Source organism: Thalassophryne amazonica, chromosome 13 (assembly GCF_902500255.1).
Source record: "Thalassophryne amazonica chromosome 13, fThaAma1.1, whole genome shotgun sequence".
NCBI classification, from domain to species: Eukaryota; Metazoa; Chordata; class Actinopteri; order Batrachoidiformes; family Batrachoididae; genus Thalassophryne; species Thalassophryne amazonica.
The window spans coordinates 54088611-54232789 of NC_047115.1; the positions used below are offsets into that span (position 1 = coordinate 54088611).

The 144179-nt window shown below is 42.2% G+C and overlaps 3 protein-coding genes across 3 annotated transcripts in view; all 3 read left to right on the plus strand.

The window, feature by feature from the left end:
* Positions 1-8739: 8739 nt before the first annotated feature.
* Positions 8740-37170, plus strand: fam83b (family with sequence similarity 83 member B). Its single transcript, XM_034185414.1, has 6 exons — positions 8740-8965; positions 9389-9421; positions 18234-18707; positions 25961-26125; positions 26322-26446; positions 34309-37170. The coding sequence occupies exons 3-6, from the start codon at positions 18258-18260 to the stop codon at positions 36338-36340; spliced, it is 2772 nt and encodes a 923-aa protein (XP_034041305.1). The 5' UTR covers positions 8740-8965; positions 9389-9421; positions 18234-18257; the 3' UTR covers positions 36341-37170.
* A 14142-nt stretch (positions 37171-51312) lies between these two features.
* On the plus strand, positions 51313-102459 carry hcrtr2 (hypocretin (orexin) receptor 2). The gene is made up of 7 exons (XM_034184376.1): positions 51313-51754; positions 66715-66893; positions 87062-87305; positions 89770-89885; positions 89997-90217; positions 101746-101867; positions 102263-102459. Exons 1-7 carry the CDS (start codon positions 51553-51555, stop codon positions 102457-102459), a joined length of 1281 nt encoding a protein of 426 aa, XP_034040267.1. The 5' UTR covers positions 51313-51552.
* Positions 102460-143423: 40964 nt separating this feature from the next.
* gfral (GDNF family receptor alpha like) overlaps positions 143424-144179 on the plus strand; it is an 11367-nt gene continuing 10611 nt past the window's right edge. Inside the window, exons 1-2 of the mRNA XM_034184921.1 lie at positions 143424-143566; positions 143787-143921. Coding sequence (XP_034040812.1) covers positions 143530-143566; positions 143787-143921 — 172 coding nt within the window. The 5' untranslated portion in view covers positions 143424-143529. The remainder of the gene's footprint in view (positions 143567-143786; positions 143922-144179) is intronic.

The window sequence follows — 144179 nt, forward strand, 5'->3', positions numbered from 1 at the left end:
TATAATCACACAAGCTAGCTATAAAATCTATGGACTTGAATGCCACTCGTGAAGAATTGGAGCCTCCTAGAAAATGCGGGACCATTTGTGCTGCCAGCAAGAAAGTAGAGAGTTCTAGGTATTTCTGAAAGCTCAAAGGGCGGTCACTGTGTTGTGTCTGCCCCAGGCCACAGAAATGGCGTGCGAGTGTGTCATCCTCCCCCCACACAATGATCCAACATTGTCGCTGTCCAGTGCAGCATGCACATCTGAATGACAGTCATGTCCATGCTGGAACATCTGACCACTGTGTCATCAGAACTCACAGCTGGAGAACACATATCATGCCATGAAGAACATTAGCTCTTAACACGCCACCGCGATGCACATGTGTGGGCAGGCTCTCATGACATGGTGAAAATTACAAATAAACAAGATCACCTTTGTATCACCCCCCAGCAGGAGCGTGCTGGGAACATTTTTCAGCCCGGGAGTTTCATATCCAACCGGCCCAAAAACCGCCAGCGCACAGCGGTAATAAGAGTTCTGCTGTGGCATTTAAATCCAGCATTTATGTGCTGACTGACTGTGAAAATTGGTTGGCTTATAATAGAAAGTAAAAGCTAGTTAGTTAAAACAAGAACGGTTTTGTTAACTCACCATTTTTGGCCCTTTTTCAGCCAATTTTTCACTCCTGCGAGAATTTTTTGGATTGCGCCGAGTTTCAGCTTAATCGTGCGTCCTGCACTGTGCAGTCTACATGGAGTAATGAGCTGTGTTTAACATCTCTTGACCACCTCCCGATGGGGAATCATATGGTTGGATGAATATCAACCCTGTTTGATATTTTGGTCGGCCGTCGTGACTCGTGAGGGTTCCGTCTACATACTGATTACGTCGCGGACTGTGCGTGTGCAAACACCGGAGAGAGCAAACAGTGATCTCATGTAAAGTCTTGTGTTTTTTTTTATTGCATTCCCTCGCAATAACCTAATATCATATTAAAGTTCATTGCTTTCAGCGTGCACAGTGAGTGTAATCAGGTGGGGGGAGACTGAACGTATATGCACGCGCGCACACACACACACACACACACACACACACACACACACACACACACACACACACACACACACACACACACACACACACACACACACACACACACACACACAGCAGACAACAAGATTCGTGACAGATGAGGGAATAAGTTGCTACACCTTGCACAGCTGTATGATTCCGTATTAAATATAGTTTATTTATACAACAATGTAAGTAGCAACACTTGTTATGAATGTTTATGTTTTCTTTTTTGTCCTCTCATGAATCACGTTGCTGTCTGCTGTGTGTGTGTGCACGCGCATATGCGCTCAAGCTCCACCCACCTGATTTCACTCACTGTGCGCGCTGATAGGCATGAAATAAATTTTTTTTAAAAAAAGAAACGCGACCCGACGTGTGGTTTTTGAAGGTACAATGTGAGCAGTCAGATCGCATCAGAGCATCGGGCCGTACAGTGTGAGAACATTAATTGTGCGCTCTGAACTTTTAAACCCTGCGGTTTTGTCGCACAGTTTGAGCTGGAACCGAGTACAACGACTGAAAATATCGTACAGTGTATGCCCAGCCAAGTCAGTGTCTTTTTCTTTTTCTTAATCTAGCTTTTTCAGCTCCATCTGGCTTTTTTCTGTCCATCTTTTCCTTCACGGGCCACTCCTCCTATACTTACTAGTAGCGCAAGTCCCATCTGAGTGCACAGGGCTTGGTTGGACTGAACTAACTGTAATGAATGCATAGGGGTGTTAAACGTGTAATGGGATGTCCCTCCCTCGGGCTTTGGAAAAGATAACGTTGCAAAAGAAGCAGTCTTAAGTTATTTTCTTGTGAATTTTCGTGATTGTAAGACATTTATAACAATGTCTTCTCTTTAAGATACAGCAGCCCAAGTGTCTTGCTGTGTAGCCTAACAGTGGTGGTCATATATGTATGTATATATTAACACCCCCTCACAACGGCCCCAGGTTGGACCAGCCCACCGGGAAAACTCCCGACTCTCCCGATTACCCAGTACGTGGTAGCCCCCCAGCCACGTCTAAGCGCACATGGCACTGACCATGCAGCCAGGCTGGGCCATCTGAAATTATCTGTGTGATCTGTGGGATCAGCTGGCCGGCCAAGCTCCATCACACAAGTTAAGTGTCAGCTGAGAGTGAGTTGCTGGCCAGCAGTCAGCGGACATGGCCCCTTGCTTGGAGCAGCAAACAGCAGCTCCAGTCTTCACAGTACCAAACAGGACAAATCAAAAAATTAAATAGGCGATAAAAGAACACAGCATGATGGAAGACAAGCAGGTGGGCATGTCTGGAGGAGCGCTGTGGTCCTCTCTGCCTGTTTCACCCTTTGTCTCTTTTTTGTGATTATTTATTTTACTTTCATTTTTACCCTTTCTTAAATTAATAATTTATTAATTTCATCCCTTTATATTAGTTATGTCTGTGCTATTTATTTATGTATTTAATAATTGTGTTTTAATTATGTATTCGATATGTAAATATGTATTCATTTAGAGTGAGTCACTGGCCAGCTGACACACCCCTTCACACATGAATTAATTCATGCCTTTCCCCTTATTGTATGTATGTATTTTTTTCTATTGTTTCTTTCTGTCATGTGGACTATAACTTACGTGGTGGTCATGACATTAGCCTGGCCGCTTGGCTGATCGCAAAGATCACATGGATAATTTCAGATGGGCCAGCCTGGCTGCGTGATCAGTGCCGTGTGTGCTGAGACGTGGCTTGGGGGTGATCCAAAGGTGATCTTGTTTGTTTGTAATTTTCACAATGTCATGAGGTGATGTTCTTCATGGAACGATATGTGTTCTTCAGCTGTGAGTTGCTGTGTATAGGTGGGCATGTCGCCAGCAAGCTGCTGCAGTGGCTACTCTCAGGTGGAGAACTCATATCATGCCATGAAGAATATCACCTCTCAACATGCCATCACAATGCACATGTACCGGCATGCTCTTTTGACATGGTAAAAAATAAAAACACATATCACCTTTGCAACGCCTTCAGCAGTGCCTCAGTGTGCACTGCAGACACAGTCAGCCAGGCTGCCACATGTGAATATATCTGTCTGCTGGTGATCCGAATGTCACATTCACCATATGAGTTGTAGTCCACATGATGTGGTGTCCTGCGGCACGCCACGTGCTGGATAGCTGGATGCATGGAGTTGGCTGATGTGTTCATGATATGAGTGTGTCAGTTCATTCATGTCAGTTCATTAATTCCTTGTTTACGTCCATGGCCATGGTTTATGAACATGAAGGAACAGAAAGACGGTAATATTTGTATTGTCTGCTCTTTACAACAGCAATTAAATATTTTAACAGACAAAAAAGAATCCATTTGGTTCATCATTTCAAACACAGACTGTCAAGTCATCAGGCATCAATTACACATCATTACCAGTAACATGATTGTCTTACATTTAAACAGTATATTCATTGTTCTTATAATGTTCTGTGGTCTCTCATTATATTGTCCTCACACATTTTTGTCGATTTATGTACATTTGTACAACATTTAATTGCTTCTGCTGCTGTGTGACTGCGATGGGGTATCACACCTCTCATGTGGGCACACTGTGTTTGTGCGCGTGCACACGACTTGCACTGAACTGCTGCAGCAGGACCGTACATGTCTGTCCGACCACCTGGACCCCCCTGATAGAGGCTGGAATTTTTCAAGGTTCACCCATTTGTTTTTTCTGTGGCCTTTTTTGGCCGGTTTTGGTCTCATTCCCCCAACTTCATGCTATGTGTGAATAGGGTTGGGTATCGAGAACCGATTCCTTTCGGGTATCGTTAAGAAATGATTCGATCCACTGACATCAATAACCTTTTTGCTTAACGATTCCCTTATTGGTCCTTCAGTGGCCATTGTTTTTGGGGGTGTTTGTCAGGAAAATGATCATTTCTCTACATTGATTATAGACCCTGCAGCAGTCTGTAATCAACTTTTCTGCAGCGCGGCTTTGCTTTGAACCTTGAACCAATCGAACCAGTGATTCGCAGATTGAAGCAGTGCTTTGATCTGGTGCTTTGTTGATTTATTGTTTAATTTCGCTTTATCTTAATTTTCCCTGCTAAAACCCTAAAGAGCATATGTCTGTGAGTAATATTTACCTTTTTTTTATGTCAAACCGACCTGTTATGGGCTTCTGAAACAGATGTATTTTATAACTTAAAAACGGGACAGATGCTAATGCGTTAGCATATCTATGGCGTTTTCAATGTTAAAGTTAGCATTAAGCTGTTCACATCTCTGCAGGTTCTGTGTGCATTTGTTTTCTGTATAATAATGGCTCAGCTTTCGTTGTCATAAGAGTCAAATTGTATTTTTTTTATTGATTTTTATTCATATTATTAATAATAATAGCAACAACAACAATAATAGTAATAATCACTCATAACAACTAATAATGCTACAATACAATTTTAGAGAAAGAGACAAAAAGAACCTGATGACACAAAACAGCAGAAAAGAAAAAACAACTAACAATGAAATTAAATAAATACATATAGAAATAAATAAGTGTTTCCTGTGAACACCTAGTGACTCTTACACCTCCACTTCATCCCTGGTTTATTTAAGTTTAATGACAACTTGTTTCAGTCTAACCTTATTTTCAATTTGTTAATTTCTTAAGTGATTTTCTCAATAACTAATTGCCAAGCTAGAAAACTGCTGCATCCTAGTAAGAGCAGAATACTACTGGAATGAATCTGAATAAGGAAAGTTTTTTTTTTTCTCACCAAAATGGTTGCTGCACTCACTGCAGTTTATTGTCTGGAATATTGTTGGGAGAAAGAAACGCAAATCATCCTCTGCTCTACACAGCTTCAAACGCTGCGTAGCTGTCTGCCGAGTCAAGTCAGAATGATAGAATCCAGTTGGAATTAATAAATTCAAAGCAAAACGCTGTTTAAATCAAATGACGTCTTGCGCTGATGTGCAGCAGCCGGTTGAGATCAGCTCAGAAGTACGGAGAGACATTCATGCCAAAATGTCTGAAAGGAAATGCTTTAGACAAAAACTACAGATTTTATTTATTTTTATTTATGTCCAGAGATCAAGGATCCAGTGACCCATTTAAAATGTTGACATAGAAAACCTGTAAAGCCTACTTTTAGTACACAGAAAATTCACAAGAGGTATCGATAAAGGAATCGATAAGGAATTGGATCAATAAGCGGAATCGATAATGGCATTGATATCGATAAAATCTTATCAATACCCATCCCTATGTGTGAAGGAGCGTGGATTGAACATATCATCAATTATTGAACTGTGCGGAAAACAAGAGCCAAAGTGGGAAACAAGTGGTATCAAATGTTAATTTGTTGCTTCTGTTACATGTCTGTAAATTTTCAAATAAGTTCTCATTTCAAAAACTTGTGTACGATCAAAGAGTGGTAACATTTTATTGGCCCACCCTACTTCACCTCAGGGAGCTTTGGTGTCAGTTGTACACTTTGATAGTTTGGCACTCCTCTGATAATTTGCAGAAATCCTTTCACTTGTGTCCACTTTCTCGATATTACAGTGCTGTGCACCTGGTGTACTTCAGTTTAAAATGAATGACAGGCACCACTCGGATTGGCTGATATGATGTTCGAATTACAAAATCCTCACATTGACAGACAATGATCATCAGTCACATTCCACAGTAACCACATTTGAGGCTTTATTGCTATGCAGAAGTAGATGCAATCATTCTGTATCTGCACACACAATCACACTGATTTTTTGCTTTCCATTTCTTCAGAAATACATGTCAAAGGCCTGTGAATGTCACCAAAGCTAAACCAAATCCTAATCACAGGAGAAAATGGTTCTCATAAATATTGGATCAAGAAGGACATGTATAGACCATCCCTCCTTTCTGCCACATTTTGCTCCTGTCCTCAGCTATTACAAGTGCTATTACTAGACTAATAAAACCTGTTCACTTGTCCTCTGTTGTGGTACTTTGCACTGGAGTTCTTGCCCAACTCATTACACAAAGAAAATGCAATTCTCTGTACATCTATATACGTACACTTACCATCCTGTGTGTCTAATGTACAATGAAATGATAAGGTTATGTTCTGCAGAAAAAGGCTAGTCCATCCCAGTCAGTTTGTGTCAATGCTACAGTCAGCATGGTGTCTGTAAGTACACGAGCACATACTTTGCGAGTACAGCACATGTTCAGTAATGACTTAATAATCAGAGGCTCTAAAATGTATTAACACACCTTGCTTTGCAGTTTTTTTTTTGTTTTTTTTTTTTTACAGATTTTTACATTTTTTTGCGTACTGCCATTAAAACACTTTATAAAACTTTAAGAACAAAAACTGCACAGTTTTGTTTATAGAAAAGAAAATGCAATTTTGCTCCAACACACTCACAACCTATCGGGTGAAAGGCATGAGTCAGTGCTCCATATGGGCCATGCAACACACTGGTGACTTATTGAAAATCACCATGGAAACCTACGAGTGAGAACATTTTTTGCAGTACTCAAAAAGACATAAGACGTCTTACTTATCATTATGATAAATGATGTTTGGAAAATGGTTTAATCCAAGCAGACCTTATTTGGATTTTTAACTTACAGCAGAATATTTGTCTGGCTCCAGTAACTGCAGCTCTTTCACTGAAAGAATGCAAAGGTCACATAATGACCAAATGTCACACAAGACTTACAGTGTGACCCAGATAAAGCAAACCAATCACCAAAGGGAAATCAATAGATACGTTTACTTTTCCCAGTGATGTGGTTAAACAGATAAAAGGAACAACCTCAAAGAAAACAGAAGCAACAACAAACTGACTTAATCCCATCATTGCCTGTGTGTGTGTGTGTGTGTGTGTGCACAGATGTTTTAAGTTTACTCAGGGTTATCTTTTGAAGCCGAGACACCTCATGAATGTCTTTAGAGCTGGTTGTCTTGAGTTATTAAACTTTATCAACTTTTTTCAGAGTGCATAGAAATTTAACAACAGCGAGTTGTTAAGTTGATTGGAGAGGGGAAAACTTATACACAGGTGCAAAAAATTATAGGCTGTTCATCTACAATGATCTCCAATGCTTTAAAATGGACAAAAAAAAAAACCAGAGACGCGTGGAAGAAAACGGAAAACAACCATCAAAATGGATAGAAGAATAACCAGAATGGCAAAGGCTCACCCACTGATCAGCTCCAGGATGATCAAAGACAGTCTGGAGTTACCTGTAAGTGCTGTGACAGTTAGAAGATGCCTGTGTGAAGCTAATTTATTTGCAAGAATCCCCCGCAAAGTCCCTCTGTTAAATAAAAGACATGTGCAGAAGAGGTTACAATTTGCCAAAGAACACATCAACTGGCCTAAAGAGAAATGGAGGAATATTTTGTGGACTGATGGCAGTAAAATTGTTCTTTTTGGGTCCAAGAGCCACAGACAGTTTGTGAGATGACCCCCAAACTCTGAATTCAAGCCACAGTTCACAGTGAAGACAGTGGAGCATGGTGGTGCGAGCATCATGATATGGGCATGTTTCTCCTACTATGGTGTTGGGCCTATATATCGCATACCAGGTATCATGGATCAGTTTGGATATGTCAAAATACTTGAAGAGGTCATGTTGCCTTATGCTGAAGAGGACATGCCCTTGAAATGGGTGTTTCAACAAGGCAATGACCCCAAGCACACTAGTAAGCAAGCAAAATCTTGTTTCCAAACCAACAAAATTAATGCCTCACAGATGTGAAGAAATCATGAAAAACTGTGGTTATACAACTAAATACTAGTTTAGTGATTCACAGGATTGCTAAAAAAGCAGTTTGAACATAACAGTTTTGAGTTTGTAGCGTCAACAGCAGATGCTACTATTATTGTGAACACCCCCTTTTCTGCTTTTAATAGCCCAATTTCATAGCCTTAAGAGTGTGCATATCATGAATGCTTGGTCTTGTTGGATTTGTGAGAATCTACTGAATCTACAGGTAACCTTGTTTCCCATGTAACAATAAGAAATATACTCAAAACCTGGATTAATCTTTTTAGTCACATAGCACTACTATTATTCGGAACACTACTGTTGTAAGCAATTAGAATGTAAAAATGCATAAATAGCTACACAATGCAAATGTAACATCTGACATTTATTCAGTGAGAGTTCATTTTGAATTCTACTATAGGTGCTGCATTGAGTCCAACCCAGTCTCACGTTTTTTTTTTCGTGCACCTGTCGTGAAATGATTCAAATTTTTGTGACAGGGTTTTTTAACTCACTATTACTAACCCTACTCCTACCCCCAACCCTAACCCTAACCATAACCTAACCCTACTCTTTCTCCTTTTGTGCAGCTGTCACGGAATGTATTAGAATGAATTTGTGCTCCTGTTACGAAAATGTGGCCCTTTTTGTGACAATATCACAAACCAATAGATTAATGTATATTTCATGCTGCTGAATTTATCTCACTTGCCGTAAGATATGGTAGATTGAGAAATATAATTCCTATTCAGCATTTTTTGGAAAGATAAATTTACCAGAAACAGTGCCCATCCCTTTTAATAAGAAAGTATTACCATTCATTCGAGTCATGCGTAAGCACTAAGCGTTGAGGCAGCTCATTCCCACACAGGCTCTTTACATTGTCTTGATTTTCACCAGTGTGAACTTTGAGTCACTGGGAGTGGCTAAATATCTGAAACAGGTTTTATGTCCACCTTTGAGCACTCCCGAGGCCGTTCTATTTGCATGTCAAAACTGGAATCCACACCCTCCATCTGTAGACTGCTTGTCATGTTGGGACAACTCCTGGTCTTTGTTTGCGCTGGCAGACAGAAGAGTCTTCAAATTTTGAACTGAACACATTTATTTATGTCTCCAAGTGGAATATTTTGCAAGCAGGCAAGAAAATTCTCTGGAAATCCCCATTCTCAGTGTAAGTTACTACTGACTTGTATGTTATACCTCTCAAAATTCAACAAGGAGCAGGAACTGCAGACAAAACAAATGATTCAATTGGATTGTTTCACTAGCGGGAGGTCTGTGCTGGTGCAAGTAAATAAATCAATAAATAGTTGTGTGCAGTTTTATGACTCCAGGTGTAGTTTAATTTAAAATCGACTCCTACGGTTGCACATAGTGTTGCTTTTAATATACATGTACATACAGGAGTCTGTGTAGTTTGTCCTGTTATGGACAGTTGCTGATAGAAAGTAAACCATGAATCATTTGTTATGATAGTGTCTTTCTTGTGTAACACCTGCAGTGAAACTTGTCAACAAGTAAATGTTTGCATGTGCCGAATTGTTCGATCCTACAACGGTCACAGATAAGTCTTTGTGTCTCTGCTTTTACACAGATGCTCTCAGGCTCTTGAACACTGCATTTATTGGTAAGTTTCATGCAAGACAGGCAACATAAAATTACATCCTTAGCGGGAGCGACGAGCAGAGAAATGTCAGCTTCTAGACAAGACAAGCCGCTTCTAAGTGACCATAATGCCAATGAACTCTTATTTGGCAAAGTCTTAACAACATATTTAGATTATTTCCTGTTGACAGCTTGTCAAGTGACAAAGCAATTAACATTTTTTGCTAACCAATGATTTGAAAATGACAACACAGCTTTTACTTGGGTGAATTAATAGTTGAATGTATCCAAAATGTGCAGAATATACTGATAATCAGAGAACAAACATTGATCCTTGAATGCGATTAATTGGTAAATCTCATCTCTCTGGATTCACATATCACAAACTGAACTTTTGTTTACTCCTGCACCCGATATCAATTTGTTCTTGTGACTGGAAAGGTTAACTCATGAGGTACTCTTCAGGTATAGCATCTACTCTTGTCATGCACCACCGCTGAGACCTTTAATCACAGCTGCGAACAGGTTTAACAACTGAAAATGCTTTCATGATGTGACTTGTTACCAGGTACTTCCTTTTTATACTTCAGAACATAGCCGTTTTTACAAGTCTTATAATGCAATAATAATATAACTAATTCAACAAATAAAGGATAGGTGAACAGTGATTTGGCTATTTGGTTTTAGGGTCTCACTGTGGAAACAGCAAACTCTAACTACTGTATAATTCAATTTATTTTATTTAAACAGCACCAAATCACAACTACACTGCCTCAAGGTGCTTCACACGTGTAAGGTCTAACCTTACCAACCGCCCCTGAGCAAGCACACAGGGTGATAGTGGTAAAAAAAAAACCCTCCTTCTGGCATTTTTGAGGAAGAAACCTCAAACAGACCAGACTTAGAGGGGTGACGGGCTATTCTAACAGTTACAAAGTTTTAACAAAAGATGAAAAAACAAACAAACAGAGAGTCAGTTATGGAATAAATGGTTTATCTTGGTGCAGAGTCTCTAGTTTCACCTCTTAAATAATTCTGATAGCAGATGTCAAATGCCAATGCCAGGTTAGTCTGGTCCTGTGAAAACAGCACCAGTGTATGGGATCATGGCAACAACAACTTGAACAGAAAGTAAAACAGCAGAATCAGACAGCTGGAGATAAGAGCACCTAAGGTATTAGTTCATCAGCAGTAAATCAACAGGCAGCAGAGGGATGACTAAAAGTGGTCACCAGCAGCTAGACCTGTGCTTCATTAACAGACCCAGAGTTTAAATATAGTGAGGCTGAGTGGGGCAGGGTCCACTCATCCTGTTATTTGATGGTGTATATTACAACCCCAAACTGATTTTAAAGTTCACAAATAAATGTAATACTTTCAAATAGCTAGCAAACCAGATGAAGTTTAGGTCAATTTACAAAAATGAAACATATGATTCTGTTGACGTACACCATGAATCACCTTTAATTGTACTGTTGTCTATAAATCTGTTGAATTGAAAATCAGCAAATAATGAGAATTTACCATAATTAAAGTTTTTTTTTTAAATGCCACACTTTTATAACATTACTTAACCTACTTTAGTGCAACATATAGCCTACCATAAATGTAAAAACAACTTCAACATGCTCTATTTAATACTAGGCTAGGACTAATGGACCCTAGGGCTTGTGGGAAGTTCCCGACTGAGACCTTTTTCATTGCTAATAATGTGATTTCAAAATAATGAGTTCATCCATTAGTTAACAGTTACACAAGAGGAAATGCATAAACCAGTTGTTATTCTTTAATATGAATGTCAGAGAATTCAGACATTTGCTTTTGTTTGGAGTACTTGGTTTATTTTAAATCAGTATTGAATATTGCAAACCCCATATAAAAGATCTACATTCTTAACACATAAAAACGTATCACTTTTATGGTTAAACATTTCGTTAACACTTTACTTGAAGATATCGTCATAATAGTGACATGATACTGTTATAACTGTTACATGACACAGTCATGAACGTGTCATAAACATTATGTCAATGTCATAAACACTTATGACTGTTGTCATTAAGTGTCATTCGGTTTTTGTAATGACAAGTTGACATTTTTTGAGTTGTCTTGATTGTGACAACTTTACCTTAATCAAAGTGGCATGACCAGAAGTTGTCCTTGTCATGACAACATGACAATAAATTTGTTTGGGATGTCCTTATTATGACAACTTGACATTAATCAAAGTGACATTACCAGAAAATGTCTTTGTCATGACAACTTCACATTAACAAAACATGCAATTATTTACTCAAAGTTTGTCCCATAACAAAAAAGAAGGAAAAGTAAGGTAATTCAGTATAAACAATAAAGAGTCATTTGAGAGCATTTTTCCTCCTGAGCAGTCACTTAGTTATCCATTTTCTTTTTTTCCAAAGGGCTCTGACCTGTCTTGCTATGTCTCTAATTTAATTTAATTCTAAATTCTGTAATTTTAATGTTGAAAGCATTTCTACATTCATTGCATCTATATGAAGAGTTCAGATGCAAAACCCAGTATCTCCAAAACCATACATTTTTAGTTGAGGCCAACATGTATTTGGCTGTCAAGGGGACCATCAGTGTGCAAAATATGAAAGAATTTGAACAAACTGTTTTCATTTTATTGATGAAAATCTGTGCATTTCCGAATAGTGTTTCCTTTAAATCTCCATTTTCAACTGCATTTTTCTTCATAAAAAAAACATACTTACTGGGTTTTGCATCTGAACTCTTCATATTTCTTTATAAGTGTTATCCATTTAGCAGCTTTTCATTGTTGCTTATGGAATGACGTGTTTTTCAGATTGTTGTGACATTTTATTATTTTGGTGACATCATCGTCACATTTTCTATCACATTTTCTAGATCACTTAATGGCAAATGGTTAATTGATTAGTATAAGCTTTGGCTCACTTATCTAGCCCTACTATTTATGGATATATCCTGTCAAATGTGCTTTTCAGACAGTTATGATAACATTTCATGACATCTTTGTGACATTATCATAAAGTCGCTCAAAGAATTTGATTACAAATGATGTACTGATTGATAAAAGGTTTACATGATCTCTCTATGGAGATATGATGAAAAATGTGTATTTTTTATGGCCCCTTCACACATAGTGCTAAGTTTGGATGGCGTTTGGAAAATAGCGAAACAGTTCGAAATTAGAGCATGAAACATCACATACAAAACATCGCACCGACGGGCAGGCATGCACGCATAAAAAGTCACCCTGTTACACACGAACCCGGTGCGAGAGTTTGTGTATGCGCCGGTGTCTGTCAAGTAGGAACAGTGCCAGGTGCACCACATAGCGCAGCTTATATGGAAGAAATAAAACCTCTAACCTCTAATTCCCAGTCAGAGACTTTACCACTGAGCTACAGAGCTGTTCTTGGAAAGTTGTGGGAAGCTGCCTCATATCAGGAAAGACATGGAAGTATTACAAAAAAACTTTAAATTCTACACCATATAAAAACACCACATTTATCAAGTCATGAAATGAAATGAATAAGAAGCAGTGTGCTCTGATGTTCACATCTACTGGTCAGGTGTATCCTGTCAGCTGTGCGCATGTTCTGCCCAACATGCGTGTCTTGTGGACGGCGCGCCGCAGCACAGACGCGTCATGTGGAACAGAGCTCACGTGGGTGACATGACGGTCAGATTGCCCGCTGCGTGTTGTGATCTGATGGTCTGTTTCAACCTGGGGGGCTATCAATGTCCGCTCCGTGTGCGTGCTCACTTGCTGCAGCTTGTCACCACCACGGGGACATATGTATTTATTTATGTCCACGTAAATACAACAATCAGACACACACGCCTCACAGTGGACAGTTGTTAGTCCATGACTGTCCAAACACGGGAGGTGTTGTGTAACCGGAATGTCCAGAATGACACATCACCACAGCTGCTTCTGTCGGAAGCCACACATCCCGTGAGTGGAGCGCACACACCCATGTGTCAGTGTGTGTATATTTGCAAAGTCACACTTGTGGGGAACTTAGACAAATTTCACAGCAGTATGAGAGTGACTGTCTGCAGTCTGTTGTCGTGCCAAGAGTGCAACTGGCCACACATTTTCTAAGTGCCATGCGAGCAGCGTTAGGTGTTCGTGTGTGTCACCTGGAATTTGGCTGACACCTGCCACGAGAGGGTGCGATGGGTTCGCACACTGCACACTCTGTCTTTCAGGCGCTTGTGTGCACAAATAGTTGGAGCAACAGGTGTATGAGGCGTTGGCGACAGGGACGACATTACACGGTTTGCACACGATGTGCACTTCGTCCAAACTTCGTATTGAATGAATGAATGAATGAATGAATGAATGAATGAATGAATGAAAACTGTTTATTTCGAACATTTGATACAACAACAATTACAAGATAGATCAGTAAAGACAACAACAAAAAAGTTCCTACTGTGTACCCAACATGTCCGAAAAGGGGTAGGGTGAAGCATCAGCTTATTTATCCCTACCCCTTCTTCCCCACAACCAGTAATACCCTTTGCCACATATACACATAGATTCCTACACACCTAAACTGATATCAATATATATATACATACACATATATACACATATACATATATACACACATATACTCAACAAAAATATAAACGCAACACTTTTGGTTTTGCTCCCATTTTGTATGAGATGAACTCAAAGATCTAAAACTTTTTCCACATACACAGTATCACCATTTCCGTCAAATATTGTTCACAAACCAGTCGAAATCTGTGACAGTGAGCACTTCTCCTTTGCTGAGATAATCCATTCCACCTCACAGGTGTGCCATATCAAGATGCTGATTAGACACCATGATTAGTGCACAGGTGTGCCTTAGACTGCCCACAATAAAAGGCCACTCTGAAAGGTGCAGTTTTGTTTTATTGGGGGGGGGATACCAGTCAGTATCTGGTGTGACCACCATTTGCCTCATGCAGTGCAACACATCTCCTTCGCATCATCCGTGAAGAGAACACCTCTCCAGTGTGCCAAATGCCAGCGAATGTGAGCATTTGCCCACTCAAGTCGGTTACGACGACGAACTGGAGTCAGGTTGAGACCCTGATGAGGACGACAAGCATGCAGATGAGCTTCCCTGAGACGGTTTCTGACAGTTTGTGCAGAAATTCTTTGGTTATGCAAACCGATTGTTTCAGCAGCTGTCCGAGTGGCTCGTCTCAGACGATCTTGGAGGTGAACATGCTGGATGTGGAGGTCCTGGGCTGGTGTGGTTAAACGTGGTCTGCGGTTGTGAGGCTGGTTGGATGTACTGCCAAATTCTCTGAAACGACTTTGGAGACAGCTTATGGTAGAGAAATGAACATTCAATACACGAGCAACAGCTCTGGTTGACATTCCTGCTGTCAGCACGCCAACTGCACGCTCCCTCAAATCTTGCGACATCTGTGGCATTGTGCTGTGTGATAAAACTGCACCTTTCAGAGTGGCCTTTTATTGTGGGCAGTCTAACGCACACCTGTGCACTAATCATGGTGTCTAATCAGCATCTTGATATGGCACACCTGTGAGGTGGGATGGATTATCTCAGCAAAGGAGAAGTGCTCACTATCACAGATTTATTCTGGTTTGTGAACAATATTTGAGAGAAATGGTGATATTGTGTATGTGGAAAAAGTTTTAGATCTTTGAGTTCATCTCATACAAAATGGGAGCAAAACCAAAAGTGTTGCGTTTATATTTTTGTTGAGTATACATACACAAACATAAATATACACCTACACATACCTACTTACATACAAAATACTATATATTTACAAGCCGAAGCAAAAAACAAAAACACCCTAACCCTCATTACCCTTCCTCCTCCCTATACCCAGAAAAAACCATATTTTTGTACCGCTGTTTGAACTGGTTCATGCTTGGACATTGCTTGAGCCCCACTCCCAATCTGTTCCACATCCTCACCCCACAGACAGAAATACAGAAACCTTTTAATGTTGTTCGTGCCCACTGATGCTTTAAATTAAATTTCCCCCTCAGACTGTAATCCCCTGATCTGTTAAAAAACATATTTTTAATATTTGCTGGAAGTAAATTGTTTATTGCTTTATACACAATTTGTACTGTTTGAAAATGAACCAAGTCTGTGAATTTTAAGAATTTGGATTGTAAAAATAGTGGATTTGTATGATCTCTATAGCCAGTATTATGAATAATTCTTATAGCTCTTTTCTGCATTACTGATAGTGATTGTGTTGTACCTTTATAAGTATTACCCCATACCTCTGCACAGTACTGTAAATATGGTAAAACCAGTGAGCAGTAAAGAATGCGGAGTGAGTTGTGGTCCAGAATATGTTTCGCTTTGTTTAGAACTGAAATGCTTCTTGACAGTTTACTTTGTATATGTTTTATATGAGTCTTCCAGTTTATCTTATCATCTATTATCACCCCCAGAAACTTATTTTCATGTACCCTTTCAATATCTACCCCCTCGACTTGTAACTGAACCTGTATGTCTGTATTACAATAGCCAAATAACATGTATTTTGTTTTACTTAAGTTTAATGATAATTTGTTTCTGTCAAACCATATTTTCAGTTTTCCCATTTCTATACTGATCCTCCTCAGTAACTCCTGCAAATCCCCCCCTGAACAAAAAATGCTTGTGTCATCTGCAAATAATACTAATTTTAATATTTTGGAAACATTGACAATATCATTTATATAAATTAGAAACAGTTTTGGACCCAATACTGACCCCTGTGGGACGCCACAAGCATTGTCCAAGCATGATGATGTATATTCCCCCAACTTCACAAACTGTTTTCTGTTACTTAAGTAGCTTCTCACCCAGTGCAACACCAACCCCCTAATCTCATACTGTTCAAGTTTATTGATTAATATGTCATGATTAATTGTATCAAAAGCCTTTTTAAGGTCTATAAATATTCCAACTGAATGTAATTTGTGGTCTATGGCGTTTGTAATCTCCTCAACTGATTCTATTAATGCAAGTGATGTTGAACTATGTGCTCTGAATCCATATTGACTATCAGTAAGTAATTTATGTTTATTTATGAATTTGTCTAATCTATTATTGAATACCTTTTCTAATAATTTGGAAAATTGTGGAAGCAAAGAAACAGGTCTATAATTTGTGAAGTGGTGTCTATCCCCAGTCTTATACAGCGGCACAACCTTAGCTATTTTCATTTGATTGGGAAATTTACCGGTTTGAAATGATAAGTTACAGATGTATGTTAATGGTTCTACAATCCATTCAATGACCTGTTTTACCACCACCATATCAATTTCATTTAAATTGGTAGATGTTTTATATTTACAATTATTCACAATGTCTATAATTTCATTTCCATCCACTGCTGTGAGAAACATTGAACAGGGATTTCTTTCTATGAGATTATTATCCCAATCCTCAGGTTGGGAATCTGGAATTTTTTCTGCCAAGCATGGTCCAATATTTACAAAAAAATTATTAAAACCGTTGACTACCTCATCCTTATTTTCCTTCTTGACATTATTATCAATGAAATACTGAGGGTAACTCTGTTTTTTATTACCATTTTTGATAATGCTATTTAATATATCCCATATTCCTTTAATATTGTTTTTGTTATTATATAATATGTTACTATAATATTCCTTCCTACATACCCGTATAATATTAGTTAATCTATTTTTGTATTTCTTATATCTATTTTCTGCCTCTTTAGTCTTTAGTTTTATGAATTCTCTATACAGTGTATTTTTCTTATTACATGCATTTCGTAACCCTTTCGTCATCCATGGTCGAGCTTGGATTTTTTGTTTTCTGTAGTCTTGTTTAATTGGACAATTTTTATCATATAATGATGTAAATATTTGTAAAAAAGTTTCATAAGCACTATCAACATCACTTTCACTATATACCTTTTCCCAGTTTTGCTCCTGTAAATCCTTCTTTAGTGTGTTCATGTTTTCCTCTGTCCGCACTCGCCTGTATTTTGTTTTCTCCTCTGGCTGATTCCGCCGATGGTTTCTATTATAAACGATGAAAACTGGTAGATGATCACTAATGTCATTGATTAATAATCCACTCACAGTGTTATTCTCAATATCATTGCTGAATATATTATCAATTAAGGTAGCACTATGGGATGCAATTCTGCTTGGCCTGGTGATTTTTGGATATAAACTCATACTGTACATTATACTGATAAATTCATCTGTTATTTTATGCTTATTTGGATTGAGCAGATCAATATTTAAGTCACCACAAATGAACACAGTTTTTTGATTAGTTTTTGAGAACATTTTCCCATACAGTCAGTGAATGTTTCAATGTGAAGGGGCCCTTAGATTTGGCCTTGATCTTTAACTTATCTGCTCACCCAGGCAACACTTCCATCAAGTTATTGTATGGCCTTGCCTTGCAGTATAAGGCGCCTTGGGGCAACTGTTTGTTGTGATTTGGCGCTATATAAAAAAAAAAATTGATTGAATTGATTGATCAAGTGTGGTGGAAATTTGTTCTCCCATTTCCCAGTCAGTTTGTGCACAGGCAGACACATGTGAGTGATTACAACATGGGTAATAAACACTTTATCTTGAAAGAACAAAGGAGTGTTCTCGCGTCTTGTTCAGAGTTTCAGTTTGTTCAGATGTTGGGTATTTATAGCTTTTACAGCATCTTATAGGCTTTGTTACACTGCTGTTAACTGCGCAGTCACTTCATGCACTTACCTACTGCTTCATTTTCATTAACAGCAGCCAACCTGACAGGCCTGTATTGTTACTGTTGCGTTATGTCATGGACTTTTGTTATACTTGACAGGTCTGGCCGAGATCTCCTGGATCAATGGAGTCTCCACGATTTTCCTTACCGTCTTCACTGAGTGGAGATTTTAAATGTGAAGATTACATCCAACCCCACTATAAGGAGTCGTACCGTCTGGCTATTGATCACCTGGTGAACAATGGCAAAGATGGATATCTGAAGTTCCTCAAAGAAGAACGCATTGGCAGCTTCCTCTCAGAAGAAGAGCTTCTCTTTATCACTGAAAATGCAGAACAACTCTCACCTGAAACTCAAGCAGAGGAGATCAGTGGTGATGTGGACAGTCAATCATCCTCAGGGACATACTGGCCAACATACTCAGATGAGGACACGCCAGATTTGGACTTAGGATGGCCAGAGGTCATGCATGAAAGACTGCAGACCAATATTGATTTGCTCTTTCATCCCCCGAGACAAAACAACCCCACAATCAAAGAGGTGGTCCGAAAGCATATTCAAGATGCACGACAGGTAATCGAAAGTAACACAGCAAGACAGCGGACACAAAATGAAGCTGTTGTTGCACTGTAAACCGGAATGCTCAAATTAATTAAAAAATTAAACAGTATAAACTCAAAGTTTTAAGAAAACTTTCCAATTACTTAAATATTTCAAGTTTGTGTAACATGGTCGTGCTTTTTGAGTAAATCAAACTCAGAATTTTGATTGACTTGAACTAATTGTATATTAAGTAAACAAAACTTATATATGAAAATGTTTGAGCTGACTCAATGAACACTTCAGCAGGGTGGTGGCTTGGTTTCTGCTGTGGAGCCCCCAAGTGAAAAACAAGGGAGCAGCCGAAAAGACTTACTTTTACTTAAGGAACACATTAATGTAATTGTCATCATGAGGTCAGTGGCGGGCACAGTTTCGATAACCGATAATTATCGAAGATAAAGTTTTCATTATCGGATTATCTTTTCAGATAACTTTGAAAACAGTTATCGGACTAATTATCTTCTGATAAATTTTTGTCCGATAATTTTTAGACCGTTAATGTGGTAAACAAAGGTGAACAGATGTATAGTTCTGCCCTCTGCAAACAGAGGAGAACTGCTTCTAGAAGAAACTGCTCTATCCTCTGCAGGCAAAGGAGAAACTGGTCACCAAAAAATAAACAAACAAACAAACAAACAAACAAAAAAACCCAACTCATTTCTTTTAACCCCATACTGATACACAGCCAATATCACCCAAGTCATCCAGAGGCATACATTTTTAACTTATGGTTCAAAGTTATTTAAGTTTATGTTATTTAAATTAACGTCACGTCTGAAATTTTATAATATATCAGATAATATCAGATATATGTTTTAGTTTTAAAGTAAGGCGCTAATTTTTAAGGTTTTAGTGTGGACATGCTGTGTCCAGGTGCATTATGGGTGATAGGGTAATCTCAGTACATTCACGACATGAGAAATGCATTTCAGACACTCTGTTCAGGCTCCACGGACAACAGCATTAAACTCTAGTGCCTAAAACTCTCGTGAATATATTCTCTGGGTTTATAGAAGTTGTTATTGTATTTGCATTTATTAAATTCCACGCATCTTAAACATAGCAAGTAACAACCCAGATTATCTGGAATTTTGTTGGCACCAAGTTATGGCACCAAACCATAACTCAGCACTGCTTTATTTTCCAAGACCTTGGCCTGACAGCAGCATTGCGATTGAGTAGAGAGTTGAGCTTTGTAGCTCCTCTCAGCTGTGTTTGTGCTGGAAGCCATGTAGTAAACTGGAGTTTCCAGCAGGGGGCAGTGCGCTCAAAGACAGAAGTGCTGACTCATTGGGTCTGTTGTCGCTTTTGATGTTTCCAAAAGAGATCATGGTGTTAAAACTCAAAATCAGCTTGTTAGTAGTTGCAAGTGTACCGGAGACAATACTGGAATTTATCGGTTATCTGTAACTTCTGATACATTTTTGGGTGGTTTATCGCTTTAGCTTTATCGAAGATAACTTTTCAGTTATATGATTATCTGTTATCAAAGTTAATTTTTTGGTTATCTGTGCCCACCACTGCATGAGGTATAAGTACCATATAATCAAAACATTTAAGTTCTGGGAACAACTGACTTTTAAGTTTATGAAGTCAAGATGCACTGCCATCTTGAAAATTGTCCATTGATTGCCTCAATATTTCTGAGTTCTGCTAATTTGTTCAGGTTTACAGTGTGTGTTTAAACACCAATGTACTTCTGACTCAGACATGTTCCTCTGCTGGGAATAATTTCAGAACTGCACTCTTCTACAGACGTTGCTCTCAATTTCAGCGTCAAGGAGTGTCTTTCCAAGTTGTCGGGATCACAATCTGGTTTTACAACTTCATGTCATGTGACAATTGTGTGGGAACCGTCCAGACACACTGCTCTTTAGAATAGACATAATCAGTTAATTCTTTCATTAGTTCTCAGAAGGCATCATGATGAATCACAAACTTGTTTCTTATTCAGCGCTCTCACAACACCTGAACCTGTAGTCAGCCATCAAAGCAAACACTGACGGGAAGTCTTGGAAAATTAAAAAAATAATATCTGACACCATTCATTTGACAAAGTAAGTCTGACAGTAAAACATTTAAAATTCCAAGAAAAAAGTTAGCTTCAAGTTTAGAGTTTCTTAGGTTCAACAACGATGATAAAATCACTAAAATGTTTAGGTGAAAACAGGGTTTTAGTTCAAGAAAACGTGCAGTGAAATTTGCTTGAAGAAAGCTGGGGAACAATTTCCACATAGGAATTTAAAGTAAATTTAATATTTATTCACTTTTGTTAGTAAAAATATTTAGTCAGTTCTGTTTCAATTTGAATAAAAGGATGGTGTCTTGACGGAATGTCAAAGACCCTGCTCAGTGATGTCTCAAATTCAGAAGTGATTCCTTTTTACTATTCAAGGACAAACATGCATACAAACAACAGCTCAATCACAAACTCTCCAGTTCATAATGGTCATAAGAGGTTTTACACTTATGTTTTTCAAGTCAACTCTGACTTCTGTAAATTGTGGCTCAGGCAGTCAAGCCAGTTAACATTAACTGAAGGGTTGGTGGTTTGAAATTTCCCTGAGGAAGAGAACAAAGTAGACAAAAACTCCTGGGGTACGTGTGAGAATGAGGAGACATCAGTCTACAAAGTTTTGAGAATCTGTTGTAAGATGACAAGCTGCTGCATTCACAAACTTTTGGGCATGAACTGGTAACACTCAAATGAATTACATTTGTCTATACAATGTTAAAAAGTTGAAGTAAATACTATGTCTTAATTTATTTGGATTGGCATAATTGATTTGAGTGCATTTTTTTTAAGTTTGCGTGACCTTCTATTTCTTTTTTTTTCAATACACACATTTAAAAACAACATTTTTCTTAAATCTGGCAATTAATTTTAAGTAAAATTTACAAATGACAAGTGAATAACATTTACTGACAAAACAAAAGAACATCCCAAGATAAATTTTCTTACGTCGCTGAAGGTGGCGCAGGTCTACAAATGGCTTGACTCTGCGTGATAATAAAATGATAGAATGAAAAAGAAAATATAATTGCACAAATTGTCATAAATGTTAAGTCTTAAGTTAATTTGCATCAACCAAATCTATGACCAGTTGAATTGTTAATTGAAGTGATACCAACTGTTTAATTTGAACAGTTATAAACATCTGTCAAATTTTGCAAAAACCTGCTTTAGTTTTGTGTGTAGCAGGATAATCTGATGATTCTGACAATTAAGTGTAATTACATTATTATTAACCCTCTGTGGTCCGAGGGCATTTTTTGGACAGTTCACTCGCCTGGCATAAATGTTTTATTATTGCTGTTAACAGATCTCCCTGCATCCCACAATCAAGTTTTATGTCTCTTTTTTTTCAGGGCAACCTGTGCTTTCAGAATATATATGTTTTTGTTGTGTTTTATAAATGTAATAAAGGTTTACAATCAAAAATAGGCAAGGAAAAAAATCAAGCGAAAAATAATTTTCCACACACATTTATTCAAAACACACAGCAAACTATAATAAACAACTGTTTTGACACTTTATAAAGGTAATTTGAGGTCTTGTGTGAAAGAATGTACAACAAAAAGGTTCAAGCAATAAACACAAATGCACATTTTGAACAATATATACAAAATGGTCTATGCATTTTGTTGTCCATTGGTATGGTAAACAGTGCTTTACACAGGGAAAGCAACAGAGTTATCCAGTAACATTCACATGCAAACTAGTGGAGCAATCCTGATAGTTACACACTCTTTGTTTGAGCACGTGAGATTGTCATCAGAGGCTTTCCGTGTGCTCCTGCTTTCACTGATCGCTGTGCGTAATGGCGCAGGGTGCACTGAGTATGTACTAATAGTATGTACTCATTGGAGCACCCAGGGGGCTATTCAAACGGGCCAACTAGTAACATATCACTCCTGAAAACGATCTTTGGCTTTTCACGTGAAGTAAATCTGCCCTACGATTGGATTTTGGAAAACCATGTGACGGTGAACCAATTCCAAGTGAACACTCACATTGCACACATCATCACACAGCTTCTTTGAGGAGCACTAAGATGGCCGATGGCTGGCTCAAAAGTCCACAGAGTTAACTTTTCAGCAAAAAAAGAGTAAGTTTCTATCTCATATCATTCAGAAGTTATTTATAATTTAGTAAAGCTTGGTCTTAGCTGTCGACCCCAGAGGGTAACTTATTGCAGATTCCGTGTGTTATAAGCCCCCCCACCAAAAAAATGTAATATCTTAAAATCTTTAAATTCAGATAAAACTGAAGTTATTGTACTTGGCCCCACAAATCTTAGAAACATGGTGTCTAACCAGATCCTTACTCTGGATGGCATTACCCTGACCTCTAGTAATACTGTGAGAAATCTTGGAGTCATTTTTGATCAGGATATGTCCTTCAATGTGCATATTAAGCAAATATGTAGGACTGCTTTTTTGCATTTGCGCAGTATCTCTAAAATTAGAAAGGTCTTGTCTCAGAGTGATGCTGAAAAACTAATTCATGCATTTATTTCCTCTAGGCTGGACTATTGTAATTCATTATTAATAGGTTGTCCTAAAAGTTCCCTGAAAAGCCTTCAGTTAATTCAAAATGCTGCAGCTAGAGTACTGACAGGGACTAGAAGGAGAGAGCATATTTCACCCATATTGGCCTCTCTTCATTGGCTTCCTGTTAATTCTAGAATAGAATTTAAAATTCTTCTTCTTACCTATAAGGTTTTGAATAATCAGGTCCCATCTTATCTTAGGGACCTCATAGTACTATATCACCCCAATAGAGCGCTTCGTTCTCAGACTGCAGGCTTACTTGTAGTTGCTAGGGTTTGTAAGAGTAGAATGGGAGGCAGAGCCTTCAGCTTTCAGGCTCCTCTCCTGTGGAACCAGCTCCCAATTCAGATCAGGGAGACAGACACCCTCTCTACTTTTAAGATTAGGCTTAAAACTTTCCTTTTTGCTAAAGCTTATAGTTAGGGCTGGATCAGGTGACCCTGAACCATTCCTTAGTTATGCTGCTATAGACTTAGACTGCTGGGGGGTTCCCATGATGCACTGACTGTTTCTTTCTCTTTTTGCTCTGTATGCACCACTCTGCATTTAATCATTAGTGACTGATCTCTGCTCTCCTCCACAGCATGTCTTTTTCCTGGTTCTCTCCCCTCAGCCCCAACCAGTCCCAGCAGAAGACTGCCCCTCCCTGAGCCTGGTTCTGCTGGAGGTTTCTTCCTGTTAAAAGGGAGTTTTTCCTTCCCACTGTCGCCAAGTGCTTGCTCACAGGGGGTCGTTTTGACTGTTGGGGTTTTTCTGTAATTATTGTATGGCTTTTGCCTTACAATATAAAGCGCCTTGGGGCAACTGTTTGTTGTGATTTGGCGCTATATACACTCAACAAAAATATAAACGCAACACTTTTGGTTTTGCTCCCATTTTGTATGAGGTGAACTCAAAGATCTAAAACTTTTTCCACATACACAATATCACCATTTCCCTCAAATATTGTTCACAAACCAGTCTAAATCTGTGATAGTGAGCACTTCTCCTTTGCTGAGATAATCCATCCCACCTCACAGGTGTACCATACCAAGATGCTGATTAGACACCATGATTAGTGCACAGGTGTGCCTTAGACTGCCCACAATAAAAGGCCACTCTGAAAGGTCCAGTTTTATCACACAGCACAATGCCACAGATGTCGCAAGATTTGAGGGAGCGTGCAGTTGGCATGCTGACAGCAGGAATGTCAACCAGAGCTGTTGCTCGTGTATTGAATGTTCATTTCTCTACCATAAGCCGTCTCCAAAGGCGTTTCAGAGAATTTGGCTGTACATCCAACCAGCCTCACAGCCGCAGACCACGTGTAACCACACCAGCCCAGGACCTCCACATCCAGCATGTTCACCTCCAAGATCGTCTGAGACCAGCCACTCGGACAGCTGCTGAAACAATCGGTTTGCATAACCAAAGAATTTCTGCACAAACTGTCAGAAACCGTCTCAGGGAAGCTCATCTGCATGCTCGTTGTCCTCATCGGGGTCTCGACCTGACTCCAGTTCGTCGTCGTAACCGACTTGAGTGGGCAAATGCTCACATTCGCTGGCATTTGGCACGTTGGAGAGGTGTTCTCTTCACGGATGATGCGAAGGAGATGTGTTGCACTGCATGAAGCAAATGGTGGTCACACCAGATACTGACTGGTATCCCGTCCGAATAAAACAAAACTGCACCTTTCAGAGTGGCCTTTTATTGTGGGCAGTCTAAGGCACACCTGTGCACTAATCATGGTGTCTAATCAGCATCTTGATATGGCACACCTGTGAGGTGGGATGGATTATCTCAGCAAAGGAGAAGTGCTCACTATCACAGATTTCGACTGGTTTGTGAACAATATTTGAGGGAAATGGTGATACTGTGTATGTGGAAAAAGTTTTAGATCTTTGAGTTCATCTCATACAAAATGGGAGCAAAACCAAAAGTGTTGCGTTTATATTTTTGTTGAGTATAAATAAAATTGATTTGATTTGATTTGATTTACATTTATTTACATTGTATTACTTCTACCATCATTCTTGGACTGAAATTCTTTACTTTTTATAATTTCTCTCTATTTGCTGTTGCTTTTTCCTGTCCATCCGTGTATTATAACCTTTCCCGTACCCCATAGGTGGGGTCGTGGAAGAAAGTCAAAGTAAAGTCAACCTTACTCCTTGACATCAACAAGTCACTGATGACATGTTCAGGACGTCCGTATGCCACACTGAGCGTGGTAAAGCCGGGAAGACTCCCAGATTGCCTTCAGGCAGGCAGAATTTTTTTTTTTATAAATGTTTGCAATATTGAGTGCTGTGATTGGTCAGAATCCCACATTTGCAAATGTTCTGCTCTTGCCTGAATGCACAACCCATCTGTGAGACCTCCTTTACTTCCACACATCAGCACCTTCCATTGCCAGTCCAGTGTGGCTAACATGCCAGCAGTTATTGGCTAACATGGACTGTGCGGGGGAGGAATAAATGAAACCATCATCAAACAGCACAGTCTGACAGGATAATGGTTGGATGACTGAAGATACGTGTAGCTTGAAATGAGGTTCTCAGTTACTCGTATTTCCAGAGAGTTGGTGTGGTGGCCACCAACGCTGCAGTACAGCTGTGTGTTTAACAAGCGCTCATAAAATTAATACACCCGTATATCTAACTGATGTCTTTGTTTTGTCCCAACAGGTCATTGCCATTGCGATGGACCAGTTCACAGATGTAGATCTTTTCAAAGAAATTGTGGATGCTTCTTCACGAGGAGTTCCGGTGTATGTGCTTTTGGATGATTACCATTTAAAAGGTTTCCTCAAAATGGCTGAAACTCAAGATGTGAAAATTCAACAACTCAGGGTGAGAACTGCTGATAAGTTCATGATGCAAAAGTGAACTCACAATCTCAGAAATGCTTCAGAATTTCCTTTATTTTCACATGACATCTCTTCTCTCTCACAATTGTATTTGAGCCTTGTTGTGCAGAATGAAACACTGAAAAAACAAAGAGCTCTTTTGTTCATGTTTTGTACTAACGTAGCTCCTGTTTTTGCAGAACATGAGAGTGCGCACTGTAAAAGGTCAGAATTACCTCTGTCGATCAGGAGCTAAATTTCATGGAGCAATGGAGCAGAGGTTTCTTTTAGTTGACAGCCAAATAGCTGTCTATGGATCATACAGGTAAACGAAACACAAAATTGCTTTCATTGTTTCTTATGGAGCATTTGGATGTCGGCCCATAGAGGCCCCAACACTTACAAATTAAGGCAATGCTGGCACATGCAGATAATATTTAGAAATACAAGAGCAAAAAAAAAAAAGAAAGCCCACTTGCATGAATTCAGCTTGGAAAACATCTTGCAAATTGTCAAAATGCTTGGAAACACAGAGAACACAAACAAATATAAACTATAGCACGTGCAACAATTTCATTCCACATGTCTGCAGTAAACATATCAACATATCAGCATGTTTGCTGGAAATTCACCAAAGAACCTGGAAGGAATAGAGGAAAAAACAAACAGACAGATAAATCAATATTAGACCTTTGCCAAAATCTTTAAAGGAAAATCTGGGAACAACCTACATGCATACGGCCCTAGGACAAGTAGTGGAAAAAACAATATATTTTTCTCAAAAAATTATAGTATGATTTGCAATGCATCAAAGAGCAGAAACCTCTTTGGGTTGTTAGTACTTCTGCTGTTTTGTGTCTATTTTCAGTGCATCTTGAATTGTGACTTTTAGCTGTGTGGTGTGAATTTGCAGCAAACACGGCATCCACTTAAATGGTGTAGGTTATATGTGTTTGCAGGTGTTCTATCAGTTTACGAAACAGTTTTTGATGCAACTACCTGTTGCTGAATTGATACAAATATTTTCTTTGTTTTTGTAAGTATTTCTGAATTTGCTGGTTTTGTGGTAATTTGAAAGTGTCATGACCTCTCTCGGCCACCGTAGCCTAGTGACAAAACTTTGTTCATGAGTATACAAAAGCATCAATGCTAAAGATTTATTGAAAATATCCAAGCATTTATTTTAAAAACATTATTAGAGGATAATGTCTTTCAGATCCAGAGCTATGGTGCTGCTCAGAGTTCAATGAATTGTTTGTCTAATCTCTCAGGAACGTTTCGGGGAAATTCCAACTGCATCAATAATGTATTAAAGAAGTCAGCCAGACTTTAGAGATACCGCTCCACCAATCATTTCCCCTCTTCAAAAACTACTTAAAGGGGTCATGTTATCCACCTTGTTCCTGAGGGTGCTGCTGGAGAAGCGATTATGGGTGTGACCTGTTAGACACCAGAAGTAGCAGTGAGCCATTGTTTTCTAGCGGTTTTCGTTTCCCAGACCGGTTTATTTTAAAGATTTTGTTTTCTCTTCTAAATGATATGGAGCCCTGGAAGTGTCATCGCAAAATGTTTTGCATGTGGAGAGAATGTGCGCATGTTTTATTATATTGTGCACTCGTTTTATTATATTGTGTGCTTGTTTTGTTATATTGTGCGCATGTTTTGTTATATTGTGCGCACGTTTTATTATATTGTGTGCATGTTTTATTATATTGTGCGCACATTTTAAGCATCGTTTGAGTAAAACAAAGGCACAATCTACTTAAACGTGGCCACAATTTGTAAAACGTGCACTCAGTATTGTCTTGACACATAAATGTTGGCTATTAGTCAACAAACCAGGAAACAGTGTAATACATTTCCCCATTAGAAATGGATCTTTTCGTATATCATCATGGTTTGGGCGCAAAAGGACATATAGAGAACAAATTATCACGGCGCACAAATTATCACGGCCAGGAAAAATGTGTGCACGTTTTATTAATTTGAGAGCATGTTTTATTAATTTGTGGGCTCAATTAAAGGAAAACGTGCGCACAAATGATCCTGGCCAGAAAAAAAAATCACTTTAAGTGACCTCTCACCGGGTTCCGTAAAATGATGATCAGCTCCCGCAGCATTTAAAAAATGTCCTTGCACAACTTGGAAACATGTTGTGCTGTTCACTTTTGTACTAACAACCAGACAAAGTTAAATCTGCAGCTACAACAGCAATGTTTTTAACATGCAGCCGGAGGATTGAGAGTTTCCACCGCTGACCGAAGGATGAGGAATCAGAAGGATGTGGCTGAAAAAACTCAACTTGAAAAACCACCTATACTTTATACGTGTGCTCTTTTCAATTTGTTGACAAAAAGCCCACAGAGGAACGTCTTAGTTTGTGGTTGGGATATAACAGACCACCGGAGAAGATAAAGATGACTGACAGCAGTGTTACCAGAATAACAGGTATGATTTCATGTGTCTGGAGGACAAATCACCTTAATTTTAATCATTAGCAACAACTTGTATTACCCTTTTCTGAACAGTTAATGTAATGTGCATTTGGGCTGCTGGTCAGTATGAACCTACAAATGCCATAATTTCAGTACAGACATAACAAAACGTTCAACAATGCAGTATTTTAATCTTAATCTGAATTTAATATTGGAGCTGTTATTATGGACCAGGTTTTCTTGTGATTTCTGGAGCACAGAGGTGATGCTGTTACCAGTGGAAAGTAGTGGGGTTGATGGAAGGTTAATGGTGTAAATAAAGTGTTGTCATGAAAACCCCAGTGCATCACTTCTTGATAATGATGTACTGTGTTGCTGCCCTCAGATGAATAAGATGAGATGGATCAGGGTGAGAAAGTCATGTCAGACAGAGGATCACACCTGTTCAAAAGGGCTCACCACCAGGACCGCCACACCCTGTAGCTGATTGCATCTTAGAGAGTGATGCAGACTCCCATCTGTATGCAGGGATTTCACTCACAGAATATTCAAACACTTCACCATCAATGCCAGTTGTGGATCAAATTCTAAGGACTTTGATGAAACTAAGACAAAACTGTGTCATGGTTGATTTGGCACACCGATTTAAAATATCACAAAGTCAGGTCAGTAAGACAGTGGGACTGTGGGTAGACATTATGTGTGCACACATGAAGGATTTCACTGTGTGGTTGCCTTGTGAAACAATCAAAGCAACATTGCCAAAAGCTTTAAAAGAGCACAATGCTAACACAACCTGTGTAACTGACTGCACACAGACAGTTTTACAAAAAGCAAAAAACTGGATTCAAGAAGCGAGTCATATAGACACTATTGGGTGATTCTTAGACTACGGGCACTTATTATGTCCTTTGATCATATTGTATGAAAAACAGAAAAAAGGGGAAGTTTCACACTTTTATAGTTATCTTTACAATGAAAGTGTGTTAAGAAATTTGTTCTAGTAGTCTATGATGACTTTTTCACCTTTTTTCAGCATCATTATATGCAAATATTGCCGTTTTGTGCTTGTCCCACACCCAGACTTTTGATCTTCAATGATAAAAATGAATGGTAAAGAAATGTTTTTTCTAATGTTTTAAAATATCTCTGAATAAAATATCAGTAAAATAATCAAAACATAATTGGGGTATTCAATGTCATACAACTGTTGTGATTTTTTTAAACAAAATGTAGTTGTCCCACACTATTGCCGTAATTTCCACCACAACACTGTAATGTCCCTTTAAACAGTTTGTATGAAAGATTGGGTAGTTTCTATGGAGATAAACAGTGACATGAGAGCACATGTATATAGCGCCAAATCACAACAAACAGTTGCCCCAAGGCGCTTTATATTGTAAGGCAATGGTGTGGTGGAAATTACATTTACAAGGCCAATAGTGCCCATAGTTAAAGAATCATCCTATTATGCAAATAACACAGTTAAGTATTTAGTGACTATTTTTCACTCTGGAGTAGTCATGTTTATTTCTGATGCTTATGGTGGAAAATGCAGTGGCATGTACATAGAAATAATGTTTTTTTGTTTTGTTTTTTATTATTTGGAACATATATTGGCAATGCATTGAAAACACAGTTTTCCTTGTAATAATAAAAAAATAAACAACTGAAAGTGTCTTATTTCCATCCTTCTTTATTTTCCTTCATAACACACATTACACATTAAGTGATGACTGTATTTTTTTAAGAGATTCAGATATTTTGGGCACAGCAGAACCTTCTTTGGAACAAATTCATCAACTAATGTTGGAAGCATGTGAGAAAGGTAGAAATTCTGGATGTGTTTCACGTGTCTATAAAGACTTTGTCAAATTAAATGTCCAATTGCAGGTGTCCAGATAACCAGCTGCAAACTGATCACTGTCAAATGGCCCTGGAGGAATGTAAAATGAAATGTAAAAATATGGCTTAGAGTTCATTTTAATGAAGGCTCACATGTATTCTGTCACGTTAGTTCATACATTATAATTAACTAAAGTTACCCACCTGGAGATCTGCCTTGACCTGCATTGCATAAACACCCTGCTGTTTATTTCACCTGATGCCGAAACTCAAACCCAGGCTTGGTGATCAGGGATTTTAAGGCTTCTGTTGGCCTCTATGTCTGCCTGAAGGTAAATAAGTTGTGTCCCAAGACCTCTTTGAGCAGAACGGGACCGACCTTATTACTGTGCAGGTCCCGATATGCATCAGAGCTTTTCAGACTGTTCACTGCCTCCCCATCCAGAGCGAGAGATAAGAAAGGAGCTAAAAATGCTACCGTATGTTATCTTAGGCCACTTCTTCATGTCGTCCTCCCACCTCTCTATATTTGTAGACAGCGGGATTATAATGTTGTCTTGATTGAGCCGTGACAGCTGCTGTTTACGTCTCTAAGGGCCCCTTCACACATAGTGCGAATTTGATGGAATTGCGCATGAAAATGCGCATGAAGTAGGAATCATATGCAAAACGTAAAATCATAGCTGCCTTGAATGCCTTGTACACCTGTTGCTACAACCATTTGCGCACACCAGCAGCTGAAAGACAGTGTGCGCACTCTGCGAGCCCATCGAACCCTCTCATGCCAGGTGTCGGTCAAATTCTAGCTGACACACACAAACATCCAACACCGCTTGCATGGCACTTAGAAAATGTGCGGCTATTCGCACTATCATCACGAAAACAGTCAGCAGACGATCACTGTCGAGCTGGATGTGAAATTTGTCTAAGTGCCCCCCAAACTGTGGAGTTGCAAAAAAACACACGTGGTGTATGTGTCTTGCACGTATGCTCGTGTGTCCCCTGCTCCCCCCAACACATCTGGTGTGCGGGGGGGGGGGGGGCACACTTGCATAAAATGCTTATATGTATGTACATATCTGTTCACATGGGGGCTGGACAGTGAGATCTGATTGCACACAGCACAGGGAAGGGCCTGTCAGCTGATCGCAGCACACTGACAGCTGGATGGCAGCTCAGTGCACACATTACATACACAAAAAACACCGCCAGGACAGTTATATAAATAATTATGACAATATGTACATAAACAATTACTTAACAAATAACAAAAATGAATGACTACATAACACAGTGAGTGACACGTTGGTCTGGGCGCTGAATGGACGGGGGGGGGGGGGAGCGTGTCTGCTTACAGCCGTGGCTGTAAAGATCTCTGCTCCTGGATGTCCCAGTTTGAGAACACGTTCTGTGTTTGGAAGGACATAAACTTACAACATTCCTCTGTGAGGCATGTGTCTCTGCCTGCTGTCCTCACATAGAAATATATAAAACATCTGTCGCCTTTGCACCGGGCTCCAGCGGCTGCACACAGTGCACCTCATCCATGTCTTTGTAGATTTCAAGCATTTTTCTGCTCTGGTTACAGGCCAGCGATGGTAGTGCAGTGGTATAGTAGAGAAGCTTGAATCTTCGACTGGACTGGGTTGCTTGACGCGAGGACGTGTCGCTTCAAATCGCAGAAGCTTCCTCAGCTAAAATTCTTGCTCTGGTGGTCTGACTTCTGTCTTGACTCTTGTAGAGAAGAATAATCAAGAAGTCACAAATGCTGGAGTTTTAAACCTAACCAGACCCCTCCTACCGAGAGGCAGCTATAGGCTGGTGACTAAACAATAGCTCTAATTAGCACCTATTGTGCTCTAGTTAGCACCCTCCTAATGACAGGGCAGCTGTCCCTCTCCTGATAGCTCCCTTGACAACTCTGCTGATGACGTGAATGACTCATTACCATGAACAAACGACTGAAACTGCTTTGACCTGAGTACCCCATTGTAAACAGGGGATAAAGCGTGTCTCAGACCCCCTCCCCGGTTAAGGCTGGGTTTCAAACGTTTCACAAAGAATGCCTGCTTGACCCCTCTCTCAAACCATTTCTTCTCTCTAGCTAATATTTTAACTTCCTTGTCCTCAAATGTGTGGTTGGTGTCTTTAAGGTGGAGATGAACTGCAGACTGAGGTCCACTGGCGCCCTCTCTGCGGTGCTGGTATAGCCTTTTGTGTAAAGGTTGCTTAGTCTCACCTATGTAGTGTTCGTTACAGTTTTCCTGACATCTGATAGAATACACTACATTGCTCTGTTTGTAACTAGGGATCCTGTCCTTAGGGTGAACTAATACAGACAATACAGACACAACTAATACAGATATAATTAAAGATTAAAAAAAGGTACATTTGAGATGAAGCCACAGAAGCCAATAACCTCTTCTGGGTTGTCTTGGTGGTTTTCCTCACTCTTCTCCTTCTTGCACAGTCACTTGGTTTTTGATAAGCCTCATTTACTTTATGTGTTTGAAATGGCATAAATGAATTAAAATGTGTGAAATACCAAGGGTCCGAATACTTTTGCAAGGCACTGTAAATCTGAAGCCAGAAGTACTCCATAGATACTGATGCTTCATTTATTTGATTCAAGTCTCTAAGAAACAACCAGTTTCTGAGCCTATTGCTTTAAAGCTGCCATCACCAAATGGTGGACCGCTGTTCAGGTCCTGACCCAGATGCTGTTCCATACAGAAACAGACCTATGATTACATTTTGATCATATCTATTTTAAGCTGCTCATCTTATTTTGACTGCACAGGTTTTCTCTTGTCTTTACTGCAGTCAGTGCATGTACACCAGGAAATGCACAGACCAATCCTGTGCATTATAAGTCATCTCAAATGATGATTATGCAGCGAGTAGCACATACACACAGACACAAGACAGACACACAGAAGCCTGAAGAGAAAAGATACATTCTAAAATGAGAAAACGGAGCCTTTAATCCAGAGTGGACAGACATGTACAGTGCTGCGAAAAAATTACTGCACCCTTGAGCTTTTACACTTTTGAATTTTTAGGACATCAAAAAAGATTGACTTTATACAGACATTGATACAAGTACTAGGCAATTTCAAAGTGCATGGCACTGAATCCTAATGCATGTTAGACAATATGATGTTCCGGGTCCTTGCTTCAGGAAAATTTCTGTAAGTGGACCTCTGTCTCCAGTCTGTCACAGCACACAGGCCAGCTTCATTGTTAGTGTATCACAGAGCCAACAGGAGTCTATTTTAACAAGAGCACTGTATTAGTATTTGCAAAAGTGCTTGAATGTCCAAATTCTCTGTGTCTTGTTTTGCAAAGGAAAATGAAAACTATATCCTTCCAAAATGTTTGGAAGGATCAAATAAGTAAGACCCTTCGGCTGCTCGATTGTTTTCACTCAGGGTCGCCATAGCAGATCCATGGTGAATCTATGTACATGCTGACTTGGCACAAGTTTTACACCGGATGACCTTCCTGACACAACTCCACATTACATGGACAAATGTGGTAAAGGTGGGGTTTGATCCAGGAACCTACCACACTGAAACCAAGCATACTTACCACTTGGCCACCACCCCTTTGAGTAATGTGCAAAAAACAAAACAAACAAATAAATGCATGTGATAAAATAACATTCATCATCAGGTTGTCTGCAAAATTATATTTTTTGAAAGACATGTTCTATATATGTACAAAATAAATAAACAAATAAACAAACTGTAGAAGTTACTGTATTTTCAAATAAACTGAAGTACTCCCATACCTTTTTAAATTATAATCTAAGACACTATGCTGGCTTTAAAAGGACATGTGATGTTACAAAGCTGTTGTCCCACATTTAATTAATTCATATGAATTATATTTTGTTTGTTTACAGTTTCACATGGTCATATGAGAAGATCAATCTGAGTATGGTGCAGGTGATAACAGGGCATCTGGTGAAATCCTACGATGAAGAGTTTCGAACACTCTACGCCAGATCAACAGTTCCAGCTGAACTATGTCCTCCAGAACCCTTGTTCCAGCACATCGGGCAGGTTAGACAGATTTTGCCAAAATACGGACCTCCAAAAATTGACCGAACTGACCATTTGAGGCACACTCTGGACACTGTCTATCGGAAAGCCTGTGAGAGACAACTCGGTATAAGAGACCTTGAAGAGAGACTTTATGAACAAGACTCTCCTAAACTTAGACCTGTGGTTGAAAATGGGATTAGTGCACACAAACCAATCATGCATTTGCTGTCCCCCGAGGAAAAGAGCCTCAGGAAAAGGCACAGCTACGCTGGGGAGAGACAAAATACATACCTTTCAGAGAACATCAGACCCAGAGCAAGTAACTGGAACATCTGTCATGATATGGACAATGGAATAAATAACTTCCTCATGGAAAATTATTCTCAAATGCCTAAAATTTACAGAAATCAACCCATGCGACAGTTATGCCATGGGAATGATAAACCAATTCTCCCCATTCAGCAGAACATGCCTTTAGTGGAAAATGCATCCAAGTCCTTCATGCGCACATGGAGGATTGAGTCTTATCTCAAAAGCTTTGATGTCCCATTGAGAGACTCCTGTGACTATTTAGACCAGTTTGAATCACTTGACAAAGCAAACTCCTTCATGCAAGGGAGACTGAGGAATTCTCTCATTTTTAGATCTGCTATTCCAGAGCAAATAGAGACAAACAGACACATGAACAATTCCTTTACTGCTTTGCCCTCAGCGTTGCCAAACGCCGCATTGCACTACTCATCGATGCAGTGGAATCCATCAACAACAGCTGAAAGCAGAACAAATAATGAAGACTTCAAATTGAAGAGGCAAAGTTTGCAGATGTTGGATGATTCACGGGAAAATTTAAGCTATGGTCCGGGAAGAAATGCTTACCCATCCACATATGTGAGCTTGAGCAGAACCAAAGGGCCAATGATGATGATTAAAACCCCTGACATTATGACAGACAGCTGGCAAAAACGGCACAGTGTGGCTGATCCTCGATCAAATGTGGAATATGAATTGTCGGGTCACATGTACGGCAGTGCTTATGGTAGGACACAAGTGCACAGAAGCACAGCAGGGATCAACGTGCCAAATGGAGGATACAAACCACATTTGAATGAAGATCAGCGATCCATGTCACATTATGATGTCAAGACCATAATGGGCAAAAACGACTCATCCACACCCATTTGTCAGGAGCCGCCCTGCAGAACTGTGTCTGCAGCAGTGCTGGAAATGAATACAAGGGATTTGACGGTGAAGTCCAACAACATGAACTCGCAGGCTTTCCTACAGAAGAGTTCAAGGAAAATAAGGTCCTTTCTCAACATGCCAGAGAAAAAAGAGGGTTCTGCTGCAACGAGTGCAACACCAAGTCTGAAGTCAGTGGAGAGCACTGACACCCTAACTGCTGATGATGAAGCTAAAAGCGATGGCACGGGGAGAAAACATGCCCAAAACATCTCCAGCTCCGTCAAATCATCTGCACAGCAGAAGAGCCAGAAAGTTGACGAACATTTCAAATCATCAATACCTCGCTTTAAAACCGAAGATGATCAATATCCACAGCCCAGTTCTCCCCCAAAGCCTCCAGCAACACAACAAACACACCCTGTATCTGACACAAATGTGAGGCCCAGCTTAGATGGCGGAAACTGGCGAAAAGGTCGAGGTGCTGAGCCCCGCCTGTACAGCAGGTATGAGCCTTTCTGTGCAGTGGAAAAGAAACCGGCCATACGGCTGACAACTACCAAAGCTCACTCTCAGGAGAAACCAAAAACTGCTTTCAAGGGCGACGCAGCTGTTGAACACAACATCAGCCGAACTGTACGAGGACACCATGAAAATAAGCTGGAGAAATTCATTCATAGAGTGGGGAATCTCATTCACAAAAATAAGTGATTACTGTTGGAATTTCAGGACTTTTATATTAACAGATTATGTTTTATAACAGGGAAATGGAAGGGGTGTGTTTTAATTTTTTTTTTTTTTTTTTTACAGAGTTGAATATATGCTTGTGTTTACACAAAATTGACTGTTTACAGCTTGCCCTCTGCTAATTTGATTGTTTACAGGTTAAGGATTGATGACATGGTGTAAACGATTAATGTAAAATATATTTGCCTCTTACAGGGAGTCTTTATGTGTGCTGGTGTCAAACTCCAGCAGTCAATTAAAACTCTGTGGGGTGTGAGTCACAAAGGAAAACTGTAACGCCTAAATAACTGATGGCTGTGAGCGTGCACACATTCCAAAATGCTGTTGTGTTGGCAGAATACTACGCTGTCACTGTGTGATCTTTTTTTTTTATTAGAGTGGAGCTGTTGCAGTGCTACGTGGGAGCCAAAACGCTATAAGATATCCACAACTGCAAAATACTGTATATATACGTACTACGTACAACAGCATTACATATGAATTTTATAGTGGTGGATATCTTGTACCCTCCTTTGTGTGTGTGTGTGTGTGTGTGTGACTCATTAGCAGGCTTTTAATGAGCCTTTCATTGGATTAAGAGTGTCAGGAAGGTAGATTTCGTGGACCGAACTTGGGCACCCCTGATATAGGGGAACCACTTTAAGTGCTACATGACACCTATGATTCATCTACGATTATGACATTTGGGTAAATGGTAAATGGACTGCATTTATATAGCACTTTTCCATCTGCATCAGACACTCAAAGCGCTTTACAATTATGCCTCACATTCACCCAGATGTCAGGGTGCTGCCATACAAGGCGCTCACTACACACCGGGAGCAATAGGGGATTAAAAGCCTTGTCCAAGGGCCTTTAGTGATTTTCCAGTCAGGCGGGGATTTGAACCGTTGATCATCTGGACTCAAGCCCATCTGTGGCATTGTGCTGTGTGATAAAAACTGCACCTTTCAGAGTGGCCTTTTATTGTGGGCAGTCTAAGGCACACCTGTGCACTAATCATGGTGTCTAATCAGCATCTTGATATGGCACACCTGTGAGGTGGGATGGATTATCTCAGCAAAGGAGAAGTGCTCACTATCACAGATTCAGACTGGTTTGTGAACAATATTTGAGAGAAATGGTAATATTGTATATGTGGAAAAAGTTTTAGATCTTTGAGTTCATCTCATACAAAATGGGAGCAAAACCAAAAGTGTTGCGTTTATATTTTTGTTGAGTGTATATATATATATATATATATATATATATATATATATATATATATATATATATATATATATATATATATATATATATATATATATATACCTTTATTTAACCAGTTTAGTACCATTGAGATTGAGATCTCTTTTGCAAAGGAGACCTGGACAATTAGAAAGTTTCCAATTCACCTAATCTGCATATCTTTTTAAATGTGGGAGGAAACCGGGATCACCCGGAGGACACCCACACAAACAGGGGGAGAACATGCAAACTCCACACAGAAAGGCCACAGGTGGGAATCAAACCCCCTGACCTATATCAACATGTTGAATAAACAGTATAATTATTGCACATGTGTGTCTTATACTGCTGACTCTCAAAGGCCTCTCTAAAATGTGCCGCTGATCTTTATTACATGAAGGCGTCTGAAGTGGTGGCTCTTGGTTGTCATGTACTGCCAATTCTCAAGAACAACACTGGAGGCAGTTTATCTCTGTGAAATAAACATTTAATTCACAGGCAACGGCTCTGGTAGACCTTCAATTACATGATTCCTCAAAACGTACATCATCTGTGGCATCATGTTGTATGATAAAACTGCACATTTTAGAGTAGGCTCTTACTGTGACCAGTCCAAGGCACATGTGTGCAATAATCATGGAATGACTACTGTGTGTTTTTGGTCAACCTCATTAACTCGCGGTTTCAGATAACTTGATTCTGTGGACTTGTGTGAGCTAAAGAGGTTCACTTGTATATGAACAAAATATGTGAGAAATAAGCCTTTTGTGTGCATTGACGAAGTCTTCGGTCTTTTGCTTCAGTGTATGAAGAGTGAGAACAAACACCAAACTGTTGCATTTGGATTGTAGGATTTGGATTGTTGGATTGTTGTGTCTCAGATTATTGTCTTGCACCTACTGTTTCCTCACTTGTTACAGGTTTGGGTCCAATCTTACATGGAAATTTACAGTTAGTTGAATAGTTTGAAATGGGTTTGTGGAAAAATCAGCAGAAATAAGTTCTGCTGATTTTTCCACAAACCCACACACTCCTCAAGATATATATATATATACACACACACACACACACACACACACACACACACACACACACACACACACACACACACACACACACACACACACCAAAAGGTATTGCATATTATTTGTGTACTTGTGCAGTGTTCATGATTCTTATCTTACTTGGCCAGCAGCAAAAAGCAGTGTTACTCCTTATTTTTATAGTCTGTTTCAGGTCTGTCCCTGAACTATAGTTTGTGGCATATTTTTGAAAGAATGTCAAAACACAGTGTATATAAATGTCAGTCTTAAATTAATTATACTTTAAAAATTGTTAATGAATGCATTTTGTGGTTATTTTTAAAATGGTTGTTTAATTTTCTTCTGCTGCTTGATATTTCACATATTTTAATTTGTTCATGCCATTTCAAATACGAAAAGTATACCAGGCTTCTCAGTATGAAAGAGGCTTTTCTTTAATCAAAACATCATATCTGGGCTTGCATCTCAGATGTACCTTTTTTGGCAAATTGGAACTGAACTTTCAGGTCTTGTTTTTAAGAAAATCCTTCTCTGTACCACTTCACTGTGAAACTGTATACAAAATGCAAAAAAATGCCCTATACACAATTTCTCCAATCACAGCCACAGAAGCCTATAACTTCTTCTGGGTTGTCTGAGTGTTTTGGTGTCTTTCTCACTCTTCTCCTTCTTGCACAGTCACTCCGTTTTTGAGAACTGTCTACTCCATGCAGATTTACCACAGAGTTCCATACTGTTGGCATTTCTTCATAATTGATGTAAATAAAATCCAAGACATATGCAGTGACTTGGAAATGTTCATGCAACCATCCCATGAGTTGTCTAAAGTAAACTGGCAATAAAACTGATTATAGGCAGGTATATACCAAAGGGACCCATTATTATTCAACCCATCATCTTGGCCTTTATATTTTTCATTCATTTATATCAAGTTGTAGAGATTTGCTTTGATTTTGAGTTGAACAAAGATAATTTTAGAAATTTTATACAGAGAAGCCTGATTTCTTTTTTTTTTTTTTTTTTTTTTTTGCATTTGAAATGGCATAAACAAATTAAAATCTATTAAATACCCACCCCAGCATTTTTGGTGGCACTGTATTGCAGGGTAACATTTAAAGGGTAAATAATGGGATGAATGTAATGACAGGAATAGTTTATCAGTAAATTCCAAAGTGTGTATACATAGAAAATCTACAGTGTAAAACAAATCAGTGTTCAACATGAGCATCCTTTTAGTCTAGTGGCATAGACAAATATTTGTGCACTTTTGGAAACAAGTATGAAATTTTGCATGAAGATAGATATCACTGGTGATATGTTTTGGCTATAGAACCACTTTCACACTTCCTGGTGGCAGATGGCGCCACCTATACACAAACAAATCATGTATTTCTTATCATGGACATCATGATGTATTTCCTCAATGACTGTTTTGCAAGAAAAACCCCAATTTTTTACCCAAAATACACATTTTAACATTAAAGCACTTTCTTCTTGAGCACATTGCCTGAAAATCAAAAGACTGCACAGATTTCCATGATCTGACAAACTTGGTGGATACGGATGGTTTTTGTACTAGTTGCGACATGAGGTCATGATCAACTTCTAGAGCAGCTACCTGTAGCTCAGAATGAGAGGGAGTTTTGATCTGTGGTCTGCTGAAGAGTGGCAGTTGTTTAGGCACAGGATCTGAGATGGGTTTGGTTGCTTTCATGTTTTCTTGACAGTTTCTACCACAGAAGCATCAACTATATGTATACGTGGCACGTGCAGGTCATTTTGGCAGGCTTTGCGGTGCCAGATTCATCTTGTGGTTCCCTCGTATGCGCTCAAATAATTTCAGATCACCATTTTGCTGCCATTGGAATATGTAAATTGCAGTCAGATCGTTGTCAGATTACACATGCACCGCCGTTGGATAGGTGTCCCATCTCGACTGCATCTGGAGGGTTTTGAACATGTGCATCATACTCGGGGCCTCTGGCTGATTTTGGCCAACTGTGTCGACTTACGCAGATGGCTGTCAGAATGTTTTGTAACTGAAATCCGACACTTTTTGGATGTGCGCCAATTCATAATTCCGATGCCATTCTGCATGATTCCGGCTATGTGTGACAGGGCTAGAAAGCTGTAACCTGCTTGGCAAAAGCACTTTGTACTGCAGGGAGCTGTTCATGGTGTCCAATTAAGGTCATTGTCTTAAGGGTGAAGGAATGTTGTCTCAAATTCGGTCAGTATCCTTGATAATTCTGGCCCCACCACCACCCTTGTCCACGAACACTGACAGGTAGAGTGACCGTGAATCAAATCCAAGTCTGCATGTTGGGAGCCCAACTACTCATCTCACTGCTCTGTGACTTGAATGAGTTTCATTTTTACTCAAATATTTCAAGGGTTGTTCTTTGAAAAGCAAAAACAATTTATGACATGAAAAGACACTTCCATATTCCATGTTCTTCCTCTCAGTGTCTAAAACTTCTACGCAGCACTTTGAAGAACACTCGTCCACATACCATGTCTCCACAGACAGCGCTCTGAGTGTTATGAGATGAAGTTCCCTCCTCTGCACCGCTGGGTGTAGATGCTGTCACTTTGATAGCGATGCGGCACTCTGTGTACGACTAGATGTGACAATGATCACTGCAGAAACCTGCAGATATACTGTATCTGAAGCACATTTTCCCCTCTGAATTCATCTTGACAGCACTCAGGGCTTTCTGATCAGCTGCTTTGAATGCATCTCACTTTCACCTACTGATATTAGCTGCTGAACAGATATGGACTGAGTTATGATCTCTTTTCTGTTCCTCGATAGCAACAGGAAAATTAAAGTGCTGTGTAAATATATTTGGAAACAGGACAAGCACCTTAAATGATATCTTTGTGATAAAGTAACAAAACCAATAAAATGGGGTGAAGAATTTACCCACCAAACAAAATAATCTCTAGGCAGCTATAATCAGTGGTGCTGTAAAAAACTATTTTGTTTGTCCACGTGAATGGTGTAGCCTTGAACCAATTTTACTTCCCCAAATTCTTTTATTCACATTAGACTGTCAAGCTGTACTGTTCATTTTGCTTTTAGTAAAATACAAGAGGCTTAAAAACAAGTGGCAGGCGTTACTGTTGACTGAACACTGTCATGGGTTAGGTTGTGGCTTCAGCAAACATAGGTGGGGTACACCGTGGACAGAACACCAGGCTATTGCAGGGTCACATTTCAAAAAACTCAATTCACTCCCGCATGCACATCTATGGTCATGTTACAGTATTTCACAAATGCGAATACTGATTTTGTGAAACCTTGCACCCTTTTCTCAAAACTGTAAACACAAAACCCAAATGCTCAAACTAGATTCACAGAACCATCCATCCATCCATCCATCCATTTTCTTCCGCTTTATCCGGAGTCGGGTCGCGGGGGCAGAACCTTTGAGTCCTATTGCAATATCAAATAATCGCCTCAAAACAATTCGAACTGTGTTCAATACCCAAATGTGTTCAATCATACACACAGTCAGTAAAAATAAGGACTGTACTGAACAGTCTTTACACTCTACATCAAATATTTGAGAACATAGTGTTCAGTGCACATAGGCTGGGAAAAAAATAAGTTTATTCCTACAGTCAATACGTTGTGTTTTCAAACAGAAATGTACAACACACTAAGCAGTGTAGATGCTGCAAGCAATAGAATATAGAATGTCTGGATACAACACTTGCATGTAGTACAATACTGTATAAACGCAGTACTGTAAAAGGCCAAATAACAGACAAAATTGAAATGTAAAGCACATTACAGTCAACTGTAAATGTAACAGCAAAATCAAATCCAATTCTCAATCAACAAGTAACTCATTCAGCCTCAGCATCACGTCTATGTGCTGGGCCAGGCCAGAGGACCTCATCTACGTCAGGCAAAGTTCTCCCTAGCCAGGTAATGGGGGATGAACCCTCTGGTATGTCAGATTCATCCTTGGCAGGAGTTCACACTTATGTCACCACAGCCAAATTCATTGGCTTGTAGGAGATTTTCCCTGGTGTAGAGTTGGTGGTCATAGACCTTCCACCGCCAATGTTATGGTTAGGGATCCAGACGGAACCGGGCCGTTACAGGTGATGGACTTAAATGCTGGGAGTAAGGAACAGAACTGACTGAATGGAGATTTATTTACAATAAACACATGAACAATGCTGCGCTGGTTAGACGGACTTCAGAGCCAAAACAGGGCCCGCTTGTAGCGGTGGAAATCTGGGAGCTACAGTGCACATATGGACAGACCTGGGAGTCTGAGAACAAGCAGGAATCCTGGGGTATATGGGAACTGGATCCAGAGCCAGGCGGGTGCACAGAGCCGAGGACAGGAACTAGGAGAACAGAGGTGAGGGCTTGCACAACCCCAATTCCAATGAAGTTGGGACATTGTGTAAAATGTAAATAAAAACAGAATACAATGATTTGCAAATCCTCTTCAACCTATATTCAATGAAATTGAATACACCACAAAGACAAGATATTTAATGTTCAGACTGATAAACTTGTTTTTGTGCAAATATTTGCTTATTTTGAAATGGATGCCTGCAACACGTTTCCAAAAAGCTGGGACAGTGGTATGTTTACCACTGTGTTACATCACCTTTCCTTCTAACAACACTCAATAAGTGTTTGGGAACTGAAGACACTAATTGTTGAAGCTTTGTAGGTGGAATTCTTTCCCATTCTTGCTTGATGTACGACTTCAGTTTTTCAACAGTCCGGGGTCTCTGTTATAATTTGCGCTTCGTAATGCGCCTCACATTTTCAATGGGCGACAGGTCTGGACTGCAGGCAGGCCAGTCTAGTACCCGCACTCTTTTACTACAAAGCCACGCTGTTGTAACACGTGCAGAATGTGGCTTGGCATTGTCATGCTGAAATAAGCAGGACGTCCCTGAAAAAGATCTTGCTTGGATAGCAGCATGTGTTGCTCCAAAACCTGGATGTACCTTTCAGCATTGATGGTGCCATCATAGATGTGCAAGTTGCCCATGGAATGACTCTTAAACAAAACATCCATGAATTGCAAATTTGAATAAACATGCCCTCACATGCTAAATGTCTGTCATATGATGCTATATTAATCTGTCTTTTAGGGAGGAATGATTAGCTCTTTTATTTGTCTCAACATTCAGCTAAATATTTAGCTTGAAATTTGTAAAACCACCTAAAACAGTTCTGCATTTTTAAAGGTTTAAAGTGGTCTCACCATTTTCTTATTTATTTATATCTGTTGTCAACTGTCAGTCATATTTGACTGTGTGGATCAATCTTAGATTTACATCCTCTGTTGGACATTTCTGACATATGAAGACAGATGCCTGTTGTTGATGCCAGTGATTCTGCACTGGCCCTGGTTTCATCGTTACAGTTTCTGATGACAGTCCGTCCATTTCTGAGTCCTTCTGATATTTGTTCCTGAATCTTTTTTGTTTTATTTTGTTTTTTCCTGTTTGTAGGTGACCATTATCTGATCAGACAGCCGTCATGTCACTAGTGATGACATATAGAAAGCAGAATGAAATCAGAAGTGACACTGATCTCTGAGCACATACACAAAGGAAGGTAACAGGAAAAACACATAAATTAAACTTGACATGTTCAGATGGCTCATAAAACAGTAAGGAGCCCAAATCTCACATCAAATAATTTGATTTGGCACATTCACACTCTGCTATATTCACTTAATCTAGTTTGGTAAACCTGTCCAACATACCTCAGTTGTTTAAATATTAAACAGAATATACTGTAAAATACAATTAATTGTATATTTTGTTAAATTAGCTATATATTTTGTTAAACAACCAGGTTATGTGGTGAGGGTTAACAAAAAATTAGATTAAGTACCAGAGGTGGGACAAAGTCAGCAGCAAGTCACTCTCAAGTCATGAATTGGCAAGTCACAAGTCTCAAGCCAAGTCCCAAGTCAAGTCTCAAATCATAATGACCACCAATTGGTGCAAGATGACTTGAGACTTGAGTTGAGACTTGGGACTTGAGACTTGCCCATTCACGACTTAACAGTGACTTTGTCCCACCTCTGTTAAGTACATACAGTATATGTTGTAATTTGTTCAAGTGTACATTGCATCATGCAGGCACACAAAAAACAAGGTCAGATTCAAGTCATTTCAGCTCGTAATGTGAACGCAGCTCAGTTTTTTAAACCCTCAATAGACAGGCTCTCTTTCTGCAAACCTTTTTCCTAGAGTGGGCAATTTGTACTCTCTGGTGAAATTCAAACCCGTTCTTACACTCTGTTCGCTTTCAAACGCCTGTTCTGGGCGCAGAGTTCTGGTTCTGTGCTGCATCCTAAGTGGACTTTGCCACCGGACAGCAGGATCCTGCTGAGCGGAAAAGCGGAGAAACGGGAGCACTGCAGGATGATCCATCCGACAAAGTGGAGCAGAGAGCCTGAAAAGAATCGCCAAACCTTTTACACTGATTCTGTTCTGTGCAGCTCAGCAAGCAGGGGTGCCTACAGCTGCAGGGAGGGGGCGCCAATTTGGTAATTCCCCACACAGTGATATGATCACCGCTTTGTGGCGCAGTTGATGATTTTTTTTTTTAATTTCTTAAGCGTTTGTGCCGCCCCCTGTGTGTCCTGAAAAAAATGTGCCCCGGGCAGCTGCCCACTTCGCCCGTATCAAAAATTGCTCCTGGTTATGGGCCTGAGGAGCACTCCTGCATGTTCTGCTCACTCATCCTGGACTCTGCTCTCATCCGGGACTTCCATCAGTCTTATCTGGACAGGCCACGTGGGTTCTCCTTGGGGTAGCGGGATGGGGTCATGTTGTGGTCTGGAGAATCAGTCTGCCTCCTTTTGTTGTTCTCCTCTCCGTCCTGTGCTTCTCTGCCAGGGTAGTTGATCATCACCTACACCTGTGGTTATGGCACACCTGCATCAATCAGCAGCATCCTACTTAAGCCTCACCTGAACAGGAGGATGACGTCAGATCTTTCTATTTCTGGAAAAATAACGCTGGCCTCACGTTTAGTCTTATGCAATTTATTGATTCTTGTCTGTGTTTCTTCCCTGTTTTGGATTTTCCTTTGGTTATTGTAATTTTTGTGTTTTGTTTTTTTTTATAGGTTTTTTTTGGTGCATTCTGCAGCCACCACCAGCCTGCCTGGCTTCCCACACCTGCAACCTGTCCTCCAGTGCCTTTACCTCCCACCACACCAACTATATCCTAAATACCATTACAGTAAACTGTTCTTTCTCATTTCCTGTCTCATTGCATTTGAGTCCGTTTCAGTTCCTGGTCCTCTCGTAACAGACTACACCTGAATATAGATGTCATGTCATCCAAAACAAAAGCGCATGTGCACACAAAGACTCCATACAGCCTATGCCCTAACATGGTGGTCACTACCACACAATGACACAATCCTGAAATGTTAATATAAAAATTATCTGCTGATGAAGAATGCAACATGTATTTTGTGGGATTTCTGTAGCAGAGTAGAATCAAAAACACACTTTTGCTCAGAGAATGGTAGTGTTGTGTGGGCCGCTGAAGAGGAGGTACTGCTGGCCCACCACCAGAAGGCGCCCTGCCTGAAGTGCGGGCTTCAGGCACGAGAGGGCGCTGCCGCCTCAGGAACAAGCCGTGGTGACAGCTGTCACTAATCATCACATCTGGTATAAAAGCAGGAAGAGACCTCCACCAAACTGCCGAGATATCATCTTCATCTGGAGGTAATACTCTCAGCCTTTTGTGATTTATACAACCCCTGGCAAAAATTATGGAATCACCGGCCTCAGAGGATGTTCATTCAGTTGTTTAATTTTGTAGAAAAAAAGCAGATCACAGACATGACACAAAACTAAAGTCATTTCAAATGGCAACTTTCTGGCTTTAAGAAACACTATAAGAAATCAAGAAAAAAAGATTGTGGCAGTCAGTAACGGTTAATTTTTTAGACCAAGCAGAGGAAAAAAAATATGGAATCACTCAATTCTGAGGAAAAAATTATGGAATCACCCTGTAAATTTTCGTCCCCCAAATTAACACCTGCATCAAATCAGATCTGCTCGTTGACATCGACCCTATGTGTCTCTTTGCAAGGAATGTTTTTGCAGTTTTTGCTCTATGGCAAGATGCATTATCATCTTGAAAAATGATTTCATCATCCCCAAACATCCTTTCAATTGTCCAAAATATCAACATAAACTTGTGCATTTATTGATGATGTAATGACAGCCATCTCCCCAGTGCCTTTACCTGACATGCAGCCCCATATCATCAATGACTGTGGAAATTTACATGTTCTCTTCAGGCAGTCATCTTTATAAATCTCATTGGAAAGGTACCAAACAAAAGTTCCAGCATCATCACCTTGCCCAATGCAGATTCGAGATTCATCACTGAATATGACTTTCATCCAGTCATCCACAGTCCACAATTGCTTTTCCTTAGCCCATTGTAACCTTGTTTTTTTCTGTTTAGGTGTTAATGATGCCTTTCGTTTAGCTTTTCTGTATGTAAATCCCATTTCCTTTAGGCGGTTTCTTACAGTTTGGTCACAGACGTTGACTCCAGTTTCCTCCCATTCGTTCCTCATTTGTTTTGTTGTACATTTTTCGATTTTTGAGACATATTGCTTTAAGTTTTCTGTCTTGACGCTTTGATGTCTTCCTTGGTCTACCAGTATGTTTGCCTTTAACAACCTTCCCATGTTGTTTGTATTTGGTCCAGAGTTTAGACACAGCTGACTGTGAATAACCAACATCTTTTGCAACATTGCGTGATGATTTACTCTCTTTTAAGAGTTTGATAATCCTCTCCTTTGTTTCAATTGACATCTCTCGTGTTGGAGCCATGATTCATGTCAGTCCACTTGGTGCAACAGCTCTCCAAGGTGTGATCTCTCCTTTTTAGATGCAGACTAACGAGCAGATCTGATATGATGCAGGTGCTAGTTTTGGGGATGAAAATTTACAGGGTGATTCCATAATTTTTTCCTCAGAATTGAGTGATTCCATATTTTTTTCCTCTGCTTGGTCTAAAAAAGTAACCGTTACTGACTGCCACAATCTTTTTTTCTTGATTTCTTATAGTGTTTCTTAAAGCCAGAAAGTTGCCATTTGAAATGACTTTAGTTTTGTGTCATGTCTGTGATCTGCTTTTTTTCTACAAAATTAAACAACTGAATGAACATCCTCCGAGGCCGGTGATTCCATAATTTTTGCCAGGGGTTGTAAATCTGTTATTGTGCGTGTTTGCAGGAGAACCGGTCGTTTTTGCGGAGGCTGTGCAAGACGGCGCTCCTTTTCAGCTGAGACCGCTGCAACGCGCTGAGTGAGAGGTGGAGGTGGCATTCCCACCATTGTTACTGGGTGTTCACACACCCACCCTTTGACTGTCTTTTGCTTTCTGCCAGCAGTACCAGATCCGACACGCCGGGAAGGTGGCCACCTGGGGACTCCGGGACTTGGCGGCTCCAGTATTCCTCGGGTTCAGGTGGCGGTGGAAATCGTGTGGTTCCGGTTCGTTTCCAGACGGGCATCTCCTGTCGTCGAGCCTGCCCACACGACACCTTTTATTAATTGACTGTTGCACATTCTGAATCTGCTGTGTTTGGTTGTGTCATTCACAACAGTAAAGTGTTATAATTTGACTCCTTCCATTGTCCGTTCATTTACGCCCCCTGTTGTGGGTCCGTGTCACTACACTTTCTCAACAGGTAGATCCCCATCATTGCATGTTTTACCTGCACTTTACTTAATTACATATTTGATGTACTGGAACTTTACTTGAATATTTCCATTTTCTCCTACTTTACACATCTCCACTACATCTCAGAGGCAAATATTGTACATTTCAATCCAATCCATCCTTCCATTTTCTATACCCACTCACTCACTCATCTTCAAGCGCTTACTCCAATTAAGGGTCACGTGGTGGCTGGAGGCTATCCCAGCAGTCATTTCACTTTATATAACAGCTGAGTGGATCCTTGTCATTTGATTGGTGCTTTGTATGTCACATGACATGGATTAATTCATCCCATTTGTGTTGTATTGCATTTAGAGTGCGGCTTGGTTCCATTTAGTGTAAATTTGGTTCCATACATTTGGTACCATTGCACTCTGCACATACACACACACACATGCACACGCGCATGTCCTCGTGCACGCGCACACACAAACAAATCCACTGTGCTGTCTGGATGCTGTTAGGAAGAGAGAAGAAAAGCTGGACTCTTTTCTGACATGATTTTTTTTTTCACTGCACTGAGGATGTACACAGTTGACTGACAACGACATGATAATTTGACTGAGCTAACTGACGCTGCTTGTAAAATACACACATACACACAAAACCCACTCCGCTGTAAGCCATCTGGATGCATGAAGACCTGTTCACATGAAATGCTGATGTGATTTTTGGCTGGACTGAGGAACGACACAGTGTCTTTTTTTATGGAAGTCCAAAGTCAGTGCACAGCATCACTGGACTACACGTTACAGTGGAACACCAAAATGTAAGTCCCTTTTCTGTTGCTTATAAATTAGTAAAATATCAAATGACAAGGATCTATTTTAGCTGTTATATAAAACAAATAATGAATGTTTTTACATTCTTTCAATGGAACAAATATTTAATTCAGTGAAAGCTGGAACATACCATTCAACGAGGCAAATATTCATTGAACTCATAAACATTCATTATTTGTATACCAATAAATACAGATTTTTTTTTTTGTTGTTTTTACAAATTACTTTTTAGATTCAGATTAACAATACAAAATGCAATCAGGTTAGGTCATGTGTCACAATAGTCCAACCTCAGGTTATTGCTTTACCTGTCATTACCTCATTCACAGCACTCGCCTTCTTTTCCACTTAATCAGTCTTCACATAACTGCCCTCTCTGGTACTAGACTGCCACAGAACCTTGCAGCTGCTGAACCTCTGACTGACCCATCCTGAGGATCCTGTTGTCTCTGCCACCTTTCTTGTGACCCTACTTTGCACCCACATGACTGGATCCTGCCTCCTTCCTGTTAACCTCCTGATCACGCTGAGGGACACCTGTTACAGACTCAGGCCTGTATATGGTCTGCTCTCTCTCTCTCTCTCTCTCTAACCCCTTATTCATTCATTGCTCTGAAACAGAAATTGACTTGATCCCACTCTCAGCTCAGACCTGAATTTATTTTTTCAACTCACTGCTTGTGTTTTCTATGAGACTTTACGGCTTCACTCTTACGCATTCAGTGACTCACCATGGGATGAGATTATTGTTCTTTGCCACTCTCAGAAAGCCCAGTTGCTTGCTGTTCAGTGACTGAAGCAGCCTGGCTTCACACCAAAGAAATTAACCATCAACTGCATCCCAGCTGTAGTCGCTGTGTGACTGTGAGTGTTTTTTCTATGGATTACAATCAGGAAGAAGATTCTTCCAGTGTGAAGTGCAGAGTATGTATTAACACTAAGTGTTAGTCAGTGTTCATTTTTCATCACGGACAGTGTTGAAATAACTCCAGGTGAGTGTTAATGAACATTTTCAAGTGTTACTTTAATACAGAGCAGACACATAACATTTTTCTAGTGTTAACTTTAACACTCACTCACTCACTCATCTTCAGTCACTTATCTGGAATCGGGTCAGGGGGCATCAGCTCCAGCAGGAGACCCCGGACTTCCCTTTAACTTTAACACTGTCAGTGTTCATTTCAAACTGGTTATTTTGCTGTGGGGTGATGCCTCCTAACTGGTCATCTCCATTGGAGATTAGTCACCAGTTGGACCAGGTATGTCCAACTGGGAGGAGGCCCAGGACATGCAGGATTATTTCCCAGATGACTTGGGAACACCTCAACATCCATCAGGAAGAGTTAGACTCTGTTCAGACTGGGGTTGGCAATCTGGTTAGAGTCAGATTCAATCCGGATTGCTAGTCACATATGTAGCATTCAGACCTGTTTTTCAAGTCCGGCTCATCCTGGGCATGTGTCCAAACTCAATCCAGCTCAAACCAAAAGAGATGTGTCTGGAAGTGAGAATGTGGGAGTGTGTGCATGTGGATTTGGAGATGACAGATCAGGTATGTGTGCAGGTGGATCTGAACATACAAATGTAGGTGTGTGATCTGGATGTGGGAGCACCAGTGTGTGTGTGTGTGTGTGTGTGTGTGACACATGGAAAGGAACACATCAGGTGGATTTTAAAGTGGACAAAAAGATGTGGGCCCATGGGTAGTGAGGAAGGTTGACATCATAATCCCTGAGCTAAATGGATACTAGATAGTTTGCATTTACACCTCAGTGAATTTTCCTTACATCTGATTCAGAGCTGATTGAAAACACTCTGACTTAAATCCAATTTGTGGCATTTACATTAGGAAAAAAAAAAAAAAAAACCCTATCAGCCAAGCGCTGGATTCGGCTGGAATCCAGCTCAAACCATATTGCCAACCCCAGTCTGAAATGGGGGATAGAGGAGTTGGCTGAGTATAGGGAAGTGCAGCTTGAGCTGCTTGGTCTGGTCCTATTTTAGGATTATAATTGTTGTTGTGCACTGTTAAGCTTAATTAAGGTGTTTGCTCGTTTTTCATGGTTTGGAGTGACAAGGTAGGAGATGATAAATATTTTATTTCTCTGTGGTGATAAACTCAGGCTGCTGCACACACCCGCAGTGACGTGCTCTGTGCACGCTGTCTGTGCACGCTGTCACTCAGCTGTGTCGGGGTTTTAGCCCTGCAGCGGACGCGCATCAGCGTCACGCCGTGGTGGTCGGCGGAGCGCGTTATTACGCGCTGGGGTGGCGCGTCCGGACATCAACCTGTGGTCACCGCGCACAGAAGTATTAAAGAGAGAACGAAAGTAAGAAAGGGGGAAGCAGCAAAAACACAACCAGGATGTCTGGGAAGAACAGGAGTTTGTCTCTGGCGCAGGCGACGAACAGCACGGAGGTTTATGTGCGCTCCGCTGTGGATGACGACGACGACGAACTTCTGAGATACATCTGGAACGAGTACTTACACCCGAAACAGTACGAGTGGGTTCTGATCATCGCTTATATTGTTGTGTTCTTTGTTTCACTCATCGGAAACTCGCTCGGTAAGTTGATTTATTTCCCCTTTTATTCATTCACGCTTTCTGCGCAATTTTATCTATCCAAGTTTAACTGGACTTTAAAGCAAATTTGTACATACATATATATATATATATATATATATATATATATATATATATATATATATATATATATATATATATATATATATATATATATATATGTTTTAATATTTTTGTAAATGATCACAAAACCACACTGGAAGCGAAAACATTTTATAATTAATTTAAATCTGAACGTGGACAGATTCGGGGCTGTTGCAGACTCCCCCAAAATAAAAATAAAAATTAAGATATTTTATTGCCCTAACGGCATGTGTGACAGTGATCTAAATCTAAAAGATAAAATGCCCACAGATTTGACTTTTATTGTTATTATTTTTTTATTGTTTTTATTTTTGGAACAGAAGGCTTTTTGTGGACAAATTGTATCACACATTTTGTTTTGTCTTATTGAGCTGCTTTAGTTGTTCTGCCCTAATATAATAAAAACAGCACAGCAGGAGCAAATCTGGGAATTTACATCAAAGGGAACATGATGCCACCCTGGTTTTAATAAAACTGCTCCAACACATACAAAGCAATTTTAAACCAAAAACAAAGTCTCCTTTTTAGAACTTACTAATCATCAACTCGTATACCTGTTGCTACAACTATTTGCGCATACCAGCGGCTGAAAGACAGCTCATCGAACCCTTTCGCAGCAGGTGTCAGCCATATTCCAGCTGGCACACTCGAACATCTAGCACAGCTTGCTTGGCACTTAGAAAATGTGTGGCCATTCGCACTGTTAACACAACAACAGTAAGCAGTCAATCACTGTCGAGCTGGATGTGAAATTTGTCTAAGTGCCCCACAAGTGTGGCTTTGCAGACAGACACAGTGACACGTTGGTGTGTGCGCTGAACTGACAGGGGATGTGGCCGCCGACAGGAGTGGCTGCGGAGATCTGTGGTTCTGGACATCATGACTGGGGAACGTACCGTGTTTGGATGGACATGAACTAACAACTGTCCACTGTCAAGCGTGTGTGTGTACTTGCTGTCATCACATGCACATACATAAAAACATTTTGCTGTTGCAATAGGCTGCAGCGAGCACACGCATGCCGCGCACATTGACAGGCTACCCCAGGTGACCCAGACCGTCAGATCTTAACATGCAGCAGTCGATCTGAATGTCACGCCACCCACATGAGCTCTGTTCAACATGAAGTGGTGTCTGTCATGCGCAGCGCCGTCCACAAGACACGCAGGGCCGGCTGGACATGCCACCAGCAGATGTGGACATGACAAGAGTGCCCTGCTTTTCATTCATGTAATTTCATGACTGTACATCTGTTACCATCGGTCATCTGCAGAGGAATAGATGGATCATACTTGTATTGCCCGCTTGATAAGAGGGTTTCAATAAAATGCAGTGTTATATGGTGTGTGGTTTTATTTTATTTTTTAAATATGTCCACGTCCTTCTTGATATCAGGCATTGCCCCGCACTTTTTACAGGACAGTGATGGTAGCTCAGTGGTAAAGTTTCGGACTGGCAATCAGAGCTTTTGAAAAGCGTAGGTTGGAATACCATGGATGGTATGTATTTTTTTTCACAGCAGCTACGCGATGTGTAACCACATCGCGTAGCTGCTCGCACTGTGTTCCCGCGTGCATGAATCATCGCAGCGGCATCGTGCACACCTGCCCGTCAGCTCAATGTTTTCGTGGTTCACTCGAGCTGTTCCGCCGTGAGTTGCCCTGAGTTGTACTTATTTGTACTATGTGTGAAGGGGCCCTAAATTTGAACATTTTAACATGGACTTGAATGGGAACTGCTCACTTTTGGAAACAACCTCAAATAACCAATCAAGCAACTTTTTCATCTTCCAGATGGGTGTCACTTGAGACCATCAAAGTTTACTGCTTGGTTTCTTTAAAAGCACCATAGTGAATCACGAAAATCATACCGATGTTCTTCTAGACCTCTATAATCTTATATACTTATAAACTTTCTGCTCAACAGCTTCATATTTGACTATGTAACAGCAGGAATCACAGTTAGCAAGAGTATTTTATAGATTCTCTTTAGTAGAAAAAAGACAAGATCAAAGCGTTTTAATTGATGCAGCACTGATTTACAATGAAAACACATAATGAGTGAAAGAGCTACATAAATAGCATGGAACAAGCCAAAAATAAATAAATAAAAATAAAAAAATTAAACCTCTGACTGAGCAGATGGAAAATGTCATTAAAAGTGCTTGATAAAAGACAACGTGTGCCTTTTTACCTTACTAAATGCCAAAATATCCTCCTGCATGTTCGGCAGCGTTGGTTTTCATTAATGTCATTAATTGTTGGTCAGGAGCCCCTTCTTCTGCTTACAACAGGAATGAACAGCTCATCGACAGTCAAATTCAAATCAGTTTTGAGCAAACAATGAACCCAAAAACATCTAAAAAAACAAACACACAAGAGCAATCGAAACTTTCTGATGTCCACTAATCGGGATGTGGATCACCTCCAAAATTCAGTGGAGTCTTCCATGCCCTCATATCAATCTGTGATGCAAATTTGGTGAGAATCATTGTAGTATTTTAGACATCCTTAACAGCCTATAAAGAGGAATCTCGATCCAGATTTGGATCACCTCCAAAATTCATTGGCGTGTTCTATGCCCTAATCTGTGGTGAAAATCTCATCAAAATCCGTGCAGTATTTTTATGTAATCCTGCTGACAGACAAATAAATAAATAAATAAACAAATGCCAATTTTATTACGTCCTTGGCAGACATAATAAAGCCAGGGGTGAAACATGCTGGAGTTGCCCTTTTAAGGCCATTGCGCTGTGATACTGGATGGCTGAACATGTGCACCAGTAATTCATATGTGGATTATATACGAAGTCTGTTAGAAAAGTATCGGACCTTTTTATTTTTTGCAAAAACTATATGGATTTGAATCATGTGCGCTTGCATCACCCAAGCTTGAACCTTTGTGCGCATGCGTGAGTTTTTTCACGCCTGTCGGTTGCGTCATTCGCCTGTGGGCAGGCTTTGAGTGAGCACTGGTCCACCCCTTTTGTCGGATTTTCATTGTCAGGAAAATGTCTGAATGGCTGGAGCAGCGCTGCATCAAATTTTTCAAGAAACTGTGAGAGACAGCCAGGTGGAAACCATTCGGAAAATTCAGATGGCTTTCGGTGAAAATCCTATGGGAATCACACAGATTAAGGAGCATTACAACCGGATTAAAGACAGCCCACTAAAGGCCCATTAAAGGCTGTGTTGATGCGGGACGTCGTGTGACTACCAGAGAAATGGCAGAAAAGGTGGACATCAGCCATTTTTCGTCAGATTCCACTGTTACAGGAGATTTTGTAATGAAAGACGTGCAGAGGCATTCGCTCGTCGAGACGAAGCCGCAATGGCAGAGAACAAAAGCAAGTCCGTGTTGGAAGTCTCACGGGACATGTTGTGACATGCCCAGCTCTCCACAATTTCTCGGATACTCACTCGACTAAAAAGCCACCGAAAGTCGTCTGAATCTTCTGAATGGTGGAAGACCTAACGCCATTGTGGATTTTCACTGAAAGCCATCTGAATTTTCCGAATGGATTCCACCTGGCTGTCTCACACAGTTTCTTGAAAAATTTGATGCAGCGCTGCTCCAGCCGTTCAGACATTTTCCTGACAATGAAAATCCGACGAGAGGGGTGGACCAGTGCTCACTCAAAGCCTGCCCACATGCGAATGACGCAATCGACAGGCGTGAAAAAACTCACGCATGCGCACGAAGGTTCAAGCTTGGCTGATGCAAGCGCACATGATTCAAATCCATATAGTTTTTGCAAAAATTAAAAAGGTCCGATACTTTTCTAACAGACCTTGTACAAGTTAATTTTCAGCACAGTAACTCTTGTTGTCAGTATCCAGTGAAAAATAAATTTGTGTTCCGAACAAATGAAATATAATTTCATGAGTACTGGCATCTTGGATCTGATATTTTATTACCCCGGAGCTTGAGCTGACAAGTTGAGATTGTAATTGGTTTCTCTGCTGTGGAGGTAGTGCAGAAATATTTGCAACCAAGAACACTGGACGTCAGTCAGAGTTGGGGTGCTGTGACGGTCTACTCTCGGCTATAAAATGATGCCATATATACTGAACAGCAGCTCAACATTCATGACTTATGTATTATTCTGAATGGCTAACATTTTATCTCAGTTTTGGAACATTTGGCAGTATGACGGACAGCAAAACCTGAACACCATCGTGCAAAAATGTTGACACAGCACAGGGTGATATTCAGCTGGGAATCAGTTTTCCTCATAAGAAAAAAAAAATTCTAAAATGAAATAAAATATTATGACATTACGACTATCCTACTATGAAAATAGCAGAAAATGAAATTCTTTGAATTGATATGTTTAGGAAATGGGCAGCATGGTGGATTAGTGGTTAGTAGAGCTGGGTATCAATTCAAATTGCAAGAATCGATTTGATTCCAATTCTTAAGATTCAGAATTGATTATTTTGATTTGATTCAATTTGATCCGATCTGATATTTATTTTGGTTGGTGTTATTTAAACCGTTTTTGAGCTGTTACCTAATTGTCTATTAATGGAACATAATACTAGCATTATATTGACATTTGACAGCAAATTAATGAGGAATTGGTAGTTAATGATGGCTATAAGACTGATGGCACGGACCAATCCCCCTCCCAGAATAATAGAGTAGTATTTTTATTTTACAAACATACTGAAGGGCAGAATTACTGAACAGATCCAGGGCAGCCAAAAGAGGGCACCAGAGGTACTTGGTTCATTGTCCCTGACACATGTACATTTCTATACCCTTCCATGTTTTGGACTGAGGCCTTGTTTCTTTTGGCTTTAAAGTAAGGCTGTAACAAAGATTAAAAAAAAAAAAAAAAAAAAAAAAAAACTATGGCTTTACTTCACAAAATTTGGCCCTCAAAATGCAGGAAATAATGTTTCAGAGAGTTATAAATTTAAAAACGTTTCATGGGCAAACGTTCCTGGTCTCCCCTACAAACACTTGCATCTGCACCACGGCACACTGCAGGAGAACGTCTTCCACAGCCACACAGACAGACTTTACAGTCAGTCTTCTCAGCCACGCAGCGACTGACTGAAAAGTCAGTCCACACTAGAGAATCTTCGTGCACAGTCCCACGGAAAAGGCACGTTATGAGGAATTAAATTAAAAACAAATAAACACTACTCAAGTCTCTACGTTGACTGTGATCATTTTCACACCCTTGGAAACAGTGCAACAAGAAATCTCATCTATTACCTCTCACAGGCCTTATAGCAAACTTAAACCTGGCCTTCAAAGTGAATAGATTAACTAAATAAAATAAGAAATAACTAGGCCTTGATATGTATGGAATTAGAGCCAGTCCTACCACAGCAATGACAGACATACAGTAGTGTTCAGAATAATATCAGTGCTATGTGACTAAAAAGATTAATCCAGGTTTTGAGTATATTTCTTATTGTTACATGGGAAACAAGGTACCAGTAGATTCAGTAGATTCACACAAATCCAACAAGACCAAGCATTCATGATATGCACACTCTTAAGGCTATGAAATTGGTCTATTAGTAAAAAAAAAAAGTAGAAAAGGGGGTGTTCACAATAATAGTACTGTGGTATTCAGTCAGTGAGTTTGTCAATTTTGTGGAACAAACAGGTGTGAATCAGGTGTCCCCTATTTAAGGATGAAGCCAGCACCTGTTGAACATGCTTTTCTCTTTGAAAGCCTGAGGAAAATGGGACGTTCAAGACATTGTTCAGAAGAACAGCGTAGTTTGATTAAAAAGTTGATTGGAGAGGGGAAAACTTATACGCAGGTGCAAAAAAATATAGGCTGTTCATCTACAATGATCTCCAATGCTTTAAAATGGACAAAAAAAAACCCAGAGACGCGTGGAAGAAAACGGAAATCAACCATCAAAATGGATAGAAGAATCAATCAATCAATCAATCAATCAATCAATTTTTTATATAGCGCCAAATCACAACAAACAGTTGCCCCAAGAATAACCAGAATGGCAAAGGCTCACCCATTGATCAGCTCCAGGATGATCAAAGACAGTCTGGAGTTACCTGTAAGTGCTGTGACAGTTAGAATAGAGCCTGTGTGAAGCTAATTTATTTGCAAGAATCCCCCGCAAAGTCCCTCTGTTAAATAAAAGACATGTGCAGAAGAGGTTACAATTTGCCAAAGAACACATCAACTGGCCTAAAGAGAAATGGAGGAATATTTTGTGGACTGATGAGAGTAAAACTGTTCTTTTTGGGTCCAAGGGCCGCAGACAGTTTGTGAGGCATGTTTCTCCTACTATGGTGTTGGGCCTATATATCACATACCAGGTATCATGGATCAGTTTGGATATGTCAAAATACTTGAAGAGGTCATGTTGCCTTATGCTGAAGAGGACATGCCCTTGAAATGGGTGTTTCAACAAGACAATGACCCCAAACACACTATCAAATGAGCAAAATCTTGGTTCCAAACCAACAAAATTAATGCCTCGCAGATGTGAAGAAATCATGAAAAACTGTGGTTATACAATTAAATACTAGTTTAGTGATTCACAGGATTGCTAAAAAAGCAGTTTGAACATAATAGTTTTGAGTTTGTAGCGTCAACAACAGATGCTACTATTATTGTGAACACCCCCTTTTCTACTTTTTTTTTACTAATAGCCCAATTTCATAGCATTAAGAGTGTGCATATCATGAATGCTTGGTCTTGTTGGATTTGTGAGAATCTACTGAATCTACTGGTACCTTGTTTCCCATGTAACAATAACAGACAGTGATGAAATAAATGAAAGCATAAATGCTGGGTGATTTTTTTTTTTTTAAGCTCAGTTTCATTATGTGTATTTGCATAATTCTCCTTCTGTTCAAACTGAAGAGCTTATCTCTGCCTGTCATTATGCCACAGGAGAATATTAAAAAATATCTATATACACTGACAAATCTTTGAGATCTTGAAAAACTTAATTGTTAATAATATGGTGCATACTCCAGTGGAATATGAATGCAGCATTCCCTTGTTTCATTAATTTATTCATAATAGCAGTAATTATCAATGTGTTTGTTATAAGATTGCAGAGAACGACAAAACACATTCTGATCTCTGAAGAACTTGTCACTTTAATAGCTGAGTTTTATTTGACTGTCTTGAAAAGTTTTCTTCACTCTTGAATAAGGACATGGTTGAATGCATCTTCATGTTTTCATTGTTTAGCTTCTGCAAAGGTGTATATTTGTATTCAGTGTACAACTCTAGTTATTATCGAAACATAAAACGGAAACAAAAATGGCAAGAAGAACTGCACGTCTCTGTCAAGCCCTGACAGTCCCCACTAACTGAAATCAAGTCAAAAAGCATCTATGATGCCGCACACTTGTCTTTGATCTTTGTCACTAAATTTTGATTCTGCACCTTTGATCAGAGCCACTGATCTTTGAGCCTGCAAACCCATCTTTGGTCATATTGCTGACCTTTGATCCTGACTGCCAAACATAGAGCCTGGTTGCTGATTGCTTTGTTCCTGTAATTAGACTCTCAAAGTATTCAGAATCAAAGATCAGCAATAAGGACCAAAGCAGGATACATTCCTTGGTTTAGGATAAGTTTGTTCGTGGCCCATGCCCCACAGATGACTTTTGCTGTGTCAGGGAACTCTTTGGTATTCTCTAACTGGATCCAAGAACCAAGACATTTTTTTTCTTTTTTCAATTTGACATAAATTCCCTTGAGAAGCTGTCTGAAATTGTTATGGTAGTCAAATGCACCACATGTTCCCATGAAGCATTGATTACTAGAATGGTAAAGGAAATTTGGGTCTTCTCTGGAGTTTTTCTTTTTACTTACTATGGTTAACTCATCGCTAATCATTGGAATCATTCTGGCTGGTTTTAAAGCTGATGTGGTAAAGCCTCTTCATTAGAAATCCAGTCTGGATTCTGGGTTTCTGAAAAACTGGAGACCTATTTTAAATATATACTCTTTTTTTTATGAAGCAGAGGTAGTGGTCAAGTGGTTAATGCACTTGGTTTCAGTGCGGAAGGTTCCCGGTTCTAATCCCACCCCTGCCACATTTCTCCATGTAATGTGGAGTTGTGTCAGGAAGGGCATCTGGTGTAAAACTCGTGCCAATTCAACATGCAGATCCACCTTGGATTTGCTGTGGCGACCCCAAGTGCAAAACAAGGGAGCAGCCGAAGGGACTTACTTTATTCTTTGTTTATGAAAATGCTAGAAAAGGTGGTCGTTAACCAACTTATTGACTATCTCTGTGACTGAATGATCTTTTTGAGAACCTACAGTCAGCTTTTAGAGCTCATCATTCCACAAAACCTGCACTTACAAGGACCAGGAATGATTTACTGAGAGTAATGGATGCAAATTTCACATTGGTGTTGTTGGTTCTTTATTTGAGCACAGCTTTTAAGACAGTTGATCACAGTATTTTGTTGGAGAACTGATAATTATTTTTGTATTTCTGAATGGGTGCTTTCATGGCTGAGATCATACTTGTTGAGCTGACTGCAGTGTGTTTATTATACTAACACAACATCTGAATTCTCCACTATTAAATCTGGGGTACCTCAGGGTTCCATTCTAGGTCCACTATTGTTCTCTCTTTATGTTGCACCTCTTTCAGATATACTCCATGTCCCACCTTTTGTGTTTAGGTCTTTGATTTCCTCTTCTCATTTATTGTTCTTGCGATTCTGTTACCTGTTTTTGTGGATCTCTAAGTTCTAAGTTGATGATCACAGTTGCTTTGTTATTAGGCTCACTTGTAATTTGTGTGTTACTTTCAGTTTGCTTGTGCTGCCCTGCCCTCATGTAATCATCACACGTGTTCAATTAGTGAACAGGTATTTAAGGTCCTTTTTTGTTTGTGTTGCTGGCCAGTTTGTTCTGATTCATTGTGTTTCATGTTTATCCTTTTGAAGAGTAGATTTTTGTTTAATACCTTTTGTCCTAACTAAGATGTTTTGCAATATTATAGGATAACTGGACTTTGGCCTCTGAGTCATAGTTGTTGTCACTGCTACATCTGAATGTTAGATCATTAAACACCTGCCCTTTTTACACCTTAGCTTTTGTGTCCACTGCCTTGCATTCTGGGTCCATTTCCTCCTTTGAGTGGCGTTTACCACAACAGCTGTGATTAGAACTATGTTGTCGATGGTAGATGCAGAAATGTTGATTCATGCAGTTGTGGTCGAATGTTTACATACACTCATGGACAAGAATGTCATGGTAATTTGGGACTTTTAATGATGTCATTGAACTGTTCTTTTGCCAGGATGGGATGATTGTACAACATAGATGATTATTGACTTAAAAAATAACAACTGGGGGCGCTAGATTAAATTTACAGTTCTCTGGATCAGAGAGAGAGAGGGTTTTTTTTTTTCCTTTGGCCTGCAGTGGCCATAATACATAGTCATACATCTGCAGGCAAGTAGTGGTCATACATTGTGAACCTTCTCATGTAAAGTGCATCTGAGTGTGGCACTCTTTAAATAAAGAACTACACCATGCTGACTATAGAACTGATCCCAGATGACAGTACTAATGAATGAACACAAATGAGAGTTGACAAATAAGATGGAGCAGTGTGACTGAGGCCGTAAAGGGGAGTGAGAGGTTTAGCTGGAAAGTAGTGTGTTGCCCGTGGAGATCTACGGGCTCTCGAGTGGGTAGTGTTTATAAAATAGGTGGCTGACATTTTTCAAGGGTGGTAATAAATGAAACAAAGTTTCTATGAGTTGGGATGTCGTGTGAGTCCAGAATGTTTTTAGAACCTTAGATCTCAACAACCTTCAGAAGAGGAACTCAACAATGGAACGCAATGGAAATACATGTTTTCACTTGCTTGTGTCAACCATGTATTTTTAACTTATTTACAATTATATTATGTACTTACGTTGAACTTACAAATTAAAATACACATGCATTCACATTTTTAATATTAAGATGATTTACTGCCCCCTGCTGGAATGGTGTGTTGTCGTGAATGTAATTAGCATCATTAGCTAACATTTGTTTCACCAAAACTATTAGTCCCATCAATATTCCGTTTTGGCACCATTTATCCTTGACCCAAAATAGATAAGCATACCAAACGGGAAATGTCAGCTGTCCCCAGTCACACGCACACAGAGCTTTTTGTTTTTTCTGCATTCTGCTGGAAACAGGTGCTTTTAATTTTTAAACATGCACAAACAGAGATGTGGCAGAAGACAGCAACAGAAATACTCTTTTCATTCATGGTAACGACAACATGACACTTAACTAAACTGACTAAACAAACTACAAAAACAACAAATTAATAACACTAAAAACACTGTTAAACTAACATGAACCACAAAAACAACATTTAAAACCCAAAACCCAAACTCCCATGGTGCATTGCAGCACAATGTCCATTGTTTACTGTCTAGCTACAATTGCTAATTTCTCCAAAAATATTAGTCCTATCATCTTTCCATTTTAACAGCATTCATCCTTGAACGAAAATACATAAGGATACCAAAAGGCAAATGTCAGCTCTCCCTGGTGTCTGGGGGATTGACGCCATATGCATGCACACACACAGAGGCCACTTGGCTATTATGATACAAATGTGTATTCATTTAGTTTTTACTTTATTATGACCACAAACAGGCTTTAATTTAATTTAATTTGTGTCCCTCTGCATCTTGTAAATCAACTTGATTTGTGGGGTTTTTTTTTTTTGGTTTTGGGGATTGGGGTGGAAAATATAAGCACTGTGACATCTCCAAAAAAGTGTCACAGTTTGGCATTATTTATTTGTGTCTCGTGTTGTAAAAGGCCCCGAATCTGTAACTGCGACCAAAAGAAGATGACATGTAATATATACTGTTTTCTCAAAATTTCCAAAGGCTGAACCAGCAAGGCCACAGAACAATTCAGACAAATGACATCCAAAACTCTGTACGTGATGCCTCAGAGAGAGCGAGAGAGAGAGAGAGAGAGAGAGAAGCAAACAAAATAAGCATTTACAACCTGAGAGACCCACAATGTTCCATTGTAACTCAACAGTCACAATAGCACAACAATCACAAAACAGTTCAATGCATCTGTGTCTAAGTACTCAGCAGTAAGGCCGGGTTCACACGGCAGGATAATTAGGCCGATATCGGACCCGATCTTCCCCTTCCGACAATCTTAAGGACGTCCCGACAATCGTGATGATGCTAAAGATAATCTTATCAGATATTCCTGCCATGTGTGGTGTGTTAAGAGCGCTCTGATCTGCTCGGAAGGGCGTCAGGAGCGCTCCGATCACAAATCGGGGATATTCAACATGTTGGATTTTTTTGGCCCGATATCGCAGCGTGTTGTGTCCTCCGACCACAAACGAGCTCACAGCCTGCTGAATGTGACGTTCAACCAATCAGAAAGCGAGGTGACAGACGTACAGAGCGGAAATTAAAATCAAAACAGCTGTTCTGACTTACCAGAAAGTCCGGTGGTCGCGCTGTCTCCACTCCTTTAAAGAACACCTTTTCTTTTTGTATTTTTTTCCCCCTGTTTTAAATAGTCCACAAAGTACCTCCATTTGTTTACTCTGAAGTCACGTTTAATCTCGAGAGATTTTGCGAGATTTCCTGTCTGAGCTGTGAATGTTCGTGTGTGAAATCTGTTCGTGTGTGGTGTTGCTGTCCTTACCGTGTGGCTGTACACCACACACTGTACGACCAAACCTGTTAGAGCTATGATTTTTTATCTTCACGTGTGTTGTCTCTCAGGTTTTGGAAACCTAAAGATAATTTTAAGATCCTGCTGTGTGAACCAGGCTTTAGGAGAGCTGCTGGAGGGAGAAGAGTGGAATTTTGACTGACTGCGCTGACAAACAGGAGAAATCTTCTGTGCCTTTTGTGTTTTGACAGTTGACATAAGTGGTTTTTCTGAAAAGGATTGCCTTTTGTTTCATGTTACTCTTCACAAGAATGAAATAGAACCATGATGTGTGGTGCAAACCCCACAAATAGGGCGCAGTGGATTTTTCTGCTAAAATATGTGAGATAAAGTGTGTTCCTCCTCAGTAACACATTTATCTATGAGTGCGCAAGAAGGAAAAGGAGAGGCATGTTAAAATACCTCTGTAGCTCATGCAGCGTGCAGCCGCAGGAGAAGCAGAAAAGAAAGTAAGCCACCTCCAACTCACACAGGTACTGGGAATGATCATGAGAGCGAACAGCAAGGATTTGAATATTTATAAGTGAATATGTTGTAGAGGATCAAAAAAATCCAACCATCCATGAGGGCAAATGTTAAAGCAGCAGGTTAGGGGGTGAACTAATAGAATTTTGTGCACCATGCTCCTTTTTTAAGATTTGAAAAAAAAAAAAATCATAAAGAAAATAAAGCAATTAATTTTTCCACAAGGAAAAATTAGGGAAAAACTTGAAACTCTGATATAATAAATAAAAGTTCAACCCTCAAGCAACCGAGTGGGTTCATTTATGACCCTGGGCATATATTTTTGTGCATCATTTTTCTAATTTTAATCGAGAAAAAAGTTTCCTACCATGAGTTTGTCAATCTATTTGTCCTGCTTTTTTTCATAGAATTTTGCAAGGATAGGCTGATCTGTGCAGCAAGTACAATTCAAACTTGTGTGGGCTCACTTATGACCCCCTTCCCTTCCGGGGAAGATCTATGAGAATTTCGACATTATAGCTTCAGATGGGGGCAGCATGGTGGCTGAGTGGTTAGCACTGTTGCCTCACAGCGAGAAGGTCATGGGTTCAATTCCCGCCTGTGGCCTTTCTGTGTGGAGTTTGCATGTTCTCGCCATGTTTGCGTGGGTTTCCTCTGGGTGCTCCAGTTTCCTCCCACATCCAAAGACATGCGGGTTAGGTGGATTGGAATCTTTAAATTGTCCATAGATGTGCAAGTGGGTGTGACTGTGTTTGTTTGTCTGTTTGTGGCCCTGCGACAGGCTGGCGTCCTGTCCTGGGTGTACCCCGCCTCACGCTCTATGACTGCTGGGATAGGCTCCAGCCCCTTGATTGGACTAAGTGGTTCAAGACGAGTGTGTGAGCTTCAGATGGTATTGTAATTTGACAACTCTAATCATTATATTTAACTGTTTCAACTCTAATCATTATATTTAAATGTTTTGCAGGGAAGCATGGCCAACAGACCGAGAATAGCAAGATTTACAGCTGCGCAAGCATTTCGACCGATTCTTGCTGCCCAGAGTGAGGATAAAAATAGCTCATGATTGTCACAAAGGATGACTGAGGAGCTCATTCAGATTTGTGTTAAAGTGTTTTGTCATATTTGCCAGTCGCCAATTCTTCTATATTTGATGTGATAGTTATCCTACCATATTAGTCATTAAAATAGCTTAGTTGCTTGAGGGTTAAGGGCCCTGTCCCACTGGCGTTTAGGAGGATTTGCGTATGGATTGCGCACAGAATTGGCCCATATTCGCCAAACATCCGCAGTATTCGTGTAACATGCCTGTATGAGTCGTCCGTCGTCCAAACACGTCCATGATCATCCGCAGAGACACGCATGTCCGCAGCCAGGATTTTTGAGCTGTTCAAAAATCTGAATGCGGATGGCATCCACCTTATATACTCCATATATACTCAATTCATACACAATACATACTCACTCTATGCGCTGTATATCTGCCGTTAACCGCTGATATCCGCAACTGACGGGGATTTGCGGCTTGGCAGCGGACCAGGACAGTGTGTAAAACAGGTATATTGCATGCCCATCATGTCCACATCACAAACTAAAATATGTTGTAGCGAATGCATACAAATTGGCCACAAATAAAGCGTTTTTATTACATCTGCTTTGCAGCTGATTTGTGGACAATCTGTGAATGCATAACAAACACGTCACGTAAACACAAAGTATTATATGTGGCAGAAAGCGACATACCTGCCAGTCAGTGCCGGTCCGGCTGTGTAAATCCACAAAGACGTAGCTGCTGCAATCCAGGACTTTTATTCAACACCAACAAAAGGAAGAGTTGCAGCTACAACTCACGCTGAAGTCTGTTTTCTGTGACACTCTCTAAAAAAAAAAACACCATCTCACACCCCGAGTGGCTTCCCCTCTCCCGCTCCCCAAACTCATGAACAGTTAACCCTCGCATGACAAAATGAACCCTGACTCTGTGATCAACTTGTCCAAGTCCAGCACTTGCTCCAGAGGCTGTATTGTTGGTGTGAATAGTGATGCAGACGGCCCGAGTGCGCTTCTTTTATGACCACAATGCAGATGCCGTGCACGCGCAACACGTGCGCAATGCATTCATAATACACCCCGTAATACTGCTGTGATAATCTCAAAGTGTCGGATCAGTTTCCTCACTACATGCGTTATATAACCGTGATTGTTCATCATATATTCGCTATATATTATTAATATATCCGTAATTCATACTGGGACATTTGTCATTTTTGGCCATTTTTGTTGCGGACGACAACGAACGCCCACAATTTGTATACTCAATTACTCCTCTCCCCAGTGGGACAGGGCCCTAAAATACATGTCCCTATCTTTTTCTTTTTTTTATTTAAAAACTGGTGTACGTGAAGTACATATCATATGAGATTGAACATGAGTTGTTTAGTATCATGAACTGTGTGGAGTTGCAGTAAAGTGAGTTTGAAAGTTTTTAGCCAAGGCGTATGTAAACATATAGCCTTGGAATGAAACAGTTCAAGTTCTACGGTGACTTATCTTTGAATGACATTCAAAATATTAAAGCCAACAGGCGCCTGAATTTAAAGTCAAATGCAATTCATTTTTTACCCACGTTATGACTGATAACATGCCAGAGTCATGAATATTTCCTTGTATGCAGTTTTTGATTATGTGCCGCTTTCAGTTTGCTTTGCAGTTTGGAAAAATCAGCACATGCGCACTGTGACCAACTACTTCATAGTGAACCTCTCCTTTGCTGATGTTTTGGTCACCATCATCTGCCTGCCAGCGAGCCTCGTGGTGGACATCACAGAGACGTGGTTCTTTGGCAGCACGCTTTGTAAAATCGTGCCTTATCTTCAAGTAAGTGACGGATGGATCCTGATAACTGTATTTCCCACAGGGTAATAGCAATATCGTTCCACTTTCCTTTTGTAAGGTGTGTGATACAGGCTGAGACCTATGCTTCCCATCTTCTCACTTTAATGTTGGCATTCTCTCATCTTCAGCGCTCAAGAGAGCAAAAAAGAAAAATCTTAGCAAGATTATATTAAGACATGGACCGTGTGAGACCTTTAACGCAATCGCACAGTGACTTCATGCCTCAGGCAAGCCTTCTGACATTTACGTATTCAAAATGTTCCTGCTGTGTCTTCCGCAATAAGCCAGCATGTCAGTCACATCAGATCTATACATTACAGCTACACTAGGGTGAATAAATCCTATCTTCTTTTCACTATACAAATTCTATTAGACCATATGGATTGACATGAAACTCAATTTTTGCTGCACAGATGTCAGAAATGTCACAAAGTATGATTGCACATAACTGTGATATTCAGAGCAGCCGGCTCAAAGCAAAACAGAGAGATGAAAAAAGGACAAGGCAGTGTGTGAGTTCATGCACTCACAGTGAACATTCTATATTTGTGCAGTAGTGACGGCTGATTCATACACATCATGTCTGATAGACATCATTTCTAACTGCCATACACACACAAAATGTGACATAAATGATACACTAGGGATGGGTATTGATACGATTTTATCGATATCAATGCCATTATCGATTCTGCTTATCGATCCGATTCCTTATCGATGCCCTTATTGATACCTCTTGTGAATTTTCTGTGTACTAAAAGTAGGCTTTACAGGTTTTCTATGTCAACAACATTTTATTGAGTCTTAAATAAATATGAAATTGGTCACTTTATTGTTGATCTCTGGACATAAATAAACATAAACAAAATCTGTAGTTTTTGTCAAAAGCATTTCCTTTCAGACATTTTGGCATGAATGTCTCTCCGTACCTCTGAGCTGATCTCAGCCGGCTGCTGCACATCAGTGCAGGACGTCTCATATTGGGAGGAAAAAACGTTTTGAACGTTTTCTCGGCAGAGAGCCGCGCAGCATTTGGAGCTGTGTGAACAGAACGGAGGACGATTCTCGTTTCTTTCTCGCAACAAGACAGGAGTCCCAGTTAGTAACGTTAATCTCCACAAAAGTGACTCACATTCAGGGATGAAAGTGGTGAAAACCAAAAAAAGCTGTAACCCAAAATAAACATTCAACACCACCCGGACAAAAATGTTTGAATTCTAGAAGCTCTGAAATGCAATCTGGCACTATTCCAGACAATAAACTGCAGTGAGCGCATCCATTTTGGTGAGAAAAAAACCCAACTTTCCTTATTCAGATTCATTCCAGTAGTATTCTGCTCTTACTAGGATGCAGCAGTTTTCTAGCTTGGCAGATACGAGGGCTGTCCGTAAAGTATAGGTCCTTTTTATTTTTTTCAAAAACTATATGGATTTCATTCATATGTTTTTACGTCAGACATGCTTGAACCCTCGTGCGCATGCGTGAGTTTTTCCACGCCTGTCGGTGACGTCATTCGCCTGTGAGCACTCCTTGTGGGAGGAGTCGTCCAGCCTCTCGTCGGAATTCCTTTGTCTGAGAAGTTGCTGAGAGACTGGCGCTTTGTTTGATCAAAATTTTTTCTAAACCTGTGAGACACATCGAAGTGGACATGGTTCGAAAAATTAAGCTGGTTTTCAGTGAAAGTTTTAACAGCTGATGAGAGATTTTGAGGTGATTCTGTCGCTTTAAGGACTTTTCACGGTGCGAGACGTCGCTCAGCGCTCTCAGGCGGCGTCATCAGCCTGTTTCAAGCTTAAAACCTCCACATTTCAGGCTCTATTAATCCAGGACGTCGTGAGAGAACAGAGAAGTTTCAGAAGAATTCGGTTTCAGCATTTTATCCGGATATTCCACTGTTAAAGGATATTTTTTTAATGAAAGACGTGCGGACGGGTCCGCGCGTCGGGACGCAGCCGACGCGGCGCGGCGGCACAGGAAAAACACCTCCGTGTTGATAACCATTTGTTAAAATCCAGTTGGCTTTTGATGGCTTTCAGTGGAGTGAGTATATGAGAAATTGTTTATCAGCTGGAGATGTTCCAACTTGTCCTCAAGGCTTCCAACAGAGGTGTTTTTCCTGTGGCGGAGTGTCGCGGCGGCTGCGAGCCGACGCTGCAATCCGCCCGCACGTCTTTCATTAAAAAAATCTCCTTTAACAGTGGAATATCCGGATAAAATGCTGAAACCGACTTCTTCTGAAACTTCTCTGTTCTCTCACGACATCCTGGATCAACAGAGCCTGAAATGTGGAGGTTTTAAGCTTGAAACAGGCTGATGACGCCGCCTGAGAGCGCTGCACGACGTCTCGCACCGTGAAAAGTCCTTAAAGCGACAGAATCACCTCAAAATCTCTCATCAGCTATTAAAATTTTCACTGAAGACCAGCTTAATTTTTCGAACCATGTCCACTTCGATGTGTCTCACAGGTTTAGAAAAAATTTTGATCAAACAAAGCGCCAGTCTCTCAGCAACTTCTCAGACAAAGGAATTCCGACGAGGGGCTGGACGACTCCTCCCACAAGGAGTGCTCACAGGCGAATGACGTCACCGACAGGCGTGGAAAAACTCACGCATGCGCACGAGGGTTCAAGCATGTCTGACGTTAAAACATATGAATGAAATCCATATAGTTTTTGAAAAAAATAAAAAGGACCTATACTTTACGGACAGACCTCGTAGTTCTGGAAGAAATCACTGAAGAAATTAACAAATTGAAAATATGGTCTGACCGAAACAAATTGTCATTAAACTTAAATAAGACAGGGATGAAATGGAGGTGTAAGAGTCACTAGGTGTTCACAGGAAACAGTTATTTATTTCAATATTCATTTATTTATGTTCATTGTTAGTTGGTTTTATATATTCTGTTGTGTTTTTAATGAGGTTCTTCCTGTCTCTTTCTCTAAAATTGTATTGTAACATTATTCGTTATTACTATTATTGTTGTTAGTATTATTATTATTATTAATAATAAAAATATATAAACTAAAAGAAAATAACAAATTACAATTTGTAATATATTTGACTCTTTTACAACAACAAACGCTGAGCCATTAATTATTATACAGAAAACAAATGCACACAAACGGCCGCTGTGAAGGACCAATAAGGGAATCGTTAAGCAAAAAGGCTATTGATTTTGGTGGATCAAATCATTTCTTAACGATACCCAAAAAGATCCGGTTCTCGATACCCAACCCTATGATCCACACACCATTTTTAATGCATATGTGTGAGTGAGCCACCACTTGTATATTTAATTCCACTAAATAACACATGGCATATATAGATGTACTCACACACTCACTCATCTTCAATCTCTTATCGGGGACCAGGTCGCGGGACATATACATGTACTGTTTCATAAATTTAAAATGGTCTTGGTAGATGTAACACTTAGCCATAATTATCCCAGAGGGAGAATTCACTTATATATAAACAAACATAAATAAACATATATAAAGTGACATATAAAACCACATCTTTAATATTTCAGCAGCATGCCACAGCTGCTGAAATGTAAATATATTAGTGGTGGCCATGACTGGATTCTTGCCATCATTTAAACAAGCCCCTGCCTGCTATATTGGCCTGAAAGAAATAATTTACCTGAGGCAATCTTATATTAAAAATGGGCCCATTTTGTTTTTGCTGCTCAAATTTTAATAAGAAAGATTTTATCTTAATGATGACAGCAGCTTGATTACATCATAGCAGCACAAAGGATTCTGAGAACTGTAATGATAAATAATTGTCTAGTTGTTTTGTGATTTGGAAAGTTTCATACTGGTTCTTGTGGGGAGCCTGTTAAAATCATGTACTTGCTGTCACCACCTCGTGTTAACCTTTGAATTTATTGTTTTTGTCATGAAACTGCTGTGATCACTCTCACATACCTCGATTTCTGTTTCAGAATTGTTTTTATTTTCTTGATTTTATTCTGGGGTGCTGTGATAAATACAGCTTTGGGGTTTCATGTGTGAGCTTGAATGGTTGAATGTAGGCGTATAGAAGGCAGGATACGAGGCAGGTCAGTTTGGCATTGCACGAATGCCATCTTTTTACACTTTGCACCCTCAGAACACCCACTGTGTAAATTACAAAGTGGCACTGCATGCCTTCACTTTGCACTTGTGCTATGTGTTTTATATCATATGATGCAGGGTTGGGGTTTGGGTTAACTGGTCAAGACATGCACCGCTGTGTCGCTTTCACTTTTTCACTGTTGTGGTTCTTTGAAGTTGCTTCTGCAGCAACATAATGGCAAAGCTGGCAAAGGTCTGCTCAACCAAATATAATAGAGAATATCTTATTCAAATTTAATCACCTTATTGGAAACAGGTGACTGTCATGATTGGGTATAAAAGGAGTATCCCCAAAAGGCTCAGCCATTCACAAGCAAAGATGGGGCGAGGATCACCACTTTGTGAACAACTGCATGAAAAAATAGTCATACAGTTTAAGAACAAATATCTTAATGTTCTCAGTGTTCAGTTGCAAGGAATTTAGGGATTCCATCATGTACAGTCTATAATATAATCAGAAGATTCAGAGAATCTGGAGAACTTTCTACACATAAGCGACAAGGCCGAAAACCAACATTGAATGCCTGTGACCTTCAAATCTCAGGCAGCACTGCATTAAAAACCAACATCATTGTGTAAAGGATCTTATCGCGTGGGCTCAGGACCACTTCAGAAAACCATTGTCAGTTAATACAATTCGTCGTACGTCATATCCTCCGGACAAAAGAGGAAAAAGACCATCCAGATTGTTACCAGTGCAAAGTTCAAAAGTCAGCATCTGTGATGGTATGGGGGTGTGTTACGGCTCATGGCATGGGTAATTTACACATCTGTGATGGCACCATCAATGTGAAAGGTACATCCAGGTTTTGGAGCAACACATGCTGCCATCCAAGCAACGTCTTTTACAGGGACGTCCCTGCTTATTTCAGCAAGACAATGCCAAGCCACATTCTGCATGTGTTACAACAGCGTGGCTTCATAGTAAAAGAATGCAGGTACTAGACTGGCCTGCCTGCAGTCTAGACCTGGCACCCATTTAAAATGTGCCGTGCATTGTGAAGCGCAAAATACGACAACAGAGACCCCGGATTGTTGAACAACTGAAGTCGTACATCAAGCAAGAATGGGAAAGAATTCCACCTACAAAGCTTCAAAAATTTGTGTCCTCAGTTCCCAAACACTTATTGAGTGTTGTTAGAAGGAAAGATAATGTAACACAGTGGTAAACATACCACTGTCCCAGCTTTTTTGAAACGTGTTGCAGGCATCCATTTCAAAATAAGCAAATATTTGCACAAAAAACAAAAAAGTCTATCAGTTTGAACATTAAATATCTTGTCTTTGTGGTGTATTCAATTGAATATAGGTTGAAGAGGATTTGCAAATCATTGTATTCTGTTTTTATTTACATTTTACACAATGTCCCAACTTCATTGGAATTGGGGTTGTACAATAATGGATTAACAAAGGAGTAAATATTGCTGAAGCTGGAGCTGGTGCCTGCAGAGCCGAGACAGGGCTCACTTGTAGCTGTAGAAAGCCGGGAGCTGCAGTGCACACAGAGCCAGGCTTGAGAGTTAGTGAGTGGGAATGAAACCCAGGAGTGTGGTATAGGAACCGGTGTAACAATATATCTATCTCCCTGGATATCTTCCCCCTCACCCTGGAAATCTTCCCCTCACCCCCCACCCCTGACAGGTAGCATTCCTACAGGGCAGCATTAATTAACCCAAACCTTGATAAGGCCCATTCAGGATAGTGCAACCTTTAAACTCTATATTTCATGGATGTTTTATGGTCCTAGATGAAGCAGGTTGATTGATAGTAAATGATATTGGTATTCTTTCTGTATGTATAAATCCAATTCCAATGAAGTTGGGATGTTTTGGGAGATATTTTTTTCAGTATTCATGTTTTGCAATTAACGGTTGGCAGATAATTCACATTTTGGGGGTTAACAGGCATCATATTGTAAAATAAATGTTTATTTTTAAATCCACATCTTGTAATTAAGAATACTCAGGGTGTTATATGAAACATCTTCAAATTATGATAATTCTATGTCTCTACAAGTATAAAAGTATGACCTAGATAAGCGAGTGCTTATCTAGGAATGTGAATACTTATGTAAACGTGATTTCTTAGTTTTGTTTGTTTTTTTAATTATTATTTATTTTTAACAAATTTGCAAAAAAAAAAAAAAAAAACGTTTTTCATGTTGTCATTATGGGGTGTTATGAGTAGAATTTTGAGGGTAAAAATGCATTTACTCGCTTTTGGAATAAGGCTGTAACTTAACAAAATGTGGAAAAAGCGAAGCTCTGTGAATACTTTCCAGATGCATTGTATCCTCTCCACTTTGCTTCGACAATTGAGTCACTCAGAATATGGTGTGATCAGTGTGCTTTTCCTTGTGTTCATGTACAGTTTCAAGCCCGTAGCTTTTGTGTTTGTGTTCATGCATCTATGCTGAAAATTAGATATAACAACTGTTAAGTCAGTGTGAAAGATGTTGCTATTCTACGTCAAGAAAAATTAAATTGCTATCCTGTTAAACCAGCAAAAGTCATTAAATGTGTTTCACTGTACCGATAGCAGCCCATAGGCAAAGCTTTCTTACTGCTAGTGGTGTTGAGGCTTCATATTCCAGTTTAAATGAACCCACAGCTGTTTCTCACGTATGGTATTACTGTGAGCGCGTCAGACTTATTGAAAATTATGGAGGTCTGCTACACCCTACAATGCGATGAGAGCATTTCCAGCACCTCAAGCTTTCATGTATCAGCATTCCACATCTAATGTTGGTCCAACTCCAAAGATCCGTATTTGAAAATTCACTTCATCTGCAGCTCGGCTGCCATCAAAGTCTCCTTCAAAGCAAAGCAATACTGTGTGGCAATCACACCGCTCCAAGGAAAATAATCTGTTGGCTGCTCTTCATCCACGGCAGAAGGACGAGTGCAAACACCGTGATGACCCTGCCTTGTCAGAGTAACTGACCCCTGCACTCAACCTATTGCACGGATGACTTTTCTGTGTCTGTGGATCGCCTTCTCTTTTACTGAATCGATTGTGACTGTTTACTCAAAAATTTAATAACCTATACAAATCTCAAACTTCAGCCTTTCAGTGTCATGGTGCACTGGCGATGACGACTCATGTCTTTGTGTTCAGATGCAGGAACTCTCCATCATATTTTCTTGGGTGATGACATCATCAGTAGATTTAATATATGTAAATTCAGTTAACTTTAAATTGGGTTAGTTTTTAGATTCAATTAGCTGCTGAATTAGCTCTCTAGTCATCTAACATTATACAAATAATGAATATTTATGAGTTCAATGTATGATATTTATTTATTTTGGTAGGAGTGGTGGCCAAGTGGTTAATGCACTTTTTTAGTGCACATTCCACTGTTACAGGAGATTTTGTAAGAAAGACGTGCGGAGGATTTCGCGCGTCAGCACGGAGCAGCTCATGGCGCACAACAAAAAAACACCTCCATGTTGTAAGTCTCACAGGACATGTTGTGGCATGTCCAGCTGTTACACAATTTCTCAGATACTCACTCGACTGAAAGCTGTCTGAATCTTCTGAATGGTTTCCAACACGGAGGTGTTTTTTTTTTTTTTTTTGCGTGCCATGAGCAGTTCCGTGCCGACGCGCAAAATCCTCCGCACGTCTTTCATTACAAAATCTCCTGTAACAGTGGAATGTGCCGCAAAAGTGCTATGTCCAGCTCTCTTGCCATTTCTGTGGTAGTCACATGATGTCCCGGATCAACACAGCGTTCAGTTTAGAAATGATCTGGTCGATCCAGCCTGTCGATGGCCGCTCGGTGTGCCACGCACCCTCCGCCATTGTGGGCCATCTTTAAAAAGGTTTTAACAGTCCTTAATCTGCGTGACGCCGACAGAATCTTCACCGATATCCATCTGAATCTTTCAAATGGTTTCCAACTGGCTGTCTCTAACAGTTTCTGAAAAAAATTTCATGGAGCAAAGCGGCAGTCGCTCAGCCAGTTCCCAGACAAAAGAAATCCGACGAGGGGGGTGGACCATTGCTCACTCAAAGCCTGCCCACAGGCGAATGACGCAACCGACAGGCGTGAAAAACTCACGCATGCGCACGAAGGTTCAAGCTTGGCTGATGCAGTCACACGTGATTCAAATCCATATAGTTTTTGAAAAAAATAAAAAGGTCCGTTACTTTTTGGACAGACCTCGTAGAGTTTTGGTTTGGTTACACCAAAGCCCAGATCCTTTCTGTGTGACGTTTTCACAGTTGTCAAGGGACTATGACATCATCACTTTGGAGCTCTAGCCATATTCACATTTTAATACATGAATATATTTTTGTCTGAACAAATCACATTAATGACAAGTATTTTGTAGCTATTCCCATTGGTCTAACTGCAAAATTACTGATATATTTTTGTGATATACTGAATAAAAAGACAGCACTATAGAGAAAGATAACACTTAAACATACCCAGCAATTCATCCCACAATTCCCAAGGTGTTCCCAAATGTGATCCCTCCGACGTGCCCTGTGGCTTACCACATTAAATGTGCCCATGTGTTCAACTGGCACTGCTCTTGTGGCCACATGCAGCTGGTGTTCTCTGTGTTTTCTGTCTATTGTATGTTCTTTTTAACCTGTTTTAAGTGTTTGGTCTGAAACCCATACATTCATGATTTGTTTTAATAGAGTATTTGCCATAATGGAGATGATTTATTTTTTATTCGTATTGTTCATTGTGAACTTTACCTGGAGTTACGAGCACTCGCAAACAATCACATATACACGGGAGGCTCTCATAGGATTAAGACGGCATTACCTAGCCGGGAATGATCCTACACACTCTTGGCTGGTCAAAAGCCTTACAAAAGATTTATCTTTAGCAACTCGGGAGAGCTTTGGGAAGCTGAGATGTCGTAAACAAGTAAAATCTTGGTTCCAAACCAACAAAATTAATGCCTCGCAGATGTGAAGAAATCATGAAAAACTGTGGTTATACAACTAAATGTTATGTGCAGATGCAGGCTGAGGAGTGGACCAACGTCTGACCGAACCCAGCGCTAAATAACCAGAAAGCGGTTCCACAAACAAAACGATTTTATTTCCCCTCCAGTGCAATAATTAGTGTACAACATAAATATTTAGTTTGTCTGGTGGAGTGAAGGACGGCGCGCTCTCCAGCGCCCAAAAGGATCGAAGCCTCGACGCTTCTGGACTCAGATTCACCGCCAAACACCCCCCAGGTGGACACGACAAACTGACTCTGTCAAGGATGGAAAAGGTGAGGTAAGTCAACAGAGCTACAGCAAATATCCTTCAGAGGCACACACTATCAGCAACACATTCAGGTCTGAATTTAAGCTTTATGTAAATGAGCAGCTTCTCACAACAGGTGGAGGATCATCAGTCCGGATACCACGGCAGTGAGAAGCAAGCTGCACAATTCTCATCAATGTTCAAATATACTGCGTAACAAAATACCAAATTACTATTAACGATCATTCAGACAATAATCACCTCTGATGTGTGCTGACAGCATGTGTCCCTCACCCGTCCTCCTTCACAGGCACGATGTGTCTAACCCGGGCGCGGTCCTCAGCGTCTCACAAACGAACGTCACAAGGTTGAGTTCCCGGCCATTCTGCTTGAACCACTCATGGCTTAAATGCAGAACGCCATCTCATTATCTGCTTCAGCTGAAAGTCTTTAAATTTACACGTGAGCATCATCCACAGGTGCTGCGAGTCAGTAGGCCTGCACGTGAACATCCTCCACAGGTGCAGCTAATAATGCTGATGAGGGTGAAGGACTCTTCTGCCAGCACCCTCTCCACAGACAAAAACCAGTTTGCATACCACCTGGAGAGCAAAGAAAAGAAAACAACACAAAAACATCCAGCCAAACCCCCCAACACACAACAGTACCCCCCCATCAACGGGAAGCCTCCCGGCGACCGAACAGACCAGGCCCGAGAACAACACCTCCCTCCGAGGTTCATGACAGAAAGCAGAAGGCAGGACAGGGCACCGCGGCTGGAAGGCCGGCCGGCATCAACAAAACCCCAAACAAGTCCCATATACAACCCAACATAGAAGAAAAACACAAAACCCACCCAAACCCTCCCCAGGGGACCGTCCCATCCAACCCCGGGAAGAAAAGAAAAACTCCCAAATGCAATAACCCAACACAGCCCTAACAACACAATACAAACATAAATTCACAAAGAAAAATAACAAACAACCCACCCCAGAACGATATGCAGAGCCCACCCACCCCCCCAGAAGACCTTTACCGCCAGTTCCAGGAGAGAACAACCAAAACCGGAATCTTACAGAGGTCCCCAGGTTTACACGGAGGAACAGTGCCCCCCAGAGGACCATACCATCAACCCCAGGAGGTACCCTCCCCACAACCCAGGAACCCCAGACCTGGCCACACTTGGTTAATCGGCCCCACAATCAATTCGCCCCCAGAGGACCGTCCCATCGACCCTGGAGGTGGAACCTGGAAGGAAACATAACAACACAAAAATCCAACCCCCGGCGGACTTCATTAAAACACCCCTGGGGCAAAATAAAACAACTGTCAAACCCTGTTACCCCCCCCCAGCACCCCGAAAGACCCCAGATCACTCCCAGAGCCTATCGTTAGCCCAATTTTGGCAAACGGCACAAAACTACTAAGCTGGGGAAGGAAACAGGAAAACTAACCCGGTCCCATCCCCGAAGTGCAGCGGAAAACTGGAAAGACGTCCGGTGCCCCAACCCGACCATACCACCAGCCTATCGGGAGGGGTGGAACTACCGAAATGGCGAACGGCAACAGATTGGCCCACTACTCCGACTGAGGTATGTTCCCGCTGCACCACACCCCGGTAACACCAATGACGAACGGTCAAAGGCCCACCGGGGCGGGAGAGGAACCGGGCCCTAACCAAACCCAAAAAAACGCCCCTGACAACCCCCCCCCTAGGTGCAGAGGTCTTCTGAGAAACTCTCAGCGTGACCAACCTGCACCACCCCACAACCCAAAAGACAAAACGGTCTCAGAGCAATGTGAGGTTGGGGTTAGGGAAGCAGGGAAATAAAAAACAACAAAACAAAACGACCCAATCCTCAAACAGAAAATACCTAAGTCCAAATAATGAAAACAAACGATTACCTGAGTCCAGCTGAGCTCCGAACTGCCAGTCGTTCACTCCTCCGGAACCGCCTCTAAATCCCCAAACAATTTATAATCCCTTACAAAAAAAAAAAAAAAAATAGCCCAAATAACTAAACAACCAAAGAGTTTTTTTGTGTGTGTGTGTGTCCATTTTTATGCCTGTCCCAGAACACCTGGAGATACGTCATCACTATCTTTCTTGACGCTTATGTGACCGGGGCAATATGGCGGCTTCAGCTCATCCGAGCTGCATGGGCTCATCCGCAAGAGGAGCCAGAAGTCCCGTCGAAGGAGTCTCAGTGGGGCGAAGAAGAGGCAGCCCAGATCTGTGTCGGGGAAAGCCCCGAGACGAAAAAACCCGCTCTGATGTCCGTCCTCTCTCGCGTCCACGCTCCTTTATCCGATCATCTAGACGAATAACCAAAGATATTAGTTCATCTAAATCTTTTGGTTCGTCACAGACTGCTAGCTCGTCTTTTAATGGATCTTTCAAACCATCTACAAACACTCCTCTTAAAGCTGCGGCATTCCAACCGGACTGAGCAGAAAAAATTCGGAAATCCATGGAATAATCCGCCGCACTCCGCCTCCCCTGCCTGAGATTCAGCAACCGTTGGGCAACGGTATTTGTTTTCACCAGATGGTTAAAAACCAAGCGGAACTCCCGAAAGAAATCCTTAAAGGATCCTAACAATGGAGAGTTATTACTCCACAATGCAGTGGCCCAAGCTAAAGCGTTACCTCGGAGCAAATTTGTCACATATAAGACACGACTACCATCAGAAGAGAAGGAAGCCGGTCGCTGAGCAAAAACCAGAGAACATTGCATCAAAAACGGAGCACAGGCTTCAACGTTTCCCGCATAAGGCTCCGGATGACAAATGATTGGTTCGGAAGCCGAATCTCTGGGTGACGGAGTTATCTGCACCGGTATCGATGGTGCCGCAGCTGGAGCAGCAGGAAGCGGAACGGCTTGCAAGCTCCGTAACGCGGGCATCTGTTTGTTTAATTTGGTTTGCGAGATGCTGTAATTGCTCCCATATTTTCTCCAAGTGTTCTTGAACTCTTTCGGCAAACGGAACCGCTTCTGCCGCTGGGTCCATTTTGGAATGGCCGGGAACTACTGTTATGTGCAGACGCAGGTTGAGGAGCGGACCAACGTCTGACCGAACCCAGCGCTAAATAACCAGAAAGCGGTTCCACAAACAAAACGATTTTATTTCCCCTCCAGTGCAATAATTAGTGTACAACATAAATATTTAGTTTGTCTGGCGGAGTGAAGGACGGCGCGCTCTCCAGCGCCCAAAAGGATCAAAGCCTCGGCGCTTCTGGACTCAGATTCACCGCCAAACACCCCCCAGGTGGACACGACAAACTGACTCTGTGAAGGATGGAAAAGGTGAGGTAAGTCAACAGAGCTACAGCAAATATCTTTCAAAGGCACACACTATCAGCAACACATTCAGGTCTGAATTTAAGCTTTATGTAAATGAGCAGCTTCTCACAACAGGTGGAGGATCATCAGTCCGTACGCCACGGCAGTGAGAAGCAAACTGCACAATTCTCATCAATGTTCAAATATACTGCGTAACAAAATGCCAAATCACTATTAACGATCATTCAGACAATAATCACCTCTGATGTGTGCTGACAGCATGTGTCCCTCATCTGTCCTCCTTCACAGGCACGATGTGTCAAACCCTGGCGCGGTCCTCAGCGTCTCACAAACGAACGTCACAGGGTTGAGTTCCCGGCCATTCTGCTTGAACCACTCATGGCTTAAATGCAGAACGCCATCTCATTATCTGCTTCAGCTGAAAGTCTTTAAGTTTACACGTGAGCATCATCCACAGGTGCTGCGAGTCAGTAGGCCTGCACGTGAACATCCTCCACAGGTGCAGCTAATAATGCTGATGAGGGTGAAGGACTCTTCTGCCAGCACCGTCTCCACAGACAAAAACCAGTTTGCATACCACCTGGAGAGCAAAGAAAAGAAAACAACACAAAAACATCCAGCCAAACCCCCCAACACACAACACTAAATACTAGTTTAGTGATTCACAGGATTGCTAAAAAAAAGCAGTTTGAACATAATAGTTTTGAGTTTGTAGCATTAACAGCAGATGCTACTATTATTGTGAACACCCCCTTTTCTACTTTTTTTACTAATAGCCCAATTTCATAGCCTTAAGAGTGTGCATATCATGAATGCTTGGTCTTGTTGGATTTGTGAGAATCTACTGGTACCTTGTTTCCCATGTAACAATAAGAAATATACTCAAAACCTGGATTGATCTTTTTAGTCACATAGCACTACTATTATTCTGAACACTACTGTACTTCTTGCACCTCGCACAGCAGGTACTTGTTTTATTGTCACCTTGATAGGGACAGATTTGGCATTTTTTGCGTTTCTTTGCACCTGTATCCAAAGGATCCATTGTGGGTTGGTCAGATGCCCTTCCCTGGACCTTTGCAATGAAAGATGCAGCTGTTGGGGATCGAGCTGGCCTGGCCCAGTTCTGAGTCTTGGGAGTGACGAGTGCTTTGCCTAGTTCTTCCAGGAAAAGTCGACGTCTGTACAGTTTGCTGGCATTCCACTGCTGGTTGATCTCAATCCACAGTACATAGGCATTGTATGCAGACACGTCCACACTGTTGTAGAAAACCACCAAGGGCCGACGGGCAGTCTTGCACTGGCAGCTATATGGTGCTGTGCCTTTGTCAAGATTGTCAACTCCTCCTTTGGTGGCGTTGTAATCCAGGATCATCTACAGCTTCATGTCCTCTCTCGTACTCAGAGATGCATCTTTGTGCATTGTGCTCATCACAAGAACATTCTTGTTTCTCTTTGGGCAGTAAACAAGTGTTGTTTTCTCTGTGAAAGCAAATTTTGAGGAATGCAGAGGTCTTCCTTGCATCTTCAGAATCTCACGAGGGGGTTCTGGCTTATTTTTTCTGACTGTTCCCAACATAGTCAGCTTTCTCTCCTGAAGTTCATCTCCAAGATGGTAGGAGGTAAAGAACTTGTCACATGTTATGTTATGACCTTGCAGCCCTTCAGTCATCTCCAATACCACACGCATTCCCTGATTCTTCTCAGGTGCTCCTCCAGGTGGCTTTCCAGTATATATTTGCAGGTTCCATGCATAACTGGATTTTGCATCACAGGCTGCCCATATTTTGATGCCATATTTCGCAGGCTTGTTTGGCATGTACTGTCGGAAAGGGCAGCGTCCTCTGAATGGAATGAGGCGCTCATCGACAGTGACACTGGAGCCAGGATTATGCAATAAAGGCAGGATTTCGACCCATTTATCCCAGACATCTCTGATCACTGCAAGCTTGTCTCTCTCTCGTCGACCAGCTCTGGTGTCACAGTTGTCAAATCAGATCACACGAGAGATCATGTGAAATGTCTCCAAAGACATTGTTGCTCAGAAGATTGGCCTTCCATTCTCTTCATTCCATAAACTTGCAGTTGCTTCACCCTTTGACCTGTATACTCCAGCTAACACCAGAATTCCAATGTAAGTGCAAGTCAATTGGATCCAGTGGCTTCCATTTCTCTTGAAAAACATGCCTCCCCTCCAGGTTTGTCATGTTGAGGATTATCTTCTCTATGGGTGGGGATATGAGAGCTGAAATGCTGATTCAATATCATCAATTCTTGTTACAGCAAATCTTGTCAAACCAGGAGTCATTTTGATGACATTAGAAGATGACAATCTGCCTCGACTTTGGTGTGGTGATGTTGACCATTTTATTTTACCGTTATTTTAGATGTCCATGTCCCCTGTGTGGATGACGATTGTTGCATTTCTTGGTTTTCATCTGATGAAGGGGCAACGGCAGACTCATCCTCTGAACCCTCCACATCATGGGAAAATTGACAATCTGGATCATCAATAGCATTGTTCTCTGGCTCTGAAGGATCCTCCGTCTTTGAAATCTCTTCCTCTGCATCACTATCCCAGTTCATAAGCTGTGACAAAACATCTTCAGATGTAAATCGTCTGGAGCTCATTTTTGGTGTATTTCTCAAAGAAAGGGCATGGAAACAAAGAACAGGGGAGAGAACGTTACTCTTCCACCACACCTGGTGCTGGCAATCAAAATAAAGTAAATCAAAGAGACATGTTTATTTTGGATTTGAACAGCCACTTTGTGTCTGGGACAAAATGACCTGTAACATCATCTTTGTATACAAACTCTGTGCAGACACTCCACAACACATCAAAGTGTTCAGATTTTGACCCTAGATGAGGAAAAGTCATAAAATTTCATGGGAAAAAGTGAGGATAACCTGCACTTTGGCCAACACAAAAACTGAAATGCGTCAAATTGACCCGCAACATAATACAAGGGTTAAAGGGGTATATAAATCTGAGGCAGGGCCTGCACTGGGCTCTTCAGATCATAACACTGTTCACCTCCTTCCCACATATAAATCTGTGCTGAGGAGGGAAAAGACTTGCAAAAAGCAGCTCAAAGTTTGAAGCCACGGCAGTTCATTTGCGCTACAAGGGTGTTTTGATTGCACAGACGGGTCTCTATTCCGGGAGGACTGCTCGGATATTGATGAACTTACTGATGTTGTGTGTAGCTACATCTCATTTTGCAGAGACTCTGTGATCCCTTCTATGGAGGTAAAATTTTTCCTAATAACAAACCATGGCTCTCTAAAGATATTAGGGGTAAGATAAGATAAGATATTAAGATATTTTATTCACAAAAGGAAAACTGCTTTTAATGTGGGTGATGTCCTTACAGAAAGGAAATTAAAAAATGATGTGAGGTCTGAAATAAAAAAAAGGCGACACTAAGGTATAAAGATAAAATTGAGGCAGAACTGAGCATTTTCTATTGATCTGGATGATGTGGCAAATCTTTTTAAGAAAACTAAGGCTAAGAGCCCTGGACCTGACAATATCTGTGGCAAAGTATTAAAAACTGTCAGGGTGTGAGGTTGCTCTGTTTTGCTTTGTTTTGTCTTTATCTGTTTGGTTGCTCTTCTGTTTGTCTTCTGTTTGTCACTCCGCCCCTGCATTGATTACCGGGGCTTAAATGACATAACAATTAAGAACCGTTACCCGTTCCCGCTAATCTCCTCCGCATTTGAGTTATTAGAGGGGGCCACGATCTTTACCAAACTTCATCTGCGAAACGCGTACCACCTAGTCAGGATTAAACAAGGTGACGAATGGAAGACAGCCTTTAACACCCCTTCGGGACATTATGAATATCTTGTAATGCCATTTGGACTCACAAATGCACCTGCCGTATTCCAGAATCTGGTCAATGACGTGCTACGGGATTTTCTTAATACATTTGTCTTTGTTTATTTAGACGACCTTCTAATATTTTCCCATGATCTGGCCACACACACACACAACATGTCCGTCTGGTATTACAGACCTTATTACAAAACAAACTTTTTGTAAAGGCAGAAAAATGCGAATTTCACAGATCCACGATTTCTTTTCTTGGTTTCGTGATCTCCGCAGGTGAAATTAAAAATGGATCCTGCTAAAGTGACGGCGGTTCAGGAGTGGGCAGTTCCCACATCCCGCAAGGAGGTTCAGTGATTTTTAGGTTTTCCAACTACTACCGCAAGTTCATCCGGGGTTTTAGTTCCATTGCAGCTCCCCTGCATGCCGCGACCTCGACCCTCCGCTCGTTCGTCTGGACACCGGAGTGTGACGAGGCATTTAGAGTCCTAAAGAATCGCTTTACCGCGGCCCCCGTGCTGCTCCTCCCTGACCCCGCTCAGCAGTTTGTGGTTGAAGTCGAAGCCTCCAATGTGGGCGTGGGGGCAGTCTTGTCGCAGCGAAATCCCTCTGACAACCGGCTGCATCCATGTGCCTTTTTGTCAAAGAAAGGCATCGGCGACCGTGAACTGTTAGCGGTAAAAGTGGCTTTGGAGGAGTGGCGGCACTGGCTAGAGGGGGCACAATACCCGTTCATAGTCTACACAGACCATAAAAATCTTGAATACCTCCGCACCGCAAAACACCGTAACTCCTGTCAGGCCCGTTGGGTAATATTTTTCAGTCGATTTTAATTTCACTTTGTCCTACCGCCTGGGCTCAAACAACGGTAAACTGGATGCTTTATCTCGTCAGGGGGAGCCTGTTGACGCATCCTTAGAGCCGGAGTCGGTTTTACCCCCCTCCTGTTTTGTGGCCGCCCTTACTTGGGACAGCTGTGGGGGATGCGCCCGTTCCCACTGCATGTCCACAGGGAAAGCTTTTCGTTCCTCTGGCCCTCAGGGGCGAAACCATTCGCTGGTGTCACAAAACCCATATGATTTGTCACCCGGGTATTAGGAAGACCTTGTTCATTGTGCAGCGGAGGTTTTGGTGGCCTGGCCTAGTCAAAGATGTCTCAGAATATGTGGCTGCCTGTCAATTTTGTGCGATGCACAAATCATCCAATCAACCGCCCGCTGGCGCCATACAGCCGTTACCTATTCCGGTTCGTCCATGGTCCCACATCGCGATGGATTTTGTGACCGGGTTTCCGCCCTCCGTATCGTAAAAGGTCCACGGCTCCATCTTACGCCGTGGGCCAGAAGGTATGGCTATCAACTCATCACCTTTCCCTTAGGGGTGTGCCCCGGAAATTGGCTCCCAGGTTTGTTGGTCCATTCCCGATCTCCAAAGTTATCAATCCTGTCTTGGTTCATCTTCGTCTTCCCCAGTCTATGCGTGTCCATCCCACGTTTCACATCAGTTGTGTCAAACCCATTCAGTCGAGCGTTTTGTGCCCTCCGGCCGTTCCCCCACCGCCCGCCTGGTGCGTGAATGGTGGCCCTGTTTTTTTCTGTGCGCCGGCTCCTGGCCTCTCGCCGTCGCGGTTTGCAGTATTTGGTTGATTGGGAGGGGTATGGCCCTGAGGAGCGGTCGTGGGTCCCCTCCCACTTTATTTTGGATCCTGGTCTTGTTCGCGCTTTTCATGCTGCCCACCCTGCCGCGCCTGGGCCGCCCGGGGTCGGCCGTGGCGGGGGAGGAGGTACTGTCAGGGTGTGAGGTTGCTCTGTTTAGCTTTGTTTTGTCTTTATCTGTTTGGTTGCTCTTCTGTTTGTCTTTTCCTTTGTGTGATATTTTTCTGTGTCTCTCTTGGTGGTGGGTGTGTCTCTGCTTTCTGGACCATGCCCCCGTTCTGGGCTCCTCCCCACGCACCTGCTGTCTATCTGCTGCTAATCACCTGGATGTATATATACTGCTCATTTTGCTCTGTTTCCTCGCCAGATTGATGCGCCCTGTGCCTTCTCTCCAGCCTTTGATTCTGTATTCCTTGTTCTGCCAGCCTCATTGTGTTGTTGACCTCCAGCCTGTTTATTCTGACCTCATCTAAGCCTGATGTTTTTGGTACTGTTGCTGTGTTTTTTGGACTGTCTTCCCGTGTACCGACCATTGCTATTTTCTTCACTAAAGTCTTCCAACCAGAGCTACCTGAGTGAGCCTTGCATTTGTGTCCAAACCATACATCCTGTCAAAAACTCATGATTTCAGGCCTGTAGATTTGACTTCTTTAGTGATGAAGACTTTTAAGATCATCAAGTCTGAAATTTTATTGCATGTTGAACAACAGCTTGACCCATTGCAGTTTGCATACAGGGCTGGCTGAGGTGTAGAGGATGCAGTTGTAACATTATTGCACTTTTTGTTCAGACATCCTGAGGGGCAGAAGACACATGCCAGACTCTTATTCATAGACTCAGCATTCAGTACCATCCAACCCTTTCTGCTTGCTGATAGGCTTCTCCATCATTTTAAACTTGATTCTCACCTGATTAGTTGGATAACTGCCTTTTTAACTTACAGGTCACAGCGTGTGAGAGTTAACGGTGTTTTTTCTAGTGTGATCTCCTCTTCCAATGGCTGTCCTCAGGGTTGCTGCTTGTTGCCCCTTCTATTTATTTTGTACACTAATGAGTGCCGTAACAGCTTCAGTAACAGGCACATCTTAACGTTTGCTGATGATATGGTTATTGTTAGTCTTCTTCAGGGAGATAAGCAGGACCATGGGCCTGCTGTTGATGACTTTGTTTCCTGGTGTGATGAGTCTTCTCTGGAATTGAATGTGTCAAAAACCGAAGATATGATTATCGATTTTAGGAAGTCTACCTCTTTCCCATCACCAATTGTTATCAAAGGTGCTGATGTTGAGATGGTGGAGAGCTACAAATATCTGGGTGTGGTCCTTGATAATAAGCTTTGCTTTGAACCTCATGTTGATGTTACCTCTAAAAAGGTTCAGCAAAGATTGTTCTTTTTGAGGAAGATGAGAACCTTCCATGTTTCTTCTGAGATGATGGCTCTCTTTTATAGACGTTTTATTGAATCTGTTTTAACTTTTTGTATTGTTGCATGGTTTGGAAACTTTTCCTGTTCCAATAAGAGTTGTCTCGGTAGTCTTGTTAAAACTGCTGAAAAAAAAGGAAGTCAGCAGGCCCGGGTAATGTCTATCTATAACAGACAGGTCCTGAGGAAGGCTAATGCTATTCTGGATTGTCTTAATCACCCACTGAAAAAAAGAGTTTGAGCTTTTGCTCTCAGGTCGTCGTTTTAGGGCTCCTATGAAGAGGACTAAACGATTTCAGCTCCATTGTTGTATTTGAGCCACATCTCAGTTGAAAGCAAATCCCCAAAAAGGTCAACTCTAATTAGCACAAATCATTTGTTTATATTAACACAGGAGGGGTTTGATCTGTGGTATATGCATTATTAAACCCTGCTTAAGCTGTCATGTTTGATTATGCTGACTATGAATAATAGGGTTAACTGATGCCATCCTTGTGACTTCAAAGTACTGACAGATCAGCATTCTTTCCTTTCTGTACAAGATAATGTTCCTCTAATTGATATCTTTGTCTTTTTGATTTTTTTCTAGACTATCTCCGTTTCTGTGTCTGTTCTCACTCTGAGTTGCATTGCCCAGGACCGTTGGTATGCGATCTGCCACCCACTCATGTTCAAGAGCACAGCCAAAAGGGCTCGCAAGAGCATTGTTGTCATCTGGGTTGTATCATGCGTCATCATGATTCCGCAGGCTGTTGTTATGGAGTGCAGCAGCCTGCTGCCGGAGCTCACAAACAAGACCAGCCTGTTCACAGTGTGCGACGAGCACTGGGGAGGTTCGTTTCTGCACATTCCCTCTAGCCCATGAACACTTTGTGTGGCTTGCTTTTCTTTCCTAAGATCATCCATGCAATTTAAGAAATGAAAGCACATTTTTGGTTCTTACTACTGTAGAGGAGAGGTTGGTTTCTTATTATCAAAACACTGTAGGCAAACTCAATTTGGTGGAGTGATCATTTTTTTTAAACCTTTATATCAATTTTACAATATGTTTTCAGCAGTCATCATAGCATGGGTTCCCTCTGGGTGCTTCAGCTTCCTCCCACTTCCAAACACATGCAGGTTAGGTGAATTGGAAACTTTAAATTGTCCGTAGGTGTGAATGTTTGTCAGTCTGTATGTGGGCCTGTGACAGACTGGGGTCCTGTCCAGGGTGTATCCCGCCTCTCGCCCAGTGACTGCTGGGATGAGCTCCAACTCCCCATGGAATAAGTGGGAAAAGAAAATGAATGAATATACTTAAGAGTTACATCGTGATTAGTGCCACCACATGGGAGCGAATTAGCAAAATGCTAAAGGAACGTCTCCCCCACTGCTTATTTAATGCAACCACACACTCGCACGCCATTTGTATTGGGGGGCACACCGCACACTCGCATGCCATTTGTGTTGGGGGGACACACTGCACACTCACATGCCATTTGTGGTGGTGGTAGGGAACACGCACACTCGTATGCCATTTGTGGTGGTGGTAGGGAACACGCACACTCACACCCCATTTATGTTGCTCGGTATCACACTCGTGGCGCACTTTGAAAACGTGCGGCCAGTTGTACAGCCAGCATGAAAGTGGTTGCCTGCTCTGTATTTTCATGCTGGCAGCGTGAATGGCCCCGCCTTTTCGAAGTGCCCCACGAGTAGTGTTGGATGTTCGTGGGTGCCACCTGGACTCAGGCCAACTCCAACCGCGTGTGGGTGTCATGATTTGCCCCTGCTCTGTCCGTGATCATTATGATTTTCTGTCAGTTTGTCTTTGTTGAGTTCTTTTGTCTGCTTTTTTGATCATCTGTTTATTTTGTTTCGTCACAGCTGCTGCTTTTCAGTTCATCTCACTTCAACCACATCTTGAGTTCCATTCTGGTTTAGTTTAGCCTTTGATCCACTGTCTTTGATTTTTGTTCATTATTGCTTTTGTCACAGCTTGTTGTTTTCTGTTCATCACACTCCAGCCACATGTTGAGTTCCGTTCTTGTTTAGTTTTGATCCACTGTTTTTGCTTGTTTCATGATTGCTTAGTTTGATTTGTCAAGTTTACCACATTAGTCTTCAGTTGTATTATTCATGTCAGTTCTGTTCTAGTCTTGGTCTTTGAATTTCTTGATGTCTGCTTTTCTTTTTATGGTCAAGTATTAATCTTTTCTTGTAAAGAGTCCATGTATCCTTTGTCCATTAGTTCTTTGCCAGTCTTGTTACTTCAGTATTGTTAGTTTATGGTTATTAGTTATGTCCATATTGTCTCCACTCCCTTGTCTCCACTCCCCATCTCTGTTCTCATATAATCACACCTAGTTTCATTTGTATCACTGTGTCCCTCTGATCCCTGCAATCTCTTGTCCTGCACTTCCTCATCTCTGTTGGCCACACCCGGTTTTGTCTGCAATCTTGTCACTGCACTCTCTTGCCTCACAGTGTCTCATCTTTGTTTGTCCACACTCTCCTGTTGCCAGCTCACCACACCTGTTTCACATCACTGCTAATTATCTTCTGTGTATTTAAACCCTTTGAGTTGTGTGTTCTGTGCTTGTTCGTTGATGTTACTATCTCCGTTCCATCTCACGTATCTATGTTCCAAGTTTCTAGCCCTAGTTCCTTGTGGCCGACTGTGCCTGTTTTTCTTGACCTTGCCTTTTGTCTTAGCCCTTGTAACTTTGATTGCCGTGCTTGGACCTCAGCCTGTATTTTTGACGACGCCTTTGTATTACACCTGCCTGTACCTTCGCATCGCTGACTGCCTTTTTGTGTAACAGACCCTCTGCCAGAATTTACGATAAAGCCTTTTACATCCTACCACCTGCTTGTGAGTCTGCACTGTGCCTCCTGCCTCCTGCTGTGTCCAGCTCCCCTGAGAATCATGACAGTGGGTTGAATGGCCATTTGTCCAACATTCAGCTGCTGGTGTGAAGGCCACTGTTTGACATGGCGGATGATTTCATGCAGCCCCTCAGCCACAACACGATATGTCTGACCTGCGTACGACATCCCGCGCAAATGCTGCGGACATGATCAGATGGCAGTGTGACCTCATCTTGCCCGCCGTTCGAATGGGTGTCCAGCGCAAGCGGCATGCAAATATAGAGTGCATTTGCCGTGCCCAAATGGATGTGGCGACTAATTTCGGCGAGTGCGGCTCCAATTTCCCACACGTGCCATTCAAATCCTCCTTCGTGCACCATTTTGCCTCAATCATGTTGTCTGAAGAGGCCCATAATGATTACATTTTCCTTTTAATTCTTTCCACAGCTGAGATCTATCCCAAGGTCTATCACATCTGTTTCTTCATTGTAACATACCTTGCTCCTCTATGCCTCATGGTTCTGGCGTACATCCAGATATGTCATAAACTGTGGTGTCAGCAGGTGTGTGTATATTGTGTGAAAGCACAAACATCATTCTCCAATGAGTATCTAACTCAGAGATTTGATCTCCTGTCAACCTCACAGTTTCTGTCATTAATATTTTATGAACAGATCCCTGGAAGCACATCAGTTCTGCAACGAAAGTGGAGGTCATTCCAGTGCTCATCTCAGTCTTCAGGGCCTGGAGAGTCTGTCAGGGTCAGAACCAGCACTGTTTGCGCTGAGCTCAAACAGGTCAGAGCTCGACGCAAGACGGCTCGCATGCTGATGGTGGTGCTGTTTGTTTTTGCTCTGTGCTACCTGCCAATCAGCGTGCTCAATGTTATGAAAAGGTATTCACCACATGGAACATGTCACTGTGCAAAACTGATGCCATACAATCTTTTTATTCACCATCACATCATTATGCTTCATTATGATTGATGCACAATGCATTTTGGTTGAAAACATTAGGGCCTGATTTACTAGAGGTTTGTGCGCATATAAAAGTGTGAGAACTTCATATCACCTGCAAAAAGATATGCACCCTGATGTGCCAGTGGTGCACATGGCGGATTGCATCTTTCATATGAGCTAAATAGCACATACTGTTGATTTAATAGTTGCATTAATGATTATGCAATTCCTAGTGGTGCATTGTGAATTAGTGTTCATGACACGTTGCACCTCCTGTGAAATTGCAGACAAACCATTTATAAATGTTCAATAAATATAATTTTTAGTTGTGTGTGTGTGTAAAGGTTTCAAACACTCCAGAATTTTCAGAAAATTTGATTTTATTCATCAAAGGGTCAACAGTAAGCATCCACCTCTCCACACACCCTTTGAAACATTAGTTCATGCATCTATCACCACTCAGCGCTCTCTTCAGTGCTTCATTATCAGTAAAATGTAAAGTAAATACACAGATTAGATTAGATTAATATTTGCACATCAGCTGGTCATCAGATTGTCTGGTCGATGACCAGTCAGACTGAATACCATGTCATGAACATGATGTTCTTACATATATCTGTTTCTGAGGAAAGTGTCTAACTTGCTGAGAAACTCTCAAGAAATTCATGAGAACAGGTTAGAAGTCATGAGGATGCTGGACAGAGGTGTTTGGCAGTGATGATATCTTTGCAGGAGAATGTTGTTCTAAGTCTGTTGTGTCCTGCTGGAGTATTATTACCTCCGCCAAGGAGGTTATGTTTTCGGTCGCGTTTGTTTGTTTGTCTGTCTGTTTGTCAGCAGGATAACTCAAAATGTTTTGAATGGATTTTGATTAAATTTTGTGGAGTGGTTGGAAATGACAAGAGGAACAAGTGATTAAATTTTAGTGGTGATCCGGATCACGATCTAGATCCAGGAATTTTTTTAAAGGATTCTTCACCATTGTGGGATAGGGGGAATTTGCCTCTCCTCAAAGCAAATTGATCACATAAGCCACCCGTCTGCTGCGTACATGACGGGACGCTGTGAAAAGACGAGCAAGCACTGCATCAAGAAGTCCGCGCACGTCTCCACACAGCCTCCATACGGCTCCGGAGGACTTACGTATGCTTTAGGGGAAGGTGGGGGGGTTCATTGAACGACTAGCGGAATGTCTGTTTCTGGCACACGGTCAGCAGGAGGAGGTGCTGCAGCAGCGCCCTGAGCACGCGCTTCCACCTGGGCGGTGAGAGCCTCCATCCTACGATTGAGAACACTGCTCTGCTCGGTAACTAAGTCCAACCGAGCGGTAAAGGCGGTTAAGATGTGCTGCAGCTCACCCAACACGCCTCCTGCTGGCGCCCGTGCACCTCACTCTTCCAGTGGCTGTTCAAGCGATGGTTGACGCCCCTCGGGATCCATGACGCTGGCCGAGAAATCCTGTTGTGAAAGTGTCGTGACACGGACCCACAACAGGGGGCGTTAATGAACGGACAATGGATAAGCCAAAAGGTAACAATTTAATGTTGTGAATCACACAACGATGTACAGACAATAACAATACAGTGACTGTCAATCATACACCAGGTGACGTGTGGGCAGGCTCGACGATAGAAGACGCCTGGCGAGAGAAAAGCCGGATCCACACAGCTTCCACCGCCAACGGAGCTGAAGAACACCGGAGCCGCCAAGCCCTGCGCCCCGGGTGGCCACTGTCTTCAGCAGTCAGACCCAGTACTGCTGGCAGAGAACAGAGACAGTCCAGATGAGTGTGAGGTCGCACACTCAGTAATCCCACAGTCTGTATTCAGTAAAGGAGGGAGAACCTCCACCTCCAATCACACACTCGTGCAGCTCCTGTCTAACCACTTATCTGGTTGGAGTGCGAAGCGAAGCCATCGCTGATCACACCAAATGCCAATCTCACAGATAAGGACACACCACAGGAAAACGGATGCAAAGAAGTTCAGATTATTACTCAATGTTTTGAGTCAGCAGAGAAAAGTACCTGATTGGTAGTTGATTTCTCGGCGAGGAGGTGGAGTTGCAGTCCGGCCTTTGTAGTGGTGGTGATGGGTGACAGCTGGTGTTGATAGGTGACAGCTGTCACTTCTAGCGGCTCCGACGCCCTCTCGTGCTTGGAGCCCGCACTCCAAGCAGGTCGCCATCTGGTGGTGGTGGGCCAGCAGTACCTCCTCTTCAGCGGCCCACACAACAGGACCCCCCCCTCAACGGGTGCCTCCTGGCGCCCGACCAGGCTTGTCTGGGTGCCGGGCGTAGAAATCGGCCAGGAGGGCCGGGTCCAGGATGAAGCTCCTCTTCACCCAGGAGCGTTCTTCGGGTCCATATCCTTCCCAGTCCACCAAATACTGGAATCCCCGGCCCTTTCGACGAACGTCCAGGAGTCGGCGCACAGTCCAAGCCGGCTCCCCGTCGATGATCCGGGCAGGCGGCGGCGCCGGTCCAGGGGCACAGAGGGGAGAGGTGTGGCAGGGTTTGAGTCTGGAGACGTGGAATACTGGATGTATCCGCAGTGAAGCTGGCAGCTTCAGCTTCACTGCGGCTGGACTGAGGACCTTCACGATGGTGAAGGGTCCTATAAATCTGTCCTTAAGCTTCTGGGATTCCGTTTGTAGAGGTATGTCCTTTGTGGATAACCAGACTGCCTGCCCGGGCTGGTATGCAGGGGCCGGGGAACACCAGCGGTGTGCATGGGCCTTAGCCCTCATCCGGGCTCTGAGCAGGGCAGAGCAGGCGGTACGCCACACCCGACGGCATTTCCTCAGATGGGCCTGGACCGAGGGCACCCCGACCTCTCCCTCCACTAGCGGAAACAATGGGGGCTGGTACCCCAAACACACCTAAAATGGGGAGAGGCCGGTGGCAGATGAAACTTGGCTATTATGAGCGTACTCGATCCAGGCCAGATGGTCACTCCAGGCCATCGGGTGCGCGGAGGTCACGCAGCGGAGGGCCTGCTCCAGTTCCTGGTTCGTCCGCTCTGCCTGCCCGTTTGTCTGGGGGTGGTACCCAGATGAGAGACTGATGGTGGCCCCCAGTTCCCTGCAGAAACTCCTCCAGACCTGGGAGGAGAACTGAGGACCACGATCCGAGACTATGTCCAATGGAATCCCATGCAGACGCACGACATGGTGGACCAGGAGGTCTGCAGTCTCCTGGGCCATCGGGAGCTTCGGGAGGGCCACGAAGTGGGCCGCCTTGGAGAACCGGTCCACTATCGTTAAGATGGTGGTGTTGCCCTGGGACGGCGGGAGGCCCGTGACAAAGTCCAGGCCGATATGAGACCAGGGGCGACGAGGCACAGGCAGAGGCTGGAGGAGGCCTTGGGCCTTGTGATGGTCGGCTTTGCCCCTGGCACAGGTGGTGCAGGCCTGGACATACTCCCGGACGTCAGCTTCCATAGACGCCCACCAGAAGCGCTGCCGGACCACTGCCACAGTCCTTCGCACCCCTGGGTGACAGGAGAGCTTGGAACCGTGACAGAAGTCAAGGACCGCAGCCCTGGCCTCTGGTGGGATGTACAGTTTGTTCTTCGAACCTGTCCCCGGGTCCGGGCTCCATGTCAGGGCCTCCCGGACGGTCTTCTCCACGTCCCAGGTAAGGGCGGCCACGACAGTGGACTCGGGGATGATGGTTTCAGGGGGGTCTGACAGCTCGGTCTTGACCTCCTCTTCGTGCACCCGGGACAGGGCGTCAGATCGTTGGTTCTTAGTCCCGGGGCGGTACGTGATCCGGAAGTCAAAACGCCCGAAGAACAGCGACCAGCGGGTTTGCCTGGGGTTCAGACGCTTCGCGGTCCGGATGTACTCCAGGTTCCGATGGTCCGTGAAAACCGTAAATGGTACCGATGCTCCCTCCAACAGGTGTCTCCACTCTTCAAGAGCCTCCTTCACCGCAAGAAGTTCCCGATTGCCGACGTCATAGTTCCGTTCAGCTGGGGTCAACCTGCGGGAAAAGTAGGCACATGGATGGAGAACCTTGTCGGACTCCCCGCTCTGGGACAGCACGGCTCCTATCCCTGAGTCAGAGGCATCCACTTCAACAACAAACTGGCGCTTGGGATCGGGCTGCACCAGAACCGGTGCAGTCGAGAACTGGCGTTTCAACTCCCTAAACGCGGCTTTGCACTGATCCGACCAGGTGAAGGGGACTTTTGTAGAGGTCAGGGCTGTCAGGGGGCTAACTACCTGACTGTAGCCCTTGATGAACCTCCGGTAGAAATTTGCAAAACCGAGGAACTGTTGTAGTTTCCTACGGTTCGTTGGTTGGGGCCAATCTCTCACCGCCGCAACCTTGGCCGGATCAGGGGCGACGGAGTTGGAGGAGATGATGAACCCCAAGAAGGACAAAGAAGTGCGGTGGAACTCACACTTCTCGCCCTTCACAAACAGCCGGTTCTCCAACAACCGCTGTAGGACCTGACGTACATGCTTGACATGGGTCTCAGGATCCGGAGAAAAGATGAGTATATCGTCTAGATATACAAAGACAAACCGATGCAGGAAGTCCCGCAAGACGTCATTAACCAATGCTTGGAACGTCGTGGGCGCATTGGTGAGGCCGAACGGCATGACCAGGTACTCAAAGTGACCTAACGGGGTGTTGAATGCCGTCTTCCACTCGTCTCCCTCCCGGATCCGAACCAGGTGATAAGCATTCCTAAGATCCAATTTCGTGAAAATTTGGGCTCCATGCAGGGCCGTGAACACTGAATCCAATAGAGGTAACGGGTATCGGTTGCGAACCATGATCTCGTTCAGCCCTCTGTAATCAATGCATGGACGGAGTCCGCCGTCCTTCATGCCCACAAAAAAGAAACCAGCACCCATCGGGGAGGTGGAGTTCCGGATCAACCTGGCAGCTAACGAGTCCCGGATGTAGGTCTCCATTGATTCGCGTTCCAGACGTGAGAGGTTGTACAGCCTGCTGGACGGGTACTCAGCGCCTGGTATCAAATCAATGGCACAATCGTACGGACGGTGCGGGGGCAGCGTGAGTGCCAGATCCTTGCTGAAGACGTCAGCAAGGTCGTGGTACTCAGCCGGCACTGCCGCCAGATTGGGGGGGACTAAAACCTCCTCCTTAGCTGTCACACCTGGTGGAACCGAGGATCCTAAACACTCCCGGTGGCAGGTTTCGCTCCACTGAACCACAACCCCAGACAGCCAATCAATCCGGGGATTGTGTTTTAACACCCATGGAAAACCCAAAATCACTTGGGAGGTAGAAGGTGTTACATAAAACACAATCTCCTCCCTGTGATTCCCAGACACCACCAATGTCACTGGCTGTGTCTGGTGTGTGATTAGTGGAAGAAGGGTGCCATCTAGCGCCCGCACCGACAATGGTGACGGTAAGGCCACTAGAGGGAGCCCAACCTCCTTTGCCCATCTGCTATCCAGCAGATTCCCCTCCGACCCCGTGTCCACCAGTGCTGGGGCGTGAAGGGTTAGATCCCCACTCAGGATCGTGACTGGGATTCGTGCAGATCGTCGGGGTTTCCCCACGTGGGTGTTGTGACCCACCCTTAGCCCAGTCTCTAAGGACGAGTGCTGTTGTTTTGACCGTTTGGGGCATTCTTTCTGTATGTGCTCGGTAGAGCTGCAGAGAAAACACTCTCCACGGATCAGCCTCCTTTGTCTCTGATCTGATCGTTTTTTGGCCCTGCTCGTGTCCATAGCAACGTCAGCAGGGGGAGCTGTTGTCACGTGGAGAGCCCTGGCAGTGGAGCGTGGGGAAGTCGGCTTCCTTTCGGACACGGGAGGAAGAGGTACGGCTTGTGCCTGGCCACGCCCCTCGTCTCGTTCCCGTTGGTGTTCCGTTAATCGGTTGTCTAACCGTATAACCAAGTCGATAAGCCCATCTAAATCCCGTGGCTCGTCCTTCACCACCAGGTGCTCCTTAAGGACCAGAGACAGTCCGTTTACAAAGGCGGCGCGGAGCACAACAGCATTCCAGCCGGCTCGTGCTGCCGTGATGCGGAAGTCGACTGCATACTTCGCCGCGCTCCGACGCCCCTGCCGTATCGACAGCAGCACACTTGAAGCGGTCTCGCCTCTATGAGGGTGGTCGAACACCTGTCGGAACTCCCTCACAAACTCAGTATAAACCGTTAGGAGCCGTGAATTCTGCTCCCAAAGCGCCGTAGCCCAGGCGTGTGCCTCTCCTCAAAGCAAATTGATCACATAAGCCACCCGGCTGGTGTCTGCTGCGTACATGATGGGACGCTGTGAAAAGACGAGCGAGCACTGCATCAAGAAGTCCGCGCACGTCTCCACACAGCCTCCATACGGCTCCGGAGGACTTATGTATGCTTCAGGGGAAGGTGGGGGGGTTCGTTGAACGACTAGCGGAATGTCTGTTTCTGGCACACGGTCAGCAGGAGGAGGTGCTGCAGCAGCGCCCTGAGCACGCGCTTCCACCTGGGCGGTGAGAGCCTCCATCCTACGATTGAGAACACTGCTCTGCTCGGTAACTAAGTCCAACCGAGCGGTAAAGGCGGTTAAGATGTGCTGCAGCTCACCCAACACGCCTCCTGCTGGCGCCTGTGCACCTCGCTCTTCCATTGGCTGTTCAAGCGATGGTTGACGCCCCTCGGGATCCATGACGCTGGCCGAGAAATCCTGTTGTGAAAGTGTCGTGACACGGACCCACAACAGGGGGCGTTAATGAACGGACAATGGATAAGCCAAAAGGTAACAATTTAATGTTGTGAATCACACAACGATGTACAGACAATAACAATACAGTGACTGTCAATCATACACCAGGTGACGTGTGGGCAGGCTCGACGATAGAAGACGCCTGGCGAGAGAAAAGCCGGATCCACACAGCTTCCACTGCCAACGGAGCTGAAGAACACCGGAGCCGCCAAGCCCTGCGCCCCAGATGGCCGCTGTCTTCAGCAGTCAGACCCAGTACTGCTGGCAGAGAACAGAGACAGTCCAGATGAGTGTGAGGTCGCACACTCAGTAATCCCACAGTCTGTATTCAGTAAAGGAGGGAGAACCTCCACCTCCAATCACACACTCGTGCAGCTCCTGTCTAACCACTTATCTGGTTGGAGTGTGAGGCGAAGCAGTCGCTGATCACACCAAACGCCAATCTCACAGATAAGGACACACCACAGGAAAACGGCTGCAAAGAAGTTCAGATTATTACTCAATGTTTTGAGTCAGCAGAGAAAATTACCTGATTGGTAGTTGATTTCTTGGCGAGGAGGTGGAGTTGCAGTCTGGTCTTTATAGTGGTGGTGATGGGTGACAGCTGGTGTTGATAGGTGACAGCTGTCACTTCTAGCGGCTCTGATGCCGTCTTGTGCTTAGAGCCCGCACTCCAAGCAGGGCGCCATCTGGTGGTGGTGGGCCAGCAGTACCGCCTCTTCAGCGGCCCACACAACACCAAGGAGGGAATCTCTTTAGGGTCAGTGACCCTATGGCCTTGTTTAGAAAAGTGTTTCATAAGTGTTAAAAAATTCATATATTTGCAATTTAGTTGAATAATGAATTTTGTCTCTTATTTGTTTTTGTCTATAAGTGCATGCAATATCAGTATCAGTGCTCAGATGAAAGTAGCTTCTGGGGTGCAAGTTGCAATAAACTGTGATGCCAAGCGCTAAGGATACATGCTATCCAGTCACAGCAGATGAAACTTTTTTTACTACTGAGCAAACATCATTGTTAGACTTTTTTAGGTTCAATGATTCCACGGCGTGTAGATGTTATGGCGTCAGTGACCCCATGGCCTTGGCAGAGGTTTGCACTCTCTGAGTGCTTCTAGTTATACGAGGGCTGTCAATAAAGTAACGGTCCTTTTTATTTTTTTCAAAAACTATATGGATTTCATTCATATGTTTTTACGTCAGACATGCTTGAACCCTCGTGCGCATGCGTGAGTTTTTCCACGCCTGTCGGTGACGTCATTCGCCTGTGAGCACTCCTTGTGGGAGGAGTCGTCCAGCCCCTCGTCGGAATTCCTTTGTCTGAGAAGTTGCTGAGAGACTGGCGCTTTGTTTGATCAAAATTTTTTTCTAAACCTGTGAGACACATCGAAGTGGACACGGTTCGAAAAATTAAGCTGGTTTTCAGTGAAAATTTTAACGGCTGATGAGAGATTTTGAGGTGATTCTGTCGCTTTAAGGACTTCCCACGGTGCGAGACGTCGCTCAGCGCTCTCAGCCGCCGTCGTCAGCCTGTTCAAGCTGAAAACCTCCACATTTCAGGTTCTATTGATCCAGGACGTCGTGAGAGAACAGAGAAGTTTCAGAAGAAGTCGGTTTCAGCATTTTATCCGGATATTCCACTGTTAAAGGAGATTTTTTTAATGAAAGACGTGCGGACCCGTCCGCACGTCTTTCGGGACGCAGCCGACGCGGTGCGGCGGCACAGGAAAAACACCTCCGTGTTGATAACCATTTGTAAAATCAACCTAAGATTGTTCAACCTAAGATGACAACTGTATGTCTTTGAGACTCAGTCCCTGGGTACCACTGGAATGGTGCGAACCTGTGAACTAGTTCAGGCGGTCAACTCCAGCTGCTGTGCACTGACATGTCTCACTCCACATAATTACCACATACCCCCTACTGAAACACACTACCAACAAAAGAGCAGTCTGAAGTCACTTTCCTGCACTTTCCTCTTTACCATTTCATTTTCATTTTGATCATTCTTTTGCACAGCTGGTATGAAAAGGAAAACACTATGTCCTTGTCTTTTACTTGTTAATTGTGTCAGCTAATGTGCACACTAGAAGATGAAAATATAAATAGGTTGACTGAATATTAATTTTATTTATGAGTCAAATAATGCATCCAAGTTTTGAAAATTAAAAAGCATTTCTCAGAATACTTGTTAATTTTCAAATTTGCTTTTTCCATTGATTTGTGAACACTATACCGGGGTATTTTTTGAAAAGTGCAAATGTCTTTTATTTTTGTATTATGTCATAGAATGTGCACACTTGAAGATGAAAATGAAAATTCAAATAGGTTGATTCAATATTAATTTTATTTATGAGTCAAATAAATCCATGTTTTGAAAATTAAAAAGCATTTCCAATAACACGTTTCAGTACTGGGCATGCCGGTTTCCTCCCACAATCAAAAACAGGCTTATTTAGGGTCTCCTCCTTTCTCTGCCCCAAAGCAAGAAAGCATCTCCACATCTCAAGTTGGTCCCTGGGCTCTGCTCCTACTGTTTGTGTCTAACTGTAATTTGGATGGGTTAAATGCAGAGGACAGATTTCATTGTATGTATTGTACAATGACAATAAAGACCTTTTTTTCTTCATCTTCCTCTTCCAATACCGTTTAGAGTGGGCAGAGCACAGTACAAACTACCAGTGGTGGGCACAGCTAACTGAAAAGTTAGCTTTGATAACCATTAAACCGCTAACTGAAAAGTTAATTTTTATAACGCTAAACCAATAAACCGTGAATAAATTTAGCGGAAGTTACCGCTAATCGATAGCATTTAGTATTGACTCGGTACACTGTCAGCTATCGATTAGCCTGTTTTGAGTTTAAGCACTGCAGGGCCTGCTGAGTAAATTCAAAGGTGATTAAAAACACAAAAGGAACACACAAAAAATAAGCAAAAAAAAAAAAACATAAAACAAACACTGTCCTCGTCTTTATAGAAGTCACAGTTTATCTCTCTATTATATATTTATAAACCATTAATGGAGCGACGGTGTGTGTGTGTGTGTGTGTGTGTGTGTGTGTGTGTGTGTGTGTGTGTGTGTGTGTGTGTGTGTGTGTGTGTGTGTGTGTGTGTGTGTGTGTGTGTGTGTGTGTGTGTGTGTTTCTGTGTTTTTTTTTGTTGTTTTTTTGTCTTATTTACCTGCAAGTGGCTGATTGAATTTGATTTCACATTTACAGACATTAACACATAAAATTCTCATTTAAATAATGCTGTCTTCATCATGTTACCACCCACTGTCATTTATGTAATTATTCTTAGTCGCACACAAAACATTCACCAACCCAATGTACAAACTTTTAGAACATCCACGCAACTCAGTATTTGTTATAGGGGAACTTAGTAAATCAGGCCCATAGTATTTAGACTGCCTTAAGGTTTTTGAGTTGATGAACTTGAGAAGACAAGTTGAGGTAGTTTTTATAATGAGTCAACCAAGAAAGTATACCAAGTTTGGTCTGGATTAGTTTTATATGGGAAGGTGAAGTAACGTAATTTTATCACAGCACACCTTCGATATTTGTGGCCAGATGTGGCTGGTATTGATGCTTCAGCATTTTCCCTTTTGCTTGTCCTACATGGCTATAGCCTTTCCAGTTAGCAATTATAGTTAAGAGCATAGGTTCTCAGTACTAAAAAATAGTGATGACAGGCTTTGGAATATTGGACTTAACCCTTGAGGATGGTAGAGCCACTTTTTGGTTAATAGTAATGTATTTATTATTACTGGCATCTGGGGCTGTAAATCATATGTGCACGAATATATTCTCTGGGTTTAAAGACGTTATTGCGTTTGTTTTATGTAAACATGCGAGAATCACAGTCTGTCTCTCCGTTATTTTCAGTGGGAGCTGCTGTGAGCTCCGCTCACTTCCTGATCATGTCATTCTGGGGGAAAGTGAAGTTTGCTCTTTAACATCTTGATTATTGTTCTTTACAACACTGTTTGTCCTCTTTGTTCCAGACTAATATATATAATATGTCTGATATTCGGTTTGCGTTTATTAAATTCCACGCAGATTAAACATAGCAGACACGGATTATTTGTTATAATTGTTTTAGCAAGTTTTCAGGGTATCATGCAGCAGTCTCTTAATAACGTGACGAAAAGCATTAAAAAATTACATTTTTGTAGTATAATATTCATTTACAATTGTCATCATGTGGATTCTCTATGTTGTTTTGACTGCAGCGACTCTCTGGCGTGCAAGGGATTATGGGATACATGAAAACCCTGAATAGACCTAAAATAACTTATTTAATTTGATGTCCAGATTACATCACTTTCAATCTGTACTTTCCTTTAAAATCCTGTGAGATCTCATTAGCTCATTACTTTCCTCTTCAGAAGTGCATGTTGAATGTGAGAAAGACAGAAAATAATCTGTTTTTGCCGCAGTCCCCTTTTGTCTGAAATATGTGTCACTCAATACAAATCCATATACAAATGGACACAAAAAGATGTTATACTGTATTTGTAGAATCATTATAAAATTTACATCAATTTGTCTTCTCAGGTTCAGTCAACTTAAAATTCTAAGGCAGCCTGGATAACAAGCTTATTAAGTTCAAGCAAAATGACATTTTCTTTAGTGTTCAGTATATTTAGATTTAAGGAATGACCTCTGTGGTGGTTATTTGTGGGCAGTTACTGTTGAAAACATGACAACAAATCACTTTATGGGCAGTAAAATGATTAATTTTATGTCATAATTTAATTGCAGAGTCTTTGGAAGTTTCAAGAACACAAACGACAGAGAAACAGTGTACGCGTGGTTCACTTTCTCACATTGGCTCATATACGCTAACAGTGCTGTGAATCCAATCATCTATAATTTCCTCAGCGGTAAGTCTGGAGTGTGAATCCTCAAATGTGTGATTTCATCACCACCCTCTGCTGGACAATTTGGCAATTACAATACAAACGACTGCTTTGTGTCTTCATTCCAAAGATGTTTCTTTTATCAAATTAAGCCCATTCAAAGGTATATTGTATTTGACATAACAATCTGAATAGGAATTGGGACTTTAAATCCCACAGAATGGAAAAGAAAGGCAGGTTTTATGTTTTTATAGCAACAGTCAATAATCCCAGAACTGAAATGTCAATCATGCAGTGAATCCTTCTTCTATTATTTACATATAAATCTGAAGGTCATCACTGTATTTAAATAATTGCTGCATAAATGTTTCCAAGTTCATATTTTCTGAATAGATTTCTGTTTTTCATATTTTCTCCAGGGAAGTTCCGTGAAGAATTCAAAGCAGCTTTTTCCTGTTGCTGCTTCGGCCGAGGCCAAACCGAGGCACAGAGGCGAAGAGCCAGAATGAGCACCGGTAGCCGAAAATCCCTGTCAACTCAAGTTAACAATATAGACAATGTGTCACGCATATCTGATCAGATAGTGGCATGTAACCATGATGGTGAGCTTTTGTAGTCAACCTGAACTCTCTGTTTAGTATTAATGTGAATAGAACAAACACCTCATACATGATGTTTTTTTTTAGTTCTACAGGACACGTTTTGAAACATGGTAACTGGTAGATCCTCACATTTCTGATACGCCATGGGACGTGATCTACCAAACCAATTTCTGTCAGGTACAACATACTGTATTACAGATTATTTTTTGTTTTACAATCGCTAACCAGTGTTTACCTATACTTTTTCTAAACACTTAAAATAGCAGCACACCTGCATCACCCAATTGGCCAAATTGTTAATTTTCAATTTATTTTCATTTATATAGCGCCAAATCACAACAAAGTTGCTTCAAGGCGCTTCACACAATTAAGGTCTAACCTTACCAAGCCCCAGAGCAAGCACACAGGTGACAGTGGTAAGCAACAACTCCCTCTGAGGAAGGAACCTCAAGCAGACCAGACTCAAAGGGGTGACCCTCTGCTTGGGCCATGCTGCTGATGCAATTTACAAAACAATTTACAAAACGAATATTCAGGAAATTTTGCCAGTGCACAGGACAGGAGGGTTACAGAAACAGACACCACACCCATCTCTGGATGGAGCCGCACCTCAAACAGAGAGAGAAAAAAAAACAGAAGCAGGCTTCGTGTCAAAAGTCTGGCAACAGCATTTTGAACCAGTTGGAGACCCCTAATGTTGGACTGCAGTAAACCAGAAAAAAGAACAGTAGTCCAATCTAGAAGAGACAAACGTATGAATCAGGGTCTCAGCATCAGCCATAGACAGGATGGGATGAATCTTCGCTATATTTCGCAGGTGGAAGAAAGCAGTCCTCTCTAATATGGAGGTCAAAGGACAACGTAGGATCAAATATTACCCCAAGGTTCCTCACTTTGTCAGTGTGATGTATGACACACAAGCCTAGACTAAGCGTTAGCTGGTCAAATTGATGCCGGTGTTTCACTGGACCAAGAACCATCATTTCAGTCTTATCAGAGTTTAAAAGTAGGAATTTGCTTGACATCCAGCTTTTCACTGATGCAATGCAATCTTCTAAGGATTTTATGTGGATGAGAATACCAACAGTTATTGGCATGTATAACTGAGTATCATCAGCATAGCAATGAAAGGTAATCCCAAAACACCGTAATATGTGCCCAAGGGGTGCTATATAAAGGGAGAAATGCAGGGGCCTAAGACGGACCCCTGTGGAACCCCAAATTTCATGTCACTAAGGGCCGAGATAGTGTTATTGTACAAAACACAGTGAGAATGACTGGTAAGGTATGACGTCAACCATGCAAAGGCACTCCAGTAATCCCAAAATGATTCTCCAGTCTATCGAGTAGAAGATGAGGATCCACGGTATCAAATGCAGCACTAAGATCTAATAGCACCAGAACCGTAGTGGTGTCCGAATCCATTGCAAGCAGAAGACCATTCACCACTTTATGAGAGCTGTCTCTGTGGAATGATATTTTCTAAAAGAAGACTGCAGTGGCTCAGTAAGGTGGTCCACTAGCTGCCATGAAACCACTTTTTCCAGAATTTTAGAGCAGAATGATAGATTTGATATCGGCCTATAGTTTTTCAATACACTAGGGTCAAGATTAGATTTCTGAAGTAATTGTTTAATCACTGCAGATTTTAAACATTTAGGAACAGATCCAGAGGTTAATGAGAGATTAATAATTTACAGCACAGTCGGCCCAAGAAAACCAGTTTTGTTCATATAGGATCAAATATGCAGGTTGTGCTTTTTGTAGATGTTACAAGTTTCGTCAGCACGCCTAGTGAGATACTATCAAGTTCTGTAAATCTAGGTAATACCTCAGTAATGGCACCCATCTCAATAGCAGGGTGTAGTGGCTGGGTTAAGCTGGGATAAGTTTAAACTAATGTCGTCTATTTTCTTCTCGAAGTAATCCAAGAAATCTTGTGCTGTAAAAGGAGAGCGACTTACAGGTGGTCGTCCATGCCACCGTGTCGAACAAGAACTTTGAGTTATGCTTGTTTTTGTTGATCAAATCAGAGTAATAGGTCTGCTTTGTAGCCAGTAGTGCATGCTTATAGTCTAAGATAGCATCACGCCACGTGAGGTGGAGTACTTCTAATTTTGAACTACACCATTTCCGTTCTACACCTCTAGCCTTATGCTTGAGGGCACAAAAGTAATCATTGAACCAAGGTGACTGTGTTTTTTTTTGGGGGGGGGGGGTTAATAAAGGTGGCACAATCATGTTGAGTGTAGTTTTGAGCGCTGAGTTTAAAGTACCCACAAGACTGTCTACTGATTGGGCATTTTTCAAACATGAAGCTAAGATATCAGGCAATCTAGCTTCAAGTTCAGTTGTAGTTGAAGAGTTGATGCATCACCGCAGTGATAAATAAGGTTGTTGTTCCAATAAACACTGCACCGAAAGTGTAAACCTGTAAACTTAATAAGTGAGTGATCAGAGACCACCAATGCAAGAGGCATGATGTCAATATTTGTGACAGCAATACCACATGCGAGAACCAAAATCAGGGTATTTCCACTAATGTGCATCAAATCCTGAATGCTTTGCTGAAATTCTAATGCATCCACAATTTCCATAAATGATTTGCAGAGGGGATCAGAAGGCTTATTTATATGTTAAAGTCATTTTCTCTTCAAAAACCTGTTTTGTTGATTAAATAATAACTCTTCATGTGAAAATACTCAGACTCAGACTCACTTTTATTGTCACTTGACCCTTACAGGCAAAACAAAATGCAGTTTCTCCAGGTCTTGGTGTAGTTAACTGGGACAATTTTTTTTTTAACCTAACCTATTGTATAAACTTTTGCAATATATCATGTACTATACACACACTAACCTTATCAAAACACAGGAAACCTGACTCAAAATTAACTCATTCTGTCAAAGAATAGTATGTTTTTAATACACAAGGTACATACAGCATAATCAAAGTGCAACAACTTTCAAAATTCTAGAAATTGTTATATGCTGGATGGCACGACATGGTAGGACACAAATGCAGGATTCAGAAGTCAGCATTACAGAGTTTAATACCAGTCCAGGTAGGGTTCGGTACACAAAAAGGCAAGCCAATATAAACAATGGTAGGCAAAGCATTAGGCAGAGACAGGGTCTAAAAGCAGGCAGACAGGTGGAAAACAGGGGTAAGCAACAACTGGACATGATACCTGGAGGACAAATGCTTGAAAGTGGCACAAGGCATAACAGTCTCACAACAGGATGAGGGGAAAGGTGTGACTAACATAGGAGGAGTGATAATGAGGAAATCCAGGACAGGTGTGTGAGGAAAGATCTGGAAGGGGGTGTGGCAAGCAGGTTGGGAGGACAAGTGGGAAACAGACACTTAGACAAGAAAAATCCCTCCAACAAAACCCAAGCACCAAAAATAACAGAGAGAACAAATACAATGATACAAAACCACCCCACAGTCCTAATCATGACAAATTGCTGACATTACAAAAACTGCATTGATTTTTATGTTTCGGTTTTACGCCCTCCATGCTATCACGAAATGGCATGAGATTGGTTTGAAATGTGTTAATGGTACTGCCCCAACAGACCGATGTTGTGAAAATAGTATTTAGAGTTTTGAAAATGTGGCTACAGATTGGGCAAATGCACGTTAGCAATTGAAAAAAAACCACATACATACAACACATTTCTCTGGAAAAATAATGTAATATATAGTTTCTAATCTATAATACATTAGCATTTTGCTGGAACACTTTATTTGTAAACATTACCACTGGATGAAAGTAAAATCTGTAGATTTTCACCTATGTTCAGAATAAATCAGACAGTGAAGCAGGAAATAAGTTAAAAAAACAAAACAAAAAAAAAAAACAAGAGTGAATGAAAAATTAAATTGCATGGAAATTCCAACCCAGTCTCACGGCATGTCGTGATTCAGCAGCACAAAATATATTATATTAATCTATTGGTTTGTGATATTGTCAGGAAAAGTGCAAAATGTTTGTCATGGGAGCACAAATTTATTCTAATACTTCCATGACGGCTGCACGAAATTAAAAGTGAAGTGGGGGGGGGGGGGGCCTCAGAGGTGGTCATGTTTAGGGTTAGGGGAAGGAGTAGAGTTAGGTTATGGTTAAGGTTAGGGTTAGTAATAGTGAGTTTTAAAAAAAACCCTGTCACGAAAATTTTAATCATTTTGTGACGGGAACACGAAAAAAAAATGTGAGACTGGGCTGAGAATTTCTGTTCAATAGCAGTTGGTGACCAAGCGGTTAAATGTGCCTGTTTTCAGTGTGAAAGGTTCCCAGTTTAAAACCCACATTTGCTCAATAGCTGCAAAATAAATGCAAAATAAATCATTTTTAGCTCAATGAAAGACAAGCTTCTGTGCATCTCTTCAAGCACAGTTATTTCAGAGCAAAGCCAAGCTTTGTGTTAAAAGATGTTCCCATCAGGATTTGCACAATGCATTTTGCACATATGTAAGAAAACATGAGCTTTGTGCCGATGTCAATACAGTTTATGTAGATAACAGTACAGTGGCAACGTGCATCTTTGATCCATGCGTCTTCATATCCAATGTGATGTGATAATTTTACTGTAGCATTCATGTTGAATGACTTTGATGATCACTTTCTGATGAAACCTGCTTGGGGAGAGAAGATGAATATATATTTTGTTTCACTGATATTAAACCAAAATAAATTTTAGAAAAACAAATTGTTGCATGAGGAGCTCCACAAGCTCACATCAAAAATACTTGTATGTGTTTGATAAAATGTGAGAATTTTCTCATTCAAAATTTGAGAAATTGTAGAAGATTCTGAAAGAGTTAAACACCATGTGAAGATATGATTTAACTCTGGCTTTGTGCTGCATTTAAATGTGGTCAGCTTTGTGCACATTTAGTGCTTTTATGTGTATTTTTGCAATGTTTATGCACTTTGTCCCTCTTTTGTTTGAGATTATGAAAGTGTATTTGGCTTCTTTGAGGAGCACTTCAGTTAATTGTTGGTTTCAATTCTGTTTTATAAATAAAAGATTATAATTATAATCTTACTGGTTCATCTTGTGTTGGTAAACTTTTTTTCCCCCCAAACTGAATGCTCTAGTATAACCAGCAGGAGACCATTTATGTGTTCAGTGAATTTGGTGACACCACACCTGAATTTATTGAATATTTTTTTCTGGTGTCTCTTTTAGTTTTTTCACTTCGTAGACGGTCCCTATGCTTCCGCCTGCTTGTTCAGGCCAATGTTATTTTTCCAGCTCAGAGGACGGCTCATATCGGTAAAAACAAGGCTGTAGCTCGTTGTCTACCTTCCTGAGCTTAGAAACTAGTGTGGTTTGTTTTTCTACAACGTTTTTCTTAACATTATTGAGCCGTGAACTTTGAATCTGTGACTATCTTTCTTAAGGCTACTCTGATTAGGCTACTGTCGCTTATGCCACCAATGTGTGCAGGCTGTTTCTAACAAAATAATAATAATAATAATGATAATAATTAGAGATGAGCGAGTACACTATTATCTGTATTGTTCAACCATCTAAATTATCTGTATCTGTACTCAGAGTGGGCGGGCCTAAACCGGAAGTGGGCGTGATTTAACCAGAAATGGGTGGGGCTTACATCTGTATATTATTTAAGTCTGAAATTGATATGGATTGATCAGAAGTTGCTATATTTATTGTTTATTTGAAAACTATTTACAGAACAGCTTCAAAATTGAGATTCAAATCAATGATTTTGATCACACACATACGAGGTCTGTCCAAAAAGTAAAGGACCTTTTTATTTTTTTCAAAAACTATATGGATTTGAATCACATGTGATTGCATCAGCCAAGCTTGAACCTTCGTGTGCATGCGTGAGTTTTTTCACGCCTGTCGGTTGCGTCATTCGCCTGTGGGCAGGCTTTGAGTGACAAAACCATAGGAATTCGCGCGTCGGGATGGAGCCGCATGGCGCAAAGCAACGCCGTGATGAAGCCTCACAGGACATGTTCTGGCATGTCCAGCTAATTCACAATTTCTCGGATAGTCACACGACTGAAAAGCCACCGAAAACCGTCTGAAAGCCATCTGAAAGCCATCCTGTGAGACCAACACGGAGGTGGTTTTGTGCCACACCATTCGCGGCACGGTGGCGCATTCCTCCGCTCCTCTTTCCATAACAAAAACTCCTGTAACAGTGGAATGTGCCAAAAAAGTCTTGATGTCCACGTCTTCTGCCATTTCTGTGGTAGTCAGACGACGTCCCGGATCAACACAGCATTCAGTTTGGAAATGATCTGGTCGTTTGAGCCTGTCGATCGCCGTTCGGAATGTGGCGCACTCTCAGCCGCTCTGGGCGGTCTTTAAACCGGCTGTAACACTCCTCAGTCTGTGTGATCCCCATAAAATCGTCCCTGAAAGCCATCTGAATTTAGCGAATGGTGTCCACCTGGCTGTCTCTCACAGTTTCTGGAAAAATTTGATGTAGCAAAGCTCCAAATCATTCAGACATTTCCCTGACAATGAAAATCCGATGAGGGGGTGGACCAGTGCTCACTCAAAGCCTGCCCACAGGCGAATGACGCAACCGACAGGCGTGAAAAAACTCACGCAGGCGCACGAAGGTTCAAGCTTGGCTGATGCAATCACATGTGATTCAAATCCATATAGTTTTTGAAAAAAATAAAAAGGTCCGTTACTTTTTGGACAGACCTCGTAAGACAATTATTTACAGAACAATTTTTTTATGAACTCAGAACATGAATTTTATTAAGTATTTGAATGAATATCTACAGAGCAGCCTCGGAATTGAGATTCAGTGTTTTTGATCACAATAGTAAAGGACCTATTTACAGAACAGCCTCAAAATTGAGATTCAAATCAATGATTTTTATCACAAAAGTAAGAGAAAAGTTTACAGAACAAGTTTTTATGAACTCAGAACATGAATACTCTTAACTGTGTGAATATTTACAGAAAAGCCTCAGAATTGAGATTCAATGTTTTTGATCACAAGAGTAATGGAACTATTTACAGAACAGCCTCAAAATTGAGATTCAAATCAATGACTTTGATCACAAAATTAAGATGAACTCAGAACATGAATATTCTTAAGTGTATGAACGAATATTTACAGAGCAGCCTCAGAACTGAGATTCAATGTTTTTGATCACAATATTAAAGGAACTATTTTACAGAATAAGTTTTTTTATAAACTCAGATAATTAATATTCTTGTGTATGAATGAGTAACAGAACACCCTCAGAATTGACATTCAGTGTAGTAGGAAATTATGAACTACTTAGTATGCATGAACAAGAGTTGTCATACTTAACACAACTTTCTATTTTATTATTTTTTAATTTTATGATCAAACTGTGATTTTTTTTTTCAGTTATTTATTTTTACTACCTAACGTTTTTGGCATTTTGATTAAGGTGTCTGTGTGTGTGTGTGTCTGTGTGCATACGTGTGTGACTGAGTGAGAGGGAGAAAGAGAGGTTGTTCTAAGACTGTTTATTTTTTAATGATCTGTGTGAACTTGGTGATTCATGCAAACATCCAGTGATGGCAAACAGGGAAATGTCAGCCTTGTTCACTGTATTCTTCTCAAAAGCACTGTGTTCAGTTCGAGCAAAGTTTTCTAGCTTACTTTATATCACCAGCCAGCAAACAAACGGCTGAAAAAAAACCTGACCGGAGTGGAGGCAGTGACCGACACAACACGAGTCGCTTTCAGCTCTGGCTTGTCAAATGCACTGCGTACATTACAAAACAAGTTCACCTGAAATGAGTATCCGGCTCAACCTTAATAATATTAATAATAATAATAATAATAATAATAATAATAATATCTCCCTCATCACTTTTTTCTGATGTCAAGGACATTTTGAATGGAGCCTAATTGTTCCATTGTTGCATTGTATATATATATATTTTATTTTATTTTTTTTTTGCATTGTGTGTGTGTGTGTGTGTGTGTGTGTGTTTGTGTGTGTGTGTGTGTAAAGGTTTCAAACACTCCAGAATTTTCAGAAAATTTAATTTGATTTTATTCATCAAAGGATCAACAGTAAATGCAGTCTTAGGCAGATGCTTCCTCAATCAGTCACATCTGGGATCTAATTTGTCAGAAACTTTGCTGACAGAAACCCAGCAACAAGACAAACACCACCAAAAATGTACACCCAGGATTTGTCCATCTTAGATTCAGTTATCTTTTTTAGTCTGGACTCCTGTTCTTCCAGTTCTTCTTGGTGCCTGGCTTCTTCCCGTTTCATTTCTTTCCTGCAATCAGACTTGTAGGCTTCCAGTTGTTTCTGGTAGTTTTTCTGCTTTGCTTTTCAGGTCTTTGTCAAATTGCGCCTTCACATCTGCTAGCATGCTGGTTTCCTCCCACAATCAAAAACAGGATTATTTAGGGTCTCCTCTTTCTCTGCCTGTCAGAGTTGAACCTGCTGGAAAAGACAACTCAAATTTATCATAGAAAATGACCACTCAGAAAAACTGAATTTCTTTCCTGCGCAGGAGAGAGCTGGACGACTAGGACCCCCCTTCACCACTCACCAGTCAGCTCTGAAGGGACTGCCTCCAGTCTCCTGCATTTTATTGAGGCAAAAATGAATACAGGCAGATGCAGAGACATAACCAGAGACATAACATATAAACATCTTGGAGTCTCACAGTCTGCTCTCATATAGACGTTGGGTATTTTCTCCTCCAAACATTCTTAAAACCTTTAACAAGACAAACAGAGTCAAAAAACACCAGTGAGACAGAAAGTCAAATTTAGCTCGCGAGGAGTGCAAACAGTCCGTACACGTAGTACCACTGAAAGCACTAAGGACTGTTGCGCCTGCTCACTCTTTTTATTAGGAAAACCTACCCACAGCGTGAAACTTGTCCTAAGGGGGGGGGCACGAGACAAGTTTCTTCCCGTAAAACAAACACATACGTCAATAAGTGCAGCTGCGTGGAAAAACAGTTCCTTTGTTTAATCATATCTTTGAAGGTCAGCACATCTCGTTCTTGCAGGCTCCTCTGTTTGCACTTATCATCTGTTCTGCAAAAGCTTGGAGTGTCCTGTTTAAAACAGTAAGCATTTGTACAGCATAAGGTCAAAATAACCTCCATCTCTTCACTCCCAGTCGTTAGTGGCTACAGAAACAAAGGTTGTGCTGTCAGTGTAATAATAACAAGTACATTCTCAGGGTTACGTTAAGACAGGTGCAAAACAGCTCAATAACATTTCATCAGAACAAAAGACAAAGGAACAAATGTTTAACAGTGATAAAAATATATATATATATAAAATCTTTAACAGACATGGTATTATTATGGATTTCTTAACCAGAGACAAACCAGGACCAGCTTGAGCTGGTGTGAACAGGGCGCAACGTTCTTGCTCAAGGCTGAACTGTTAATTAAAATGTACTACTGTGCTCAGTAAACAAGATTTACACTCACACATTCCTCAAGGCAGCAACAGGTCATTTTACTGTGTGAAAGGTTCAGTGGTTAACTTGGAAAGTAAAATCAAGTAAAATCACACAGACACACAATATATATATGAAAAACAGAATAAAGACATTATAAATTGATAAGTATATTTACAAATTTTAACATTTCCCCCCTGTTTATAAATTTTAATGTCTATATTCTCATTATCACAGGGCCACCACTTCCGCACATGATTTTCAGTCGTCTGATCATGTTCACAGAAACATCAAAATCTTACACTCGAAGGAAGCAATGTTATCAACCATCATATTTTCCCACCTGAATGGGGTGACAGGAATCAGGATCAGACTGCAGCAGAGCTATGTAATCACGATCTAGTAGCAAACCATTGACTGTGCCCGAAATCTTTTGTTGGATCAATGATGAGTGGAATTATGCTGCAAATTATAACACTCAGCAGGCCCAACAATACAATCACTGGGGTGAGCAGTTTTAACAGGATGTGGTACCACAGCCCGGAAAAGAGCCATGAAGACCAGCTATTTTCTGTAATGAAATCCTTACTCACAGTGTTTCTTAACATTGTTAGATTTAGGATGGCCAAACCTATTAAACCTCCATCATCATCATTGTCTGGGATGAATGTACAACAGCTTTCTCCCACCATGGCACACACCCCACCTGAGGCCACAGTTAACTGATCCAAAACCATTCGATTTTGCATTTCCATCATCCTCAGAGCTGACAACTCTTCCCTTATGCCTTTAAGAGCCTCAACAGTGGAGTTCACAAAGTAACTGAATCTATAATTTAGGGTTTCTACACGTAACATCACCTTGCCCACGCCCAACCAAGAGTGACAGCAGGACTTTCTGGTCTGTAGACCACAGCTTCACATCCAGAGGCACATCTGTTCCCCATACAGAGTCGTGGGGAGCCAAGTCACGCTTAAAGCGATGACTGGTCAAGAGGTGAGCGGCTACGACGTAGGAGTGCTGAACTGTGGTTATCGGGGCACATCTGCCTATCCATCCTGCTGGGAGGGCTATGAAGGTGTTATGGCCACACAGCCAATACATGCTCACCTGAGCATAAGTTCCTATTGGGTCCGGTATTTGGAAGTAATCTATACATTTACCTCCATAGGGAGCCTGAGTGTTGTTAAAGCTCCCATCTGACAGGCGAGTGCACGGCCCCAAAATGATCTCACACAGCGGCTTAGCTATCTTTACCAAATTGGTAATTGGGCCAGAAAACAAAGGCTGGTTGTTTGCATAACAGGTGAGTCGAGCTCTGGGATCAAGGAAAACATTAGTGTGTACAGGTATATCGAGTGACCCTTCTGCAGGCAAGAAATTTTTAAATTATATATTTTTTTGGTGCCTTGGTGGTTATATAGGAGCCCGTATGTCGGTGAACTGATTGTTTAAGTACCATGGGATTGATTGCTGATGCTAACATGTGGAAACAAAAGGCTGACATTTAGAAGCAGCAGCGGTCTTATGCATGGGTGTGCCGCAGAAACAGGCATCAGAGAACACACGTAACAGTTGTTCAAATTTGACACTGTTTCTATATTTTATCATACCACCACACAGTAGATGCCACAATTATAGCAATAATCGTCAGGATTATCAGTAAAGTGTGAACTTTACACCCTGCTCTGGCGGCAAATCTTTCCATAACTGGAACAGTTTAAGTAATATATCTCTCCTTTTTCTTTTCTTTTTTAACTCTTACAGTTCTATGCTTGGCGAGTAGATGTTCAGCAGTTCTGGGCTTGGGGACTGAAGGAATCAGGAACTCTTTTTATGCTGTTTTACCTTCAGATGTGATGCATGAATGTGTACTATATCAGTATGTGTAAAGCATGCTGCAGTTGGACGTACAATAATATGTTATGTGCTTTGTCCTGTGTCCTGTTCTTAATGTTTCACACACACAGGTAAATAGGAATGGAACAGGATTTCCTTGTGTTCTGTTCACAAGGAATTTTATGCATCTGCTTCTCTTCCTGGTCTCGTCTCATCTACTTCGTTTGCTCTATTTCAAGCTTGTAGTCCATCTACTTCTCATCCTAGCTTGTGTTGATAGGATTCTCTTCAGTTTTAGCTGGTTTCTCGTCTGCTTCAGGACCCTGGATGGGCTTGGGTGTCTTGTGTGGTTCAACTTTATTTTTGTCTTTGTTCTCTGATCACACTCTGGTCACCCTCTCTTGGGCTGTTGCTGTTGTGTGTTGGGGGGTTTGGCTGGATGTTTTTGTGTTGTTTTCTTTTCTTTGCTCTCCAGGTGGTATGCAAACTGTTTTTTGTCTGTGGAGAAGGTGCTGTAAGAAGAGTCCTTCACCCTCATCAGCATTATTAGCTGCACCTGTGGAGGATGTTCACGTGCAGGCCTACTGACTCGCAGCACCTGTGGATGATGCTCATGTGTAAACTTAAAGACTTTCAGCTGAAGCAGATAATGAGATGGCGTTCTGCATTTAAGCCATGAGTGGTTCAAGCAGAATGGCCGGGAACTCGACCTTGTGACGTTCGTTTGTGAGACGCTGAGGACCGCGCCAGGGTTTGACACATCGTGCCTGTGAAGGAGGATGGGTGAGGGACACATGCTGTCAGCACACATCAGAGGTGATTATTGTCTGAATGATCGTTAATAGTAATTTGGCATTTTGTTACGCAGTATATTTGAACATTGATGAGAATTGCGCAGTTTGCTTCTCACTGCCGTGGCGTACGGACTGATGATCCTCCACCTGTTGTGAGAAGCTGCTCATTTACATAAAGCTTAAATTCAGACTTGAATGTGTTGCTGATGGTGTGTGCCTCTGGAGGATATTTGCTGTAGCTCTGTTGATTTACCTCACCTTTTCCATCCTTCACAGAGTCAGTTTGTTGTGTCCACCTGGGGGGTGTTTGGCGGTGAATCTGAGTCCAGAATAAAGTTGTCTGAAGTCTGAAGTCTGAAGAAGCGCAGAGGCTTCGATCCTTTTGGGCGCTGGATAGCACGCCGTCCTTCACTCCGCCAGACAAACCAAATATTTATGTTGTACACTAATTATTGCACTGGGGGGGAAATAAAATTGTTTTGTTTGTGGAACCGCTTTCTGGTTATTTAGCGCTGGGTTCGGTCAGACATTGGTCCGCTCCTCAACCTGCGTCTGCACATAACAGTAGTTCCCGGCCATTCCAAAATGGACCCAGCGGCAGAAGCGGTTCCGTTTGCCGAAAGAGTTCAAGAACACTTGGAGAAAATTTGGGAGCAATTACAGCATCTCGCAAACCAAATTAAACAAACAGATGCCCGCGTTACGGAGCTTGCAGCGCAAGCCGTTCCGCTTCCTGCTGCTCCAGCTGCGGCACCATCGATACCGGTGCAGATAACTCCGTCACCCAGAGATTCGGCTTCCGAACCAATCATTTGTCATCCGGAGCCTTATGCGGGAAACGTTGAAGCCTGTGCTCCGTTTTTGATGCGATGTTCTCTGGTTTTTGCTCAGCGACCGGCTTCCTTCTCTTCTGATGGTAGTCGTGTCTCATATGTGATAAATTTGCTCCGAGGTGATGCTTTAGCTTGGGTCACTGCGTTGTGGAGCAATAACTCTCCATTGTTAGGATCCTTTAAGGATTTCTCTCGGGAGTTCCGCTTGGTTTTTGACCATCCGGTGAAAACAAATACTGTTGCCCAACGGTTGCTGAATCTCAGGCAGGGGAGGCGGAGTGCGGCAGATTATTCCGTGGATTTCCGAATTTTTTCTGCTCAGTCCGGTTAGAATGCCGCAGCTTTAAGAGGAGTGTTTGTAGATGGTTTGAACGATCCATTAAAAGACGAGCTAGCAGTCCGTGACAAACCAAAAGATTTAGATGAACTAATATCTTTGGTTATTCGTCTAGATGATTGGATAAAGAAGCGTGGACGTGAGAGAGGATGAACATCAGAGCGGGTTTTTTCATCTCGGGGCTTTCCCCGACACAGATCTGGGGTGCCTCTTCTTCGCCCCACTGAGACTCCTCCGACGGGACCTCTGGCTCCTCTTGCGGATGAGCCCATGCAGCTCGGACGAGCTGAAGCCGCCATATTGCCCCGGTCACATAAGCGTCAAGAAAGATAGTGATGACGTATCTCCAGGTGTTCTGGGACAGGCATAAAAATGGACACACAAAAAAAAAAAAAAAAAACCCTTTGGTTGTTTAGTTATTTGGGCTATTTTTGTTTTTTTTTTGTAAGGGGTTATAAATTGTTTGGTGATTTAGAGGCGGTTCTGGAGGAGTGAACGACTGGCAGTTCGGAGCTCGGCTGGACTCAGGTAATCCTTTGTTTTCATTATTTGGACTTAGGTATTTTCTGTTTGAGGATTGGGTCATTTTGTTTTGTTGTTTTTTATTTCCCTGCTTCCCTAACCCCAACCTCACATTGCTCTGAGACCGTTTTGTCTTTTGGGTTGTGGGGTGGTGCAGGTTGGTCACGCTGAGCGTTTCTCAGAAGACCTCTGCACCTAGGGGGGGTTGTCAGGGGCGTTTTTTTGGGGTTTGGTTAGGGCCCGGTTCCTCTCCAGCCCCGGTGGGCCTTTGACCGTTCGTCATTGGTGTTACCGGGGTGTGGTGCAGCGGGAACATACCTCCGTCAGAGTAGTGGGCCGATCTGTTGCCGTTCGCCATTTCGGTAGTTCCACCCCTCCCGATAGGCTGGTGGTATGGTCGGGTTGAGGCACCGGACGTCTTTCCGGTTTTCCGCTGCGCTTCGGGGATGGGACCGGGTTAGTTTTTCCTGTTTCCTTCCCCAGCTTAGTAGTTTTGTGCCATTCACCAAAATTGGGCTAACGATAGGCTCTGGGAGTGATCTGGGGTCTTTCGGGGTGCTGGGGGGTAACAGGGTTTGATAGTTGTTTTATTTTGCCCCCTGGGTGTTTTAATGAAGTCCGCCGGGGGTTGGATTTTTGTGTTGTTATGTTTCCTTCCAGGTTCCACCTCCAGGGTCGATGGGACGGTCCTCTGGGGGGGAATTGATTGTGGGGCCGATTAACCAAGTGTGGCCGGGTCTGGGGTTCCTGGGTTGTGGGGAGGGTACCTCCTGGGGTTGATGGTACGGTCCTCTGGGGGGCGCTGTTCCTCCGTGTAAACCTGGGGACCTCTGTAGGATTCCGGTTTTGGTTGTTCTCTCCTGGAACTGGCGGTAAAGGTTTTCTGGGGGGGGGGGCTCTGCATATCGTTCTGGGGGGGGTTGTTTGTTATTTTTCTTTGTGAATTTATGTTTGTATTGTGTTGTTGGGGCTGTGTTGGGTTATTGCATTTGGGAGTTTTTCTTTTCTTCCCGGGGTTGGATGGGACGGTCCCCTGGGGAGAGTTTGGGTGGGTTTTGTGTTTTTCTTCTATGTTGGGTTGTATATGGGACTTGTTTGGGGTTTTTGTTGATGCCAGCCGGCCTTCCAGCCGCGGTGCCCTGTCCTGCTGTCTGCTTTCTGTTACGGACCCCGGAGGGAGGTGTTGTTCTCGGGCCTGGTCTGTTCGGTCACCGGGAGGCTTCCCGTTGATGGGGGGGGTACTGTTGTGTGTTGGGGGGTTTGGCTGGATGTTTTTGTGTTGTTTTCTTTTCTTTGCTCTCCAGGTGGTATGCAAACTGGTTTTTGTCTGTGGAGAAGGTGCTGGCAGAAGAGTCCTTCACCCTCATCAGCATTATTAGCTGCACCTGTGGAGGATGTTCACGTGCAGGCCTACTGACTCGCAGCACCTGTGGATGATGCTCATGTGTAAACTTAAAGACTTTCAGCTGAAGCAGATAATGAGATGGCATTCTGCATTTAAGCCATGAGTGGTTCAAGCAGAATGGCCGGGAACTTGACCTTGTGACGTTCGTTTGTGAGACGCTGAGGACCGCGCCAGGGTTTGACACATCGTGCCTGTGAAGGAGGACGGGTGAGGGACACATGCTGTCAGCACACATCAGAGGTGATTATTGTCTGAATGATCGTTAATAGTAATTTGGCATTTTGTTACGCAGTATATTTGAACATTGATGAGAATTGTGCAGTTTGCTTCTCCGTACGGACTGATGATCCTCCACCTGTTGTGAGAAGCTGCTCATTTACATAAAGCTTAAATTCAGACCTGAATGTGTTGCTGATGGTGTGTGCCTCTGGAGGATATTTGCTGTAGCTCTGTTGATTTACCTCACCTTTTCCATCCTTCACAGAGTCAGTTTGTCGTGTCCACCTGGGGGGTGTTTGGCGGTGAATCTGAGTCCAGAAGCGCAGAGGCTTCGATCCTTTTGGGCGCTGGATAGCGCGCCGTCCTTCACTCCGCCAGACAAACCAAATATTTATGTTGTACACTAATTATTGCACTGGGGGGGAAATAAAATCGTTTTGTTTGTGGAACCGCTTTCTGGTTATTTAGCGCTGGGTTCGGTCAGACGTTGGTCCGCTCCTCAACCTGCGTCTGCACATAACAGTTGCCTTGACTCTACGGAGGGACAGATGTGCTTCCAGCCGTTGCTGCACCTATACAAGCCGTCAGCCGACACCTTTACACGTTGTCTCCTTCATCCGGTTCAGTGTCTTTCAGATATCTTTGCCTTTTGCATGCAGTGGGATAGATGCACTCAAGATGACCTCGCTGCAATTTTTACTGCAGTGGGGGTGGTTAACAGCACTTGGAATGGACCCTCCCACTTCGGAGATGACCAGTTCTTTCTCTTAATGGCCTTCATCAGCACCCAATCGCCAATCTGGAATGGATTCTCAGCATCCTGCACAGAAACAGGAGAATCTGGCATCTTGTTAGCGTGTATTATATGTCCGAAACTTTGCTGACAGGAACCAAGCAACAAGACAAATGCCACCAAAAATGTACACCCAGGAATTCTCAGTCTTAGATTCAATTTCCTTTTTGAATCTGGACTCCTGTGCTTCCAGTTCTTCTTGGTGTCTGGCTTCTCTTTCACTTCTTTTCTACACTCTGCCTTGTGGGCTTCCAGGTTCTTCTGGTACTGTTCCTCCTTGGTCTGCAGGTCTTTCTCTACCTCTGCCTTCTTAGCTGCCAGTTTTTTTTTTCTCCATAGTGAACTTCACAGCTTCAGTTTCCAGCTTTAGATGTTCTCGCTCCTCTGTCAGCAGGAGGATCTCATCCAAATAGTTCTGTGAGAGGTCTGTGGTTGTCGTTGTGACTGTGCTGACTTTGTTGACCTCAACTTTGGCTTTCAGAGGTTTTGTGGCCAGACATTCTTTCTTCACCTCTTCTTTGGGTCTGTGTACAGTCACCCTGTTCTTTTTCTTCTTCACTTGATACAAAAGAAAAATTAAGATGAGGGTTTTATTTGAATTTTATTTAAATCTAATCTGTTGTCAGCACCAAACTGAAGATCTGATCAGAATCTTATCACCAGACGTGACTACATTAAATCATATCTAGTCCACATATGTAGGTGGCCCAAGATCGTACAACATCAATCAAATCAAATCAATTTTATTTATATAGCGCCAAATCACAATAAACAGTTGCCCCAAGGCGCTTTATATTGTAAGGCAAAGCCATACAATAATTACGGAAAAACCCCAACGGTCAAAACGACCCCCTGTGAGCAAGCACTTGGCGACAGTGGGAAGGAAAAACTCCCTTTTAACAGGAAGAAACCTCCAGCAGAACCAGGCTCAGGGAGGGGCAGTCTTCTGCTGGGACTGATTGGGGCTGAGGGAGAGAACCAGGAAAAAGACATGCTGTGGAGGGGAGCAGAAATCAATCACTAATGATTAAATGCAGAGTGGTGCATACAGAGCAAAAAGAGAAAGAAACACTCAGTGCATCATGGGAACCCCCCAGCAGTCTACGTCTATAGCAGCATAACTAAGGGATGGTTCAGGGTCACCTGATCCAGCCCTAACTATAAGCTTTAGCAAAAAGGAAAGTTTTAAGCCTAATCTTAAAAGTAGAGAGGGTGTCTGTCTCCCTGATCTGAATTGGGAGCTGGTTCCACAGGAGAGGAGCCTGAAAGCTGAAGGCTCTGCCTCCCATTCTACTCTTACAAACCCTAGGAACTACAAGTAAGCCTGCAGTCTGAGAGCGAAGCGCTCTATTGGGGTGATATGGTACTACGAGGTCCCTAAGATAAGATGGGACCTGATTATTCAAAACCTTATAAGTAAGAAGAAGAATTTTAAATTCTATTCTAGAATTAACAGGAAGCCAATGAAGAGAGGCCAATATGGGTGAGATATGCTCTCTCCTTCTAGTCCCCGTTAGTACTCTAGCTGCAGCATTTTGAATTAACTGAAGGCTTTTCAGGGAACTTTTAGGACAACCTGATAATAATGAATTACAATAGTCCAGCCTAGAGGAAATAAATGCATGAATTAGTTTTTCAGCATCACTCTGAGACAAGACCTTTCTAATTTTAGAGATATTGCGCAAATGCAAAAAAGCAGTCCTACATATTTGTTTAATATGCGCATTGAATGACATATCCTGATCAAAAATGACTCCAAGATTTCTCACAGTATTACTAGAGGTCAGGGTAATGCCATCCAGAGTAAGGATCTGGTTAGACACCATGTTTCTAAGATTTGTGGGGCCAAGTACAATAACTTCAGTTTTATCTGAGTTTAAAAGCAGGAAATTAGAGGTCATCCATGTCTTTATGTCTGTAAGACAATCCTGCAGTTTAGCTAATTGGTGTGTGTCCTCTGGCTTCATGGATAGATAAAGCTGGGTATCAATAAAATACATTTATAATGTTTGCACTCAGAAAAGATCAGATCTGATTGTTCTGATAAAAAACATCAAGAATAAATTCTGCAACCTGATTCAAAAACAAAAACACTGACACAAACAGGTAACAAACAAAAAAAGGGAGTATACTTACTGCTTTGGATGGGGACACCTCCTGGACCGGTGATATTTGCTGCCTCTGGCCCCTTCTTTCCTTCCTCTGTGTCAAACTGCACTTCTTGAACCTCTTCAAATTGCCAGATATCAGGGCTTACAGGCAAAGATGGCTGGAAGCAAATGCAAAATACAGACACACACACCTCAGTACTGTTAAGACGTTGACTTGGTTCATAGAGAGGCAGTCCAAAAGGTACACAGGCAGGTAGTCGAAAACATGATAAGGCAAACAGAGCAAGGCAAGGAGATACAAAGAAATGAGCTGGAAAGTGGCACTAGGCACATCAATCTGGCAAAGGACAGGGCAAACTGAGGAGCTATAAATAGAAATTTGAGGACAAGTGTGAGGAAGGTGCATGATCATGCAGCGACCGGCTCAGGTTTCCCTCTGTGAAGGGTAACAGATTTAAGTTCTCTTTTGTTCCTGCAGCCATTGCTGCTCTGAATGCAGGCCAAGGAAGGAGTTAAAACTGGAATCATTTTAATGGACTGTATTTTAATGTTTGGACTGTAATTGTTTGTGATGCTGCACCATGGTAATGGTACTGGTGTGTGTTCTGTGTGTCATGTGCTTTTGATGTATTCTCAGGCTGCAGAACTGGTTGCCCCATGGGGGACACAAATAAATTTGAAAGTGAAGGCACCAGAATGAGGGTGTGGCCAGAGATGAGGAAATGCCCATCACCAGGGACCAAGAGACAGTCAAGAGAGATAGGGACAGACAAACCCAAGCAGGAAAAACCCCAGCAAGAGAATAAACATGCAAGAAAGCAACAGAACATGACAAAGATAAACCAAAACATGAAAACACAACCCGACAAAAGCTCATATCCTGACACCAGAAAGGTCTGTCATCATCATTTCTTACGATGGCGGTAGAAAATTATGCTTTCTTCTGTGTCACTACTCTCGATAAACCCGTAGCCTTTATTCGCATTGAACCACTCGACGCTTCGTAAAACGTCTGTCTTTCGGATTTTAGGACTCATTATAGCTGCAACTGTCTGCTTGGATTGAGTCTTCAAAGGAATGTCAGTCTTTTGTGTCTAATGGATTTTATAATTATCTGTAGGTTTCCAAAACATGAGAGACCACATGGACCACATACATACCGGACTTTCTGGTAAGTCAGAACAGCTGTTTTGATTTTATCTTCCAATTTTGATTAAATTTTCACCAATTACCCTTCTAATAGATTGATTAAGCATGGTAAGCTTAGTTTTATCATCACATCAAATTTTACCCCATTTTTGGTTCATTCAAAATTTGATGTCAAAACACCCCGAGAATCCATTACATTAAAAGATATAGTAAACATGGCCAAAGCAATTTTCAAATCCGAGCACGTGCTTAGAAAAACTAAGCATGAGGCATACAAGGTCTGTCAATAAAGTATAGGTCCTTTTTATTTTTTCAAAAACTATATGGATTTCATTCATATGTTTTTACGTCAGACATGCTTGTACCCTTGTGCACATGCGTGAGTTTTTTCACGCCTGTCGGTGACATCATTCGCCTGTGAGCACTCCTTGTGGGAGGAGTCGTCCAGCCCCTCGTCGGAATTCCTTTGTCTGAGAAGTTGCTGAGAGACTGGCGCTTTGTTTGATCAAAATTTTTTCTAAACCTGTGAGGCACATCGAAGTGGACACGGTTCGAAAAATTAAGCTGGTTTTCGGTGAAAATTTTAACGGCTGATGAGAGATTTTGAGGTGATACTGTCGCTTTAAGGACTTCCCATGGTGCGAGACGTCGCGCAGCGCTCTCAGGCGCCGTCGTCAGCCTGTTTCAAGCTGAAAACCTCCACATTTCAGGCTCTATTGATCCAGGACGTTGTGAGAGAACAGAGAAGTTTCAGAAGAAGTCAGTTTCAGCATTTTATCCGGATATTCCACTGTTAAAGGAAATTTTTTTAATGAAAGACGTGCAAACGGATTGCAGCGTCGGCTCGTAGCCGCTGCGACGCTCCGCCACTGGAAAAACACCTCTGTTGGAAGCCTTAAGGACAAGTTGGAACATGTCCAGCTGTTAAACAATTTCTCATATACTCACTCCACTGAAAGCCATCAAAAGCTGCCTGGATTTTACAAATGGTTATCAACACGGAGGTGTTTTTCCTGCGCTGCCGCACCGCGCCGGCTGCGTCCCGACGCACGGATCCGTCCGCACGTCTTTCATTAAAAAAATCTCCTTTAACAGTGGAATATCTGGATAAAATGCTGAAACCGACTTCTTCTGAAACTTCTCTGTTCTCTCACGCCGTCCTGGATCAATAGAGCCTTAAATGTGGAGGTTTTCAGCTTGAAACAGGCTGACAACGGCGCCTGGGAGTGCTGCGCGACGTCTCGCACCGTGGGAAGTCCTTAAAGCGACAGTATCACCTCAAAATCTCTCATCAGCCGTTAAAATTTTCACCGAAAACCAGCTTAATTTTCGAACCGTGTCCACTTCGATGTGCCTTACAGGTTTAGAAAAAATTTTGATCAAACAAAGCGCCAGTCTCTCAGCAACTTCTCAGACAAAGGAATTCCGACGAGGGGCTGGACGACTCCTCCCACAAGGAGTGCTCACAGGCGAATGACGTCACCGACAGGCGTGGAAAAACTCACGCATGCACACGAGGGTTCAAGCATGTCTGACGTAAAAAAATATGAATGAAATCCATATAGTTTTTGAAAAAAATAAAAACGACCTATACTTTATTGACAGCCCTTGTATATATATATATATATATATATATATATATATATATATATATATATATGTATATATATATATATATATATATATATATATATATATATATATATATATATATATATATATATACCAAAAAGTTATTTTCAATAACTGGTAACCAGCTAACTGAAAAGTTATCTTTTTTAACACTAAATTGCCTAAAAACGTATCGGAAGCTACGGATAACCGATAACTTTCAATTTTGCCTCCCATACGCTCTCAGCTACTAAGAAGCTAATTTGAGTTTAAACACCACCAAAGCTTCTGATAGAACCGATAGCAACCACAAACCCAAACAGCCAATGAGCCAGTGCTTGTCTTGTGCACTCTGCCCCCTGCTATAGGAAAGCATTATTTACCCTGACAGGATGCAGTGGTTTCGCGATGAGGCAGAGGTCTTGAAATGGAAAGCAGGTTTGAATTATGGTTTTGCTTTAAAAATAAAATTATTCCGGATAGAATAACTACATTAATGTAACCTCTTAAAATATTCAAAGTGATATCTAACACATATCTGTTAATTTTAAAATAATGCACTAATTCTGAAGATTTGAACATTAACACACAGACCCCAAAGGGGATTATGGGTAACTAAGCCTCTGCTCATACTGATTGGTTGATTCATTCATTCTATGTCAAAACCAACACAAGTGAATCAATGTAACGTGTTGGTGTTTACAAATAAATGTGCTTTTGTAAAATATGTCTTTTTTTTTCATTTATAAAAAAAATAAATTTTCAAGATCCCGGTAGACATTGTCAAACCGCACGTGTGATGACATCACAACTCTATCCGGTTAGAACTGTCAAAAAACTTTCTCGTGTGTTGGAATTGTGTGGCGATAGGAATCGCCTTTTGAATGCTTGAATAACAATGTCAGTCCCACAAAGAAATCAAATAACAGTGAAAACATGTTCAGTGCGGTGTTCTAACAGATCAATCAGTCGCTCCGTGAGGCATCATAACATCAAGCCTGGTTCACATGGGAAGATAATTAGGCCGATATCAGACCCGATCTTCCCCTTCCGACAATCTTAAGGATGCCACGACAAAGGGGATGATGCTAAATATAATCTTAACAGATATTCCAGCCGTGTGTGGTGTGTGAGAACGCTCTGATCTGCTCTGAAGGATGTGAGCTAAATGTGACATGCAGCCAATCAGAAAGTCAGGTGTGTGACCTGGGAATGTTCGTGTGTGAAATCTGTTCATGTGTGTTATTTTTACCGTGTGGCTGACACCACACACTGTACAATTAAACCTGTCAGATCTATGATTTGTTTTTATCTCCACGTTTGGGGTTTCAGGTTTTGGAAACCTACAGATAATTTTAAAATCCCATGTTCGACACCACTGTGATATAACTTTTTATCTCCACGTTTGGGGTTTCAGGTTTTGGAAACCTACAGATAATTTTAAAATCCCATGTTCGACACCACTGTGATATAACCTGTCACCAGTAGATGACAGTGTTCAGTGACATTTTGATGCCGGTTATATCACATGGCCTGAATCGCAATTTCGACTTTTGGAAAATCAACCTGGGTTTCTTCTGGCATTTTTACATAAAACAAACACAATAACAACCCTCTATAAACCCAGAGAATATATTCACGAGAGTTTGAGGCACAATATACAAAGAGTTTAATGCTGCTGTCCATGTTGAGCCTGATCAGAGCGTCTCAAATGCATTTCTCCTGTCATGAACTTTTACCCATAATGCACTGCACACACACCATGTCCACACTAAAACCTTCAAAATGAGTGCATTACTTTAAAACTAAAACATATATCTGGTATTTTCACTTTATAAAACTTCAGGCGTGACATATCTTATCACACGTGACACAACTTATCCGAAATTAGTTTGGTTAAAATTTTAACCATAAGTTAAAACTCTATGCCTCTGGATGACTTGGGTGCTATTGCCACTATATTAGTATGAGATCAAAAGAAATGAGTTTTTTTCTTTTCTATGACCAGTTTTCCTTTGCCTGCAGAGGATAGAGCAGTTTATTCTGCAACTAGCTCTTCTCTGTTTGTAGAGGTTAGAACTGAGCATCTACTACAAAAAAATACACCTGCAAAAATGTTAGCGGTCTAAAAATTATCAGACCAAAACTTATCGGAAGATAATTGGTTGGATGGTCCAATGATGGGTTTCAAAGTTATCTGAAAAGCTAATGCCATAATGAAAACATCATCTTTGATAATTAGCGGAACTGTGCCCACCACTGGTGATGACAGAGTTTGAGGGAAGAGTGAGGAGCTGCAGCAGCCAGACAGTTTTTTTTTTTTTCATCTGTGAGTGGACTGGAGATGTCTGGACTTTTTACTGGATGTGGAGATGTCCTGTCTCTGGCAATCAGTCTGTGAGCAGGACTTTTATGGACTTTATTTAAACACATTTGTGAGAGAAGAGCGAGAAGCTGCAGCAGCTGCAATCAGCAGCATTTTTTTTTCTGTGCTCTTTTTGAGCGTGTAGTTTTACTGCATTGTGTACATGGTATAAAAACAATCCTGCATGATTTATACTTCAGGAACAATGGAACACAGCAGGAATCATAAATTGGCATCAGGTAATGTTGTCTTGTGAGGGTGTGGCTTCCAGTCATGCTGAGTACTGTTGCGTTGCTCTGACTTGCGCTGAAACCACTTAATTTTTGCGTCGAGCACAGGACGCAAAAAAAATTAAACATGGTTAATTTTTGGCATCCGATTCACTTCGTACTTTGCGCCCCTCGCGCTGTTGTGTTGAGCTACATCGTCTCGGCACTGGGTTGCTTCCACGTGGCGTTGTCATGACGACGCAACTTGAAGTGGGCCCGGTGTGAAAGGGGCTGAATGTGGGAAGTGCTTGTGGAATGACAACAGAGCTATTCGCGGACTTTCATGCAAATTAGCTGCTAAGGACGTGCCAAGTACAGCTTTTGTTCCCGACTTTCAGAGACAGCACTGCCTTGAAGCTAACAGGACATCATGGAGATGGATAATGTCCCAGCTAAAGTGGAAACACTTGGAACTGAAGGCAACAACCAAAGGTATGGAAGACACACTGCAAAGAAAAATAAGCCAAAGGGAAACTAAACTGGGTCAACTCACTGCAAAAAAGAATGAGATTCTTCACTTAATGAATGATGATGGCAGTTTGGAGGTGATCAAGACGAAGTTGCTTGTGGAGTTTAATCAAGTCTTTGGAGAGTTTTGTGATTTCAATATCTCTGTTAAAGCACTATTTCAGCAGATTGACTCAGAACATAGAAGTAGAGCGATGGAATGCCAACTCCTGATTTCGGGGGCTGAGGTTATGCTGCGCATGCGCGAGAGGAGTTTGGGTTCTTCATTTCCAGTCTTTTGCTGTGCAGCCCATGCTTTGTTCACAGGAATTATAAACTCCAATATTTTGCCGGGAATCAACACTATCAAACATCACAAAATAAGGCTAAAGGTTATGATCAATTATTCTGAATATTTTACCGAGCCTTACATTTTGTAGCTGCCCCGATTATCGCTCACAGTCACTGCCCTCAAAATAAAAATTTTCCGTCAGCGCTACACTGTTATTGCTGCGAAGGTTTGCAAATAACTGGTTAGGTTGAAAGCTCAAGATATAACCCACGTATCCCACATGTCGGGAACTATTCAGCTAAAATATATGTTATATAAAATATAGATCTTGCAGTTGATTAGCAACAAGGCAAGTTTCAAAAGACAGTTAAATAGTGCAGCAGATAAATCCAAATTTTCACCAGAACACTTCAGTTTGTGACAAAAGTCTCAAGTTTGGTACATGTATTCTTCAGAGGCTTTTATATGGCCGCTCAAAATTTAAAGATGGCTGCTGATTTTCAAGATGGCTGCCGAGCAAATTCCTAATCCGGGCGTCGTTTGTCTCTGTTCATGTTTTTTAACATTTTTTTTTTCCTTTTATGTACTTCAAACAGTTCCAATAAACCACTGAACAATGCATTTATGTCAATAATTGTCTACAGCTTTTTTAAATGAGGACTGAATCAAATATCGCAACGAAAACCCGTGATTTCAGTGTGTTATGTCTCCTCTGAAAACGTTTTCTTTAAAATGAGTGGTACACACTGTTCATTGCCACATACATCTGTATAGTTGTCAATACATGTATATATACAAGTTAGATGGTGGTATTATAATACAAGTTTAGTTTAGAGGAGTGAATGTCAATGCACAACCAGGGCACACTGGTGACTTCACTGCTGTGTAACTCAGCATGGGGTTCAGTGTCAGCTAATCTTCCTTTACTAATGTTCTACCTTCATGTAGCTTTACTAACTCCAGTGGTAGATTATGACTAATTGTGTAGTGCGTGCATGTAATGTAGTTTAGTTTGGTCTAGTATAGTGTCCCAAATGCTGTCTAATAGCCCCATATCAATTAGCTGGTAGAACAGTGTAGAAAGAAATTGCTAGATTTAGATAGACAGCCGCACCTGAATTGACAAGATGTGCCGAGCTAAGGGTAAGTGGGGCTATGCATGGTGTGTCCATGTACTTACCCGGATCACACGGGACTTAAATGGCACTGGATGGATGGTTGGGCTAGGTGTAGGTCACCCGAACCTAGTTGTATCCCATACATCAATGTGCATATCAGATTAAGGTGGTAAAAGGATAGCCCCTCGGCCTTATTCTAATGATGGCAAGTATAAATCCAATTGCAAGCAGAAGGAATACTGACTGGAGCAAATGTTGTCTCTGCCAGGAAGACAAAAAAAATGTAGCTCGAACCTCTCCGTTGGCCTCTGTACATCAAAATCCAGAAAATGATGGGGTATGTAATGATTGCAACAAACGTGCCGCAATTTCATGAGATAGGTGAAATGAGATAGGTGAAATGCCACACAGCAAACACTTTGAAATTGACAGACTTCAATAAATGTATTTTTTTTTTTCATGTTTGAAGAAAACAAACACTTCCACTGTAGCACCTCTTTGCATTGCAAAGTTGGTGGACTATATGAGGTTTATTTATTTTTTGTCGTTTGGCTCCATTTCCATCTTTCAATCATGTGACAATTTACATCACAAATATCTAAGAAAAGGGTGAACATTACACAGAAGTAATGTGCACTCATATTGTTTAGCAAATTTGGAAGTTCTTCTAGTACATTTACTACTTTCTTGTGGGGCTATTTTGTTCACAGGAACTATGATGTCCTTCATATCCTTCAGCAGTCAGTGTCAAAAATCGTGCACTGATACCACGTCAATGCCATTTGGATACTGTTTTCTCATATTAGTTATTGTTATTTCCATGCACACAATATTTTATTTAATTAACACTTTAGAAAGTGATTCTTTGGCTTTTCGAGTGGAGGCTTGAAGAAAAAAATGAACACGTCATTTTCTCTTGTTGCAACTGAGTTATAAGCAAAAAATAAAATAATTTTGTGGCAGCAATATTTCATGCCTTTTTTCTTAGAATGCTAAATAAATTACTTTATGATGTATTGGCTCACTCTCCTACACAGTAATACACTGTATGAGTGATAAATGAAGTACCATATTCATATATACGAGGTCTATTAGAAAAGTATCCGACCTTATTATTTTTTTCAAAAACCATATGGATTTGAATCACGTGTGATTACATCAGACATGTTTGAACCCTCGTGGGCATGCGAGAGTTTTTTCACGCCTGTCGGTTATGTCATTCGCCTGTGGGCAGTCTTTGAGTGAGGAGTCCTCCACCCTCTCGTCGATTTTTTCATTGTTTAGGAAAGGCTCAGAGACTGCTGCTTTGTTTGATCAAAATTTTTTCAAAACTGTAAGGCACAACTGAGTGGACACCATTCGATAAATTCAGCTGGTTTTCAGTAAAAATTTTAATGGCTGATGAGAGATTTTGGTCTGGTAGTGTCGCTTTAAGGACGGCCCACGGTGCCTGACGGCGATCTGCACTTCGAGGCGGCAGTGTCTCACCGTTTCAAGTTGAAAACTTCCACATTTCAGGCTCTGTTGACCCAGTAAGTCGTCAGAGAACAGAGAACTTTCAGAAGAAGTCGGCATGAGGAGTTTATTCGGACATTCCATTGTTAACGGACATTTTGTAATGAAAGAACGTGCAGGCAGAGTCGCATGTCAGGCCGGACCCGACTGCGGGGGGTCGCGACAGGAAAAACACCTCCGTTGGAAACCTTAACAGGCAAGTTGGAACATGCCAAAGCTGTTAAACAATTTCTCAGTTACTCACTTGTTGAAAGCCATCAAAAGCCGCCTGAATTTTACAAATGGTTTTCAACACGGAGGTGCTTTTCATGTCGCAGCGCACACAGATTCTGTGCGCACGTCTTTCATTAAAAAATGTCCTTAAACAGTGGAATGTCCGTATAAAGTCCTCATGCCGGCCTCTTCTGAATCTTCTCTGTTCTCTCACGATGTCCTGGGTGAATTAAGCCTTAAATTAGGATGTTTTCAGGTCAAAACAGGCCGACGACGGCGCCTGGAAGCGTTGCGCGACGTCCCGCTCCATGGGAAGTCCTTACACCGACAGAAACACCCCATAATCTCTCATCAGCCGTTAAACTTTTCACCGAAAACCAGCTTAATTTCTCGAATAATGTCCACTCGGATATTCCTCACAGGTCCAGAAAAAATTTTGATAAAGCAACGCGCGCCGTCTCGAGCAGCGTGTGAAACTGTTGGGAAGGTGTCGTAGCACGGACCCACAACAGGGGGCGCAAATGAACGGACAATGAATAAGCCAAAAAGTAACAATTTAATGTTGTGACAACACACAACTAAATACACAAAATTTGTAAAGTCAATTAACACCAGGTGACGTGTGGGCAGGCTCGAAGATAGAAGACCCCCGACGAGAGAGAAGCCACGTCCCACACGGCTTCCACCACCAACGGTCTGAAGAACACCGGAGCCGCCAATCCCGAGTCCCCAGGTGGCCTCTGTCTTCGGCTGTCGACCCTGGTACTGCTGGCAGAAAACAAAGACAAGATGAATGAGTGTGAGTCTGCACACTCAGTAATCCACAGTCTGCACTCAGTTAGGAGGGAGCACCTCCACCTCCAATCACACACTCGTGCAGCTCCTGTTTAAACCACTTATCTGGTTTGGGTTGTGAGGCGAAGCCGTCGCTGTCACACCAAACGCCAATCCCACAGATAAGGACGAACACCACAGGATAACGTGGTGGACCAGGAGGTCTGCCGTCTCCTGGGCCGTCGGGAGCTTCGGGAGGGCCACGAAGTGGGTCGCCTTGGAGAACCGGTCCACTATTGTGAGAATGATAGTGTTGCCCTGGGACGGCGGGAGGCCCGTGATGAAGTCCAGGCCGATGTGAGACCAGGGGCGGTGAGGCACCGGCAGGGGTTGGAGGAGTCCCGAGGTCCTCCGATGGTCTGCCTTGCCCCTGGGGCAGATGGTACAGGCCTGGACGTAGTCCCGAATGTCGGTTTCCAGGGAGGCCCACCAGAAGCGCTGCTGGACCACTGCCACAGTCCTACGCACTCCGGGATGACAGGAGAGCTTGGACCCGTGACAGAAGTCCAATACGGCAGCTCTTGCCTCTGGTGGGACGTACATTCTGTTCTTGGGGCCGGTCCCCGGGTCCGGGCTCCTTGCCAGGGCCTCCCGGATGGTCTTCTCCACATCCCAGGTGAGGGAGGCCACGACAGTGGACTCGGGGATGATGGTCTCGGTGGGTTTCGACAGCCCCGCCTTGGCTTCTTCTTCATGCACCCGGGACAATGCATCCGATTTTTGGTTTTTGGTCCCGGGGCGGTACGTGATCCGGAAGTCAAAGCGCCCGAAGAACAGAGACCAGCAGGCTTGCCTGGGGTTCAGCCGCTTGGCGGTCCGGATGTACTCCAGGTTCCGATGGTCCGTGAAAACCGTGAAAGGCAACGACGCCCCCTCCAGCAGGTGTCTCCACTCTTCAAGAGCCTCCTTCACCGCGAGGAGCTCCCGATTGCCGACGTCATAGTTCCGTTCAGCTGGGGTCAACCTGCGGGAAAAATAGGCACAAGGATGGAGAACCTTATCAGCCTCCATGCTCTGGGACAGCACGGCTCCTATCCCTGAGTCAGAGGCGTCCACTTCCACTATGTACTGGCGATCAGGATCAGGCTGCACCAGAACTGGTGCAGTCGAGAACCGGCGTTTCAACTCCTGGAACGTGGCTTCGCACCGATCCGACCAGGTGAAGGGGACCTTGGTGGAGGTCAGGGCAGTCAGGGGGCTAACTACCTGACTGTAGCCTTTAATGAACCTCCTGTAGAAATTTGCAAAGCCGAGGAACTGCTGCAATTTCCTGCGGCTTGTTGGTTGCGGCCAATCTCTCAGCGCCGCAACCTTGGCCGGATCAGGGGCGACGGAGTTGGAGGAGATGATGAACCCCAGGAAGGACAAAGAAGTGCGGTGGAACTCGCACTTCTCGCCCTTCACAAACAGCCGGTTCTCCAACAACCGCTGTAGGACCTGACGTACATGCTGGACATGGGTCTCAGGGTCCGGGGAAAAGATGAGTATATCGTCCAGATATACGAAGACAAACCGATGCAGGAAGTCCCGCAAGACGTCATTTACCAAAGCTTGGAACGTCGCGGGGGTGTTAGTGAGGCCGAACGGCATGACCAGGTACTCAAAGTGACCTAACGGGGTGTTAAATGCCGTCTTCCATTCGTCTCCCTTCCGGATCCGAACCAGGTGGTACGCGTTTCTAAGATCCAATTTAGTGAAAATTTGGGCTCCATGCAGGGGCGTGAACACTGAATCCAACAGAGGTAACGGGTATCGGTTGCGAACCGTGATCTCGTTCAGCCCTCTGTAATCAATGCATGGACGGAGTCCGCCGTCCTTTTTGCCCACAAAAAAGAAACCAGCACCCATCGGGGAGGTGGAGTTCCGGATCAGCCCGGCAGCTAAAGAGTCCCGGATGTAGGTCTCCATTGATTCGCGTTCCGGACGTGAGAGGTTGTACAACCTACTGGACGGGTACTCAGCGCCCGGGACCAAATCGATGGCACAATCGTACGGTCGGTGCGGGGGAAGAGTGAGCGCCAGATCTTTGCTGAAGACGTCAGCAAGATCGTGGTACTCCTTTGGCACCGCCGATAGATTGGGGGGGACTTTAACCTCCTCATTAGCCGTCGTGCCGGGAGGAACCGAGGATCCTAAACACTCCCGGTGGCAGGTTTCGCTCCACTGCGTCACAACCCCGGATGGCCAATCTATCCGGGGATTGTGCTTCACCATCCATGGAAATCCCAAAATCACTCGGGAGGTAGAAGGTGTTACATGGAACACGATCTCCTCCCTGTGATTTCCAGACACAACCAAGGTCACAGGCTGTGTCTGATGTGTGATTAACGGAAGCAGGGCACCATCTAGTGCTCGCACCCGCAATGGTGCCGGCAGAGCCACCAGGGGGAGCCCTACTTCCTTTGCCCATCTGCTATCCAGCAGATTCCCTTCCGACCCCGTGTCTACCAGTGCTGGGGCGTGAAGGGTTAAATCCCCACAAAGGATCGTTACTGGGATTCATGCAGATTTGCGGGGTTTCCCCGCGTGCGTGTTATGGCCCACCCTTAGCCCAGTTTCTAAGGACGGGCGTTGTAGTTTGACCGTTTGGGGCAGTCCTTCTGCATGTGCTCACAAGAGCCGCAGACAAAACACTCCCCGCGGGCCAGCCTCCTTTGTCTGATGTTTGTCTTAACTTTGGCCCTGCTCGTGTCCATAGCCTCCTCAGCAGGGGGAGCTGTAGCCACACGGAGCTCTCTGGCAGTGAAGCGTGGGGACGACGTCACCTTTTCGGAACCGGAAGGGGGAGGGACGGCTCGTGCCCGGTCACGCCCCCCAGCCTGCTCCCGACGATGCTCATTTAAACGGTTGTCTAAGCGTATAACCAAATCAACAAACCCGTCAAAATCCCGCGGTTCCTCCTTAGCCAGCAGGTGCTCCTTCAGGACCGGAGACAGTCCATTTACGAAGGCGGCGCGGAGCGCAACGTTATTCCAGCCGGACCTCGCTGCCGCGATGCGGACGTCGACTGCATACTCGGCTGCGCTGCGACGCCCCTGTCTCATTGACAGCAGCACGCTCGAAGTGGTCTCGCCTCTGTTGGGATGGTCAAACACTTGTTTGAACTCCCGTACAAACCCAGCATAAGACGTTAGGAGCCGTGAATTCTGCTCCCAAAGCGCCGTAGCCCAGGCGCGTGCCTCTCCTCGAAGGAGATTAATAACATAAGCCACCCGGCTGGCGTCTGACTCGTACATGACAGGACGCTGTGAATAGACGAGCGAACACTGCATGAGGAAGTCTGCGCACGTCTCAACACAGCCCCCGTACGGTTCCGGAGGGCTTATGTATTCTTCAGGGGACGGTGGGGGGGGGTCGTTGAACGACCAGTGGAACGTCTGTTACGGGCCCAGGACCAGCAAGAGGAGTGGCTGCAGCAGCGCCGTGATCGCGCGCTTCCACCCTGGCGGTGAGAGCCTCCACCCTCCGGTTAAGGAGAACATTCTGCTCAGTCACTAAATCTAGCCGAGCCGTGAAGGCGGTTAAGATCTGCTGCAGCTCACTCAACACGCCTCCCGCTGATGCCTGTGCTCCTGGCTCTTCCATTGGCCGTTCAAGCTCGGGTTGACGCCCCTCGGAATCCATGACGAATGGCCGAGAAATCCTGTTGGGAAGGTGTCGTAGCACGGACCCACAACAGGGGGCGCAAATGAACGGCCAATGAATAAGCCAAAAAGTAACAATTTAATGTTGTGACAACACACAACTAAATACACAAAATTTGTAAAGTCAATTAACACCAGGTGACGTGTGGGCAGGCTCGAAGATAGAAGACCCCCGACGAGAGAGAAGCCGCGTCCCACACGGCTTCCACCACCAACGGTCTGAAGAACACCAGAGCCGCCAAGTCCCGAGTCCCCAGGTGGCCTCTGTCTTCGGCTGTCGACGCTGGTACTGCTGGCAGAAAACAAAGACAAGATGAATGAGTGTGAGTCCGCACACTCAGTAATCCACAGTCTGCACTCAGTTAGGAGGGAGCACCTCCACCTCCAATCACACACTCGTGCAGCTCCTGTTTAAACCACTTATCTGGTTTGGGGTGTGAGGCGAAGCTGTCGCTGTCACACCAAACACCAACCCCACAGATAAGGATGAACACCACAGGATAACGGCTGCAAAAGAAGTTCAGATTATCACTCAACGATATGAGTCAGCAGAGAAAATTACCTCTTCGGTAGTCGATTTCTCGGCGAGGAGGTGGAGTTGCAGTCCGGCCTTTATGGTGATGATGATGAATGAGTGACAGCTGGTGCTGAGGATGAGTGACAGCTGTCACTTATTCTGGGTCTGGCGCACTCTCGTGCTTGGAGCCCGCACTCCAAGCAGGGCACCCTCTGGTGGTGGTGGGCCAGCAGTACCTCCTCTTCAGCGGCCCACATAACAGAAACAAAGGAATTCAGCTGAGAGGGCTGGACCACATCTCACTCAAGGCCTGCCCACAGGGAAATGACATCACCGACAGGCGTGAAAAAACTCACGCATGCGCACGAGGGTTCAAGCATGATTGGTGTAATTGCACGTCATTCAAATCCATATAGTTAAAAAAAACTAAAAGTGTTGGTTTCTTATCTAATAGACCTCGTATATATATATTCACGAAAAATGCTTGAAATTTGTAAAACTGGTGGCCATCTTGAAAAATGCCGACCATATTGAAATTTTGCGGGGCCATCCAGTGTTTTCACAACAGAAGGTAATATTGAGCACATATACCGAAATGTATGCTTTTGTCACTAACTGAAGTGTTTTTTTTGGGGGTTTTTTTTTTTTATTCAGTCAGCTAAGGGACGAGGATCATGCCACCTTTTTGATTTATTTTTATCTTTTAATGTGATTTCTGGTCCAAAAGACTAGTTTATCTTCTAGTCCATTATTTTCTTGTCCAAAATGTGGTGCTAAATTAGTTGTCTACACTTCTACAGGGTTACAGTTGCTATTTTAATTTATTGAGATCTTATTGTTCTCTGTTCAATTTGTACTTATTTTATTTTATTGGTATCCCAGTGTAAATTGTATATATTTAAACTACACACTTATTGCTACTTACATTAAATGATATAATGCCTTTGCAATCTTTACACATTTAATCGAGCTCCTCAGTGTTACGTTTTAGCCTCACAAGGACCACAACGATAAGCGTTTGTTTTAATGTGTCATCTGTGTATCACTGATATATTCACCTTTCTGTGTTTATATTGATTTTACAAAAATTAACTCAATCACTTCTGTAAACATTGATGATTTTTGTTTTACTTTAAATACTATTTTCTCTGAGGGAACAAGGTGGTCCACATTGCCAGACTGAGAACTGCGCGACTCAGCATCCAAGAGTCAGCTGGTGGTCTCCTGTCACCTGCGTCCTCCTGTCAGCCGCCGCTTAGTAGAATGCCACCTGTGAGGCCTAGCGGTTGATCGCAGATATCCTGGATGTCTTCATGATGCAAGAACTAACAATGTGCACAGTTCTGAAACTACAAAACTTTCATGCAATTTTAAATAATGTAATGTCATACAAACCCGCTGGGCTTGATGGTGATTTTTCTGCAGTTTTGGCAGCTTGATAGAAACTGAAGGCAGGTGTCAGGTCCTTCATGATGCCTGTCATATTTTCTTTGATTTGTGCGGACTGAAATAAATGATGCATATTTCCTCGTATTGACTGTGTGATACCTCAGTGATATCGAAATAATTTATGACTGAAAATAAAATGTGAATTGTTCTTAATGAGTTTTGTTCAGCAAAAGAATGTGGTTCCTCTGGAACAATATCATGATGCCAGCCAATAGTTCTTTGAAATCTTGGGGAAAAAATAGAAATTTCTGCATTGAGGCCAGCAACCTTCTGATATCACACACATCTCAGCATGTTGCTATTGGACTGACTAAAATCACCTATATATATATATATATATATATATATATATATATATATACACGAGGTCTGTTAGAAAAGTATCTGACCTTTTTATTTTTTTCAAAAACCATATGGATTTGAATCACGTGTGATTGTATCAGCCAAGCTTGAACCTTCGTGCGCATGCGTGAGTTTTTTCACGCCTGTCGGTTGCGTCATTTGCCTGTGAGCAGGCTTTGTGTGAGCAGTGGTCCACCCCTCTCGTCGGATTTTTATTGCGAATAAAATGTCTGAACGATTTGGAGCTTTGCTGCATCAAATTTTTCCAGAAACTGTGAGAGACCTCCAGGTGGACACCATTCGGAAAATTCAGATGGCTTTCAGGGACGATTTTATGGGGATTACACAGATTAAGGAGTGCTCCAGCCGGTTTAAAGACCGCCCACAGCATCTGAGAGTGCGGAGCACTCCGAGCGCCGATCGACAGGCTGAAACAACCAGATCATTTCCAACGTGAAGCCTTTGTTGATCCGGGACGTCGTCTGACTTACACAACAATGGCAGAAGACGTGGACATCAGTACTTTTTCGGCACATTCCACTGTTACAGGAGTTTTTTTCATGGAAAGAGGAGTGGAGGGATGCGCCACCGTGCTGCTTATGGCGCGGCACAAAACCACCTCCGTGTTGGTCTCACAGGACGGCTTTCAGATGGCTTAAAGACGGCTTTCGGTGGCTTTTCAGTCAATCAATCAATCAATCAATCAATTTTATTTATATAGCGCCAAATCACAATAAATGGTTGCCCCAAGGCGCTTTATATTGTAAAGCAAGGCCATACAATAATTACGTAAAAACCCCAACGGTCAAAACGACCCCCTGTGAGCAAGCACTTGGCGACAGTGGGAAGGAAAAACTCCCTTTTAACAGGAAGAAACCTCCAGCAGAACCAGGCTCAGGGAGGGGCAGTCTTCTGCTGGGACTGGTTGGGGCTGAGGGAGAGAACCAGGAAAAAGACATGCTGTGGAGGGGAGCAGAGATCAATCACTAATGATTAAATGCAGAGTGGTGCATACAGAGCAAAAAGAGAAAGAAACACTCAGTGCATCATGGGAATCCCCCAGCAGTCTAAGTCTATAGCAGCATAACTAAGGGATGGTTCAGGGTCACCTGATCCAGCCCTAACTATAAGCTTTAGCAAAAAGGAAAGTTTTAAGCCTAATCTTAAAAGTAGAGAGGGTGTCTGTCTCCCTGATCTGAATTGGGAGCTGGTTCCACAGGAGAGGAGCCTGAAAGCTGAAGGCTCTGCCTCCCATTCTACTCTTACAAACCCTAGGAACTACAAGTAAGCCTGCAGTCTGAGAGCGAAGCGCTCTATTGGGGTGATATGGTACTATGAGGTCCCTAAGATAAGATGGGACCTGATTATTCAAAACCTTATAAGTAAGAAGAAGAATTTTAAATTCTATTCTAGAATTAACAGGAAGCCAATGAAGAGAGGCCAATATGGGTGAGATATGCTCTCTCCTTCTAGTCCCTGTCAGTATTCTAGCTGCAGCATTTTGAATTAACTGAAGGCTTTTCAGGGAACTTTTAGGACAACCTGATAATAATGAATTACAATAGTCCAGCCTAGAGGAAATAAATGCATGAATTAGTTTTTCAGCATCACTCTGAGACAAGACCTTTCTAATTTTAGAGATATTGCGTAAATGCAAAAAAGCAGTCCTACATATTTGTTTAATATGCGCATTGAATGACATATCCTGATCAAAAATGACTCCAAGATTTCTCATAGTATTAGTAGAGGTCAGGGTAATGCCATCCAGAGTAAGGATCTGGTTAGACACCATGTTTCTAAGATTTGTGGGGCCAAGTACAATAACTTCAGTTTTATCTGAGTTTAAAAGCAGGAAAATAGAGGTCATCCATGTCTTTATGTCTGTAAGACAATCCTGCAGTTTAGCTAATTGGTGTGTGTCCTATGGCTTCATGGATAGATAAAGCTGGGTATCATCTGCGTAACAATGAAAATTTAAGCAATGCTGTCTAATAATACTGCCTAAGGGAAGCATGTATAAAGTGAATAAAATTGGTCCTAGCACAGAACCTTGTGGAACTCCATAATTAACCTTAGTCTGTGAAGAAGATTCCCCATTTACATGAACAAATTGTAATCTATTAGATAAATATGATTCAAACCACCGCAGCGCAGTTCCTTTAATACCTATGGCATGCTCTAATCTCTGTAATAAAATTTTATGGTCAACAGTATCAAAAGCAGCACTGAGGTCTAACAGAACAAGCACAGAGATGAGTCCACTGTCTGAGAAGATCATTTGTAACCTTCACTAATGCTGTTTCTGTACTATGATCAATTTTAAAACCTGACTGAAACTCTTCAAATAGACCATTCTTCTGCAGATGATCAGTTAGCTGTTTTACAACTACCCTTTCAAGAATCTTTGAGAGAAAAGGAAGGTTGGAGATTGGCCTATAATTAGCTACGATAGCTGGGTCAAGTGATGGCCTTTTAAGTAATGGTTTAATTACTGCCACCTTAAAAGCCTGTGGTACATAGCCAACTAATAAAGATAGATTGATCATATTTAAGATCGAAGTATTAAATAATGGTAGGGCTTCCTTGAGCAGCCTGGTAGGAATGGGGTCTAATAGACATGTTGATGGTTTGGATGAAGTAACTAATGAAAATAACTCAGAACAATCGGAGAGAAAGAGTCTAACCAAATACCGGCATCACTGAAAGCAGCCAAAGATAACGATACGTCTTTGGGATGGTTATGAGTAATTTTTTCTCTAATAGTTAAAATTTTATTAGCAAAGAAAGTAATGAAGTCATTACTAGTTAATGTTAAAGGAATACTCGGCTCAATAGAGCTCTGACTCTTTGTCAGTCTGGCTACAGTGCTGAAAAGAAACCTGGGGTTGTTCTTATTTTCTTCAAATAGTGATGAGTAGTAAGATGTCCTAGCTTTACGGAGGGCTTTTTTATAGAGCAACAGACTCTTTTTCCAGGCTAGGTGAAGATCTTCTAAATTAGTGAGACGCCATTTCCTCTCCAACTTACGGGTTATCTGCTTTAAGCTGCGAGTTTGTGAGTTATACCACGGAGTCAGGCACTTCTGATTTAAAGCTCTCTTTTTCAGAGGAGCTACAGCATCCAAAGTTGTCTTCAATGAGGATGTAAAACTATTGACGAGATACTCTATCTCACTTACAGAGTTTAGGTAGCTACTCTGCACTGTGTTGGTATATGGCATTAGAGAACATAAAGAAGGAATCATATCCTTAAACCTAGTTACAGCGCTTTCTGAAAGACTTCTAGTGTAATGAAACTTATTCCCCACTGCTGGGTAGTCCATCAGAGTAAATGTAAATGTTATTAAGAAATGATCAGACAGAAGGGAGTTTTCAGGGAATGCTGTTAAGTCTTCAATTTCCATACCATAAGTCAGAACAAGATCTAAGATATGATTAAAGTGGTGGGTGGACTCATTTACATTTTGAGCAAAGCCAATTGAGTCTAATAATAGATTAAATGCAGTGTTGAGGCTGTCATTCTCAGCATCTGAGTGGATGTTAAAATCGCCCACTATAATTTAGTCTGTGGTGCAGTTGAAGGTGCTATATTATTTTTTCTTTTTGAATTTTTATGCTTAAATAGATTTTTGCTGGTTATTGGTGGTCTGGGAGCAGGCACCGTCTCTACGGGGATGGGGTAATGAGGGGATGGCAGGGGGAGAGAAGCTGCAGAGAGGTGTGTAAGACTACAACTCTGCTTCCTGGTCCCAACCCTGGATAGTCACGGTTTGGAGGATTTAAGAAAATTGGCCAGATTTCTAGAAATGAGAGCTGCTCCATCCAAAGTGGGATGGATGCCGTCTCTCCTAACAAGACCAGGTTTTCCCCAGAAGCTTTGCCAATTATCTATGAAGCCCACCTCATTTTTTGGACACCACTCAGACAGCCAGCAATTCAAGGAGAACATGCGGCTAAACATGTCACTCCCGGTCCGATTGGGGAGGGGCCCAGAGAAAACTACAGAGTCCGACATTGTTTTTGCAAATTTACACACCGATTCAATGTTAATTTTAGTGACCTCCGATTGGCGTAACCGGGTGTCATTACTGCCGATGTGAATTACAATCTTACCAAATTTACGCTTAGCCTTAACCAGCAGTTTCAAATTTCCTTCAATGTCGCCTGCTCTGGCCCCCGGAAGACAATTGACTATGGTTGCTGGTGTCGCTAACTTCACATTTCTCAAAACAGAGTCGCCAATAACCAGAGTTTGATCCTCGGCGGGTGTGTCGTCGAGTGGGGAAAATCGGTTAGAAATGTGAACTTGGTTGGCGGTGTACACGGGGCTTCTGTTTAGAACTACGTTTCCTCCTCACAGTCACCCAGTCGGCCTGCTTTCCCGGCTGCTTGGGATCTGCCAGAGGGAAACTAACGGCGGCTAAGCTACCTTGGTCCGCACCGACTACAGGGGCCTGGCTAGCTGTAGAATTTTCCACGGTGCGGAGCCGAGTCGACAATTCGCCCAGCCTGGCCTCCAAAGCTACGAATAAGCTACACTTATTACAAGTACCATTACTGTTAAAGGAGGCCGAGGAATAACTAAACATTTCACACCCAGAGCAGAAAAGTGCAGGAGAGACAGGAGAAGCCGCTATGCTAAACCGGCTAAGAGCTAGTAGCTGCGCTAAGCTAGCGGATTCCTAAAAACACACAAAGTGAATAATGTGTAAATAATTTAGAGGTGATTCAGCAGAGGGAGTGCTTTAGTTAAGGCACGTGAAGATTACACTGTGAAACAAATCGTTATCTACGTAACTTGATCAATCTAACTGCGCAGATTAAACAGCTAACAGATACAGCAAAACACCGCTGTGCTCCGGAACAGGAAGTGATACAATACCACCAGTATAGTCGTGTGACTATCCGAGAAATTGTGCATGAGCTGGACATGCCCCAACATGTCTTGTGAGGCTTCATCATAGTGTTGCTTTGCGCCATGCGGCTCCACCGCGACGCGCGGAATTCCTCCGCACGTCTGTCTCAATGTGCCGAAAAAGTGCTGATGTCCACGTTTTCCGCAATTCCTGTGCTAGTCAGATGACGTCCCAGATCAACAGAGCGTCCAGTTTGGAAATGAACGGCACATTCCACTGTTACAGGAGTTTTTGTCATGGAAAGAGGAGCGGAGGAATGCGCCACCTCCACCTCTGTCTTCGTCTGCATGGGGCAAAGCAACGCCGTGATGAAGCCTCACAGGACATGTTGGGGCATGTCTAGCTCATGCACAGTTTCTCGGATAGTCACATGACTGAAAAGCCACCGAAAGCCGTCTAAAAGCCATCTGAAAGCCGTCCTGTGAGACCAACACGGAGGTGGTTTTGTGCCGCGCCATGAGCGGCACGGTGGCGCATCCCTCTGCTCCTCTTTCCATGAAAAAAACTCCTGTAACAGTGGAATGTGCCGAAAAAGTACTGATGTCCACGTCTTCTGCCATTGTTGTGTAAGTCAGACAATGTCCTGGATCAACAAAGCCTTCACGTTGGAAATGATCTGGTTGTTTCAGCCTGTCGATCGGCGCTCGGAGTGCGCCGCGCTCTCAGACGCTGTGGGTGGTCTTTAAACCAGCTGGAGCACTCCTTAATCTGTGCGATCCCCATAAAATCGTCCCTGGAAGCCATCTGAATTTTCCGAATGGTGTCCACCTGGAGGTCTCTCACAGTTTCTGGAAAAATTTGATGCAGCAAAGCTCCAAATCGTTCCGACATTTTATTCACAATAAAAATCCGACGAGAGGGGTGGACCACTGCTCACTCAAAACCTGCTCACAGGTGAATGACGCAACCGACAGGCGTGAAAAAACTCACGCATGCGCACAAAGGTTCAAGCTTGGCTGATACAATCACACGTGATTCAAATCCATATGGTTTTTGCAAAAAATAAAAAGGTCGGATACTTTTCTAACAGACCTTGTATATATATATATATATATATATATATATATATATATATATATATATATATATATATATATATATATATATATATATATTTTTTTTTTTTTTTTTTTTTTTCAGGCTGTATTTTTTTTTATTTTACTGTGCTATTTATGAGTTTTATATTTGAGTTTTACTATGATGCTTTTTTAAATGGTGAATGGTGTGTGTTTTTATTGTGTTTTTATACACGTTTTACGAATAATTAGTGATTATTGACCAGGATTTTCTGCAGCATGCCACCAACTGTGTCAGAAAATCTGCATGCTGCAGTCTGCATGCTCTTATCAATAATATTATCAAGTTTTGTCCTGAATACGATTTAAAATCAACAAGAACTTCATTCAAGCTGCACTCTGAACATACTTCGAGGGGATAACTTGCTGAAGCCACAGCAGAAAACGCAAGAAAACACGCAGAAACTGTGCTTTAAAAGCGCATCTGGTGTTACTGCTGGCAGGCAACCGGAAGTGAATTACTCCAACTCTCATGGCTTGAGTGGCTGAAATCTCGGAGTCGCAAGCTCACAAACAGAACCAGTGGAACGAGATCTTGAGTTGGCATTCCAGTCTCTCTGCTTCTATGCTCAGAAGAAGCCATGAACAATGATCAGCAGAACTGGTTTGAACCAGTAATTTCTTTAGCCTCCATCAGTACTTAAAGTAGCTCCATAAAATTTTACAATTGCACTACTTAATGTTAAATGAAGGTGAGCAGCAATCGCACTGGTGCTTTCAGGAAGATGTTTGCAAAATAAAAAAACGAGCTACAACATTTTGATTCCATATTTTCCAGTAACATAAACCAAACATGCAACCAGATACATATGCCAGAGGGGGAGAGATTCTTTGGTCACAATTTAATTTTTGTTGGTAGCGGACAAACAGGAAAAGCAAACCTGCATCTTTCATTTAGTGACACTGCAGAGGACGTAACTTCCAGTAAATGTGTGACATATTGGTGACTGTGGAGGGCGTGATCACACTCAGATAGCGACATCAAAAGGGAAGGTTACATCAGAGGCAGCAGACCTTTAGATTTGCCACGAGCAGCCTGTCGACAGCTATCATGCAAGCAAAACATCTGGATGCTGTTGTCATACTTGGTGAGTCAAATGTGACTTTTTTTCTGATAAATTATGGTTTTATATTAGTGTGCAATTTGAATTTGAAAGTTTATGTATGCTACATGTCATCAGACATATTTCATTAATTGTATTAAATCAACATCAGCTCTGGAAGATTAAGCTTAATTGTACATCACTATTAATTTTCAGGATGAGGGTGATGATGTGATACTAGTTTTATCATGCACCTGTCTTGCAGGAATTGTTTTTTCGCAGATATCAGATATGCAGATTTCATCGGAACCTTCGGGCTGTTTGGCTGTTTTGGTTGCCTGTGTGTCAGATTTATGCAGGAGTGAGGAGGCGTTTTACAGTGGCACCTGTGGGGTGAACGGTAAATAAATGACACCTTTGTACTGTCAAGTTTGTGCTGCAGGGGATGGGAACACTGCATTTATGGAACATAAGACATGGTGCCACATTATTGAATTTCACCTCTCGGTGTAGGGCTTAAATGTGATAAGTGAGAGAACAGCTTGAGGCCAAAACTATATAACAAAGTAATAATAAATAGGTTTTCACCTGCTGTTGAAAAACAAGTATGACGTTCCAATAGGAATTTGAGATGACACATTTTGTCTGCTTTCATTTA

Bases quoted from the DNA above. Each gene is read 5' to 3' on its own strand.
- fam83b (XM_034185414.1), top strand. From the start codon at position 18,258: ATGGAGTCTCCACGATTTTCCTTACCGTCTTCACTGAGTGGAGATTTT. The intron at 18,708-25,960 runs GTAATCGAAAGT...TTGTCCCAACAG, and splicing joins ATATTCAAGATGCACGACAG to GTCATTGCCATTGCGATGGA. The intron at 26,126-26,321 runs GTGAGAACTGCT...CTGTTTTTGCAG, and splicing joins TGAAAATTCAACAACTCAGG to AACATGAGAGTGCGCACTGT.
- hcrtr2 (XM_034184376.1), top strand. From the start codon at position 51,553: ATGTCTGGGAAGAACAGGAGTTTGTCTCTGGCGCAGGCGACGAACAGC. The intron at 51,755-66,714 runs GTAAGTTGATTT...TGCCGCTTTCAG, and splicing joins ACTCATCGGAAACTCGCTCG to TTTGCTTTGCAGTTTGGAAA. The intron at 101,868-102,262 runs GTAAGTCTGGAG...TATTTTCTCCAG, and splicing joins CATCTATAATTTCCTCAGCG to GGAAGTTCCGTGAAGAATTC.